The 141,207-nt window shown below is 51.5% G+C and overlaps 2 protein-coding genes across 4 annotated transcripts; one reads left to right on the plus strand and one right to left on the minus strand.

Moving 5' to 3' along the window:
- The first annotated feature begins 13,659 nt into the window (after positions 1-13,659).
- Positions 13,660-66,940, plus strand: ADCY7 (adenylate cyclase 7). 2 transcript variants are annotated; one of them, XM_056136256.1, is made up of 26 exons: positions 13,660-13,724; positions 47,429-47,843; positions 49,981-50,184; positions 51,179-51,340; positions 51,838-51,987; positions 52,201-52,349; positions 53,273-53,384; positions 54,750-54,877; positions 55,600-55,758; positions 55,946-56,078; positions 58,116-58,307; positions 58,577-58,611; positions 58,986-59,069; positions 59,212-59,284; positions 59,701-59,798; positions 60,494-60,578; positions 60,776-60,901; positions 61,497-61,589; positions 62,275-62,447; positions 63,113-63,209; positions 63,525-63,680; positions 64,382-64,528; positions 64,768-64,872; positions 64,975-65,089; positions 65,901-66,025; positions 66,232-66,940. In XM_056136256.1, exons 2-26 carry the CDS (start codon positions 47,673-47,675, stop codon positions 66,376-66,378), a joined length of 3,219 nt encoding a protein of 1,072 aa, XP_055992231.1. In that variant the 5' UTR covers positions 13,660-13,724; positions 47,429-47,672; the 3' UTR covers positions 66,379-66,940. The 2 variants fall into 2 exon arrangements, with proteins under 2 accessions (XP_055992231.1, XP_055992232.1); XM_056136257.1 differs by having other exon boundaries at positions 63,116-63,209.
- Positions 66,941-71,246: 4,306 nt separating this feature from the next.
- On the minus strand, positions 71,247-107,895 carry BRD7 (bromodomain containing 7). 2 transcript variants are annotated; one of them, XM_056135990.1, is made up of 17 exons: positions 107,615-107,895; positions 107,265-107,458; positions 97,050-97,179; positions 96,506-96,563; positions 92,210-92,354; positions 88,098-88,208; positions 83,455-83,639; positions 82,202-82,325; positions 81,194-81,269; positions 80,457-80,564; positions 79,822-79,957; positions 76,431-76,542; positions 74,339-74,395; positions 72,521-72,632; positions 72,110-72,253; positions 71,750-71,893; positions 71,247-71,479 (listed from the first exon to the last, which is right to left on the minus strand). In XM_056135990.1, the coding sequence occupies exons 1-17, from the start codon at positions 107,661-107,663 to the stop codon at positions 71,424-71,426; spliced, it is 1,941 nt and encodes a 646-aa protein (XP_055991965.1). In that variant the 5' UTR covers positions 107,664-107,895; the 3' UTR covers positions 71,247-71,423. The 2 variants fall into 2 exon arrangements, with proteins under 2 accessions (XP_055991965.1, XP_055991964.1); XM_056135989.1 differs by having other exon boundaries at positions 72,521-72,635; positions 107,615-107,894.
- Positions 107,896-141,207: the final 33,312 nt, after the last annotated feature.

The raw sequence follows: 141,207 nt of genomic DNA on the forward strand, positions 1-141,207 counted from the left end.
TTTTTTGAGCTTAAGTACTTCTTCACCTTTCAGTTAGGTTCTGTGCATTCACAGTTGATCCCTAAGTCATTATTACCTGAGTTTGTGGCGGTAAGTTCTCATATTTCGCTTTGTCCCTAGACTTGATCTTTGAATTTGAAGATTCCCCACTCTGATTCTTATATGTTGGATTTCCAGGAGTGATTTTTATTGGTGGGAGGTGGGATGGGAGGAATGTGTGTGTGTGTGTGGGGGGGGTGTCTTGTCTTTGGGAAGCTCTTTAATCAACCCTAAAATAATCCAAAGATTTGTTACAAATACCAGTTTTTACATACCTCACTACTGAAAAGCACCATCTATTCCACAGTGTTAAAAGTGAAAAGTTAGGGGCCGGAGGATCATAGAGCGGGTAGGGCTCTTGCCTTGCATACAGCCAACCTGGGTTCGATCCCCGGCACCCCACAGAGTCCCCAGAGCCTGCCAGGAGTAAATTCCTGAGTGCAGAAAGAAAAGTTGGCAGCCAGTGTGGTTTGTGGATAAAAACTGAAGGTCTATTGAGTTAAACACTTCTTTAGTGGGTTATACATAAGATAACATACATTAGAGAGTTTGATGAAGACAGTGTTTGTTTTTAATAACCTTTTTATTTATTTCCTTCTTTGATTAGCTTTGCCTTCTGTGTTAAGAAATGTGGACTCCTGTGAGGTGCTGGAGGCCTGAATCACCTTGAAAGCTTTCCAATCTTGTCTAGTTACTGCCGCAGAGTCACTAAGGAATTGAGCAGAAAAAGAGATTTGATACAAATGATTTATGAAATCTCAACATTTCCTGAGGTCCTATCACTGGGCGCCAGTTATGAAGCTTTTTTTTTCTTTTTCTTTTTTTTTAAGCTAACGAATTCTTCAAAGATGTCAATTGTTTGAAAATTTTATAAATTGCATTTCTACACACCTGTGACCCCCGTGCTTACCATTGGGGTTCTTCTTCATAATCCGCAACTCAATAAAGGCTTTGTGCTCTCATTTATCTTTAGAATCTCTGGTATGAGCCTTTATGTAAACCTTGAGTAGCTACTTTTGTAAATGTATGCTTAGCTGGTAATTCTTAAGAAAGCCCTGGTTAGAGCTGGAGAAATAGTGCTAAGGGTTAGGTACTTGCCTTGCATGCTACCAACTCTGGTTTAATCCCTGACACTGCCTAGGGTCCCCTGAGCATTGTCAAGGGTGGACCCCCCAAAAAGCAAAAGAAAATCCTATTTAGACTGGTGAGCGGTTTTCCTTTGTAGAGAGTGCTTTTCAGTGGGTTTTCATCCATTTGATGCCCGAGTTGGAAGGGAGATGTTTTGTTTTGCTTCTTCTGCTCAGTTTTTTGCCCAATATACCTGTGTATAACCTCCTTCCAGTCCTTGAAGACTGTGCCTGTGACTCCCGAGAATGTGGTTATTGGCAGATACCAGCCCAGCTTTGCCCTTCACCTTAAAGTAAAGGACCGCTCGCTGGACTGAGAGGTTCCTATGTCACCACAGGACAGCGACGGTGACGTTTATAGAGCAGGGGTTAAAGGAAATGTTGGCTCCTCCAAATTATAGAGTTGCAGGGCAAAATTTAAGGCAACTGATACATGTTTTTAGAAATCGGGTTCCCTGGCGGGGGTTACCAGGCAAAATTAGTTGTCCTTTCCCTGAAACCCTACTAAGTAGAGATGAAAAAAAGTCCTGGGTAGTTTCTTTCAAGATAACCACAGACTGATTTCAAGTGGCAAATGACTTGACATTCAGCCGACAGGTGGAACCCGATTGCCCACTCCAGCCTGCCTGCACATCGATAAATTCTCTCTGAAAAAATGAGCAAGTAATACATGCTTTGCGTGCAGGAGCCCCAAGTTCGACCCCCCAGCACTGCACGGTCCTGTGGGCACTTCTAGGTCGTTCCTGTGGGCACTTCTAGGTGTGGTGAGGAAACAAAAAACAGGCCCCCCAAAATGTAGTATTTTCATGTGGCACCCCCAGAATTTCTCAAATGGCCAACGTGAGCTGAGTGGACAGGACAGCATTGTCCCTCTACCTTTAAATAAGTAAAATGTGAAATAAGTAAGGGCTGGAGTGATAGCACAGTGGAGCAATAGTTGCATGCGGCTGACCCGGGTTCAGTCCCAACACTCTATATGGTTGCCCAACTACCACCAGGAGTAACCTGAGTATTGCTGTGTGTCCAAAAAACAAAAAATAAGAAGAATCTAGATTCCTGAGCTGGAAAGAAAGACATAGCCAGTGGAGTGCTTGCTTTGTACGCAGCTGACCCAGGTTTGGCCAGTGATCCCCAAGCCACTGCTAGGTGTGGCCCCCAAAAAAACAAAACCGAAAATCTAGTTTCCCTTCCCTCTCTAGCCAAGATGTTCCAGACTTATTTGGTCTGCTGCCTCCTCAAAAAAAAAAAAAATTGCTCAGGGGCCAGAGCTGTAGTATAGCAAGCAGGTGTTTGCCTTGAGCAGGGCTGACCTGGGATTGATCCCAGCATCCTGTATCACTCCCATCAGGAGTGATTCTGAGTGCAGATCTAGGAGTTAACTCAAAGCACTGCCAGGTGTGGCCCGAAAACCAACAACTGCTCAGCACCCCCTGGAAATGATCTTCTTTAAGCAAACGTAGCACGTTTAATTGCACTCAAGGTTCCTGTGGTCCTCTGCGTCTTTCCAGCACCTCCCTGGAGGGGGCAGTATTGTCCTTTCTGGGACTCCTTGCTCCAATCCCCCAGTCTCCTTGCAAGTGGCTGCTTTAATACTTGGGGATGTCTCTAGATTTCTAAAACACACATCAGATTTAGGATCATATACTTTCCACAGGGCAGGGGGGTAGTGTGCCTCCTTTACAACGATAGCATCATGCTGCGTTTTCTCAACACCACCCCCCCCCACACACACACACACCCCCGACCTCCCCCACCCAGCAGTGCTCAGGCAGGAATGTCTCCTTTTTCCGGAGTTGACTTTTGATAAATATTGACAGGTCAGGTGCCCCAAGGCCCTTTGTAAATTAAGAATTATGAAATGTCCAAGATTTTTCAGCTTATCTTGACTAGGGATTGTTCTAAGGGCTGTTTAATGGTACTTGTCTTCAGAGCTGCGTTTGGGGGCGGGGGTGGGGGGGGAAATTCCCCAGGTTTACCCACACCTCTCTGTGGAGGTGGAGCGTGATCTGGAAGCCAGGCTGGTGTATTTGAAGAATGTCCTCTACCACTGAACGGCATTCCCACCCTAGTTTTATCTCCATTTTTCATGAGTTTTCCAGAGTTGCCTTAAGAAGTGCTTCATCTCGGTATTTTTTTTTTCCTTTTTGGATCACACCCAGCAATGCTCAGGGGTTACTCCTGGCTCTGCAACTCAGGAATTACTCCTGGCAGTGCTCAGGGGACCATATGGGATGCCGGGGATCGAACCTGGGTCGGTCGCGTGCAAGGCAAATGCCCTACCCGCTGTACCATCGCTTCGGCCCCCTCATCTCGGTATTTTTGCTAGATTTAAAAGTTAAAAGTTGTGGAGTTCATGCACAATTCAATCAGCTAATCAGTAGCTGAATAAATAGCAGTACGCCTACATAAAAATAAATAAATAAATAAAAGTTAAAAGTTAACATGGTCATTTAGACCTGCACTCCATAGCCTTATATTTTCATTTAAAAATAATTTTGGTGGGGCTGGAACGATAGCACAGCAGGTAGGGCATTTGCCTTGCCACGCGGCCGACCTGAGTTTGATTGCCAGCATCCCATATGGTCTCCTGAGCACCATCAGGAGTAATTTCTGAGTGAAGAGCCAGGAGTAACCCCTGTGCATCGCCGGGTGTGACCCAAAAAGCAAAAAATAAATAAAAATGATTTGGGTGGGGCCAGAGCAATAGTATAGCAGGTAAGGTACCTGCCTTGCATGGGGCAGACCAGGGTTTGGACCCCGACATCCCATATGGTCCCCTGAGCCCACTGGGAGTGATTCCTGGGTGTAGCGCCAGAGGTAAGCCCTGAGCATTGCTGGGTGTGACCCCCCCCAAATAAAAAAATAATGGTTTTTGGCTTGGGTAGATCATATATGCGCCCTACCCAGGTTCAATCCCTGGTACCACATGGTTCCTCAAGCTGGACATAGTCCTGGAGGCTCCTGGGCACTGTGTCCTTGGGTTCTACCTGCTGGTCTGGTTGGCTGACATCACTGGCAGTGGGCCCCTGGCCCCTTGATCATACTTTCTGTTTTGTTTCTTTTTTGGGGACACACTCAGCTATGTTCAGGATTTACTTTTTTTTTTTTTTTTTTGCCTAGGGGAATGAGAGGTCACAGCTGACATTGCTCAAGGCTTACACCTGGCTCTGCACTCAGGGTTCTCTCCTGGTGGTGCTCGGGGGACCATATGAAGTGCCAGGGATGGAATCAGGGTGGGCTGTAGGATTCGTGCCTGAACCCCAACACAATCCCTCCTGCCTCCCTCGATCATTCTGACCTCCTACCCCTACAGTTGTATTGCCTCACTTTTCACTTTGAAGACTCAAGTAGATTGAATCCTAAAGTGAGTAAAAAAAAAAAAAGAGACTGGGGCTAGAGAGATGAGGCAGTGGGCAAGACTTTTGCCTTGATGTCTTTGCACCAATGTACTAGCCCTCTACTTTTCATCTTTTTAAAATTGAGTGTGACCCAATATCAGAGAGTGAGAATGAGAGAGAGCTAGAGCGAGAAAGAGAGAGAACATAGAGAGAGAGAGAGAGAGAGAGAGAGAGAGACAGAGAGAGAGAGAGAGGATCCAGCTCTGTGGACCAGAAGGGACCTAGAGGTGTCTTGGATTTTGTTGGGAAGAGAGGATGACAGGTACCTGGAATGAGGGAGATGGCTCAAAGGGCCAAAGTGCAAATTTTACACACATGTAGGAGCTCTGGAGGGCCACACCCAGCAAGGTTCAGCTTCCAGAGCTGCACTGGGGACCCTCAGGGGACTGAGTGGTACCAGGAATCAACCTGAGTGGGGGGCCTGCGACGCATGTGCCCTTGGTCGCTGCATTGTCTCCCAGTGCTTAATGACTGCAGCTTTCATTACATGGTTGAGAATTTCTGCTATGATTTCCAACCGCTTAGTGTTAAGTCTGTTAAGTTTCTGTGTTTACCAGGTTGATTTAGAATTGCAACAACTTTGATTTTTTTCAATTGGTAAGGTTTAAAAAATGGGAACATTTTAAATCTATTTTTTGGGGGGGGAGCGGCCTACACCCAGTGATGCTCAGGGTTTGCTCCTGGTGGGGCTCAGGGGGGCTATATGGGGTGCTAAGGATGGAAGCCAGGTTGGCTGTGTGCAAGGCAATCACCTTACCCAATGTATTATCTCTCCCAATGTACTAGCCCTCCACTTTTCATCTTTTTAAAATTTTGTTTTGGAGCTAGACCCAGTCATGCTCAGGGGTTACTCCTGGCTCTGCTCTCAGGAATTACTCTTGGTGGCAGTACCCGGGGGACCATATAGGATGCTGGGATCAAACCCATGTTGGCTGCATGCAAGGCCAGTGCCCTTCCTGCTGTACTATCTATCGCTCTGGCTCCCATTTTTCATCCTTTTAAGTGACATGCTTTATATACTTCTTGCTCGCCTAAAGAGCCATTAAAAAAAAAAAAAACTCAAACAAATGAAGCCGAAATAATGCACCTGGGAAATAGCATGTGTGTGAGTATCTCTAAAGCAAGTACTCTTATTATAAAAACATTAGAATGTTGAAGAGGAACTCATTAGAGATAAAAAATGCCAGTGTTTAATGCCAACATTAAGATGAAAGGAGAGGGTTGTTAAAAGTATCAAGTGGCCTATTAAACTATCAATTTTCAAGAGAGTTACTGCTCAGTTTGAGTTGCAAGCCGTTTTGCTCTTAAATTGCTCCTCAGGAATAGAACTTTGCATAGAACTCAAACTACTTGTAAGATGGATTATATTATGCATCTCTTTATTTTAAAGTAATTTTGTTTCGTTTGGGGTTTTGGGCTGCACCAGGTGTGCTAGGGCGTACTCCTGGCTCTGTGCTCAGGGTTCACTCTGGTCAGTGCTGGGAAATCACAAGCAGTGCCAGGGATTGAACCAGGATTACTGTAAGCAAGGGAAGCGGCTTAGCATGGTACAATCTCTCTGGGCCTCTCATCTCTATTAATTCGGGGGCTGGAGAAATAACACAGCGAGTAAGATGCTTGCCAATGCCAGTTCTCTCCTGCTGCCTTATATGATCCCCAGAGCACTGCCAGGAGTGATCCCTGAGCACCGAGTCAGGAGTAAGTCCTGAGCACTGCTAGATGTGGTCCCTAAACAACCCCACCACCACCACCCCCCGCCGCCCTCCCAAATCCATTTTGACGTGTCAGTCATAAGCTGTCACAGACATGTCCACAGGAGATCCCTAAAGGGCAGGAGGCATGGATCAGCCCAAGATGGGCTTTGAGGGGAGGCCCAGGGTGTGGAGAATGGGGCTCAGCGTGGCCTAGAGACAGGTGGACGGGACCTGCAGTCAGTTGAGGCCCAGATCTCCCTCCCTCTAGTCTCCTCGCCTGCTGCTCGTGCTCTTGGGGGTGTTATTTTTTTTTAATTTTTTTATTTTTTAATGAATCACCGTGAGGTACAGTTACAGACTGACAAACTTTCATGCTTCCATTTCAGTCATGCAATGATCGAGTACCCATCCCATCGAGTACATCGAGTACCAGTGCCCGTTCTTCATCACCAATGTTCCCAGTATCCCTCCCATCCCCCCATCCCCAACCACCCGAGCCTCTGTGAAAGGCACATTCCCTTTTTCTCTCTCCTTTAGGGTGTTGTGGTCTGCAATACAACTATTAAGTGGCCATCATGTTCGGTCTATAGTCTACTTTCGGCATCCATCCTCCATTCCGCATGGGCCCTGCAAACACCCATTACTTGGTGGTCCCTTCTCTATCTGAGCTGCCTTATTCACCCAGCATGTGACCGGCTTCCATGCTGTGGAGCAAACCTCCTGGAACTTATCTCTACTATTCTTGGATGTTAGTCTCATCCTTGGGGGGAGGGGTGTTTGAGAGTGTATTCATCTCTCTGAACAACGTGAAATCTGGGAGTTCTGAGTTCTTTTTCTTTTAGGGGGAGTTTGGATTGGTTTGAGGGCCACATTCGGTGGGTCTCAGGGTTTACTCCGGGCTCTGTGTTTAGGAATGACTCCTGGCGGTGCCCAGGGGACCATATAGGATGCTGAGGACAGAACCCAGGTTGGCCATGTGCGAGGTAAGCGCCGTGCCCGCCATACTACGCTCTGGCCCCCAGGAGCCTTATGCCATTCCATCCATTTGTTCTGCGGTCTGCTCTCTTCCTCTGGCTCCCTTAGATGCTGACCTGTCAAGCTGTACCCAATTTTTTTTCCCCCTCTGGTTTTGCAGTTTGTTTTTGGAGTTTGTGTCTGTTTTCCATGAACCCTAATCACTGTCAAGTTTCAAAGCTTCTCCCAATGCCCGTCTCTCTGTCTCCCGAGTACCCATCCCTCTACCAGTGCCCGTTCTTCATCACCAATGTTCCCAGTATCCCTCCCATCCCCCCGCCACCTGGGTGCCGTCTCACTGTCTCCCCAGAGAAAGGGCTTTTGGGGCTTCTGACCAGCAGTGCTGGGTGCCTGTCCCCCTGTTCCCACCTCCCCAGCCATCCCTGTCATTCGACCAGTGCTCACTTGAGAAGTTCTGCCTAGCCAAGGGTGTCATACAGTCGCCTCTGAAACAAGATTGCCCATGTACATTCAAAGAATAGTGTAGCTCGAGGCAGAATTTTGCAGTGGAAATTCCTCCAGAATGTGTGACCATAACTCATCACTGTGAGAAAAGGGAGTTGGAAGCCCTTCTCTTGAAACTTTTCACGATCACGATCATCCTGTTGTTCGTCGATTGCCTCGAGCAGGCACCAGTAACGTCTCCTTCTTCCTAGCTCTGAGATTTTAAAAGAGCCATTTTAATGCTCTTTCAGGGTTAGGAGAATGGGACCCATCATTGTTACTGGTATTTGGCATATCGAGTATGACACGGGAAGTTTGCCAGACTCTGCCATGCGGGCAGAATACTTTTGGTAGCCTGCCAGGTTCTCCAAAGGAAAAAAGAGATAATAAGATGTCGCGCAGCTGCATTTGCGGCCGTGCGCTTCCGGGAGCTGGATTTTATAGTCTCTGTGTCTTGGCAGTTGATGGGACCAACCTGGCGCTGGCGACAGCTGGTGGGTGTGACGCCTACCTACTGGAAGATGGGGGTTCTGGGTGGAGAAGGTCCAGTTTCAATCCGAGTAGGCTTGGAAACCTCAGCTCTGGGACCGGCACCCTGGGTTCCTCTGCCAGTTCTTTCATGCATGAGGCTTGTCCGGACGTGTGGAGAGTGGTCCCAGCATGGCCGTGGCTGGCTCTGGAGGTCCTCAGCTGCTGGCGCTCTGCTGGGGGGGGGGGGGAGGAAAACTCAACCCGCCCCCCTCCAAGGGGCCCCGGTGAGGACAACCAGGCGCAGGGGCAGGAGACTTTGCACCTTTTTGAAACTTTTATTTATTTATATTGGTTTGAGGGCCACACCCGGCACTGCTCAGGGATTATTCCTGGCTCTGTGCTCAGGGCTCACTCCTGGTAGTGGGTGCCTGGGGGAGCATATGGGATCAAACTTTGCTTGGCTATCACTCCAGCCCTTACTCTGGAAACTTCTAGTATCTTCTTTATGATCCTAAGTTAGGTGTGTGTGGTCTATTGCAGCGATCTGCAGTCAGTCTGCAAGTGTGGAAAGGTTTGCCACCATGGATTAAACTGCCAGCTTTTGGACCCTTTCTTGCTGGGAATCTGCAGTTGTAAGAAGGTTGGGAGCTGGAGAGATAGTGCAGAGGGTCAGGTGCTTCCCTTGAGTGGGGCTGACTCAGGTTTGATTCCTGGCACCATATATAGTTCCTGAGCACTGCTGGGAGTGACACGTGAGCACAGAACCACAGAACCAAGAATAAGTCCTGAGCACTTCTAGGTATGGCCCCAAACAAACAAACAAACAAAAAAAAAACAGAAGGAGAAGAAAGGAGAGAAGAACAAAAAGAAGGAGAAGGAGGAGGAGAAGGAGGAATAGGAGAAGGAGGAGTTGGAGGAGGCAGAGGAGGAGGAAGAAGAGGAGGAGGAATAGAAGGAGGAGGAGTTAGAGGAGGTGGAGGAGGAGGAGGAAGAGGAGTAGGAGGAGGAAGAAGAAGAAGAAGAAGAAGAAGAAGAAGAAGAAGAAGAAGAAGAAGAAGAAAAGGAGGAGGAGGAGGAAGGGGAGGAGGAGGAGGAGAAAAGAAGGAGGAGGAGGAAGAGGAGGAGGAGGAGGCAGGGGATTGAAAAGATCTTGGCCTGTTCTTGTGCTGGACATTTGCTGATCAGGCCTCTCTGCGTGTCCTTCAGTGCCAGAAAACCTTAAATTCTGTTTTCCTCCCATTTTCTCAGGAATTCTGGAGTCACTCAGATGTTGGCTCTTCATTGCTCATCCATTTTTCTCTTCCTCACTTTCCATCCCTGACACTTTTATTTCCCTCTCCCCTTCCCTTGTTTCTGTGCCGCCCCCGGGCTTGCACACCTGCAGCTGATATGCTCACGGGGGTGCCACCGGAATCTCACTTGGCACAGGGGGTGGAGCTGGGGAGGGGCCCACGATCTCCAGGCACAGGCGTTCCTATTGTCCCCGTTGTCTGACTCTCTTGGGGGGTGGGGGGTGGGGGGTGTGTTGAGGGTTCTCAAGTGCTACTGGAGGGACGGGCTCGGGTCTCAGGGGCGATTATCAGCCTACCCCCAGGCTAGCGGGGATGCTGTTGGGCCCCACTATGCGGGTTACCCGAGCCACCGCTGCTAGTGCTCAGGGACCATGTGGTGCTGGGGACCGGACCCAGGTCCCATAGTTACTGCTGGACTGTCTCCCCACACCCCATCTACTGGACTCTCCCCCTCCTTGTCAGGGACCCCAGACCTGTGGCAGTCAGGAACCCCCTCAAGCAGATGCTATGCCAGGGATTTATCCCACTGACTGGGCCCTTCCTCAGCCACTGGGCTGCCTTCTGGACCCTTCCTCACTGGGGAATCCTCAAGAGCAGAGCTGCCGAGATCACCCCAGCCTCGGTGGGTGGCACTGAGGTTTGAACTCATAACTCTGTGCTTGCCAGGCAAGAGTTTTAGAGTATTAAGACATCTTCTGGGTCCTCATCTCTGACTTTTTTTTTTAGGTAGAGCAGAGGCTCCTTCCAGAGTGCTCAGGGAACCATGCAATGCAGGGAACTGAACAAACTCGGCCACCCCCTGGATGTGCAGAGCACACATTCACCTGGATGTGCAGAGCACACATTCAGTCCTTTGGACCATCTTCTCGGACAAGCTCTGACCTTTTATTTATTTATTTTGTCCTTTTGGACCACACTCAGTGATGCTCAGGGCTTACTCCTGGCTCTGTACTCAAGCATCACTCCTGGTGGTGCTCGGGAAACCATATGGGATGCCCAGGATCGAACCCTGGGCTGGACGCCTGCAAGGCAAATGCCCTTCTCCCTGTGCTATTGCTCCGGCTCCAGCTCTGACCTTTTATTCAATTTCATCTGTTGACACTTCTCTTGGTTTTTCATTTCTGCTATCATGTTTTTTTCAAAGCGGGCTGATTTTTTTTTTTTTGTCCTCAGCTGCTCCTTGTTAAAAAATAATATCCTTTTTGGTTTCCTGGTTACATTCTGTTTTGAGTCTCCGAGGAGATGCATGATATGGTCAAGTTACTGTCTGCTGCAATGTCTGTGAACTTTTTTTTTTTCCACGTGGCTGTCTGGGCTTCTCCTGGGTGGTTGGAAGCTCCTCTCCTGAGTCCAGGCACTTCCTGTCTGGCTGCTTGTGCATGAGCACTGGTGCCAGGAGCCAGCTGGATGTCCTGACAAGTAGCGGGTAAGTGGACTTAAGGATGCCTAGAGACGCTCTAGAATGTGCCTTGGGTTCCCCAGGGGATTCCTCCAGCCTGGCTGTAAGGCGCTGGCTGCAGACATCCTGGGAGCTGAGTGAGAAAGCCGGCCGGGGAGGAGGGGAGGGGAAGGGGGGGGAAGGAGGAGCAGGAATGTCGCAGCTTCCCACATCAATTTAACTTACCCACTTCTCTCTTCCCACAGCTGTCCTGGAGGACCCTGGGGCTGGTGTAACCCCGAGGCACAGCTTTTCCCAAGCCAGCCCCTCTCAGACGGCTGCTGTGCACTGCTTGTCATTCTTCTCTGCTGCTTAGGCTGTTGGTGGGCTTGGGGGGGGGGGCCCTCAGTGCCAGGAGATGAGACCCGGACTTTCTGCAAACCAAGCCTTCCCTCAGCCTGTGAGTCATCTCTCTACCTTCCCTCATTCACCAGAACCATCCCCCAACTCCCAGGCCCTTCCGTTGCTGAGTGTCTGCACTTACCAGAGCAATTGCCGTTGCGCCTTCATGTTCCCGGCTTTAGTTTAGACTCAACTGTTCGTGTCCACTGGGGCAGTCCCACTGGCCCACCGACTCACCTCTTTTTTTTTTTTAAAGAAGCCAATTTATTTTATTTTATTTTTCTTTTTTGGGTCACACCCAGCAATGCTCAGGGGTTACTACTGGCTTTGCACTCAGGAATTATTCCTGGCAGTGCTTGGGGGAACATATGGGATGCCAGGGATCGAACCCGGGTCAGCCGCATGCAAGGCAAACGCCCTACCTGCTGTGCTATTGCTTCGGCCCCACTGACTCACCTCTTATGGACCCCTGGGGCTAGAGGCAGGAACTAGAGGATGACACGCTGCTCGAACCCTGCCAGAGATGGACGCCGGGTCAGGGTATACTGGGCATGCACCCTTGCCATTGTGCTATTGCCCGCCTAGAGATGGGCTTCATTTTTTTTTTCAGACTTCACTGCAAAATGCCTGAAACATTTTGTTTCCCCCCAATTTTTTTTTTTTGCATCACACTCAGTGATGCACAGGGGTTACTCCTGGCTCTGCACTCAGGAATTACTCCTGGTGGTGCTTGGGGAACCGTATGGGATGCCAGGGATTGAACCCAGGTCGGCCACGGGCAAGGCAAATGCCCTACCTCCTGTGCTATCGCTTTTCTTCTTGAGTGGGCCCAGTAACGTCTCCATTGGGAGACTTTGTTGTTACTGTGTTTGGCATATCGAATACGTCACGGGTAGCTTGCCAGGCTTTGCCGTGCGGGCGACATACTCTCAGTAGCTTGCCGGGCTCTCCGAGAGGGTTTGAGGAATCGAACTTGGGTTGGCTATGTTGGCTGTGTGCAAAGCAAACACCCTACCCCCTGTTTCCCAAGATCTTCACTGGTTCTCTTTTCTTCATTATGGGTGAGGAGGCATCTGAGTCTCCCTCAGACACAACAAGGGGGTTCACCCCACACCAGGGACAGAGAAAGCTGGTCCTCCCCGGAGCGGAAGTGCTTTTCTTGTCATTCACTAAACTTACCTGAGCTTGTGTTTATTTATTTATTTTGGCTTGTAGACCACACCTGGCAGTGTCCAGGGCTTACTCTTGGCTCTGCACTCAGGGAATCACTCAGGGAACTACAGGAGGCCAGGATCAAAGTCCAGTCAGCTGCGACCACCTTGTACAAGGCAAGTGCCCTACCTGCTGTCCAGGCTCCTGCCCTTCACCTGCACTTTTGGACTCCAATACAGCCTCAGTGCAGGGTCAGAATCTGGGTGTGCATGACTCCATATTTGGAAAGCAGTGCCCACCCACAGCTTTGCCACCCAGGCTGGCAAGGACCAGCGGGTCTGCCATCCTCGGGGTGAACTGAAGGAAAAAACAAACAAACATTGTTTTTTGTTTTTTAGGGGGCCACACCCGGCACTGCTGAGGGCTTACTGCTGGCAGGCTCAGACAACCATATGTGTGTGGTGCGGGGGGATCTAACCCTGGTTAGACATGTGCAAAACAAGTGCCCGGCCGGCTGGAGGCTGGATTCTTGCTGAGGCCCAGGAAACTTCTAGCTAGCCACACAAGAGCTGCATGCGGGTGGGCGGGGGTGTGGAGACAGCCCTGGGGCCTCTGGGCGGGGCTGGCCGCGGGGATGGAGAGGCTGTGGGTGGCTGAGCGCGATGCCCACGTCGTGCCCAGCGCCCTCTGCCCAGCTCAGTCTTCCTGTCTGTTGGCGTCAAGACCCTAGGTGCAGGGGCGGGAGCGATTGGTACAACGGGAGTAGGGGAGCGTTTGCTCTCTGCACGGGGCTCACCCAGGCTCTATCCTCAGCCTCCCAGACGGTGCCCCGAGCCCTGTCAAGAGTGACCCCTGAGCGGAGAGCCGGGAGTAAGCCCCGACTATCCCCAGGTGTGGCCCCCGAACAAGACAACGAGCAAACAAAAGAGTGCGTGCAAACACGTGCAGGACCAGCGGAAGGCGGGGCCGGCTTCGTGCTCGCGGCCTTCCGCGCCGCCCGGGCTGGACGTGGGCATCGGGGGCCACAGTCAGCGGCCCGGCCAGGCACACGCCTGCACCTCGGGGGTCCCCGCCGGCCCCTCGGTCCCTGCCCACCTCGCAGGCCCGGCAGCCGCCGCCGCCACCGCCGCCACCGCCGCGCGGGCTGGCCGGGCGGCCAGCGGGGGGCGCCGGCGGTCACCCTGGCCGCGGCCTCGGCCCGCCCCGCCCGTCCCGCCCGCCGCGGCGCGGACACCCGGACGGCGGGATCCGGAGCGGCGGCGGGAGCGGGAGCGGCGGGACCCGGACGGCGGCGGGACCCGGAGCGGCGGCAGGTGAGCGGGCCGGGGCGGGAGCGGCGGGACCGGGATGGGCAGCACGTCCGCTGGGGGACTCCCCGGCCTCGCGGGTGGTGTGTGTGTGTGTGTGTGTGTGTGTGTGTGTGTGTGTGTGTGTGTGTGTGTGTGTGTGTGTGTGTGTGTGTGACTGCTGTGAGTGCGTGACTGTGTGTGTGTCTGTGTCTCTGTGTGTGAGTGTGTGACTGCTGTGAGTGCGTGACTGTGTGTGTGTGAGTGTGTGTCGGTGGGCCCAGGGGTTGAGGGTGGGGGAGAGGCTCCGAGCGCCCCGGCACTTGGGCAAGGGCTGGGACTCCTCAGACCTTTGCTCCGCCGGCCTCCGTGCAGCAGAGTGGCCAGTTCTCCCCATGTGAAGACTGAGACTTGGCCAGGGGACAGGGAGGGGGCCCGGACTGGATGTGGACAGGACAGGGAACAGCGGACAGGGACGGGTGGGGGGCAGGGGAGACCGGGAGGGCACAGGGCCAGGTACCAGGGTAGGGAGGGGATGCAGACAGTGCTCCTGGCCCTGGGCTATGGGAAAGGGGCTGGTTTGGCTGGTTTCTTCCACCAGGATAGAGAGAGAGAGTGTGTGTGTGTGTGTACTGTATGTGTGTACTGTGTGTGTACTTCCTAGGCTGGAGAGTGTGTTGTGTGTGTGCATGTGTGTGTACCCCCTAGACTGGGTTGTGTGTATGTTTGTGTGTACCCCCTAGACTGGGTTGTGTGTGTGTGTGCTTGCTCCCTAGTCTGGATCACATGTGCGTGTGTGTTTACACTAGACTGATAGTATATGGATATATGTGTGTGTGTGTATACCTTAGATTGATATTGTGTGTATGTGTGTGTACCCTAGACTGATAGTGTGTGTATATGTGTGTGTGCACACCTAGACAAATTACGTGTGTGCATGCGCATGCCCTACACTCTGTGTGTGTGTGTACTTCCTAGGCTGGAGAGTGTGTTTGTGTGTGTGTGCATGTGTGTGTACCCCCTAGACTGGGTTGTGTGTGTGCGTGCTTGATCCCTAGATTGGATCACATGTGTGTGTGTTTACACTAGACTGATAGTATGTGGATATACGTATGTGTGTGTGTGTGTGTACCTTAGATTGATATTGTGTGTATGTGTGTGTGTTCCCTAGACTGATAGTGTGTGTATGTGTGTGTGCACACCTAGACTAAATTACGTGTGTGCACGCGCATGCCCTACACTCTGTGTGTGTGCACATGTGTGCATGCCCTAGACTGAATAACGTGTGCATGTGTGCATATGCATGCCCTAGACTGGATAGGGGGTGTGTGTGTGTGAGAGAGAGAGAGTGTGAAGGGTGTGTTTACTGCCAGAGCCACAGTGGATCTCCCTGTCCAGAGAGTGCAGAGAGAGCAAGTGAGGAGTTGGCCGGGCCTGGCTCCCCTGCGGGGTCCTGGCATCTCATCTTTCACCTGAAGGCAGTTGGAGTGGGGGTGGGCAGGGGTGTTCCTCTGCTCCTCTGTGTGCCTTGGGGGTACTCCTGCTCCTCCCTCCAAGGCCACGATGCCACCCCGGAGCCCCTGGGCATATCCATGGAGCCTTCGCCGGGGAGGAGCACAGGTGCCCAGTGAGGGGGCTGCCGCCAGTCAGAATCATTGCCTTGCTGACAAAACCTAGGCCAGAGTGAAGGCCAGCACTGTGAGACAGCAAGCACTGGCCACGGTGGGCTCTGGGACCCTGGGGGCTGGGGCCTCAATAGCTCTGAGAGTGTGGGGCACGTTCCCTGTGGGCTGGGCCTGCCTCAGACCTGAGGGAGGTGAGGAGGCCCTGAGTCTCGGGGCGGAGGCACACCGCCTGCACATGGGTGCTGTGTTCTAGGCTGAGTCCCTGATGCTGAGTTCTGGAGTTCTGTCTCCTCAGCACCTGTACAGGCTTTCTCCATGCCCTTGTCCTGTCCAGAGTCCAGAGTGCTTGTCTGAGGCCGCTGATGGAGACAGAGGCGGGGCAGCCTCTGCCCTCTGAGGCCAGGGTCATGGCTCTTGACCATTGGAACCCTTTGATGGAGAGTGTTGCAGGTCAGACAGGTCTTCACAGCCCTTTGAAGACAGGTCTGGAGCTGGGAAGTGGGGGGTGGCTGTGGCCGGTGGTGTCCAGGCGGGAGTCCCTGGCAGGTTCTCTGCCCTCCAAAGTCCACTGGTCAACAGGGAAGGCTGAGGGAGTCCAGCCCATCTGTGGAGAGATGTCCCCACAGTACACGGCAATGTGTGGTGGGCAGAGGAGGTGATGGGCTGAGATGGGTTTCCTTTGACATGTCTTTGGGGAAACTTGTGGAGAAAACATGTTCTTGTTTTTCTGTCTTTTGTTTTTGTTTTGTTTCTTTTTTAAAAATTTTGTTTTTAATTTTTGGGGCCACACCATGGCACCTTGGCTTTGCACACGGGAATCACTCCCTGCAGTGCTCAAAGGACCATATGGGAGGCCAGGGAGAGAACCTGGGTCAGCCGCATGCAAGGCAAGTGCCCTCTCTGCTGTGCTATTGCTCCAGTCCCTGTTCTTCATTTTTTTATGCTTTCTCAACTGTAAGAAGGAAGGAAAGCAAACTTTGTGAGGTTTGGGGATGTGGCTGAGTGGGAAGTGGGACAGCTCAGGCCTTGCCTGTGTGGGGCTCTGGGTTCCAGCCCTACCACTGGAGGGAAAAAAAAAAAAGAAGCAAAACTTGATTCTTTTTCTGTTTGTTGTGGAAAATTTTAAGATCTTCTATTGCTCATGAGCTGTGAAATTGGGTTTGCAGGTGCGGGCTGGACACTGATGCAGTTTATTAATTGTTATTACCACATGTTGGATTTTGGGCCACAGCAGCTGTGCTCAGGACAACACAGGAATCACTCTTCACTGGCTCAGGGAACCACACAGGGATCTGGAGATTAAACCTGGATTGGCGAATGCAGTACAAGCACCCTCCCCTCTGTACTATTCTCTGGCCTCGATGCAGATTACTAGGGCACTCAGGTGGAAAGTGCAGGATCGTGAGGTGTCTCAGCCCACGTTCTCCTCAGACCTCAAACATGGGGCCCACAGTGCAGGTGGGAGACCCCATCACTGGCCAGCGGCAGAGCATGTGGTGGGCAGCGTCACCTGCCCTGAGAGTCTGTGGCACCTCTGTCTCCTTTCTGGTGGAGAGTTGCTGGGGGTTGTCTGGCAGACACCCGGGAATGATGGGTGAGGGGGCCCCATTTGGGAAGGGAGCCAGACTGGGATGCAAGTTCTTCCCCTTTGGGAACCAAAGTGGTTTTTCAGGCTGCTGTGGCCAGTCCTAGGTAGGATTTGGGGGTCAGGGTCCCAGGCCCCCTAGGACTGGGTGATCCCACATCCTCCCCCTGGGGAGGCTCTTCTCAGCTCCCTCTTCTATATATCCCAGACTGAACGAGCCCCTCAAACGCCCCGTGCTCCGCCTCTCTCTCCCAGCCCGCAAGCTCGCTGTCCTTTCTGCCAGCCTTTCCTCCCCAGTGGCCTGGCTCTCCGTGCTCTACTCGGAGGCTTTCCATGCTGGGCTCAGCAGAAAGGCACTGAGACCCCAGGTCTACACCAGAAGTAAAAAGCTGGGCTTGATGGGTGCGGAGAGAGAGCACCAGAGACCCAGCACAGGCTTTGCAGGCATCAGGCCCAGGGTTTGTCCACAGCGCCACCTCTGGGGGCAATCCCCGAGCACTGAGTAGTAGCCTCTGAGCATCTCTGAGAGTGTTCCAAGGCCCCCAACTCCCCAAAAGAAGGAAAGAAAGAAAGAAACAAAGAAGAAAGGAAGGAAGGAGGGAGAGAAGGAAGGAGGGAAGGAAGGAAGGAAGGAAGGAAGGAAGGAAGGCGGGTGGGGGGAAGGAGGGAAGGAGGGAGGGAGGGAGGGAAGGAAGGAAGGAAGGAAGGAAGGAAGGGCAAGGGAAGGAAGGACAAAAGGAAAGAAAGAGAAAGAGAGAAAGAAAAGGAAAGAAAAGAAAGAAAGAAAGAAAGAAAGAAAGAAAAAGAAAAGCAAAAAAAGGAAGGAAGGAAGGAAGGAAGGAAGGAAGAAAGAGAAAGAAAAGAAAAGAAAGAAAAGGAAGGAAGGAAAGAAGGAAGAAAGAAAGAGAAAGAAAAGAAAAGAAAGAAAGAAAAGGAAGAAAGAAAGAAAGAAAGAAAGAGAGAAAGAAAGACTGAGCTTTATTCCATGGTGGATGGTGACCCCGGGGGTCCTTCCTCCTCAGTTCTGGTGGTCTGTGCCAGCCTCAGGCCTGAGGACCTTGGTGTCCACCGCCTTGCTTTCTGGACAGTATGGGGGGTCAGAGGGAAAGACAGGCACACTCGCCCCCTCCCCAGCCCAGCCTGCCCCTTGGCTTCTATAAAGGGGGCTAGAGGGGGCCTCCCAGACCAGGTGGCAAACAAGTACCCGGGCCAGTCCCAGCAGGTCTGTGCCAGCAGGGAGTGCCCATGGGCTGCTCATTCCGGTCAGCAGCTGCTGCGGCCACAGTGTGTGTGGAGGAAGCGTGTTTAGACCCCGCAGCCAAGGTTGTGTCGCGCCGGCCCTTAGACCAGAGGAGAAGGACACGGACTCTGCGGGGTCCCCGGGGCTGGAGGCCTGGCGCCGCATTTCCTGCCGGTGTGGCAGTGGGCGAGCTCCTCTCCCTCTCTGAGCTCCGAGTCTCCTCTGTGATGTGGAGAGCGACTTATCTCTGAGGCCAGGGGGCAGGTCCCGATATAAAGGGCCAGACCCGTGAGAGTCCACGGTGGGATGTGAGCAGCCCAGGCCAGGAGAAACGAGCCAGGGTGCTCCCGGGTGGGGGGAGCTGCTGCTGAGGGCGGTGCCCGCATCTACTCTCATGTTGCCTCACTATTAAATGACAGGGTGGCCGTGTGTCTGTGGGCAGGAGAGTTTGGGGTGATGGGGCATAGTGTGAGCACCCCACTCTCACTTATTAAAGAAAAACAAGGACTGGAATGATAGGAAGTACAGCGGGTAGGGCACTTGCCGTGCACACGGCCGACCCGGGTTCAATCCCAGGCATCCAATATGCTTCCCAGGGACCTCCCGGAGTGATCCCCGAATGCCCCCAGGTATGGCCCAAAAACTAGAAAAGAAACATAAAATAAACATATAGGCATACTTTAAAAGATGGGGAAATTTGGCAAAAGACAACAAAAAAAGTATAGGAGAGTTCTTTCCACTTTTTGGTAACTTTTGAATTTTTTTTTTTCAGAAAAATCAGAGCTTTTCGGTGGGTCCCACGGGTGACTTATGTGAAGCAGGGAGGAGAAAGATGGTCACTTTCTCCCCATCTGCCTCTGCCACCCGGGACCCAGGGTTACTGGGTTCTTGTCTCGCCTTGCAGAAAGGAATTTCAGGAGTAGACAAGCAGTTAAGTAAATAGATTTTATTTGGAAGGTTTTTGAAGTTGTGGAGGGGGAGAGAAAGAGAGAGAAAGAGAGAGAGAGAGAGAGAGAGAGAGAGAGAGAGAGAGAGAGATGCTTAAGAGAGAACGAGGACTTCTCCAAGGGTGGAGAGAGCCCCTAGACACATCCCAGCATTAGACAGGAAAACATGAAAGTACACATCTCGAGGGGAGATGCGGGCGACACATGTGCTCGGCCACCACATGTGCTTGGCCACCTGGACGCAGGCAGCACATGGTCTCGGGCAGCATCTGTGCCCGAACTCTTTTGAATTTTTGAAGTTCTTTTAAAATAGTAGCTTTTCAAAAATCATGTCTAGCTAATGCTTTCAGTCTTGGAGAACAGTAGCTGGCGCTGGGTGAAGGTTAGCTCTTACTGTTGCTTTCGTTATCGGTGGGAGGGTGCAGTGTCCGTTATCTCCTTGTCCCAGAAGCCCTGGGCTGTTGCTCCACTTTGCAGATGCTGCTGTCGAAGCCCAGAGAGGCCAAGCGTCTTGCTCAGGGCGGCACAGCAGCGGGTTCAGGTCCCCGGAGCGAGAGTCCTGCTCGGCATTGACGCTGGGCTCATTCCAAACATCTGAGCAGCAGGAGCTTTTCCATAAGCGCGATTTCGAGTTTCCCTTGCTGACTCAGAGGCCTGCAGCACTGGCCGCATTCCTGTGTGGGGGCCGCTTCTCTGCTCGGTCCTGCCCGCAGCCAGACTCACCAGTGGACGCTGCTGTGATTTCCCCCGTCCTGTCTGGCCTCCATCTGGAGGCTTCCAGTTTACTGTCCTGCCCAGTACTGTGCCTCCTACCTGCCCCCCCATGCCTTTTTCTTTTTCTTCTTTTTTTTTCCCCTTTTTGGGTCACACCCGGCGATGCACAGGGGTTACTCCTGGCTCTGCACTCAGGAATTACTCCTGGCGGTGCTCAGGGATGCTGGGAATCGAACCCGGGTCAGCCGTGTGCAAGGCCAACGCCCTACCTGTTGTGCTATCGCTCCAGCCTCCCCTACCCCCCATGCCTTTTTCACCTTTGCACCTCCCCGACTCAGCCTGAACAAGAGCCCTGATAAGGCTGGAGAGAGGAGGTAGAGAGGGGGGGTGCAGGGGGAGGGGAGGGCTGGGGGCTGGAAGAAGGAGGAGAAGGAGGAGGAGGAGGAGGAGGAGGAGGAGGAGGAGGAGGAGGAGGAGGAACCTTTACCTGGGGCTCTGGGCAGCTCTCCAGTCCTGCTGCATCTCTGCCCCCCCACCCCAGTCCCATCTGTGACTCTGAATCGTAACCCCGGCCCTTCCGATGGGCTTCTCAGTGGTTTGTCAACCGTCCCTTTGAGGGGGGTGATGGAGGCGTTCCGGGAGGGGCCCCAGTCTTGGTTTGATGTGTCGGTGCCTGGAGGCCGGCTCTCAGCCCTCCGGAGCCTGTGGGCCCCCTCTTCTCTGGGACAGGGGGTGAATCCCTGCAGGGAACAGTGCGCATAGACCCTCTCGGTGCCCAGCTCCCCGCCACTGGCTGGTGGCTGCGCTGGCTTCCTGGAGGTGGAGGGGTGAGCAGGTGCTGGACACGGGCCTGCCTGTGGGGGAGAAGGTGGGGGCGGGGGTCACGGCTGGGCGGGTGCAGCCTTTGGAGAGGTGTGTCAGGTCCCCCATCTACAAGCGGGGAGATGGACTCCACGAAGAAGGTCTCAGGAGCTCCGCCTGGGGGCGGCACTGTCTGGCAGCAGGGGAAACTGAGGCTCAGGGTGGCCATGGGGCCCTCTGTGGTTCACCTGCCAGGGGCTCCGAGCTGCAGGGGTGGGGAGGCGGGGAAGGAGCGAGTCAGCTGGTGGACAGACTTCTCAGGAAACCTCAGGCATCTGCATCTGGTGAAAAGGCAGAAGCACGAGCCCTGAAGTGGGGGCCGGAAGCTGGGCTCTCACGTGGGCTTCGGTCGTGGACACGTGGCAGGAAGCACACTGGGCCGCCCAGTGCTCCTCCAAGGGAAGTTCTGTGGGTTCAGGGTCTCCCCCCGGCTTTGGGAGGGGACCGTGGAGGTTCTCGGGAGTCGGGCCCGCCTGTCTCGCCCCCCGCCGCCTGCCCGCTCACTCGAGGTGGTTTCTCTGGGACAGGCTACAGCACGTCCTTGCTCCACTCTGGTGCCCGCAGACTGGACGCGCGTCTGGGGGTGCCTGCCACCCCAGTAAGCTGTGGTTAGAGGTGAGACGGGAGGACTCCCAGGGGAGTTTGGCAGATGCAGGGGGGTGGCGGAGAGGGCGTGGGCAGGCCCTGGGGTCACTGTGCTGGGGGTGAGGCTAGGTGTTGTGGCGGTTGGGGGGGAACCTGGGGGTGTGTCCCAGCTCTGCCACTGTCCCTCTCCACCCCCCTTACCCCCCACCCCTGCACATTCCTCATCAGCAGGGAGGGTTGAAACTGGCCCTTTGCTGTGAGACCAAAGTAGCCTATGCCAGAGCCCTCGTGGGACAGTGTCTCGGCTCAGGCCACATGCACAGGAGGCCAGGGAGTGAGTCCGCCCTCCCCGCTGACCGGCCCTGAGTGGGCCGGGTGACCAGTCCAGGCCTGGGTGACCTCGCACCCTCCGCTCCCACATGGCCCTGCAGCCTCCTATCACTTCATCTGGCCAGCTCAAAGCTGCCTCCCAGATAGATAAGGGCTGGAAGGAAGGGAGGGCAGACGGTGTTCATGCCCCACCCAGAACTCAGTGTGCCTCTCAGGGCAGCATCCAGTGTGTCCACACTGCCGCCAGCCACGCTGCCAGACGAGCCTTTTAGTGCCTGGAATCAGCATCGGAGTGAGGGCTGCACCAGGACTGGCCGTTTGTCCCTCCTGCCCTCCCTTCTTCCCCTCCTTCCTGCCTCCCTCCTTCTTTCTTCCCTCCTTCCTTCCTCCCTCCCTTCATTCCTTCCTTCCTTCCTCCCTTGCTCCCTCTCTCCCTGCCTCCTCTCTCCCTCCCTCCCTCCCTTTCATTTTTTCCTTCCTCCCTCCCTCCCTCCCTCCCTCCCTCCCTCCCTCCCTCCCTCCCTCATCCAGCAGTGCTCATGGATTACTTCTGGCTGTGCTGGGCATTGAACTGGGATTGGCAGCATGCAAGGCAAACACTGAACTAACCTCTGAAGATCTCTCTGGCGCCCGGAGATTTGTTTTCAGTCCATAACCCAGTGACCGTTTGGGCAGGGGGCTACTCCTGACTCAGTACTGGGGTGTCTTTCACAGCGGTGCTTGGGACAGGGGTTCATACCACACAGTGCTTGATGTGCTTTCTCCTCAGCCCAGGAAGCTTGATCTAAGTCACTTTTGGGGTGGGGGGGCGGGGGTGATGGCGGAGGGGGAAGTCCACACCCGGCAATGCCCAGGGCTGACCTATGGCTCTGCATTGAAGAATCACTCGTGGCAGTGCTTGGGGGACCCTCCGGGATGCTGGGGATGGAACCTGGGTCGGCTGCATGAAAAACAAAAGCCTGCTGACACCCCCCTTCGCCCCCTCCCCCCCCCATCCCTCCAGGCCCTGATCTAAGTGAGTTTTGATGTTTTCCCAGGTAGGGGTCTGCAAAGCTCTGCTGGGGTGAGGTGGGGGGTGGGAACTGGAGCCTTGCTGCTTATTGCTGGCTGTGAGGTGAACCCCCGCCCCCCTCCCCCCCCCCCCCCCCCCCCCCCCGCCCCTGCTGAGCAGCACGGAGCCTGCCTCTTTGTCAGTGAAAACTGCGTACAGCCAGCAGGGGGAGGATGAATATGAAATGGAAGCCGCCAAATTCCATCCCCGAGCCACCCAGCCCAAGACGTGGGACGGCATCCTTCCAGATTTTCTGGCCCGTCAAAAACAAGGGACGCGCCTCTGTAGCCGTGGGTGGAAGTGGGTCCCCTCCCCCCCCCAACAGCACACACCCCGAAAGCTGTTGCTTATGCTCCGTGCATGGCATCTATCGGGAGGGGCGGGCACTTCCTCTCTGCTGCCCCTGACCCGTTCACACCGGCTGGGTGTGGGGCGCTCTGCCGGCGCGCGGGCGGGCCCCGCTGCCAAGGTTTGCAAAGGAAGTCGGGACTTAGGGCTGGCAGGACAGCTGCTTCCACATCTGTTCCGTGAGGCTCCATCGCTGTTGCTCAATGCACCGTGACCCCGGCTGTCCCTTCCCTTCCCCAGTGCCCAGCAGTGGCAGAGACCTGAGCTTCCCCCGTGGGGCTCCCACCCTGGGGCCTTGCACCAGCAGCAGCTGTGGTTCTTTCTGTCCCTACCTCGGGGGGCCGTGACGGCAAAGCGCAGGGGAGGCTAGTGCCTCAGGACAAGTGTTTGGAGGAGACACTTGGCCATCCCCCCCACCCTGAGGCCACCGCGAGGGGCGTCTGACCTCCCTCTCCGCTGAGGCCCCTTGTGCGCTGACCGCTGCCCACAGTCGCCTGACCTCAGGACGCCCCTTCTCTGGAAGCCTGATTCTTGCGGGGTGACCGAGGAGCTCATCTGCTCCCTGGGGGACTCGGCGCTGTCTGGGCTGGCAGCTGGGAAGGGAGGAAGGCGGGGGTGGGGGGCTGGCGGCGTGGATGCATGATGCATGGGAATGTCTCCCCCAGGGTTAGGGGGGGTGTTAGTGACCACGCCCCTGGGCCCCGGCCTGCGTCATCGGGGCTCTCTCCGTGGGAATCACAGTTTGGCCCTTTCAGCCTGGAACGCTGAAGCTGGCCAGGAGTGGGAGTGGGGGGTGGGGGTGGGGGCTGGTACATCTGGGGTCAGTCCTGAGCCGGTGAGGTGTGCATGACGGGGATTCAGCTCTAGTCATCGTCACCAGTTGCCCTGAGTGGGCACGGGGTTTCTGCCTGAGTTTTCGCTGGGGAATCGGGGTGCGGATCCCCGGCGGAAGTGCCTGGCCGCTGAGGTGGGTCTGGGGCTGGTGGGCTGGGGTGCCGGAGGGAGGCCGCTGGCCCTCCCTGGTCGAGGCTGCAGGGACGCTCCTAGGAAGGCTGGGTGGCAGGCGCAGGAGACCTCGGTGCCCTGTGTGTGAGTGGCTGCCGGCACGAGGGCTGGGAGCCAGGCCGCTGCTGGACTGTCGCTTGTGGCCTTGGAAGTCACGTGTGAGGTATCTGCAGTGTTCGCTGGGTCAGCTGGGCAGGATGCAGGGGGACGGTCTTGGAGGCTGATCACCACGAGGCAGAGGGGTCCCTGCAGCCCCCCCACTCTATACGGCCAGCTTTCCCTCCTTCAGAGCCTCCTGGAGAGATTGCTCCGGAAGAGAATTTTCTCTGGATTGCTGTGTGTGTGTGTGTGTGTGTGCGCTTTGAGTCACACCCGGCAGTGCTCAAGGGTTCCTCCTGGCTCTGCGCTCTGGAATCACTCCTGACAGTGATTCTGGGGACCATCTGGGGGTGCCAGGGGTCAAAGCCAAGTCAGCCATGTGCACGGCAAATGCCGGACCGGCTGGACTATAGCTCCAGCCCTTGCTGGACTACTTTGAGTCAGCCCTAGGCTGGCTCCTTAATCACCGGCAGGCCCTGGGGAGGAGGGGGAGAGGGGTGGGTGGAGGAAAGGGGAGAGGGGGGCTGGTTCCCCACAGAAATGAGGAGCAGATCCAGGCAGGAGTGGAAACAGTATTACAGCGCTATCTTCCTGGGGAGGCCTGAGGCTTGGTGGCTCAAAGGATGTCCTGATGCCGGCATCAACGAGGGCTTTCTGGAGGAGGGAGCATTGGTCCTTGTCCTCAGCCAAGGCATGCAAGCGTTGTGGGAATTGAAAAGGGAAGGGGAGTTGGTTCAAGAGTGGGGGAGTCCAGAGGAGACGCGAGGCCCTGATCCCGAAATCCCAGCTCGGCCGTGGAAGGTCAGGCCCGCAAAGGCCCGCTGTGGTCGCCAGCTGGCGTGGTGTCCCGCCTGGTGTCCCGCCCTGGGCGCCCGGTGGAGGGGCCCAAGGCTCTGACTTGGGTCCCAACTGCGGACTCTCAGTTACCTCCCTGTTTGCTCAGGTCCCACTCAGGGCTTTGCGGGGGCAGGACACGAGGTGACTGCTGGACACCCCATTCCCCTCCTCCCGGGACCCTCCTCGAGCCCCGAGGTGCCAGTGGCCGTGGGGCTCTCTGGATGGGGGGGGGCACCCAGCGCCTGGGTTGGGGGCCACGCTCAGGTGTCGCTCGTGGCTATCCCTTCACAGCGCTGCCCGCTGGCTTTCCCGTCCTGTCCATGGCTCATGGCCTTGCCTGTAGGTAGCCACCTGCTCCTGCACCAGGGGACAGGCCTCGTGCCCCTCCAAAGAGGCCCTGAGCCTTGCCTTGGGCGTGGGTCTCTGTCCCCTGAGCTGCGGGCCTCTGTCCCCGCCGTGGATGCTCCTCTTGGTTTCTGTGCCACGGTGACACCCTCAGTGATGACTCCAAGTCCCACTTGTGGGTAAGAGGCTCAGAGAGGTCCTGCTGGCGGGGGAGAGGATAGGGGCTGGGAGAGGGGGGCGGGGGGGGTGGAGGGTCACCTGGTGGAGGGTCACCTGGCTCAAACTACTGGAAGCCGGAAATTGGGTCTCAGCTGGCTGAGGGTGTGGAGTGAGGAGAGGGGCAGAGTTTGGGATTTCGGGGGTGGCTATTGAGGAGGGCGAGTGGGCAGCCTGTGCTGAGTCCCAGGGGCTCCTGGTCCCCAGTCTGTCATCCCCCACCGCAGAACTGTCACTACTGGGGTGAAAGGTAGAACCAGGCCCCAGGCTCTTGGCACCCAGGGGCTCTCCCCACTCAGGCTCTTGGCACCCAGGGGCTCTCCCCACTCAGCCGTCTGAGCTTCTGATTCCTGCCTTCTAGCACTTCCTATCCGGCTACCTCGTTTTAAGCACTCTGCCCTTCCAACAGGGAAACTGAGGTCCGGCCTAGGATCTAGGTGTGGTGGGGGGTAGGTCCCTGCCCCATGGCGAGGGAGGGGCTGGACTGGGTCCAGATTTTGGAATTGGAGCCGCCACGCAGCTGGGATGGAGACCTGGGAGGGCCCTGGGCGCTCAGACGGTCCCAGAGGGTGGCTGACAAGCCTCCCTCCACACAGCCTAGAGGGGAAACTGAGGCTCTGTGCGTGGGGGGGCTTCGTGCTAGGCTCCGTGCCAGGTTCAGATTGCTCATTAAGGACACACGTGCTACTGGGAGCTCCCAGGCCAGGCTTCTAATGGGCCCGCTTTGATGCTTGTTATATTTTCACTTAAAAGAAAAAAATTATTCCGCTGAAAGCATCCAATTTCCATGAAGTCACCAGAGCCAGGGGCTGGCGTGGCGCCTCCCTGCTGTTGAGGAGAGGGGTCCCAGCGGGAGGGGCCGGGGCTCTCTGCACGGCCACCCAGGCAGGAAGTGGTGGCGCCTGCTCTGAGTTCAGCAGGTAGCCCTGAGGGCCACCCCCCCCCAGCACTTGTGGGAGCCAGGATGGGGCCCGGGAGGGCTGGCTGAGGACCCTGCAGCCAAGGGCCCTGGAGCAGAGCCCGGTAAGAAGGGAGTGGACAGCGCCACGCCACGCCACGGGGCCTGGGGGCTGGGGCGAGGGGGGGAAGGGAGGGCCTTGGCCCGGCCTGGGAGTGGCTGCGTGGGTCTGGGCTGGGAGCAGGGAAGCTCGAGGGCCCTCGGGGACCGCCGGCAGGTGGGGCGGCTTCTGGACCCAGGACCAGCTGGCGGGAAGGTGCAGTCAGGGCTGACGGGCCTGGGCCTGGCCGCCTGCGTTTCTCGTCAAGGCTGTAATTTCATTGACAGCTGCGCTGTGCTTCTCCGACCCGATGGGAAGAGAGATTAGTGAAGGCAGAGCGGTGGAGCTTGCTCTGTGAGACTAAGAGATAAACGGGGTGCAGAGACAGCACAGGGCTAGACTCGGCACTTTGGGGCTCCTGCTCCCCCACCCCGGCTGGCAGGGGAACAACCCTGCACCTCAACGCCCACCAAGCAGCAGCAAGTCCTTAGGCTGTCCCACTGAGTGAGCGGCTTGGCTGGGAGGTCCCCCCATCACTCCGTCCCCCCACCCCCAAACAAACAAACAAACAAATGTGATCTGTGCCCAAGGGTGGAACAAGTAAGCCTCTGGGAAATGACCTACCTAGTCCTGTCCTCACTCCTTGGGGCCCAGGGACCAACTGAGGGGGGCCTTCTGGATCTTTCCATGAGTTCATCCAAACATTTGCACCCTGAAACAGGTAGAGCAGGTGTCTTTTGGTCAGGTCATGGGGCTTAAGATGCCGAGATGGGGTGCCCTGCTCCCCACCAGCCTGTGGGGCAGGGACCAGATGGCGGGAGGGCTGAGGATGGCTGCTTCTCTCACACCAGGGTGCCCCTGGTGTTCTGTGTGGAGACAAATGTGTTAAAATTGTGTGGAGACCTTGTCTTCATTGCCTTAAACTGTGTGGAGTAGTGAGTTGAGGTGAACAGGGAAGTAATACTACTGGATTTTTATTGCCTTCTCATTCACTCCCATCTTCCCTATACTGTGTTTGGAATTGATCATTAAAAGAAAAAAAAATTCCCCCAGAGGGAAAAATAACATCTAAGCGGGACATTGAGTCTGTGGCTGAGTGAGCAGCTCTCGGCCGTCAGGAAGCCTCTGAAGTGAAAGAGTTGACAGGAGGAAGTGCAGCTGTGCGGGTGGGGCCCGGGCTGGGTGCGAGTCCTTCCTCTCCACCCGCAGGGCTCCGCCTCCCAGGGCAGGTCCCCACCCAGGCTCCCTGGACTCGGCCTGTGGCTCTCAGGTGTGCACCCCGAAAGTCTCGGTGGCATCTGAGTGGCATGAAGTGACTCAGATTCGTGAGTGTGGGGCAGGGTGGGGGAGACAGGGCCGCTGTGCGGGGAGGGGATGTGGGGGATGAGTGTCCCTTGCAGCCCCGAGGGTGGCACATGTGACCCCCCTCCACTCAGTGAGCTGCGGGGCAGGGGCGGGGGACACCAGTCGGGCCCAGGCTGCTTCTCACGGGAGACTGAGGCCCACTCTGATGGAGCTTCGGGCATATGCACCCTTATAGTTTGTCGCTGTTGGCCTCACCCCTTCCTTGCCCGCAGGGCTGCGGGCCCCTGGAGCAGAGCTTGGGGTGCAGGGGGCAGTCCTGCTGTATCTGGGGGAGAGCACACATCTGAGTGCACAGAACAGACTGGCAGGGGCTCTGGGCGGGGGGCCTCGTGGCAGAGGTGAGGAGTCCAGCTCCCCTCATGGGAGCCACAACCATGCTGAACCCCTGTCTGCAGACACGGCGGGTGGCATGGCCCTGGTCCCAGCTGGGAGGCAGGTGACGGGGGCTGGGGAATCGCTTCCCTGTCTCTCTGTGTGTCTCTGCCTGTCTCTGTCTCTCTATCTGTCTCTCTCTCGTCTGTCTCTGTCTCTATCTCTTTGTCTCTCTTACTCTATCCTCTCTGTCTCTCTCTATCTTTATCTCTCTCTGCCTCTCTATCTCTGTCTCTCTCTGTTTCTGTCTCTGTCTATCTTTATCTCTATATCTCTCTGTTTCTGTCTCTCTGTCTCTCTCTGTCTCTATCTCTGTCTCTCTGTCTCTTTGTCTCTCTGTCTTTCTGTCTCTATCTCTGTCTGTCTCTATCTCTGTCTGTCTGTCTCTGTCTCTCTGTTTCTGTGTCTATCTCTCTGTTTCTCTCTCTCTGTCTCTGTCTTTCTCTATCTCTGTCTCTCTCTTTGTCTCTGTGTCTCTCTGTCTCTATCTCTGTCTGCCTGTCTCTCTCTGTCTGTTTCTCTCTGTTTCTATCTCTCTGTCTCTCTTTGTCTCTGTCTCTCTCTGTCTCTATCTCTGTCTCTCTCCCACTCTCCCACACTCTGCTGTGCTATACTCAGGGCCAACTCCTGACTGACGTTGGGGTTCATTCCTGGAGGGTTCGGGGATCTCCTGGGGTGCTGGGCATTGGCAAGCACCTTCAACCTGTCCTATCTCTCTGATTGTCGGTTTCCGTGACTTTGCCGTCCACCTTTGGCTGGGGTCACGCACGGGTGCCGCTCAGCTGTCCCTCCCTCACCTGTCCTGGAGGCACCAACAGTGCTGCCCCTGTCCAGGCCCCACTTGCCTGCTGGGGACAGCCCCACCTGAGGGAGTGGGCAGGGGGTCTGCGCAGCGGGGCGGGGGCTCTGATGATGCTGCCTGGGGCCCGGGGCCCCCTTTGAAAGGTCTGGGGTGCCAGGAGCTGGGGGTTGGCTGGGCCCAGAGTGAGACCACCGGGCACCATCTTCTGGGTGGAGGGCAGTGGGTCAGTGGGGGGAGCTGGCGCCTGCCCACAACGTGAGGGGAACATGTGATTGCCTCTGCTCAATGGGCTGCTCAGGGTCCCAGTGGGGAGGTGCACACGCAGCCCCCTGGGCCCTGCCGCCCCCTCTGCAGGGGGACTATCAAGTCGCATGTTTGGGGAGCTCCTCTGCCCGGGGCGGGAGGTGGCCATTCTGAGATGGAGGAGGCCTATCACACTCCGTTCCTCAGTTTCCCCACCTGTCCAGTGGCCGAGCTACTGGAAGCTTCTGGAAGAGGAAATGCAGGCTCTTGAGACCCGCCAGAGTGGGCTGGTGCTTCCTGGCAGTTCCCCTGCAGTCGGGCGTGGGGGCCCTGCCTGCCCTCTGCCCTTCCCTCATGCTGGATGCGTTTGCAGTCTACACTCGCCCACCTGTGGAGGGTGGCAGGGTGCCCCACCCCCAGTGGCCAGGGGCATCTGGCTGGGCCTGCTGCAGCCCACGAGCTCCCCAGCGCCCACATCCTGGCTGGGGTTGCCCAATGCCTGGCGAGACCTGCTGGGCTGGACCACCTTCCACCCCCCCCCCTCTCTGTAGGCGGGTGGGGGGCCTGAGCCCCACTGGAGTGTGTCCAGCTCCTTTCTTGGGGCTCCTGAGAACTGACTCTGAGCTGTGCAGGGGGCACAGGCCTGTGGGGACCCTGGAACACTGATATGGGGGGTAGCTGAGGTGTGAGGGTGTCCCAGCTCCTCATGCTGAGGACAGGTGGGCATGTCCTGTGTGATGACAGCTTTGAGCCTCTCCTCCTCCTGGTTCCTGCTCCCCCTCCTGCTCCCGCCGGCTCAGAGACTCCCCGCCCCCCTGCCTGGGCGCGACTCACCCCTGCAGTCTCCTTTGGTGTGTGGGGCGGTTGCTCCCCTCTCCTGAGTCTTCCACTGGGCAGCCCCCTTCCCCTCGCCTCTGCAGGGAGCTGGGAAGGGGTGCACCCTCCTCTCCACCCCTGTAAGCCTGTGTCTGTCCCCGACTCCCGGTAACCAGGGGAGGACTAGCAGGAGGAAGGGACAGTGGACGTGGCTGCCCCTGTCCTCAGGGCTGGTCCCGGCTCCTGCCCGCTTCAGAGTGCCTGATCTGAGCTGGGACGAGGGAGTGCTGGGTAGGCTTGATTTTGGAGAAACGGAAGGCCTGCCTCCCTCCTCTCTTGGGACCCCAGGTATATGCCTAGGGTCTCTGTGCCCTGAGGTCCAGGCCCGTGGCTCCTTGGGGTCCGTCCCCGCCCCTGCAAGGGCTCAGGTGCACCAGCTCAGGGCAGCTGAAGGCCCCCTGGCTCCTGTGTTAGGGACCCTGGGGACAGCGACCCTCTGTGCAGAGGGGGGCTGGGACCTCAGGCCTCCATCTTGCCTTCTGTGCAGTGTGGCGGGACACTGCCCTCCAGGCTGAGCCTTCAGGACTATGTGTCGTCTCCCCCACTGCTGAGGGACAGGAAGCTCTTTGAAGTGGGCTGGAGACCTTACTCGAAGGGGACCAGGTCGCCTGCTTTGTAACCCAGACTCTGCAACCACAGCTCCAGATCCCCCCCCCCCCCCCAGGGGACAAGAGGCCTCTGGCCTCTGCTGCTTTCTGGGGCTTCAAGTCTGGCCCCCCCAGGCCCGCCCATGTCAAGGGGACACTGGCTGCTCAGCTGAGTCCTGAGGTCCAGGGACGAGCCCGGGCCAGCAGTCTCTGGGTGACCGGAGCGAGCATTCTGCAAGGGACTGCCAAGTGCTGCCTCCCACCTGACACCCCTTGCTCTCTCCTCTTCTTGTGGCTCGGGGGACGGGGCTAGGACCTGTCCCCAGGAAACAGCATGGCAAGGATAGCCCCATCCACGTCTCATGCTCAGATTCATAATAAGGACGTTTCCAGCAGCAATGGGGCCATTCTCAGGACAGGCCACCAGCGGGGGACCCTCTTGTCTCTGTCCCTCAGTGTGGAGCCTCACCTCAGGGGCAGGTGACCTACTAGGACTGTCAGCTGCGTGGGGTCTGTTCGACTTGGGCTGAGGAGGAGGGGGATGGGGGGTGTGTCCCTCTAGGCGCCAGGCCCTGTGGCTCCTCGTAGCTGGCACGGTGGGACCAGCAGGGCCGGGGGACAGTGTGGTACGCCCAGATAGGGCCAGGTCAGCAGCTCTGTGTGGCCAGGGGAGGGGCAGGTACCGGAAACCAAGACCAGCAGCCTTCCTGGAGGAGGTGACCTCCAAGGCTCTGAAGGGTGATCAGGAGTTGGGGTGTGGAGTTGTGGGCGGTGGGGGGGGGGGGGAGGGGGGGTTGGCAGGCGTGGTTTTAGGCTGCCAGAGCCTGGAGACACAGGGTGGAGCTTGTTTGGGGAACTGAAGCCAAGCCAGACACGCAATCCTGGGGAGCACTGTGAGTCCTGGAGAAGTTTTGACCAAGAGGTGAGTGGGAAAGGATGGAGAGTGCGACTCAGTCTTCTTGGGAGGTGCATCGGGTGCAGGGAACTTGGGTGGACCATCCAAGGTCCCCCACCTTGGGTTTAGGGGGCGTGGGGCTGCTTGAATCGGGCCTCCATCAGAGTGACTTCCTGCGCCTGGCCTGGCTCAGAAGCAGGGTTTGTGGCAGGGGAGGGAGGGGGGATGAGGAAGGGGGGTTGGCACCAGGAGGTGGCTTGTGGTGGGGATCCTGAGCCCTCTCCTGTGTGACTGAGAGGAAGTCAGCTGGGTGGGGGCGAGGGGGCTGGAGAGGGAGCGGCCCAGCAGGCTGACACCCCTGAGAAGGGCACTTCCGGGCTCAGGCCTGGGCTGGAGGCAGCCCCTTCCCGTTCTTGGAAATCCCGGGGACCTACCTGGGGTCTCAGCAGCTTGTGTTAGGGCCGGGCACTCTGTTGTCGGTGCCAGGGGAGCCTTTGGCCCAGGCAGTGGCTTTGGGGGTCCCAGGCTGGCGTCTTGCTGGGTCCTGGTGCCCAGCCTGCTCACTGGCTTCTGGGCCTCTCACCCTCTACTGATCTTCACTGCTCCTCAAGCCGTCAGACTCAGGCAGGGTGAGAGGCGAGCCTAGACTCAGGGCCCTGATGTTCTGCCCCTGCACGGTTTCCTTAGGCAGAGGGGGAAACTGAGGCTGGCACGTTGGCCTGCCTGCACAGCTGGGCTGTGCCTTTCTGATGGAGCTTTTCTCTGAGCCTGCCTCCTGCACGGGGCTTCCGTAGCAGATAACTGCGCGGGCCAGGGTCTGTGTGCCCAGCTGTAGACACAGGCTCTGCCCACACGTTCGTGCCCTCTGCCCATCTTCCCAGGCCCTGTGTCTCTCCTGCTTCCCAAGAGTCAGGGAGGGTGGGGAGCTAGATCTACAGGCCAGTTGCGTGGACCAGCCTGCCCATGAGGCCTCCAGAGGCAGCCCGGGCTGGGGCCGCTCCGAGCTACACCCACAGAGCCGGGAAGCTGAGGGCTGCCGAGTGCTGTTGCACAAATTCCTGCAAGGTCGGGAAAGTTTTGATTTATTTCTGATTTCATTTTGTAGCTTGCCGGGCTCTCCAAGAGGGGCAGAGGAATCAAACCGGGCTCGGCTGGGCTGGCTGCGCGCAAGGCAAACGCCCTACCGCTCTGCTATCGCTGCGAGATTATCTCGCCCGCACGGCAAAGCCTGGCAAGCTACCCGTGAGGTATTCAATATGCCAAACACAGTAACAACAAGTCTCACAATAGAGACGTTACTGGGCCCGCTCAAGCAAATCGATGAACAACGGGAGGACAGTGCTTGTTTGTTTTCATTTTGTAATAAAGGACTGTGGTTTACAACGGTATTGATAGTTGAGTTTTAGGCACTGTAGCACTGTCCTCCCATTGATCATCGATTTACTTGAGCCGGCACCAGTAATGTCTCAGAACAAATTGTGAGCCTTTTCGTTACAGTTTTAGTTTTAGGCATATACATTTTTGGTTGTTGTTACTTTAGTTGTTACTGTTTGAATTTAGGCATATAATTTTTTTTTTCTTTTTGGGTCATACCTGGTGATGCACAGGGGTTACTCCTGGCTCATATACTCAGGAATTACTCCTGGCGATACTTGGGGGACCATATGGGATGCTGGGAATCGAACCCGGTCGGTCGCGTGCAAGGCAAACGCCCTACCCACTGTGCAATTGCTCCAGCCCCAGGAGTAAAATATTTCAACACCAATCCCACCACCAGTGTCAGCTTCCCTCCACCAGTGTTCCCAAACCCTCCCCCAACCTCTTCCCCATCCCCACCCGTCAACTTGACAGGCACATGACAAAGTTTCAGTGGTTACAGCTTAGATCTTATTTATGATGATTCTTTTTTTTTTCCCCTCTCTCTCTTGGCGGGGTGGGGAGCACACACTGATTGTGCCCGGAACTGACTTCTGGCTCTGCACTCAGGAACTGCTCCTGGCTGGCTCGGGGGACCATTTGGCGTGCCGGGGTTCATCCTGGGTGGGCTGTGTGCAAGGCAAGTGTGTCACTTGCTGTACTATCTTTGGCCCTGTGAGTATTCTTATTTTTCATATTCTGGGGTTTTGTTTGCTTTGCAGTGCATGGCCCCTCTGCTGGGGTGAGTTATGGCCGTTATGCGCGCACACGTACACACACACACACACACACACGCACAGAGTAAGCCTGAAGCACATTTTCCAAGTTGGTATGTCATGTTTGTCTCTAGTTTGCCCTGGGAGTTGTGTGTGTGTGTCTTCTTTATTTTTCAAGTTGCTCATTTAACCATTTTTATGTGTGGTGCTGGGGATCAAACCCAGGATTTCATCAGACGAGGCATGTGCTTTGCCGCCGAGCCACTTCCCCAGCCCCTTGTTGCAATGTGAGGTTCCGAAGGTGGGTGGGGTTCAGGTAGAGCGACACACCTAATGAGTTTGGAGACACAGGTTGCCTGCTGACTCCGCCCGCCTATCCCTGTTTCTCAAAGCCCCTCCCACTCCATCGTTGTTGTTTATTGTTTTTGGGGGTGGGGGGATCCATACCCAGTGGTGCTCAGGGGTGACTCCTAGCTGTGCTCCGGGTTCACTCCTGACGGTGTTCATGGACCCTGGCTGGCTCTACGTAAGGCCAGTGTCTTAATCCCTTCTGTCTCTCTGACCCACTATTTGTTAATTTTTCATTGTTTGCTTTTGAGCCACACCTAGCAGTGCTTAGGGGTTACTCTGGTTCTACACTTAGGAATTACACCAGGTGGTGCTGGGGGACCATACGGGAAGCCAGGGATCGAACGCAGGTTGGCTGCGTGCAAGGCAAACACCCTACTGACTGTATTATCACTTTGGTCCCTATTTAAAAACAAAAACCAAAGTAACAAAAACTAAAAAAAAAAAAACCAAAGAAACAAACAAACAAAAACACTGCTACTAACAGGAGAAGTTGGAGAGAGAGCTGAAAATACTGAGCACTTGCTTTGTACCCCCAATGGACAGACAGGGGTGGCCCCCAAACCAATCCTGCAAACAAAAAAGAACCCTACACAGGGCCTAACCTTTTGGAACAATTTTAAGTATGCGGTCATCTGCTTTCCTAAGGCGCTTTTTGTACAGATCTCAAATTTTCTGTTAAAAGCCTTTTTTTTTTTTTTTGGTTTGCTGGAGGCCACACTTGGTAGTGCTCAGGGCTCCTGGCTTGGTGGTTAGAGGTCACCCCGGGTGATGTTTGGGGGACCCTTGTGGGATCAAACCCTGGTCTGTCGTGTGCAAGGCAAGCGCTCTGCTGGCTATACTCTCCCTTTAGCCCCGCTAAAAGCCTTTCTTTAAAAAAAAGAATTGAACAAGCTACTTTGTAACCATAAAAATAGAAACCGAAAATGGGGAGAAGTTCTATGTGCTCACTCTGCTGAAGCGTCCGTTTTGGTTTCTCTGTCCTGGCTCAGTCCTAACCCGCCACAGGCATCCGCCGAGCCTGGAGGACTGGCAGGAGGCTGCCCTCAGGGTTTCGGGCAGAGTCACAGCGTTCTACCCTAAGCTGGTTCCACCAGAGTCCCGGGCTCCAGGCTGGGTGACGCGTTGGACTTTGCTTTGTGATTCTGAGTAAACTCAGTGAACAGGCTCCCTGTCAGAGTGTGGAGGAGGGACTCAGCTGGCCTAGAAAGTGTTCCTGCATCGCTGATGACCCTCCCTGGGGATGTCAACCTCTGGCCCCCCCACATCCGGCCAGCACAGATGTGAGGGTGTTTTGCTCTTCGCCAGCCTTGGAGGCAAAGGTGAAAGGTGTCTCTGGCCAGAATGGGACCTTTCTCTGGTCATGAAGCAGCCACTTTTTCTTTTTTTTCTTTTTTTTTATGTATTCAGCCATTGATTAAGCTGATTGAATTGGGCATGAACTCCACATTACTTTTTTTTTTTAATTAAGTATGTTGAGTTTCTTTTATTATTATTTTTAAAAAATCACTGTGAGATACAATCTCACAGTCACAAAGCTTTCCTGTTTGAGTTTTGGTCATACAATGATCAATCCCCAACCCTCCACCAGTGCACATCTTCCACCACCAACGTCCCCAGTATCCCACCCCCACCTCCTACCTCTCCCCCTGCCTCTATGGCAGACAATCTCCTCCATACTCTCTTTCGTATTGCTTGTTATGAATAGATGTTCATAACATCTTGTTAGAATAGATGCTGCGTGGCGTGGCTGTGAGAGCAATGCATGCTCCTGGAATTCTAAAATTTTAGATAATCAGGGTCTGGAGAAATCTTGGCAGCAAGCTAAGCTGCTTGTTTGGAGGTTCTATTGTGTGTCTCTGGATCATGGCCGTTAAGGAGCTTAAGTAGCAGCTGGGGACAGTTTGTGGGTGTGACCTCTAGGGTACCAAGGGGATGGGGGGATGAGAAGGACAGGCCCATCCCCTATCCCTTGAGATCTGGAGTTTGCTGTCACTGAATCCGTGTACCTGCACTTCTCATTGGGTTCTGGAAGTTGGCGACCACTGGGGTTTTGCAGGGGTCAGCTGGAGGAACGATGCCTGCCCCCATCTGAGACACCCTGGTGAAGTTGGCCTGGCTTAAAGTCCGGAGGCATCTCTGTAGCGAGCTGCTCGGTTCAGAGATTCTTTCGTGTGTCTCTGGATCATGGCCGTTAGGGAAGGCAGCCACTTCTTTCCCCTGCCCACTGCCTTTTCACACTCTTCCCCCACTTTTTCCTTTTCACAGGAGGGACTTGCTTAGTTGCAAACATCTCCCTGATCTTAACCTTTGGAGTTGGCTAGTTCCTTTGGGGGTTAGGGATTATTTTATAATTATTATTCTATTGGCTAGTTTTGATTGATAGTTTCTTGTGTGTGTGTGTGTGTGTGTGTGTGTGTGTGTGTGTGTGGGTGTGTGTTGTGTGGTGGGGGGAGGTGGACAGGAGGATGCCCAAGCAGTGTTCTGAGTCCTGCGACCACTCCTTGCGAGCCTCAGGCCTCGTGATGCCGGGGGTCAGCAGGGTCACTCCTGGTGGCACATGGAGGGTGACGCAGAACAGGGTGCTGAACTGGGCGCTGAACTTGGGGTGACGGGTGTGGCCCTGGTTCCTGAGCTGTGTTCCTGCTTCTGGTAGTCCTGACCATGCAGCATTTCTTCTCTCGTTTCATTGGGTGGATCTGTCTTTCCATTCTGGCATTTGGGTTTTGGGTTTGGGCTTGGGGGTTGGGCTTTTGTCTTAAGTTTCTAGAAAGGACTTAACTTTCCCTTTGTGGCTCCTCCCTCTCTCTCTCTCTGGAAATCGTCCCGGAGGAAAGGATGGCTCAGCTTTCACTCCCTATTTGGGGCCTCACTGTCTTCTTAGCACTGTGACACCGTACGCCAATGGTGATTCACACCTGAATGTGGTTCTGTGAACTGTGGAGGTAATGGGTGGATGGGTGGATGGGTGGAACCTTGAACTGCTGCCATCTGTGTCCCCAGCTCCCAAACCGTCCTCTCCGCCCTACTCCTGCCCCATTCTTTTTTTTTTTTCCATTAATGTGACTTATTTTCTTTCACGAATAAACTTTTGGACAAATATTCTTTCATTGAATGTATATCTGCTTGTGAATTTATTTCTTACTGAATTATTTCTGACCTTATTCTTGGTCCTTATTTTTTAAAAAATTTTAAAAAATATTTATTTATTTTTTTAATTAGTGAGACATCATGAGGTACAGTTGCAGACTTACAAATTTTTGTGCTTGGGTTTCAATTATACAATGATCAAATACCCATCCCTCCACCAGTGCCCATTTTCCACCACCATGGGTCCCAGTATCCCTCCCACCCCCATCTCCTTCATCCCACCCTGCCTCTGTGGCAGGGCATTCCCTTTTGTTCTCTCTCTCTTATTGGGTGTTGTGGTTTGCAAAAGAGGCAATGGGTGACAATCATGTTTGGCCTATAGTCTACTTTCAGCATGCTTCTCCCAACCTGGGAGGATCCTCCCAACACCTTTATTTGGTGTTCCCTTCTCTATCTGAGCTCCGTTTTCCCCTAGCATGTGTGGTTGGCCTCCAAGCCATGGAGTAAAATTCCTGGTACTAATCTCGGTCTGCCCCATTCTTACCCCACTGTCGCCGCTGCTCCCAACGCCGAGCAAAGTAGGAGGTCAGTGGGGATCCACTGCACTCTGCAGAACTAGGACCATGCAGGGTCCCCAAAGGCCAGTGACACTTCCCCTTCCTGTTCTTCCTGTCAAGGCGAAAGGGATCAGAGATGGGCTGAATCTGTCCATAAAAGTGTTTCATTCTAAAGGAGAAATGTAGGGAGGGTAATGCTAAAGGAGTGAATCAGTCATGGTAGAATTTCAGGCTGGAGTGTGTGTGTGTGTGTGTGTGTGTGTGTGTGTGTGATGGGTGGGGAGGGTTATTATTATTCATTATTCATTACTGGAGACAGTGTCTCTTCAGCCAGTGAGCCGTGTGATTGCTTGGTCAGTTGCTGACAGGGTTGCATAGGACAGGGCCTATGCAGACGGCGGGCTCTGCAGGCAATGCAGAGGGGGTGCTGAGGTGTTTGTCCTCCAGGAGCTGTGCAGAAAGATCCCCCTGCCCCTCCCCATCATCACTCAGCTGGAGCCTGGCACACAGAAGAAGTCAGTCAGTGCACATTGGATGAAGGGATGGGTGGACATTCCCCAGATTCATTACCCATTTCTCTTCCTCTGTCGCTAGAGCCTTGGAGTTAACGATATTAATGTAGATGTTTTTAAACGAGAGTTTAACTGGGATAATACTTGATCTGAGGGAATGGGAGATTTCAGAGATGCAGAATAATTTCTATCCTAGCCCTAGAATCGACTCTCTGGAACTAGGTAACAATAGATTGTCCTTTTTTTTTTTTTTTTGCTTTTTGGGTCACACCCGGCTATGCACAGGGATTACTCCTGGCTCTGCACTCAGGAATCACTCCTGGTGGTGCTCAGGGGACCATATGGGATGCTGGGAATCGAACTCGGGTTGGCTGCGTGCAAAGCAAACGCCCAGCCTGCTGTGCTATTGCTCCAGCCCCTAGATTGTCCTTTTTAACTGTTATTTCCAGTTCTTTAACTTTTTAGCTCCATTCTCTTCCTTCCTTCCTTCCTTCCTTCCTTCCTTCCTTCCTTCCTTCCTTCTTCCTTCCTTCCTTCCTTCCTTCCTTCCTTCCTTCCTTCCTTCCTTCCTTCCTCTTTTCTTCTTTCCTCCTTTTTTCTTCCTCCTGCCCTTCCAACCACTAACCCATCCAACCATACATCGATCCATTTTCCCACTAATCCTTCTTTCCACTCACCTGCCCACCCACCCACCCATCCATTCATTTATCCACACTAATCCTTATTTCCATCCTTCCACCCACCCATTACTTCAACAAGCATTTTAATTTGTTTGGGGGCCATGCATGGTGGTGCCTAGGTTACTCCTGACTTGGTGCTTAGGGTTTGCTCCCAGTGGTGCTCAGAGGACCATGTCGTACTGGGGATTGAACTAGGGGCTCCTATATGCAAAACAAACCACTGAGCCAACTCCTTGCTGCCCCCCACCCCCTCCTCCCCCATAGCACTCATGAGGCCCCAGCTGCAGGACCCGGACACAAGCCCTGCCACAGGAGTGGGGCAGATGCTGGAACCTTACCTGGGAGAGAGGGCCCAGGTGGGGCGGGGGGGGGGGGGGTGGAGTCCTGGCTCCAGGTGAGCAAAGGGTGGGCAGGCCTGAGGGTTGCTGGCTCTGGGGGCAGCCGAGGGAGAGTGTGTATGCTAGTAAAACCAATGACGTGTCCCACCTGCCTCCTGCATGCCACCAGGGTCTCCTTGAGCCCAGGGCAAGGGAAAAAGTTGCCTCTGTCCCAGCCCTCAGAGCGAGCCCAGCGAGGGCCCTCGCTTCCCTTCGGGCCTGCCAGCCCCACCCCACCCCAACGCCTCCACTTCCGCTTTTGGTCGCCCAGGCTCCAGGCCCTGAGCGGGGTGGGGTGGGGGAGGGCCCCAGGGCTGGAGCGGAGGGAGCCAGGCTGGTGGCGGAGGTGAGGAAGTGGGTGCCCCGTGGGCCTGCGAGGCTCAGGCTGGTGGTAGCTGCCCAGCTATCTGCTGAGGAGGGGCATTTCCTACCCCCGTGCTCTGTCACCTGCTTCTGCTTTCGTCTGTTCTTACGTGAGCACAGTCCTGCTGCTGTGTGGGGACCGGGCGACAGGGTGGGCGAGAGCTCGGGGTGTGGTGGAGGGGGGGCGGGGGGCCCTGGAGGTCAAAGCCCTCAGATTCCACAGGACTGCCAGGGTAGGGTCCACTTGAGCCCTGATCTCTGCCTGGGCTTGGAGCGGGCAGGGCAGGAAGGGGTTGAGGAGTTCGGGTGTTTGGCTCTCACCCCGGAGAGAGACGGGCAGGAAGGGAGTGAGGCAAAGAGGTCTGGGTTCAGATCCTGCTCTCGTCTTCAGTGCGTGAGTGTGATTGATGGGACCTCGCTGAGCCCCCCGCGCCCAAGTCTGTAGAACAGATGCAGGGGGCAGGCCCACCCACAGGGTGAAGCCACTGCCCCAGGCTTGCAGAAGCGAGTCCTAACTCACTGGGCCCTGCCAACTCTGGGACTGTCAGTTACAGGAGGGAGCTAGGTCATGTCATACCCATTTCTTCCTGAGCATGTGTCTGGGAGGAGTGTGTGTGTGTGTGTGTGTGTGTGTGAGAGAGAGAGAGAGAGAGAGAGAGAGAGAAAGAGAGAGAGAGAGAGAGAGAGAGAGAGAAAGAGAGAGAGAGGGAGAGAGAGAGGGAGAGAGGGAGGGAGGCGCCGTCCACGTCCACTGCAGCAGGTGTGGTCAGCTGTGGGACTTGGCTTTCCCACTGTCTCTGATGCTGGCTGGGCCTGGGACCCAGTGGCTGGGCTGAGTGAGGGGTTTCCATCCCTGGCCTGGCCCCAGACTAATTCTGCCTGCAGCCAATGGGGTCACTGCTAAGCAAGGAGGGTCTTCCAGATCCCAGATTCCACCCACCGTGACCTGCAGACCCCCTGGATCTGGGGCTCGGTGGCGAAGAGCTTTGGACACTTGGCGGCAGGGAAGGTTGTGTTCGTTGGTGGCTCCCCACCCCAGTGCTGGCTCCGTCCTCAGCTGGGCTCCTGGGAGAGCTGTTCTTCCCAGGCTCAGCCGGACACTGAGGAACCCCTGTATGTCCACTCCACAGCAGGCACTGGCCTGGGAAAGCAGCCAGGGGCCGAGCAGGGGAGGCCGTGTCTTCTCCCCCTGACTGGGCATGGGTGGGGGAGGGGCCCTCTACTGAGCAGGGCTGCTTGTGTTGCTCCCCCGACTGCCTGTGAAGAAGGAGAGGAAAGCCCTGGTACCCCCCCCCCCCCATGCCCACTCTGCTCTTGGAGTCTGGTTCCATTTGTTCTATTTTATTTTTTGGCTTTGGGCCCACATCTGGCAGTGCTTGAGGGATACTCCCTGCTTTGTGCTCGGGGCCCCTCCTGGTATTGCCCAGGAATCATGCAGTGCTGAGAAGCAAAACTGAGAGCTCAGATAATGCAGGGGAGGACTGAGCCTGGCAGTGCCCATTGTCTACCTCTTCTCCTGCCCGCCACTGCCTGGAGGTCTGCGTAGTGAGGAGAGATTCCTCAGCTCAGGTCCTGGCCAGCTCTGTGCTCCTGAGGGCAGGCTGGCCGGTGTTTGAGGATGATGAGGGCTCCATGTGTGCATGCAAACGTATGAATGTTGGTGTGCATGTGCACATCTACACATGTGTGTATGAACACACTGGTAGGTGTGCCTTATGTGTGTACACAGTATATGTGAGTACTCTTATGTGCTGTGTGCTTATATGTGTATGTGTACGCATGTGCATATGTATATATGTGTGTGCATGTGTCTGTGTACATGTATATGAGTGTACAAATGTGTGTGTATGTGTGGGTGCATGCATGGGCATGGGTGATGCATGGGTGAGTGTGTGTATGAATTAGTGTGCCTGCATGTGTGCATGGGTGAATGTGTGCATGGGTGAGTGTGTGCCTGCATGTGTGCATGGGTGAGTGTGTGCATGGGTGGGTGTGCCTGCATGTGTGCATGGGTGTGTGCATGTATGTGTGCATGGGTGTGTACATGCACGTGTGGGTGGGTGAGGGTGCCTGCATGTGTGCATGGATGAGTGTGTGCACGCATGTGTGTGTGGGTGAGTGTGTGGACACAGTCTCACCAAAGCGCCACCACAGTTCTGGCCTGGGGACTTTGTTGGGGAGCTGCCGCTGCTGAGGAGGCATAAGCCCGAGTGGGAAGCCTGCTGTCAGTCTCTGCCCTTACCTAGTGCTCCAGCTGTGTAGGGTCGGGGAGGCCACTTGGCCTCTCTGAGCTGTTCTGCCTCTGTGAAATGGGCCAACACTTTGGTCTCAGCAGGCTACGAGAAGAGTGGGTATGTGGGGTGGGAGCAATAGAATAGAGTGGGTACGGTGCTTACCTTGCACGTGGCCCACGCTGGTTCGGTCTCCCACACCCTTATGGCCCCCAGACCCCCTCCAGGAGTCATCTCTGAGCATGGAGACTGGAGTTACCCCTGAGTTTGTTTCCTGGGTGTGGCCCCCAAACAAGAACAAGCAAACCTGAGTATGTGTGTGATGACATCACTGGTCAGGGTGCAGAGAGCTGCATTGGGCTTCCCTGGACTGGGGTTGTTTAGTTTGGGGGTCCTTTTATCACTGATCCGGGCTCCTCTGGGCCGTGCTCAGAAAGTGCGTCATGTGAAATGAAGACTTTAGATTATGAATGGGGCGCCAGTTAGTGACAGAAGCCCTGGAACGGGGGCGAGATTTGCTGCCAGACTCTCATGTCACCCGGAACCAGACTTGGGGCTGGTTAAGTGCTTTGTGCACTGGGACAATCTGTGGGTTCCAAGTTAAATAGGTGCCTCTGCGGAGCTTTCCTTAGATGCAGGGACACTGGTCCCTGCTCTTCTGGCTTTGGGGGCACAGGAGTTTGCCCGTCTGCCTTGTCCTCTCCTTGGCTTTTTGGCTGGGCCTGGCCCGAACCTTTCTTTTTTTTTTTTTTCTTTTTGGGTCACACCTGGTGATGCACAGGGATTCCTCCTGGCTCTGCACTCAGGAATTACTCCTGGCGGTGCTCAGGGGACCATATGGGATGCTGGGAATCGAACCCGGGTTGGCCGCATGCAAGGCAAATGCCCTTCCTGTTGTGCTGTTGCTCCAGCCCCTGGCCCGAGCCTTTCGTGCCATCTGTTCTCCTGCCCTGTTACCTGCCCTGTCCGGGTTCCATCCTCCAGGAGGCCTAGAGAGTGTCTGGGGCCTCGGGTGCCCTGTCCAAGTTGCTCCCCTGACTGACATCGGAGCCCTAAGAATGGCACAGCTGCCCCTCTGCACCCCAGCCCCTCATTGAGGTTTTGCCCTTTTTTCCTTTAAGAGGCCTCCCCCACACCCTCATCCCACACCTTCTCTTCCTGTTGCTGCTGTGAGTGTTGAAGTGAGCGGGGAGGAGGAACACAGTTGGCTGTAGACTTGGCACACTTGCAGATCCTGAAACACACTTCAGTGGTGGCACGGAAACATACTGGATTGTGGTGAGCCAGAGACTCTAAACCGCGGCCATAGGGCCTGGCCTGGGCGTGTGGGTGGTGGCAGTGGGGTGAGGGTGTGGGAGGAACAACGTGTGGTCCCCGGCCTGGCAGGCCCATGACCACAGAACCATCCCAAGCCCCCTTTGTTGGTGCCTTTCTCTCTTTGGGGGGGATGGGAATCCCAGGAAGAGAGAGTCCTAGCCTGAAGCCGGCATAGGAGGGCCGGCGTGGCAAAGATCTGGTGAAAGCCTGGGGGTGAATAATGGGGGGGTGTCAGGAGGAGAACAGAGGGCTCCACCCTCACATACAGCCAAGTGAGAACAATGCTGGATTCTTGAGTGCAGTGCCGAGGCCACTGGAGTGGGCAGACAGAAGGGAGGATAGGATCAGGGTGGTGGACGTGGTGTGGTGTGAGACTGTACCCTAAAAAAAGCAGTGGGGAGCCAGTTCACCTGGCTGAGCACAGGCTTGGTATGCAAGAGGCCTGGATTTCATCCGTGGCACTCCCCCCTCACCCCCATCCAACAGCTCCCACGGCGAGTAGCCCCTGAGCACTGCAATTGTTGCAGACGTCTGACCGAGAATCAGACACAGGCACTCGAGAGATTAGAGGGAGAACCAGCTTTAATTGCACCTGTGGACTTGATCTGGCTAACGCCCAGTTTAGTTGAATGCGGTTCCCACGAAGCTTGTCTAGGTGAGAGACAGGATACACGGATTCTGTGGGAACAGTTTTCTTATCATACACAATGGGGGCTTAGCAGACGTAGTGCTCCGTATAGTCAGTGATTAATACATTCATTTTAGGTTCTGCAGAGACATCTACTGATTGTTTCTGTGAGCCTGTTCCCTTCCTGCTCAAGCAACCAGATAGATCTGGCTCTTCTGCTCTGCTCCAGTCATAACTTCGTGATCCATATATGGCCTGTTCACCTTTGCCCAGTCCCTAGAATGGGTCACTCAGGTCCTGCCTCTAGTTTTCCTGCTTTTGCTCCCAATTTTCCGGCTACACTATGATTCTCTACTCTGAGGTTCAGGCTTCTTTTCTACAGCAGATATGGAAAATACTGAATCTTTGCCAGAGGACCCCCTCTTCTGGGGGTCCTCATTAACCGTGGTCAGGGAGCCTGGGGGTCACTCCCAGCCATCCTTGGCGCAGCTCTGATGACTGGGTGGTTCATTTCTCGGTCTCAGTGTTGTGGGCTGGCTTGGGACCTGGCCTTGTTGGGGCACCCCAGATCAAACCTGGGGCCTTTGTGAACACATGGAAGTTTCACATAATGGAGTAGCAAGACGCGGGGTCTGGTGAGATAGATGTAGGGGTCCAAGGGACAGAAGTCAGTCCAAGGCCCTAGCCGTCGAGTGAGTGGGGTTTTCATGCAGCAGTTTGTGGACAGACTTTGCCTCCACGGTCCCCAGATATATGCCAAAGGCAGCGACATGAGGATCCCCCAGGAGAGGCTGGTGGCATCACCCAGGGCTAATCAGATATCCATCTGGGGACCAGAGAGATGGCAAAGTGGACAAGGTCCTGTACCGCACCTGTTCCCTTGGGCACTGCCAGGAGATATCCTTGAGTACTGAGCCAGAAGTCAACCAAGAGCACTGCCAGGCAGGCGTGCCACCTCCCCATAACAAAACCACAAAGGAAGCCATGAACCTTGATCCCTGCCCCACACTCCCCCATGCACGCAGAGGGCTTCCCATGTGGAAGTCAAACTCACACCTTTATTCTTCTCTTTTCGGGTATGGGATGGGGGTGTTGGGTCACACCAGCAGTGCTCAGGAATTGCTCCCAGCTCTGTGCTCAGGAAAGATCCCTGCTTGGTGCTTAAGGGAAACATAGGCAGTGTCAGGGACTGAACCAGGACCCACCATAGTGGCTGCATGCAAGTGCCTTAGCTCACGCACTGACTCTCCACTCCAAACACAAACCTCACTGACCCAAGCAGCCACCATCCCATGGAAGTTTCTGGATGAAAGGAGCACCATTCCTCTGTGTCACCTCATCTGGGAGTCATGAGCATGTGCGGCTGGTGACACTTTGTGACTGTGATGGAGGGACTGTATTTGACTTGTTTTTTTTTTTAAGTTTTTTTAAGTTTTGGGGCCACACCCTACTATGCTCAGGGCTGACTCCTGGCTCTGTGCTCAGGGGTCACTCTTGGGGGGATCATCCGTGGTGTTGGGGATCAAGCCTGAGTCGGACATGTTCAAGGCGAGCTTCCTACCTGCTAGACTATCTCTCTTCCCCCTACTTACTGGGGCCACATCCTGTGGTACTCAAGGTCCACTCTTGTGCTTGGGAGTTGCTCCCGGTGATGCTTGGGGGTTGCTCCTGGGGAGCCTCCCAATATGTGCAGTGTGCTTTATATGCTCTCAGTTCCTGAGCTACTTCTCCAGCCCAGGGACCAAGTCTAGAGTTTGTTCTTTAATCAATTGACATTTTATTTCATTTGTTTTGTTTGGGCTGGAGCGATAGCACAGCGGGTAGGGCATTTGCCTTGCATGTGGCCGACCTGGCCAACCCGAGTTCAATTCCTCTGCCCTTCTCGGAGAGCCCGGCAAACTACCGAGAGTATCTCACCTGCACGGCAAAGCCTGGCAAGCTACCTGTGACATATTTGATATGCCAAACACAGTAACAAGTCTCGCAGTGGAGACGTTACTGGGCCCGCTCGAGTAAATCGATGAACAATGGGAGGACAGTGCTACAGTGCAGTGTTTTGTTTGGGGGCCATACCCTGGCGGTGCTCAGGCCTTGCTCTTGGCTCTGTGATCAGGGATCACTCCTGATGAGGACTGAACCCAAGTTGACCATGTGCAAGGCAAGCACCCTATCTGTTGAATTATCACTCCCACCCGACATCTCATTCTGAGTAATCCTGTGTGGTTAGCAGCTCCTGCATTGGAAATGTGTTTCTAACAAACTCTTTGGTGGGAAGATTTGATTCATTTGGGGGGAAGGTTCCCCTACTGGTGCTCAGGGATCCTGGAGGTCTCGGCCCAGCAGTGGGTCCTGATGGTTTGGGTGCTTGGACCCAGTCCTGGGTTATCGCTGGACTCAGCAATTCTGAGGGCTCTACTCTCCCTAGCTATGCTTGGGGGCCTGGTGTGAGGACCTTGCCTGCTGGGGACACACACGTCCGTCCTTTTAACTCCCTCCCTGCCCCTTCTTTCAAAAGACATTTTGTGTCAGCCGCACTGCTGGTGGGACTGAGGAGGCAGGTGGTGGCCAGGGTTGAACTCAGGGCCTTGCAGATGCAGACATGTGCCCTTCTGCCCTAGCAAACTTTTCCACAGTCTAAAAAAGCTTAGGAGAGGGACAGACATAAGAAAGACTGCACTCATCTGTGGAATATAAAGTAACAGGATGGGGGACTAGGACCCAAGGATAGTAGAGATAAGGACCAGGAGGATCGCTTCACGGCTTGGAAGCTGGCCTCACTCACATGCTGGGGGAAAAGGCAGCTCAGATAGAGAAGGGACCACCAAGTAAAGGATGCTTGGAGGGCTCGCTCGGGATGGGAGATGCGTGCTGAAAGTAGAGTATAGACCAAACATGATGGCCACTTAATACCTCATTGCGGACTGCAACACCCTAAAGGAGAGAGAGAGAGAGAGAGAGAGAGAGAGAGAGAGAGAGAGAGAGAGAGAGAGAGAGAGAGAGAGAGAGAGACAAAGAGAGTAAGAAGGAAGAGGGGGTATGGGGGTGGGTGGGAGGGATACTAGGAACATTGGTGGTGGAGAAAGGGCATTGATGGTGGAGAATGGGTACTTGATTGTTGTATGACTGAAATGTAAGCACGAAAGTTTGTAAGTCTGTAACTGTATCTCACAGTGATTCATTAAAAAATCACTGTCACTGTCTTCCTGTTGTTCATCGATTTGCTCAAACGGGCCCAGTAATGTCTCCATTGTGAGACTTGTTACTGTGTTTGACATATCGAATACACCACAGGGAGCTTGCCAGGCTTTGCCGTGTGGGTGAGATACTCTTGGTAGCTTGCCAGGCTCTTCGAGAGGGGCAGAGGAATCGAACTCGGGTAGGCGGTGTTGGCTGCGTGCAAGGCAAATGCCCTACCTGCTGTGCTACCACTCCAGCCCCATTAAAAAAAAATAATAAAAAAGGTTAGATTTGGATCAAAGCTCGTCAATCAGGTTCAGGTTCCTGCACCCCCACCCCCTCCCCCATCGAGGGCTACTCATCCCTGACGTGTCCGTCCTTCTGTCTCCACAGAGCAGACGAGCTGTGTGTCTCTCCAGTCAGACGTGTGTGCTGAGGATGGAGTCAGTGGTGCAGTGAGCAAGGCCCAGCAGCTGGCCCGGAGCAGTGCCCATGGGGACCCGGCCGGCCCCCTCCTCCCTGCTGGGCAGGCTCAGAGAGGCCAGAGGCCCCCGGGGGAGGACCTCGGCAGACAGATGCCCCCCAGGCCGCGGGGTCTTCTGACAAGGCCTGCCGGGGGGCGTGCCAAGGGCAGAGGATGCCAGCCAAGGGGCGATACTTCCTCAACGAGGGGGAGGGCGGCCCCGACCAGGATGCGCTCTATGAGAAGTACCGGCTCACTGGCCAGCACGGGCCGCTGCTGCTCACGCTGCTGCTGGTGGCAGCCACTGCCTGCATTGCCCTCATCATCATCACCTTCACCCACCAGGTGAGCAGGGTGGCCGGGAACCTCACATCTGGCCCTGGGTGCCGGTGGCCTCGGCTGGCTACGCTCTCATCCGGGCTGCTAGGAGACAGGGGGTCTGGTTTAATTTCCTGTCCAAGTCGGGAAGGCTTCAGAGGGCCCACCAGCAGGGCCACCGACAGGTTTTCCTCCATCCCACCAAGAGTTTGGATCGTGGGTGGGTTCAGACAAGGACGGCCAGGAGACTTGGCGCCCACATCCATGGTGGATGCCATCAGTCAGTGCCCACAAGTCTTCTCCTGAAGGTGCCCTCTGGATGTGGTGTCACTCACATCTAACCAGACATGCCCTGGTGCAGCCCAGAGGCTGCTGGGCACTGGAGATGTGGCCAGTGGCCAGTGTGACTGAAGAACTGGATTTTCACTGTATTATGTTTGCTTGTTTGAGGGCCACACCTAGCAGTGCTCAGGGGTTACTTTTTTTTCCCCTCTTTTTGAGTCATACCTTATTATCTCATTCCTACTTTGGACAGACTGGCAGGCTACCGTATGTAGCCTGCCCACACGGCAGAGTCTGGCAAACTCCCCGTGGCGTACCCAATATGCCAAATACCAGTAACAATGATGGGTCTCATTCTCCTAAAGAGCCTTGAATATAATCTCAGGGCTAGGATGAAGGAGACGTTACTGGGGCCTGCTCGAGGCAATCAACGAATAACAGGATGATTTGTGATTTGTGATTTTGAGTCATACCCGGCGATGCCTAGGGGTTACTCCTGGCTCATGCATTCAGGAATTACTCCTGATGGTGCTTGGGGGACCATATGGGATGCTGGGAATCGAACTCGGGTTGGCCTCATGCAAGGCAAATGCCTCCCCACTGTGCTATCACTCCAGCCCCTTGGGTTACTTGGCTCTGAGCGCAGGGGTCACTCCTGGCAGGCTCAGGGAAGCCCATGGGGAGCCGGGAATGGAAGCTGGGTCTGCTATGTACAAGGCAGGCAAGCGCCCTCCCTGCTGTGCTATCACGGCAGGCCCTTCACTGTATCCTTGATGATGGCCACTGTGATTTTGAGCAGCCGCGCGTGGTTTGTGGCAGCTGCTGGGGAGGGTAGAGATCAGGAAGGAAAGCTCAGAGGCCGCGGGGCTGCCCAGAGCCGTGTGAGAAGTGGCAGAGCTTGTGGGAGATCCTGCAATCCTGTGCCTTCGTGGACGCAGACTTCAGGGAAGCTGCTTCCTCGCTCCTGCCTGCTGCCCCCTGGGTCTGCCTCTCTGCTCCTGGGGCTTTGGGGATCCTGAGCAAACCAGGCGCTCTTCCCGCTATGCCCGGCAGCACCGCCCCCTGCACCTTTGCTCGGCTCCTCCCGTGTGAAGGGCTTGAGCATTGTCGCCTCATGAACCTGTGTCTGTCTGCTCTTTAACAGCTGGGGGTGTGCGGCCTGGGTTCAGCCCTTAGCACCATCTGGGACCCTGAACTCTATTGTGAGTGACCCCCAAGCACTGTCAGCTCTCTCTCTCTCTCTCTCTCTCTCTCTCTCTCTCTCTCTCTCTCTCTCTCTCTCTCTCACACACACACACACACATACACACACACACACTCTGTGTCTCTCTCACACACAAATACTCCCACATACACACTGTCACCTATACATTCTCATACATACATGCACACTCTGACACACACACACTCACATAAACACACACACTCTCACACTCACATACACTCACACTCATACACTCACACTTACATACTCACACGTGATCTCTCTCACACACACTCATTCTCTTTCACATATACTCTCTCACACACACACTCACACACTCTCACTCTCTCTCTCACACACACACACACACTCTCACGCACATTCACACACACACACTTTCTCTCATACACAACAATCTCTCTCTCTGTTTCTCTCTCACCCCCGCAAGGCTTTGCAAGCTCTGCTACTGGGTCCTGCACCTCTCTCCTGCAGTCCAGAGCACCCTGGGAACTGGGGGACCTCAGGGTAAGGGGGCGGGAGAGCCAGCATCACAGAGTTGGGCTGTGAGAGAGGTTTGGGGAAGGGAGCCCCGACCCTTAGCAATCCAGGCAGGCTTTCTGGAGGAGGCGGAGCCCACTGGGGAAATCAGTCATTTCTGTGTCCGTTTGTCCCTCTCAGGACCCCTCTGGACACCCCTCTGTCCTGGGGATGGCTTTTGTGACCCTGGCTGTGTGCCTGGTTCTCTCCGTGCTGGTGTATGTCGAGTGCCTTGTCCGGCGTTGGCTCCGGGCTTCGGCACTGCTCATCTGGGCCTGCCTCCTGGCGCTGGGCTACGCGCTACTCTTCAGCTTCCGGACCAGAGAGGCTTGTGCCTGGGAGCAGGTAATAGGGTGGGGGGTCCCGGTGCCCACTGCCAGCCTGGCCCTCCTGCCCGCTGCAGGCCGGTCCCTCTGCAGAGCAGGCTATGGTGGGGGCGCTGGCCTTGGGTCCTTCATGTTCCATGAGTCAGAGGTGGGGGCCAGGGGGGCTGCTCTCGTTCTTCGGCATTTGTGTCAGCGAGGACCAGGGAGAGCCTGCACTCGGCTGTGTGGCTGTGACATTTCTAGGTGCACCCTGGCTTGGTGACAAGGACTCATCTCTGCTCAGGGAGGGAAAGAGGCACGGACTGTCTGGCCAGGGAAGGCGGCCTTGGCGGGTCCTTCTCGGGGCGCCAGCAGCAAGGCCAGGCCCTACTTCCTGCTTGACTCCTCCTGGTGCTCATCTTCAGGCGACTGCTCCCACGGGGTGGGGGGTGGGTGGGGCGGGCAGAGGTGGCAGCTGTAACCCACGCTGGCACCCGGGACCCCCACCCCTGGCTGGAGCAGAGCCTTATCCACCAGCTGAAGACACAGCAGCCCCTGGAGGGACAGTCCCAGGCAGAAAGGGTGGCACCCTCCAGGGATGGGACTGGGAGGCTGGTGGGGGCTACAGGCTGGAGGCTGGGGAGGGGCTGTTCCGAGAAGGTGGGGGTCCGCCAGCGCAGTCTCTCTGGGCGTAGAGGGCGGCGTGGCGCTCCCCAAGCCTCCATCCTGGGCTTCCCGCCCGGGCCCCAGATCTGCAGGAGGAAACAGTGACTCATGCTGGCCTGGGCTCCACTCTCTTTTCTAGCCCAGGCTCACTGGGCCTCAGCATGTGGGGGGCAGGGATCCCCCCAACACAGACGTTGCTAGTGAATGGCTCTGACTATTCAAGGGTTGGGGATTTGGACATCGGAGACGGCGCCCAGAAAGACAGGGGTTGCAGGGCTCTGAGCCCAGTTGCATCCCGACTGTGTCCACAGTGGGGTGGAGGTGGGCATCCGTGAGCCTCACTGTGCACGCCCTCCCCACCTCCCAAGGTGCCTTACTTCCTGTTCGTGGTCTTCGTGGTATACACGCTGCTGCCCTTCAGCATGGCCGGAGCCGTGGCGGTTGGGGTCATCTCGGGCATCTCTCACCTCCTGGTGATCGCCGTGCTCAGGGGCAGCTCCACTGGGCCGAGCGCCGACCTGGGGCTGCAGGTGAGCTGTTGGTGGGTCTGGTGGGGCGGAGGACGCAGGCAGGCTGCCAGCCGGGTCCCCTCCCTGCCCTCACTGGGCAGCCCCTGCCCTCCTTCCTGGCTCAAGGTTCTCCCTGAGTTTCCTTCCCGAGGTCCCCGCCCGATGTCCCTCCACCCTGCTCCATCCAGACAGGACCTTGTCTGTGTCTGAGTTGAGGGAGTGACACCTCATCAGCCGCTGACTCAGAGCCACTTTCTGACCACTGACCTTGGGCTCTGGGTTCGGGGAGGTGCCACTCCTGCCCCTGTCCCCCACCCCTAATTGAGCTATTTCCCTGGCCTCTGTGAGCTGGTCCCATTGGCTAAGGATGACTCAGTAGGAGATCAGCATCTGTCGGGGGCCTCAGTTTCCCTGCCTGCCCCAAGATGGATGCCAGCCCAGAGGGCTGGAGGGACTTGGGGATGGGACATGCCCTCACCAGCTCACCAGGGGCCTACTGACACCGCCTTGGCCCCCAGCTGCTGGCCAATGCTGTCATCTTCCTGGGCGGGAACCTGACGGGCGCCTTCCACAAGCACCAGCTGCAGGACGCCTCGCGCGATCTTTTCACCTACACGGTCAAGTGCATCCAGATCCGCAGGAAGCTGCGCATCGAGAAGCGCCAGCAGGTGGGCACGGGCTGAACGCAGCCCCCGCCCTGCTCCTTTCTCGAGGGACACTAGGTGCTTGTTGGGTGGTCCGTGCAGCTCACCCCTGGTGGCCGGCGGGCGTGGGGGCAGGGCTAGCGCAGCAGCAGTGGTGGAGGCCCCCCCACCAACTCCGTGTGGAGTCGGGCCGGCCTGACCCTGATGGCCCCGCATGCCGACGCCCCTTGCGTGCAGGAGAACCTGCTGCTGTCGGTGCTGCCAGCCCACATCTCCATGGGCATGAAACTGACCATCATAGAGCGGCTCAAGGAGCGTGGGGACCGCCGCCACATGCCGGACAACAACTTCCACAGCCTCTACGTCAAGCGGCACCAGAACGTCAGGTGGGCAGGGCAGGGTAGGGCCTGGGGCTAGGGGCAGGCCGGGGGCCAGTGGGCAGAGCATTGTCCGGGTGGCAGGATCCTTCGGGGCAGGCAGGACCTGCATCCAGTGGGCGGGGTCTTTCGCAGTGGGCGGGGCCTGTGCGTGGCAGGCGTGGCCTGTGGTCAGTGGGCGTGGCCCCTGGTAGTGAGAGCACATCTGTGGTGGGTGGTGCCTTTTCTGGTGGGCGTGGCCTGTAGTCAGTGGGTGTTGCCTCATTGGTGAGCAGTCTGTAGTGGGTGGTGCCCTTTCTGGTGGGCGGAGCCCGGGTCCTGTTGGTGGAGCATGATCTGGTGGGCGGGGCCTGTGTCCAGTGGGCGAAGCCTGGTGTCTGGTGAATGGAACCTGTGTGTGGTGGGCGGAGCCTGTGTCTGATGGGCGGAGCCTGGGTGTGCAGTGTTTCAGAGAAGTGGCCCATCAACTTCCCAGGATCCTAGTTGGGGTAAATCCAGTCCTCTTCCTGGGACTCAGTGTCCCCGTTTGTTTCCCTAGTGAGCGGGATTAGATCTGTTTGGTATTGGAGAAGATGTAGCCCCTCAAATCGTAAGGTCTTGCGTACTTAAGGGATTGTAAAAAACAAACGGGCCTTTTAGATGATTCTCAGAGGGGTGTTGTTTCTCCCAAAGGGACTTGGTAACTGCCAAGTGCCCCAATGCTGACAGCTGTCTGTGGCTGTTTGAACAGGGGTCTTCTTTGAGTGTGCCCACCTCAGAGGAGACCACCCTGTCCTTTTTGAGGCTCAGCTCCCCTGTCACTTACACCCCCGCTGAGCCCACTCCCTTCCCTCTGGGCTGGGATGGTCCAGATTCACTCCCCACCCCGCTCCAGTCCCCCTCAGTCCAGCGTCCGTGCTCTGACCCTCCCGCTGTCCCCCACTGTACCCCAGCATCCTCTACGCTGACATTGTGGGCTTCACCAGGCTGGCCAGTGACTGCTCCCCCAAAGAGCTGGTGGTGGTCCTGAATGAACTCTTCGGCAAGTTTGACCAGATCGCCAAGGTGAGCACTTGGTCCATGCCAGCCCTGTCCTCTGCTGAGGAGGGGTAAGGCTCCTCCCTCTGCTCTCCCCTGAGTCGCAGGAGTAAGCCAGGAGACTGAGGCTCAGGCAGCCCTGGCTGAGAAAAGAGCCGGACAGCTGGAGCCAGAGCCTGTGTCAGGGGTCCCCACCACATTCCAGGCAGTAGCTGTGTGCTTGCAAGGCAGTGGTGGTGGTGGGGCCCACAGGAAGAGTGGACAGGTTTAGTGTGGGGGGGGGGCAGTGTCCTGCCCAAACATCAGGCTAGGTGGACACCAGACCTAGTGGGCCGGGAGAAAGGGTGACTGAAGTAGGATGAAACCGTGGTTCTAGGAGGGAAACCAGCTTTTGGGGAGTCTGCAGGAAGAAGGAGGGGTGAGGTAGAAAGGGGGATGGGATTGGGATCTCCTTCCTCCTCCCTCCACTCCCACCCACCCACACACACCGGCCCCTGAGTGTCCTTGATGCTACAGTCAGTCATCAAAAGATCCAGGACTGGAGTGGTAGCACAGCAGGTAGGGCGTTTGCCTTGCATGCGGCTGACCTGGGTTCGATTCCCAGCATCCTATATGGTCCCCAGAGCACCGCCAGGAGTAATTCCTGAGTGCATGAGCCAGGAGTAAACCCTGTGCATTGCCAGGTGTGACCCCCCCCCCAAAAAAAAAAGATTGGCCAAACTCAATCAACTGAAAAATTGAGCATCCTTAGCAGTCGCCCAGTTCCCATACCCCCTGGGCATTTTCCTGCAGGACCCCAACCTCCGTCCATACCCCCAAGCCCCGCTGGGGTGCCCCCTCATAGCATATGCATCTCCCAGTCTCCCGGCGAGATGTGGTCCCTCATCTCGTGTGGCTGACCCTTGGTTGAAACGTCTGCCCCCTCTGTTCTCGGCTCCCCACTTACTCCTCTGAGGCTGTCCCCAGGGCTTGGGATATTCTCCTGCTGGTGCTGCCCCCTCTGGTTGCTCCCACTTCATTTGGGTCCTTGCTCAGAGGTTACCTCCAACCCGTCCCATGGCCAGTTTTCTCCGGGCCCCACTCAAAGTGGGTGTCTGGAGATGTTGGTCTGGCTGGTATGTGAGCTACGTGGCCGCGGGGAACTGGTCTGTTACTGCCAAGCCCTGGGCAAGGGCCCAGACATCCCAGACTCAGGCAGCCGGCCTGGACCCCGGGCACTAGCGCCTCTCCTGACAGGATGCCATGTGTCCCAGGCCTCCACCAGGCCAGCAAACAGCTGGAGGGCCTGGTACCCTAGGAGAAAGCCCCTCCTTACCACCAGGAAGAGTCATGGGGGCAGGGGTGGTCCCCAAGGCCTATCTGATCTGACCTGGCCTCTTCCCACTCCCTCAGGCCAACGAGTGTATGCGGATCAAGATCCTGGGGGACTGCTACTACTGCGTGTCAGGGCTGCCTGTGTCCCTGCCCACTCACGCCCGCAACTGTGTGAAGATGGGGCTGGACATGTGCGAGGCCATCAAGTAGGTCCCGTGCTTGTTCCAGGGACCCCGTGGGGATGCACTGTCTGTGCTTTGCAGAGGGGCTGGGGGCAGGTGCTGGCCTGAGTCCTGCCGCGCCCCCTCACCCCCCAGTCCAGACTCTAAGTTCCTGAAGTGCGGCGTGGGGTGTGGGAGTGGCCGTTGGGCAGGTTCTGGGGGGTGTCTCAGGCCCCACTTCAAGGCTCAGTGGTGCCCTGCTGGGTGGGGTAGGGGTGGGGACTGTCCCCTAGGGCCCCCCAGGCAGTGCTGCCCAGACCCCCTCCGGTGGCACCTCCTCCCAGCCCGCTCCCTGCAGGACACCCTCACTGTCTGCACAGCTGGGGGAGCCCCCCGTGGTGGCCCAGCCCTCCAGAGTTGGGGACACAGCCTGCTCCTTTGCCCCTGTTTGGTGGTGACTCGTGTCCTGGGAAGCTCTAACTTCGCCCTGAATGCTCTGGGCAGCTGTTTCCCGAAGGAGGGGGTAGAAAATCCCCAGAGACCCTCAGATTATTCCCTGCTGGGGTGGGGGTTAGGTCCCTCACTGCCGAAAGCCTTTTCAGGACCCCCTACCCCCACCCCCCCGCCAGCTGGGCTGTCCCATCCGTGGCAGATGGTGCAGAGCTGAGGTGCTGGCCCTGGTGGCGTGGCTGGGAAGTGCCCCCGTGGGCTGGGCCCCGCATGTGGTCTGTGGCTCCGGTCATGTGGAGTGACACGGCTGTGCTCAGGCAGGTGCGGGAGGCCACGGGTGTGGACATCAGCATGCGTGTGGGCATCCACTCTGGCAACGTGCTGTGTGGCGTCATCGGGCTGCGCAAGTGGCAGTATGATGTGTGGTCGCATGATGTGTCCCTGGCCAACAGGATGGAGGCGGCCGGAGTGCCGGGGTGAGTCCAGGATGGGGGGGTCAGTGGCCAGGGCCCTCTCCAGGTGGGGGTGGTCAGAGGCTTGGCCACTTTCTGTCTGGGGGTCAGAGGGGACCAGGAGGAAGTTGGGGGTGGGCCATGGGGGCGCCTGCTGGGTAGAGGACCCTGGCCGGGTGGGGGCGCTACTCTCTGACTCGGTTTCCCTCAGGCGGGTGCACATCACCGAGGCCACCCTGAACCACCTGGACAAGGCCTATGAGGTGGAGGATGGTCACGGGCAGCAGCGGGACCCCTACCTGAGAGAGATGAACATCCGTACCTACCTGGTCATCGACCCCCGGGTACGCAGGCCGGGCCAGGGCCACGGAGTGGGGGTGTATGGGGTCTTACTCGAGCAGCTGCTCTCCCTTTGGGGCTGAGCAGCTCTGCCCCTGGGGGTGCCGTGGGCCCCCCGCCCCCATGGGAGGACATGCACCCTGGTGGGGGGTGCAGCAAGGTGTACCCCACTCCCTCGAAAAGATCTCATGGGGGTCCCACTCAGACTCTCAAGAGATGCTTTCCAGAGCACCAGTGACATGTGGGCGGCCAGGAAGGGGTGTGTGTGGGGGGGTCTGTGCCCTGCCCTTTGTCCTGTGGGCCCCGCCGCTGGCCACCGTCCCAGCAGGCTGCTCCATCAGTATGAGCTGTGGGCACGTCCTTTTCGGGGCTCACTCAGGAATGTGCCCCCAGCACTCTTTCCCGCTCTGCTCGGAACGGGGCTCTGGTCAGCTACTGTCTGGGGGCAGGGGAGGGGGGAGGAGCGGGGATGGCTGGTCTGGGAGCTGCTCCCCAGGGTCCCGGCCTCAGGGCTTCTCGGGAACTCCAGGGCCCCCAGGGGCTGGAGTACAGCCCAGTCCCATGCCCCGACCTCCCTGCAGACCCTGCCCGCTTCTGACCCCCTCTTTTCTCCGGGGGCTCGTCTCCCTGCTGTCCCACTGCCCGCCCCACCCCCACCTCAGCCCTCCGCAGGACCCTCCCACCACACTTCTCCCCTGTCCCCCTGACCTGCTCTCGCCTCATTTTGTTGGTGGTGGCCTCATTTTGTCAGTGCGAGCTCAGCGTGGGCAGGCTGGAGGCGGGGGCTCTTCCCCAGGCTGTACCCAGGCCGAGAGGGTATTCAGCTGGCTAGTGAGGGAAGCGGGCAGAATCCTGCCCTGGGGGACAGCTGGCACCATGCAGGCCCCTCCAGAGGTGCCCGTGGATATGCTCTTTGCACAAACAGTGCCGGAGCTGAGGGCCTGCCCGTTCCTGGCGTCACCTGCCGCTTCCCTGGGGAGGACCCAGACCCTTGGGCCAGGAGGGGGCTACCCTGGACCCTCCCTGAGCTGCTTCCCCAGTGTCCGGGCAGAGATGCTTCAGGCCCCACACAGCCCAGCTGGGACTGCCTGGGCCCAACCTTTCCCACCTTTTCCCTGTCCATACACTCCCTTCGGGTGGCCACAGGGCTTGTTGCTTCTCTGGCACAGCAGCGACACAGACTCACCTTAGTTATATTGTGTGTCTGTGTGTGTCTGTGTTTGTGCATGAATGTGCACAAATGTGTGTGTGCCGCTGCACCCCCAGTCTCCTGGAGGCTGGATTCCCTGCCCTCTTTTTGGCAGGGTATGGGCCTGAATACATGCCCTCCTGAAAGGGTCGGAAGTTTCTGGGAAGTTGCTTGAAGGCTCAACTGGGGTCTGGGTGCTGGTCCATGTGGGTACCCCAGGGTCGCTGTTTTCCAAACAGACCAGGTAGAGCGGGGTGGCTCTGGTTGCCTTGGGGATCTCTCCCTTCCAGTTCAGGCTTTCCTCCCCCCCGACTTTTTTTCTTTTTGGGTCACACCTGGAGATGCACAGGGGTTACTCCTGGCTCTGCACTCAGGAATTACTCCTGGTGGTGCTCAGGGGACCATATGGGATGCTGGGAATCGATCCTGGGTCAGGTTTGTGCAAGGCAAACACTGTTCCCACTGTGCTATCACTCCAGCCCCTGTGCTCATTGCTCTTAAGTGATGGGGGAGCAGGGCTGCCTGGGCTGTGCCCCTCGCTCAGCACACCATTCCACATCAAGGGGCAAGGGGTGAGGCTTCAGGGGCTACCGAATGGGCACCCTGGAATATTGCCCCTGGGGGTGCATCTGTGGGCAGGGCCTGGGCCCGTAGACCCCAGGGGTGTCGTCTAGTTCCAAGGAGTCTCGGTGGCCTTGGGACTTCGGGCTTATTTCCTGGCTGTATTGGGGGTCTGGGGGCCACGCCTAGGGGCTTCCCCACACAGGGACTGGGGAGCCAGGCCTGGTCCCGAGGGGCGGCATTTGCTCCCCGTGCCGGCCGGCGGGTGCAACAGTTGCGTCTGTGCCCGCAGAGCCAGCAGCCGCCCCCGCCCAGCCAGCACCTGGCCAAGCCCAAGGGAGATGCCACCCTGAAGATGCGGGCGTCCGTGCGCATGACGCGCTACCTGGAGTCCTGGGGTGCCGCGCGGCCTTTCGCACACCTCAGCCACCGTGAGAGCGTGAGCAGCACCGAGACGCTGGTGCCCAATGGGCGGAGGGCCAAGGTAGGGCCCTGCCCCCGGGATCAGGCCTCGCTGTCTCCATCTGTGAAACGGGCGGGCGCCCTCTGCACCTCCGCCTGCCCCGAGCCTGGGGGAGTGAGCGTTTGGAGGATGTCCCCCCCACCCCAGGTGGCTGCGGGGTCCCTGCTCTTGGCTCCCCAGCAGAGAGGTCAGGCCTCGCTCAGGCTCCCTGTAGCTTGGATGTCCCCGACACCCTTTCTCGAGGTGCTGGGGGCTGCAGACTCCCCACCTGTGTCCTCATCTCCTTGCAGGCCGTTCCCCTGCGGCGCCACCGGACCCCTGACAGGTACGTGTGACATCCTCCATCTCTCTCCTAAGCTAGGCCTTGCTTCCTATTCAAACTCTGCTTTGCCCCCGCCGACCCCCCTTTTCCTCAAGGCAGGCTGCCTGGACCAGCCCTGAGCATGGCATGTGGCATGCGTGGGTTTGGGGGGACCAAATGTTTCTCGCAGTAGCACTCAGCGATGCACCCGCGGTGTGCACACATCTGTCGGGGCTGGTGATGAGGGGGTGCTGGGCTCAGTGCTGGCTCTGGGCCACTGGGGGCCATCCCCTGCTTCCTGCTGGCCAGTGCTGCTGAGCCTTCACTTGCCCTCTCTGGGCTGGTCAGAGTCGGGGACCCTGGCCCTGGGGTGACCCAGCGGTGGGCTCTGATTCCAGGAGCGCGTCTCCCAGGGGGCGGGCGGAGGACGACGCCTCTGACGAGGAGATGCTGTCAGCCATTGAGGGGCTCAGCTCCACGAGGTGAGGGTCCGCCCCTCCCCCCACTGCTCCTCCCACCCCTCCCCGTCCAGGATGCCCCATGTGCCACCTGCCTTCCCTCGTGGTGCCTCCTGCCACCCGCTGCCCCACCAGGATGCCCCCAGCCCCCACTGCCTGTCCACAGGCCCTGCTGCTCTCGCTCCGACGACTTTTCCCGCTGTGGGTCCATCTTCCAGGAGCCAGGCTTCGAGCGAGAGGTAAGGCTCTGCCTTGGAGCTGGGTGGGGTTCCCTGGAGGCCTGGGCTCAGGGGGGCTGTGGGTGCTCACACCAGCCAGTTCTCCCCGGCCCCACCGTGTAGCTGACATGCTGGGGTGGGCTCGGGTGCTGAGGCACCTCACACCCCCAAATCCTCATCCCTCCAAATCTTTGCACCCCTCAATCCTCGTGCCTCCCCTGAGTCCTCATGCTCATGTCAACTCATCAGGGTCTTCCCTAGGGGGCAGGGGCACCCGGCTGAGTCTGGGGCTTGGGGACCCTCTGGGCCTGAGGCTGGCTTAGTGAGGGGTCCCCAGACACCTCCAGGAGTGAGGGCCTGCCCGGGGCAGTCTTGAGGAGCCCTGACTTTCTTCCCCGAACTGGAGGCAGCCCCTCATGTCCCTCTGTGCTCCCCAGTACCGCCTGGTGCCCATACCCCGGGTCCGTCTCTACTTCGCTTGTGCTGGCGTTGTCTTCACTTGCATCCTGCTCGTCCATGCCCTGCAGATGCCCAGGTCAGTGGGTGGCATGATGGCATAGCCCTCAGGGCTGGGAACAGGAATCACCTGGGGGGATCAGTGGAGTGAGGGGCCAGTTGTAAGGGGTTGTGTGAGAGTCCACTCAGGGCCTGATGGGGCTGCCTCGTTCTTTTTTTTTTTTTTTTTTTGCTTTTTGGGTCTTGCCCGGTGATGCTCAGGGGTGACTCCTGGCTCTGCACTCAGGAATTACTCCTGGCGGTGCTCGGGGGACCATATGGGATGCCGGGGATCGAACCCGGGTCAGCCGCGTGCAGGGCAAATGCCCTACCTGCTGTGCTATCACTCCAGCCCTGGTGCCTAGTCCTTGATTGACCTTCTGCAGGCTCTGTCCAGCTGCATCTCCTGTCACCTGTGTTTGGCCCTGGGAGGGCCTGGGGCCCAGTCTTGCCCCTGTGGTGGGAGTGTGACTGTGTGGGGAAGGGCTGCCGTGGGGTGGAGGCTGGGGAGGGTGGGGGTCAGAAGGTGCTAAAGAGAGAAGACTGGGCTTGCGTAGCCCCAGGGAGAAGCTGGGGCAGCTGTGTTCTCGCTACCTGGGATGAGAGCGGGACCAGGCATGGCTCAGGCTGTGCTGAGTCTCAGGTGCCATCAGGAAGGGGCAGAAGGTGATGGAGCCAGAGAATGGGGAGGCGGGCAGGGGGTGCCCCTGCTGGATCTGTCTCTCCTCCCCCCAGGAAGGCAGCTCTGGGGGTCTCCTTTGGGCTGGTGGCCTGCGTGCTGGCACTGGCACTGGGCCTGTGCTTTGCCGACGAGTTTCTGGTGAGTGGGGGCTGCCCACCGCGGGGCCCCTCCCGGGTGCCCGCACAGATGCTGTTCTGGGGGCTGCTCGGGTGCAGCCCAGGGGTGGCCCTGCCTGTCTGAGTGGCCCTGCGCACAGGGTGGTCCCCCTGGGTGGGGACCTCGGGCCGGCTCTCCCTCAGTCCCTGACCATCACCCCGCCATCCGTGGCCCCGCAGAGGTGCTGGCCCGCCTGGACGATGCTGCGTGCCCTGTCCGAGAGCGTGGAAACACAGCCCCTGCTGCGCCTGTGCCTGGCCGTGCTGACCACGGGCAGCCTGTTGACCGTGGCCATTGTCAACCTGGTGCGTTGTGGGGTGGCGGGGCAGGGTGGGAGGCTGGGTGGGCGGCTCGTGCCTGGGGGACTCTGGACTCTAGGATCTGGCGCTCGAAGCTACGTGTGGCTAACCTGGGGCTCCGGGCTGCTCTGAGCACCCCAGCCGCGCTTCCCGACCAGGATGCGGGGCCCCCGCAGGGCCTTGCAACCAACCCCACAAGGTTGAGGTCGAGATTTCAGACTCTCACATCCTGGTTCAGCCCCGCCCCCCTGGGGGACGTTTGCCCCACCTCTGAGTCTCAGTTTCCCCACTAGCCATGGGCGATCCTGGCAGGAGGTGTGGGGGGGGGGGGGGGCGGGCATGTGAGATTCCCTCGGCTCCACCCTGGTGCTTCTCGGGGGCTGTGGGGTGCTGGGATGGGAGCCGGGTCTCCTGCGGGCATGAGCTCGGCCTGCTGGTTGCTGCTGACCGGTGCCCCCAGCAAGGGTGCTCCGCATCCCCACCCTGCCCTTGTCCATGCCCCTTCCTCCCTGTGCCCTCTGCTCTGGGGTGCTTGCTTGTTTTCTACCTGGGTCGCCCATCACAGCCTCCTGACTGCCCTTTGGGACATTCTCCCCTGCAGCGACTGGTGTCCACCCCACTGTGCGCCCCCAACCAGACAGACCCAGGCCTGAGGGTGGGGGCCGACCCCCAGGACACCCTGTGTGAACTCCCGGTGAGTGTGCCCACCCCGCCCCCCCCCCCACCCCGACTCCCTGGCACCGGGGGTGTGAACAAGCAGAGTTCAGTCACCTTAAGGAGCACCTGCATCCCCGGGTAGGCACCTCGGTCTGGGGCAGGCACATGTGGTCTGGGACAGAGATGTCCTTTGGGGAAGAGAAGCTCAGGCAGAACTGACTTTTGTCACACTCACACTCTACTAGCCATGTGTATGTGTGTGTGTGTTGAGTCACACCTGGCAGTATTCACGAATCACTCCCGGCTGTGTGCTCAGGGGTCTCTCCTGGTGGGCTCAGGGGACCCTACGGGGTGCCGGGGATCGACCTTGGGTTGGCCATGTGCAGTAAGCACCCAACCCGCTGTACTCTATCCCGGGACCCTGCCTTTCACCACCATTAAATTAAATGCATTGAGCGGGGCTGTGGCTCAGTGGTTGCACGTGGGGGCCCTGGTTTTGAAGCCCGGCACCACCTGGTCCTCAGAGCACTGCTGGACATGACCCCCGAGCACCTGTCTAACCGGGTGTAGCCTCCGAGTGCCCTCCTGTGTGTGCTCAGACCCTCAGACAGAAACAGGCATTCAGGATGCCCCGAGCCCCAGTCTCCGGTGTGGGCGTGTGGCTGCCTGGGCTCTGCGGGCTCCCACCCTGGGGTGACTGTGGGTGGGGGCTGTCTCCCCAGTATTACACCTGCAGCTGCATCCTGGCCTTCATCGCCTGCTCTGTCTTCCTGAGGATGAGCCTGGAACTGAAGGTGGTGCTGCTGACCGTGGCCTTGGTGGCCTACCTGGCAGTCTTCGCCTCCCCGTGCCGGGACCAGTGTGCTGTGGCCAACTTCACCCAGACCACCATCAGGTGGGCCCGGGGCGGCACCTGCTTGGGTGTCAGTGTCATCTCACGGGTGCGCCCCCACCCCAGAAGGGGCAGCCGCGAGGGGCTGACTCACAGACGCTCTTGGGGAATGGACGCTCCTGGTCCCACGGAGGCCACGGGGCTCCTCTTGCCCTGCTGCCCATTTGGGGTGGGGGCAGGGTCCCAGCTCCTGCACCTGTGTCCTCGAGTTTTGGGAAGAGCTTGTCTGTGCCCAGGGACAGTATGGCACCTTTACACGGGAAAGACAGGGCCTGTGTGGCTGGGGAAAGGAGGCTCGGGCCCTGGTGGATTGAGATGGGGTCTGCCTGGCTCACCCTCAACTTTCCCACCTCGGTGTGTGCCTGTGTGTGTGCGCGCGTGGATGTGTGTGTGCTAGATGTGTGCGCGCATGAATGTGTGCGCGTGTGTGTCTGTGTGCATGTGTCTGTGTGTGCATGTATGCGTGTGTGCATGTATGTGTCTGAACACGTTTGTACGTGTGTGTGCATGTGCACATGTGTGCGTGCGCATGTCTGTGCATGTGTTTGTGTACATGTGTGTACGCATGTGTGTGCACGTGTTTGTGTGCACGTGTTTGTGTGTGTGTGTGTGTGTGTGTGTGTGGCCCGTGGGAACCGAAGCTCACCCCGCCTTTCCCTTCATGCCAGCAGCTCCCCACTCTCTGCCTGCTGGGATTTGAGGAGGACCATGACCTGTTTCTACCTGGTTCTGTTTTACGTCACGCTCATCATGCTCTCCAGACAGGTAGGCACTTCCGCACCCCTAGCTCAGCTGAGCCACGACCTCCTGCCCTGACGTGGAGGGTTGGCGCCGGCCGCACCCGGACAGGAGACAGTCCTGGGGAAGCCCCGGTGAGGCCCATCTCTCCTGTTGGGGACCCAGCTGTCTGCCGGGGCCCTGCAGGGAGGGCCGGGTGCTACAGCTGGCTGGGCTGCAGAGGTGCCCGGGTGCTGGCTGCCATGTGGGAGACATGCCCCAGCGCACAGGGTGGGCTGGCTCAGGAGCCCACGGGTGGCACGAGTTCCCTGCCACTGGAACCGGTGTGCCTGCTGCCCACAGATCGACTATTACTGCCGCCTGGATTATTTGTGGAAGAAGAAGTTCAAGAAGGAGCACGAGGAGTTCGAGACCATGGAGAACGTGAACCGTCTGCTGCTGGAGAATGTCCTCCCAGCCCACGTGGCTGCCCACTTCATTGGTGACAAGTTAAATGAGGTGAGGAAGGGGACCAGGGACAGAGGGAGGTCCCACTGAGAAGGCCTGGGAGGCCAGGCCCAGCTGATGGCAGGGTGCTGCCTCAGAACACAGCTTTGGGGCTGGAGAGATAGTACGTGGCCTCACTGAGTTTGATTCCCAGCACCTCATATGGTGCCCGAGCCTGCCAGGGCTGATCCCTGAGCACAGAGCCTGGAGTATGCCGTGGCATTCACATCCATAAAATGGGGCAGCGGTGCCTCCTGCTGGGCCGGACAGCTGGTGCTGAGGAATAAGGTGCATGTCCAGCCACCAGGGAGAGGGACTTACGGGTCTCCTGGCTGTCAGCTGCCCCTCACCCCTGGTCTCTTAGCCTGAGTCACACAGACCCACGCCCTGAAGAGCAAATCTTCACCTGAGCCTGGTCCTGGCTTCTCTCAACCGACTGCAGATCTCCTACTTTGTTTTGTTTTTTGGTCATACTTGGTGATGCTCAGGGGTTCCTCCTGGCTCTGCATTCAGGAATTACTCCTGGCGGTGCTCGGGAGACCCTATGGAATGCCGGGGATCAAAAACCCGGGTTGGCCACGTGCAAGGCAAAAGCCCTCCCCGCTGTGCTATTGGCTTCAACCTGGAGCCTCCTACTTTTTAATTGCCACTGGTTTGCCCAGTGGAGAGCCCCAGCAGGCTCTAACGTGCCCCTCTCTCGCTCCTCGATCCAGGACTGGTACCATCAGTCCTACGACTGCGTGTGCGTCATGTTTGCGTCCGTGCCGGACTTCAAGGTCTTCTACACGGAGTGCGACGTCAACAAGGAGGGCCTGGAGTGCCTGCGTCTGCTCAACGAGATCATCGCTGACTTCGATGAGGTGCTGGTGCACGGGGGGCGGTGGGCTGTGGCTGTGGCTTCATGGTTTCTGGCCACATGAGCCGTGCTCCTAGGGGTGCTGCCAGGCTGCACCAGCCCCTATGCAGGAGTCAGATGGTGGGAGGGTGGGGGCGGCTGGGGAGAAGCCAGACGCAGAGGAGGTGGAGCGTAGGTGGGGACAGCCCCTCTGCAGCACTGGCTGGCCTGCCCCTGCCTCACTCTGCGTTCTGGGTCCTGCAGCTGCTGCTGAAGCCCAAGTTCAGCAGCGTGGAGAAGATCAAGACCATCGGCAGCACCTACATGGCAGCGGCAGGGCTCAGCATTCCCTCAGGGCACGAGAACCAAGTGCGTGGCATTCCCTCGGGGCACGGGCACCAGTGCAGGCGGCCAGGGTCCCTCCCCCCACGCATCTCTGCTCACCCAATGCCTGCTCTGTCCCCCCCCCAGGAGCTGGAGCGGCAGCATGCCCACATCAGCATCATGGTGGATTTCAGCATCGCCCTGATGAGCAAGCTGGACGGCATCAACCGGCACTCCTTCAACAACTTCCGCCTGCGCGTGGGTGAGGAGTGCCCTGCTGCTCCCAGCTCCCGGTCCACTGGGGAATAAGCCTTTGTGTTTTTGTTTTTATTATTATTTATAGTTGTTGAAAGTGGTAAGCATAGGGGCCGGACAGTCACAGCACTTGTCTTGCACACCGCCAACCTGGCTTCAACCCTGATCGCTGGCACCACATACAGTCCCCTGAGCGAGCCCCGCCAGGAATGATCCCTAAATCCAGAGCCAGCAGTGAGCCCTGAGCACTGTCGGACGTGGCCCCCAAACAAAACAAATGAGAGTGGCAAATAGGAATATGCCACTGCAGAGAAGAGAGATCATCACCCCCCACCCCCCACCCCCCCCCAGCCAAATCACTGGCTGTACATGAGCGATGTGCGACCTGACCTTGATCTTATAATCTAAAACAATGGGGCTGGAGCGATATAGCACAGCAGGTAGGGTGTTTGCCTTGCACAGGGCCAACCTGGGTTCGATTCCCAGCATCCCATATGGTCCCCCGAGCACCGCCAGGAGTGATTCCTGGGTGCATGAGCCAGGAGTAACCCCTGAGCATCGCCGGGTGTGACCCAAAAAGAAAAAAAAATCTAATGAACAATGCCATTGACTCCTTTGAGCTAGGGGTCCGCCATTTATGTCTCTGAAGAAGGGAAGCAGCAGCCCCCAGACAGCCTCGTTAAGCCAGTTTTTCCAAGTCATAGTCTGAGGGGTACTTCCCGCCCCCTTCAGCTGCTTGGTGGTGCTTCCTGTGACTGTCCCCTCAGGACAGGAGCCCACCGCACTGCCCCTGGGCCCACTGCCAATGTTTCCTTTAGGCATAAACCATGGGCCTGTGATCGCCGGTGTGATCGGGGCGCGGAAACCTCAGTACGACATCTGGGGAAACACAGTCAATGTCGCCAGCCGCATGGAGAGCACGGGAGAACTTGGGAAGATCCAGGTAAAAACCCCGAGATCGAGGGACCGGGAGTCCCTCTGGGTGAGCAGACCTGGTTCTGCCGCCCTTCAGCTGTGTGAACCCCGCCAGAAACTTCCAGATGGGAAAACCAGGACATCCACATATGCTGCTCTTGGGCTGGTTCCTCCCCGGCTCTCTCGCCCTGGTTTTCCTCCTGCCTCACACGAGCTCTTCTTTCCCCCTCTCAGGTCACGGAAGAGACGTGCGTCATCCTCCAGGGCTTGGGCTACTCCTGTGAGTGCCGAGGGCTGATCAACGTGAAAGGCAAGGGCGAACTCAGGACTTACTTTGTCTGCACGGACACAGCCAAGTTTCAGGGGCTGGGCCTGAACTGAGGACTCCAGGTAGACGGGGGACACGCTGGAAGCCAATTCCCTTCTCTGAAGCAAGCTGGGGAGACAAGAGCCTGCCACCAAGGCAGGCCAGGGATGTATGCGCCCATAACCACAGATGATGGCAACTGTGCCTGCCTTCTCTGGGCTTGCGCACGAAGGCCGCTGGGATGTGTGAGCTGCAGCTCCAGCTTGAGGTGGCACTGGCCCACCTCACCACACAGGGACCCGAGTGCCAGGATGGGCCTCCAGGCTCCCCGCTGAGTTTGGCCGCCCCATCTCCCATCCCCCTAAGGTGCAGGACCAGGATGGGTGTCCACATCCTTTCTCCCCGACCAACCGGCAAGAGGAATCTACGCTTTCACTGTAGACTGGCACACAGGACGTCTATTTTAGTATGCGTGGTTTTCCATAGGAAAAAACAAGAAAAACAAAAAAGCATCGCAGACTTTTGTTATTTCTTGCCATCTCTGTCCGCTGGGTTGCTTCAAACGGCTACATTCTGAAACGGGCATTTCCTTTTAAGTAACTTCTTAGATGCCAGATAAAGCCTCTTCCTCCAGGGTCTTCTCGGCCTCTTTAAGCACTGACACTAGTAGGGCTCCCGCAGCGTCCGCTGTCTGCCTCGGGGCTGCAGCGCCGGGGAGGGGGGAACGTGGCTCCTAATGAAAAGGCCAGGAGCTTGGCGGGGACCTGGCTTTCCTTGCGTTGGTGGCTGAGGCCAGCATTCCACGGCAGGGTCAGTCGGGGAGAGCTCAGAAAAAAGGCCCTCGGCACTTCTCTTCAGCCTCCTGCTCTGGGGGCTCTTCCAGCAGTCTTGGCTGCCCCCCCCTTCCCCCAGCTCTCAGCCTGGGCAGAGGAGGCTCTGCAGAGAACCCCTTCGTTCCATTTCGTCAAGCCTCACAGCCAACTTGGAAGAGCTTCAACGGTCTCTGCCCCGTCTTAGGCAGGGGGTGCTGGGGACGCTTCCCTCATCCTGCTCACGAGCACTGAGATGTCTGTGAGCCCCAGTGAAATCAAGGTCGGTGCAAAGCCGGGCTGCCGGGGTGGCGCTTCACGTCCCCTGGGATGGACACAAGCCACCTGCTGGTTCTGCAGGTGGAGAAATCACCAAATTACCCATAGCGGGTGCTGCCACAGACCCAGTGTCTCAAAACCTAGTAGGTGACCTTCACTCTTTACTAAGGATCTTTAGCCCTGAGCTCTCAGAAATGAAACCGAAGGATCTTGCATATAGGAGATCTCAAAAGATGACCCAGGACCGCAGACAGAGCCATGAAGAAGTCAGACCTGCTTCTTTTATTCTGGGGCCTTACACAGCAGTGCTCAGGAATCACTCCTGGTGTGTGTGTGTGTGGTGGTGGTGGTGGGAGGGGGGCGGGTTGGGACACCATCTGGGGTGCTGGGGGGAGTGCTTGGGTCAGCCACATGCAAGGCAAGTGCCCTGCCTGCCTGTACTGTGGCTCCAGCCCCCAGGCCTTCTCGGGAGGGAGAGGCTGGGGCAGAGCAGACCATGTTGAGAGCAGCCTGGAGAAGGGACGGACCCAGAACCTGCACAAAGGTGCCAAGTAGTTCTTGGCAGCTCTGATGGGTCGGATGCAGTTGAAGTCACAATGAAATTTCCAGACCTCGTACAGAGGACTTTATGGGGCTGGGGTGTATATTTTGTATGTTGGTGGCTTGGGTTCGATCCCTGGCACCATGTGGTACCCAACCTGCCAGGGGCCTTCCTCAGGCACTGCTGCAACCCCAGAAACCAAAGAAAAGATGAATTTTTTGTAGAAAACGTTGGTAGGGAAACCAACCTTACAGATTGTTTTCTGGCTTCGACCTGAAGGCTGGGTTGCAGGGAGGCTTGTATGAAAACCTCTGTTCTTAAGTCCAGCAGCGAGTGGGTGTCCATCCTGGAAGGAGGAAGGTCTGGCTGCTGACCGTGGACACAGCAGTTTCTAGGTGCATTTACTCATCACTCCCATTTCTACCCGTGAAAGTGACTTCTTTGCGCTCAGCAACAGACACTGTAACTGGGATCTGAAGAAAACTCAACTGGCAATTATTTTTGTTCTCTATTTCCATAGGGCTGGGATGAGTTTTCCACTTTCAATGTTCAGGTCATAATGAATCAGGCCATAATGAAGAACCGAACATAAAAACCACCTGAAGTTCTTTTGACGCGTTATCAAGCCATTTCTTCAGAGGAGTCACTGTGTTTTATGACAGACACCTTCCTACTTGACCTTCAGAGGGGTCAAGGACATGCCTCACATTCTTCTGTTGCAGGGGCGGAGCAACAGAACAGTGGGTAGGGTGTTTACTTTGCATGTGGCCAACCTGGGTTCGATCCCCAGCATCCCATATGTTCCCCAGAGCACTGCCAAAAGTAATTTCTGAGTACAAAGCCAGGTGTGACCCCCAAAGCAACACCCCCCCAAAAAAAAACCAAAAACAAAATACCATTTTACAACAGTGGCAGCCTTATGACTTTCAATAGTGAAAACTACACCTGAAGTTTTCTGGTTTACTTATTAAGAAATTGCCTAACAAAAAGATGGTTAACTACAGTATACTTTGTGTATATTTCAATGTACAGAAATATGCGGAAAAGGGGGGAACTGGCATACTGAATATGTATGTATAGATCTGTAACATGTTTCAAAATGTTGTATTTCATTTTTAGAAAACACCAGCATTTTTACATTTTTATTTTCATATATTAAATAAGCATTCTGGAAAACCTATATGTCCTAAAGTGCCCTGAATTAAATATTTCTGGTTTTAAGAACTTTAGCTATGTAGACAAAAAAAAAAAAAAGTTTAGGCATCAGGCAGGGCCAGGGAAACAGCTCAGACATGCATGGTGAGGCTGTGAACAGAGTCCCTGATGGGCCCAGCACGGCCAAGTCTGCACTGCTGGGGAGACCCCCTCAACATCAGCAGAACTTGACTGTCAGTCATGGGGAGACCCCCCTCTCCACCAGCAGAGCTTACATGTCATGTCAATTACAGCCTGCCCTGGACTGATCCCTGGCATCACATGGTCCCTCCCACTCTGGCTGGGTGTTGTCCTGAAGGCGCCAGAGCATATTCAGGTGGCCAGGATAATTCTTGTCACCCCAGCACTGAACCTGTGGGCGCTCATATTAAACTGCTAGTCCAATTGGCCAACAGGCAGGGAGCGTTCCCTTTCTCGCTGACCAAAAGATTCAGACATTCAAACTTTTTATTTTTCCTTGGTGTATGTGTGTGTGTGTGTGTGTGTGATACCGGGCAGCGCTCAGAGCTTACTCCTGACTACCCTCAGTTCCACTTTTGGGGGTGCTTGGGGGAACTGTATTTTGTGCCAGGGATCAAACCAGGTAAGTGCCTTACCTACTGTACTAGCTCTCTGGCTACTTTTCCACTTTTTTTTAAAAACATTAGGTCATCTCTAACTTTGGAGTGGGTAGGGAGTTTGCCTTGCATGCGGCCGACCCAGGTTCGATTCCTCGATTCCTCTGACCCTCTCAGAGAGCCCAGCAAGCTACCGAGAGTATCCTGCCCGCATGGCAAAGCCTGGCAAGCTCCCCATGGCGTATTCGATATGCTAAAAACAGTAACAAGAAGTCTCATAATGGAGACATTACTGGTGCCCGCTCGAACAAATCGATGAAGAATGGGAGAACAGAGCTATAGTGCTAACTCTGGAGAGGATTTTTCTTTATTTAATTTGTTCACGATTTGTTTTCAAGGTTAAGGAAACCAGAAAAAAAAAAAAGAAGGAAGTCTTATGTAGAAAGGCTGAGCACGGTTTATACCTGGATGATTGTGGGGTGAGGGGATGGGACAGTCTGGTGACTGTGATGAGTGCTGGACTCCACGACAAGGTCTTCTACTTAGATGCTCAGGTACGTGACTGCTGTATCGCAGATGAAAGGGCCATCGGGTCAGGGCCACTGGGGACAGACAAACATCGACTCCTCTCTAAGCTCAGCCATCCAAGGATGGCTCAGTGTATCTTATTCTTTCACTGTAGTCGAGAGTAACAGTAGAGAGTGAAAAGAAGCACCCTCACAGCTTCCAGTCAGCAAGCTGACCCGACCCAATGTGTGGGCGCTCGGGCCAGGGTGGGGCAGCAGCTGGGGCACCGCCCCATCTCCTACTCACTTCCCTACTCTGGCGGGCAGAGGGGACAACCTAGGACATCCTAAGTTTTTTTTTTTTTTTAATTTTGTGCCAGAAACCCAAGGTCTACCACTTGTGAGACAAGTACTCTGCCCCTGAGTTATATAGCCCAGTCTCTGTCTTGTCATCAAGAGTGGACGTGCTCTCACTGTGCATGCAGACAAGGGGTTGGGGACCCAGTCACTGAGCTGGAGAGAGGCGGGTGCAGCAGGCTCTCCCCCTTCTGGAAGGACACGGCTTGGGGGAGCCCTAGCTCGAAGCCGCACTCGGCCTTCTCAAGGGCTCCTTATCTGAGCACGTCCACCGACAAAGCTGTGATACGTCATGGAACTCTTTGGCTAGAAGATCTCTGATGGGGGCCCAGAATGGTAGGACCGTGGGCAGGGTGCTTGCCTTGCATCTGGCCGACCCAGTACCTCAAAGGGTACCCCCCAGCTCTACCAGAAAAATGATCCCTGCGCAGAGAGCCAGGAGTCAGCCCTGAGTGCAGCTGGCTGTGGCCCCCAAAACCAAAACCAAAACCAACAATATCTTTAATGGGGATTGTGGCAAATGTGGGAAAATAAATGATTTGGGGGATTACGTCTATGGATGGGTGTCATGAAAAAGGCACTTTTTGCTGTGTGAGCTGCTTCTCTCCTTCCCACTTCATCCTCAGAATCAGCCCCAGGTCGAGATCAAGGGTAACTTAGCTGATAGCACAAGATAGCTCATTGAGATTCAGCTTTATTACCTAATAATGGAAGTCCAATCTCTGGAACATTAAAATTAATTGTTCCAAGGTTTAATTAAAAACACAATTTATAAATATTTAATATCTTCTGAAAAGCATCTCCAAGTTAAGAGTGAAAAAATATGTACACAGTCTCTACTCCAATCCCAGCCGCTCACAGCCCGTCGGGTCCACACTCAGCCACTGCCGTTTTCCTAGGGTCTTCCAAATCTAAAAGGAAAAAGAGCTGCCGTCAGCGCCTCCCCCAGTGTTTTAAAAGGGACGGGCAGGGATCAGAGGGACAGGCAGCATCCCGAGTGGGTGTTCGAGATGAAAGGCGCTCATCACTGCTGGCAGACAAATGTGTGACATCACTGATTTCTTTAGACGAGACGAAAAGAATCAAGGTCCACTTCAAACACAGCAAAACAAAAGCTTTAAAGCGTCACCTACAGGGAGAGGCACGGCACCGCCACTCTCCTGGAGACACAGGGGACGTACCTTCTGTTAAATCTACCAAGTTGTTTTCTATGACAGGGGAGGGGACAGAAATCCCCATTGCTTTCCGAACTCCGTACGTGCTGACGATATCACCCGGGGTTACTTGCTGTGCGAGCTCTTTAAGATTATTGGTCACTTGTTCAGCTAGAAAGAAAAATAGTAACAGTTCTAGATACTGAACTACTCTTCCTTTAAATAACCAGAAAACGAAACACAATCCCCAGAACATATAAATGCAAAAAACCCAACAGTTTGGCACTCAGATGAGCCTTTACTGTGAGGCCCTCCCCTACCCCGCCCTGCTCCCAGGGATTTTCCTGTCCCTGACCCCTTACCCTCTTCTGACCAATGGCAACCTACCGAGATGCATTTCCCTGTACGAGGGACCCAGGAGACAGATCATGTTGGGAGGGGGTCTGGCGCTCAGACGCTCGTTCTGGGCTTCCTGGAGTTCCCTGAGCAATTTGGTGGTTTCATCAAGTTTCTTCTGGAACACTTCAGCTTCTGTGTGGTTGGAAAAACATTAAAGAAAATATGGGCAGAGATGTGTGTGGATTTTCTGCAGTAAGCAAGATCTATGCTCTTGGGTTTACTGGATAGTCATCTCAAGGAGAATGAAAGCTCTCACCACCATAAAAATGCCTGCCATTCCCTGAAGCACACCGGACAGAACCGTGGCTTGGCGAATGGCTTATTCATGGGCACCGTGACAGTCTGCTGGGACCGCCTGTGCCCAGTGGTGTTGCCATCAGCCCCCCTGGAGACACTCACCTTCAGAGTCAAACACTTCAATGGGAGCACCAAAGCTCGTGACTGCTTTCAACGCTGTGAGTCTGTCCTGGTTACTGGCATCTAAATGCCCCACTGGCTCTATTTCTGTAATCTGCTGTAGCAGAAAGAAAGAAAATTATTTAAGCCTGCAACAAAACAGTGCTAGCACAAGAAACCATAACCTAACTTCCTCTACGGTGATAAGCTTCTATTCCACCCACTTTTGGGGGCGGGGGGGAGGGGAGGTGTCATGATTCTGATGCCTAGGTAAATATATCTTTTCAGAATACTCCTTGGAAATGCCATTCCCAGAGGCTGGAGAGATAGTACAGGGGGTAAGGTGCCTGCCATCACCAGGACTTTCCCCTAAGCACAGAGTGAGGAGGAAGCCCTAAGCACTGCCAAGTGTGGCCTCAACCCTCCACAGCAAATAAATGACAGTCCTTGTGCTGGGGACGTGGCTGAGTGGCAGAGCACCAGCACTGCATGTGTGAGGCAGGGGATCGAGATCTTGCACCACATGGTCCTGAGTACCACCCAAGGGGTGATCCCTGAGCACCAAACTGGGAGTACCCCAAAGTACTACCAGGTGAGAAGCAATCTCCAACAGCGCCCTCCCTCCCACCACCACTAAACAAAAATTTGCTAAATCTTGGCAAAAAAGTGTTCACAAGGCAACACTTTTCTTTACTTGTCTAATGGACTCTCGTGTTACATCTAGCAAGCATCACTCATCTCAGATGGAACAGACACGTGCATCCTCGGTCCGGGTGAGGGGTAACTACTCTAGAGCTCCGTGAGAGCCCTGTCACTGCCTGTGCTGTGCTTCTGGGGACCAGGACAACGCTTCCTGCTTCTCAGAGTCCACAAACTTGCACCCCTGCCCTCTGAACACAAGATGCTTCCTGGGTTCCTCCACGTCTCAAAGATAAGGGGCACCGGAGAAGACAAATCCTGAAACGGATGGAGCTTCACTTTTAGACTCACAAGACTATGAATTTCTGTCGCCGCAACAACGCTCTTTAGTGACAGGCAAAGCAGGCTATCCGGTAATGGGAATTCAACGATTCCCTTAATCCTTCAAACTGCCCTCCAACCTCAGATGATTTCTACCCCTGACTTCAGACTGGACCTACCAGTGTGGAGAAAAGCCACCTGTGTGACTGGGTGCCAGCAGGACTTAGGTTCTGCATGTGAGTAGGGACTTCGTGGGCTTGCCAGGTCTTACCCAGCCTCCTTTTCCATTTCCAAGATTCCGCTCATTCTCACCCCGTCCCCCCGCACACACAACGTGCCTCCATAAATACCACCTGTCTGTATCGACCTTTACTCGATCTCACATCTTCAACATTTCCCCCCTCAGCTGAAGGGCTCGCGTCTCTCTCATCTCAGTAAACATTTTTCTTTTATATTTTTGGTTCTTGGGCCATACCTGGTCAAGCGCAGGGATCACTCCTGGCAGTGCTCAGGGGACTCATACATGGTGCCAGATCGAATGCAGGTCAGCTGTGACCAAGTGCCTCAGTACTAGGGCTCCGGCCCAACAATTTCTTTATAAATAAAACTACCATTTAGGCCTTTTAAAAAAATTTCCAATCTCTCTTTTCCCTTCTTTCTTTCTCTCTCCCCTCAGCCTCACCTCCCTCCCCATACCCAGCAGTGCTTAGCAGGTCACTTGTGGTAATGCTGGCGGGACCATATGCAATGCTGGTGCCAGGGCCTGATGGGGGGAGGGGTGGCACACGAACACAAGTGCCTTAACCCTTAACCCCTGCACTGTCTCTTGGGCGCCAAAAGATTTCTTAGAGACAAAATTACCTCCGTTTCTTTTGCTGTGTCAAGTGTTCTAGACTGGTCTTCATCCTCAGGTGATGTCTATAAGGAAAACCAAAATAAATCAGACGCTTCTGAGAGACCTTTTTTTTGGAGGGGGGATGTTATGTGGAGAGATGACATTCGGAGCCACAGCTGGCAGAGGCACCGAGGGCTGATTGGGGGGGGTCTGCTGCCTGGCAGCAGGCACCTGTACTCTCCCCTGAGAGCACTTCTGAGCCGCCAATCTCTATTACTGGCGACTTGGACAGCAATAGTTCTATGACCAATAAGACACAGATGTTCAAGAAGGTACTGAGTAAAACCTAAACAAAGCCTGTTTTTAACAACAGGCAAAACTAACAGGAAGACAGAAGGAACCCTTGGAACTATTTTGCATTAACAGAGGCACCCTGGAACCGCATGAACTCCCCCAGCTCTGCCAGGGGTGTCTCTGAGCACAGGGCGAGAGATAAACCCTCAGCACTGCTGGGTGTGGCCCAAAAACAAAATTATAAATAATGTATCACTTATAACATTTTATGTTCTGTGAAAAATTTTGGAAAGAGGAATATTGAATGAAGGGAACTAAAACTTTAAGTATAAAATATATTTCATTAAATAATTAGTAAATTTTTTTGGTTTTGGGGCCATACCTGGCGGGCTCAGGGATCCTCATGAGATGCTGGGGGCTGAACCCAGGTCGCCTGCATGTGAGGAAAGTGCCCTACTCACTGCAGGATAGCTTCGACTCCAAAATACTCAATTTTAGTTCTGGAAGTCATTCAGATTGAGAGGAAGTGCACACTAAAGCTATTCTGGGTCCCCCCCCCCTTTTCTGCTTTATGGGTTACACCCGGTAATGCTCAGGGCATTACTCATGGTGGTGCTTGGGGGCCAATATGGATCGGACCCGGGTTAGCCGCTTGCACTGTCTTTTAATCAGCGTTTTAGGCAGTTCTCAATAAACTTTAAATGGTGTTTGGTTCAGCATTTCTGACAGGTCATTAGGTGCAAGCAGCAATAGTACAGTGAGGGCAGAGAACAAGCGACATAACTCAGCCACCCCAAGTTATGACCCCCCCTCCCCCACCAAGACCCTCTAATTGTAGTGACAAGAAGATTTTGAACATCATTTCTCTTCTACATCAGAAGCAATATTTTCTGTTCTAATCTTGGAGCCAAGTCTGATCTATTCCACTTTATGAGCTATGTCTGAACTAGAGATAATTAACACGTGTTAATGAATGAGAGAAATGAGCAAGGTTTTCTTTTTAGGTGGCAGGGGGTTCCAAGTGGTGCTCAGGAATCACCAGCGGCACCTCTGGCGATTCTTGGCCAACTGGCGGTTCGGTCCAAGTGCTGAGGAAGTGGTGCTACCTGGGGCCCTCAGGGCTGGGGCTCCCCGGGTCAGCCCCAGTGATGGTGGGAGAGGGGAGGGAGATGGTGCGCCTTAACTCCTTCTATTCTCTTAGGCCCAGCTTTGAACTTCAGCTGGCCAAACGTCCAACACCGAGCCCGCAGATCTTCTCTTAAAGCAGCCCTTACAAACCCCTCCTTCCAGTAAATTTTTTTCTTTTTCTTTTTGGGTCATACCTGGCGATGCACAGGGATTACTCCTAGCTCTACATTCAGGAATCACTCCTGGTGGTGCTCAGGGGGACCATATGAGATGCTGGGAATCAAACCCTACCCGCTGTGCTATCACTCCAGCCCCTCTTCTAACTTAAACCTCTGACCACGATTACTCAACAATCAGGAAAAGCACATTCCCGATCTCTGGGGTCAACTCAGTTTTAAGCTAGTGAGCAGGACTTCCCGTTTTTGTTAGTGGAGACACAGCACCTGCTGCCCTCTGAAGTGCAAAGCCCAGTTTCTGACTCCAACATTCCCAAGACTGAGAGATCATGACAATTCTCTGCCGTTCACTGATCCTGGGAGCCCCGTCGCCAACTTCCCTTCATTGTTTTTCACTCCTGGTCTCCAGCCAGGCCGGGCCCTGCCTTGGGGAATGGAGCTCAGCTGTCACGATGGCTAACCCCTGAGCTTTCAGAACATGCAGGGACTTGGGCGCGAGCACTCTCCAGCAGCGTCTTACCGACTCCAGTCCTCGCAGGCTTCGAGAGTGCCCTCCTTTTGTTAACACATCCAGTAAACTGTCTGCCATAACATACGAGTAATCTGGGCATGTGGCCAAAAACTCATGGATGCTGAAAGAGAGTTGTCAGAACAGTCACTTTCGTATGAATCATCTATGTAAATTAAGGACTTCATCCTCCTTTCGTAGCCAACTGTTTCCATCAGGTGCCCTTAATTTATACACAATGAGGTGAAGCTTTCTGCCTAGGCACAACACTGCACTTACGAATTTATCAGTGACAAACTTACCATCACGAGACAATTAGACAACATCAAAAATATAGTAAAAACAAGTGCGTCTCGGGAAACCTGAAGAAAAATCTGACATTAATGGTGGAGGGGTACAGGGTTCATTCTGGGAGGCTCTCGGTCCCCTTTCATTCTGCTCTTATTTTCCCCAGGACTTTCACCCCGTGCCCTCTGGACTGCTCTAGTCGAGGGTCTCAGAGGCACTGCTGGCCAACGTCCAACACCGAGCCCGCAGATCTTCTCTTAAAGCAGCCCTTACAAACCCCTCCTTCCAATAAACAGCAGCAGCACTGCTGCAGGCTTGCACATCTGTGGTTACTTCAGTGAGTCAAAAGTCCCCACTGGCTAACTACTGATCCACCTTGCACCTCAAGCGCCACTCGCCCGACAGCCTATTCCGGCTCCTGCCTCTGTGCGACTTACTCTCTGCACGGCAGTCAGAGCGATCCCCGTGAAAGCAGCCAAGCTCGGGGCTAGCTCAGTGGCGAATACGACCATGGTGGAGCCCACTGTCTTCTAGCCCAAGTGCAATCCCTGCAGCTCTGGGGCTCTCTGGGACCCCCGAGGCCACAGAATGGTATGTCGGCGCACCACGACCAGAGCGTGTTGCCTCACAACTATAAACAGAGAAAAGGAAAGGGGAATCAACTAAAAACAAAACTCAAGCCAGACTGGCTCATCACTCTGCTAAAAACCACCAGTACTTTCCCATCTCACTGAGACCTGGTAACGACCGACTCCCATCTGTTACCTCTGACCAATTTCCCTTTATTCTTTCCATTTCTTACTGTTCTTTTCCAGTGCCAGGCAGGTTCCAACCTCAGGACCTTTATACAGATACAACTCTGGCTGGAATGTTGTTCTTTCAGATGACAGCAATGTTTTGTTTTTTAAACTGCCTTCCGATTTTGCGCTACATTCAACTCCTTAGTAAAGCCCGCCCTCATCCCCTATTTAGAAGTGCGCCCATCCATCCCTTTTCCAATTCTCTCCCATTCTATCTTCCTTTGCTTCCTGATCTTTCTGCAAGGTCTTTGTTACCATCTGACAGGAGGGCAGGGACCTTTGCCAGGACTCATCTCTATGGAATCTTTAGATGAATAATCTAGGAAAAAATTTGTTCATGCTGGCAAGAATGCGGAAGGCATACATAGCTTGTCAAACTGTGACTCAAGGACCTCAGCCTCATGAAAGCCCTGCTGTCAGCACCTTGAATCCAGAAAAGGGAACAGTGCCCCTTTGGTCAGAAAGGTAGGCGAGTATGGCTACAGGGTTAAAGTCTCAACTATAGAGTTAACTAGTGCCAATGTCAAGCTCAGTGCCCCACACGGAGTCGGGACCCTGATAAACCTGATTTCTCCGACTGATGGAAGACCCAGGGAGCCCCACACTTTAAACAGGAAATATATAATACAAGAGGCGCATAGTACAAGATGCTGAATGTAGGTGACTCCGAGAGTCTACTGGTCAAGTAGATGTGCATGTGGGCTGGCTTAGGAGTCAAGTCCTCGTGTCCTTACTCTTAGTTCCTAAACTGATTAAGTTTTTAACTCTTTGTTGCAAAAATGTTACAGGTAAAAAAGCACAACTTTGAATTTCAGACTTGGGGTGAGGGTGTGGGAGGAGAGTGGGGGGGGGAGGGCTGGGCCAAGCAGGTGGTGCTGGGGATAGAACCAGATTTGGCTGGGTGCAAGACAGGTCCCTTGTCTTGGGTGCAAGACAGGTCCCTTGTCCCGAGGGACATAGCATCTTCTAAAAGATAATTTCCTAAGATAGCACAGATGGCTAGTGTCAGAATATATCAGAGAATGGCTCAGTGACAAAATGCAGCTGCCTTGCAAGCCTGAGGCCGTGCTTTTACTATTTTTTTTGTTTACTTTTTTGGAGCGGGCTCCCAAGCAGTGCTGGGGCGGGGGGGGGGGGGGGGCCACAGGGGACACTCCTGATGATACACAGCCAAGTGGCCTGGTTTCTGAACACTCAAGCCCAGAGCAGTGGTGCTGCAGGTTAGCAGGGCCACACCCAACAGTGCTCAGCGGCCTCCAGGGTTCTGGGGGGGTGGGGGTGGGGAACATGCAGTGCCTAGGCTCAAACCTGGGTCTCTGTGCACCCCTGACCCCTGGCCTAAGGCCAGGATTCAGAGCCCTGGGATCACCTACACGCGCAGAATGTGTCAACAGCAGCCCTGTTTCTGTGTCCTCTCCACGCTTACCCCAGTGCCACACAAAGGGTACAATCTCTGGCCACAGACAGGTAGGGGCAAGCACCACAACTCAAGTACGTGATGCGCTGCAAGCACTAGAGCTAAAGATGTATGACCACAACCACCAAGCAACCCCAATGCAAGGAAGGGAAGGGATGGGAGTGGGTAGAAAATATCTCGGTGTACGTGTGTATTCTCTTTTAAAATGTGCGTCTGTATTCTCTCTTAAAGCACGGTAGCACTGTCCTCCCATTGTTCATCTATTTGCTCATGCGGGCTCAGTAAATTCTCCATTGTGAGACTTCTTGTTACTGTTTTTGGCATATTTAATACGTCACGGGTAGCTTGCCAGGCTTTGCTGTGTGGGTGAGATAACTCTCGGTAGCTTGCCAGGCTCTCCGAGAGGGGATTCTCTTTTAAAATTGTTAAATATTTCCCACTTCAAATTGAGAGATAATACAGGGATTAAAGGCTCTTGCCTTCCATATGGCTCATCCCAGTTTGATCCCTGGCACTATTTGGTCTCCCCAAATCACTGGGAGTGATTTCTGAGCAGAGCCAGGTGTGAACCCCTGCTCCCCACCACCTTTTCACTAAAGATGATAACTATAGGTTTGTTTCATTACTATTAACTAAAAATAAAAAATATTGAATACACTATCATTTAAATAACTTTATAAATCTGCTGTCTATAGGGACTCAAAGACATAGTATGGGCCAGCTCTGATTCAAGCCCCAGCACTGTATATGATTTCCTGAGCATGCCAGAGTGAACCCTTGAACAGAGCCAGGAGTGAGCATTGCTGGGTGTGCCCCCACCCAAGTAAAGGCTGTCATCTCTAGCTCACACATGCATATACAGATTTTAGGAAACGTGGCAAGCAGAACTGGGACACACCTGAAGTCACTTGGAAGATCAGAGTCTTCGCCATATGTTGAATAGATTAAGTCAGAGTCATCTTTGCTGATATTTGCAAACGTGGAATCATAATGTGGAGCATAAGAACTGTAGGGTCCGTAATTCAAGTACAATACTGTTGATAAAGTAAAATACATTATTTTTTAATGTGTCTATTTTTTGTCTTTACATTATTAAAGTGTTTAAATATTATTTCTAACTTTGCTGCTTTATTAATTGGCATACAAAGCTTACCTCCCCAAGTCACAAACAATTTTTTTTCACCAAGAGACTAAAACTCGGGTTCCCCACCCTCCTGCTCCGCCCAGCAGTGCTCAGGTGTTACTCCTCGCTCTGCACTCAGGAATCACTCCTGGCAGTGCTTGAGGATGTAGGATGAGGGGAACTGAACCCTGGTTAGCTGTGTACGAGGCAAACACCCTACCGGCTGTACTAATCTCTCCAGCCCCCACAGAACTCTTCTGAATACTATCAATATGTGGTCTTTCAGTTTCTCCCGAATAAAACTTCTACTCCCAAGAGAGTCAACAAGGTGAAAATGGTAATGATGCTATCCCCCTTCAACTTCCTGAAACAGATAAGAGAACAAACCTGACCACCGTGTGGAGCCTTACCTGGAGTTACTTTGTTCCTCTTATCTTCCTTAAACCCTTGCAGAGTATTCACTCCGGACTGCAGCCTTCCGGTCGTCATTCCCAACCTCACAGGGCAGTAGCCTGGCTCTGGAAACACAGCCAAGTGTCACTGCGGGGGCACTTGATGCCAGGCCCACGTGCGCTGCAGGGGACTGCCTCTTGCCCTCTACTGGGCTCTGTGGAGAAGGCCGCACAGACTTTACTGGACCCACTTTCCATGGAGGACAGTCTGAGCTTAGAAAGGCAGAAATGGAGCCAGGACAAATCCTAATTTCCATTTTATTCCAGTGATTTCTGAAATTCTTTATAATCACACTATTTTAAACACTGACCTTTAAAAGTGTCAAGATGGCGTTAAACCAGTAAAAAAGCTCAGTAAAAGAACAACTACGGGAAAATACCTGGGTTGAAGAGAAACTCATAATAAAACCAAGATACCTAATGAGGCACACTTCTACTGTAGGATGAGGGACAGCCTTTAAAGATATGACCTCGGGGCTAGAGTACAGCAGGGAGAGCGCCCAGAGTAAACAATCACTGAGATGTTTCTGAAGGGTAGGAAAGATAGGTTAGCTGTAAGCAGGGAAACACGGTATCTAGACTAGCTCTTTACAATCATGACAGAGTCACATTCATCACAGCTGCCTTAGTGAACCAGGGTCCTGCCCTTCATCGAGCCGCATCAGCTTATGCAGAGTTCAATTCTGTGCTCCTACCTCCTACAATGGGATCCACAGGATGCAGAAGTCCTAATGTTGTTGTCCCATCTGGCTTTCTTCTTTCAAACTCACACTGCAATAAATCAAGGGACTCAAATGGCATACATGGTGATACGCACAAAGTGACATTAGAAAGCCTGTCGAGTATAATTAACTCATACTACAGACAATACCTAGATAGTGGCTTTCACACCTGTCTCATGTGTACATATGCTGATGGGCTAAAGATATGGAATTTAAGAGAAGTCAGAATTTTAAAGAACCATATGGATCATTAAGACCACCTACCTGTTTCTACTCTTAAAAAGGCGACTAATGGCCTACGAAAGGGGTATGATTTTCACCATAATCATGAATTAATCCATTTGGTTTTTAAAACTAACATGACAAATGTATGATAATATTTCAAAAGACCAGAGTATACTGTGTTACATTTAAGTATGCGGTTCATTTCCTATTTCAAAACATGTTAACTTCATTAAAGTGGAACTGCGGAGACATCTTGGGGGCGGGGACTCTGCCTGTGGGCAGCCCTGGTCCAACAGGGGCACTGCGTGGTCCCCCAAAAGCCTGAGAAGCAACCCTTGAGCACTGAGCCTGGAGGAGCCTGAGCACAATGCTCTGTGGGACCCAGAAACCACAAAGTCAGGATGAGTTATGTCTTCTACAAACAAACATGCATTTTTTTCTTCCATGGAGTGTCATACAAGGAGCTCCACGACACACATACTTAAAAGTTAGAAGCAATTTAGGCTCGCTCTTCAAGACTGTGCTCTCCCCTGATCACTTTCTCGCGTGCTTGTCTCAATGTTTTTTTGCTAATGTCCACTCTGGAAAAGTCTGTGTTCTCTCAAAAACACACTTTTCCCTCGCTCTACCCTCACATCTAAGTGTAAACAAGAACTACCTTCCTTCACACACACGTAAAAGGCCAAAGTAACTGAAAACGAAACATTTCTGACAGACACCGTAAGCGGGTGCGAGAAGAAAGGAAGGCGCCATCACCTGACTATTAACAAGCCGCCTGGTCAGCTTCCCTCCGGAGTCCTTCACGATGCGGTCAATCTGCTCCTGCTCTCTTTCCAAGGTACTGCTCTTACACCTGTCGTCAAGCATATCCCTGTCTTTCCTGAAAATACACATCATCATGAAGTTAAAAAAAGAAAAAGGACCGAATACATTGGTTAGTTTCCTTTCAGGGGCCAACATTACTTGCCCTTAGTTTGTCGCCAAATAAAAACAAAAACCCACATACTTTTATGTCAAATATATGTATGAGGGGACACAATGTGTTTTTAACATTCAATTTTAGAATTAAAGTTTTACATTTATTTTTGGTTTGGGGGCCACTCCTGGTGGTGCTCAGGGCTTACACCTGGCTCTGCACACTCAGAGATCACTTCTGGCGGGCCTGGGGGGGGCCACGTGGGATGCCAGGGATCGAACCCAGGTCAGCTGTGTGCACAGCAAGTGCCCTACCTGCTGTACTATCTCTCTGGCCCCGTAACTTTCATTTAAAATATATATATATATATTTTTTGCTTTTTGGGTCCCATCCAGTGATGCTCAGGGGTTACTCCTGGCTTTGCACTCACTCAGGAATTACTACTGGCGGTTCTTGGGGGACCATATGAGATGTCAGGGATTGAACCCGGGTTGGCCACGTGCAAGGCAAATGACCTACCTGTTGTACTATCACTCCAGCCCCTTAAATTGTGTAAGTTTGAGAAAAAAAACCTTTGTCACCAGTTCACTTTCCTTACATCATGGCAGTAGAAATCCCTGACCGCTAATTAAACTCTAATGGACAGTGAGATGCTGGGCATTAGAGACTGCAACTGCAGGGCTGTGCTGGATTCTGCTGGACACTGCTGAGCCCTGTGACTCATCACTGGTTCAGCCCAAGGACAGCAAGGGACACACGGACACATACAGACACACACAAACACGTGTCTCAAGGGTGGTGCATCCATTAAGGAAGCAGCTTAAACTATTTTTAGGCATTAACTGTTGCCTCAATTCCTTCACGAAATGAGGTAATACATATTTTTGTCTTAAAATAGATTTGTTTAAACAAACGAATTGAAAGAGTCCCTAGAGATAATTCTTTCAGTATTAAAATTTAGGTATTAAGCTTCCTTAATTCTACTACACATTCTGTACTATTCTCTGAACTGTCAGAACAATTTCAGACCCCTGCCTCAATTAATGTGGAAAAAAAACAGCTTAACTCTTCACCTCAGGAATCCAGTCTTTACCTTTTGTTTTCTTTGTTGGGACTCTTGAAGGCGGGTGCATCAGGGTCCCCAGAGCCCTCCCTCTCCCTGGGCCAGCCAGCGCTGTCCTCCCCACTCTGAGACGTGTCTGCTCTATCTTTCTGCTTCCGACTTTTCTGCAAGTCTGCCATGAAGTCAATACTCTGTTTCAGGCTTTGAATTCTCTCCTAAAACACAAAACAAGACAAAATAACTTACTCTATGACTGTCACTGATTTTTGAAAGCAACACACTTCCCCTCACAAAAATTTTGTACTTATCCTACTATTAACGAGGGGAAAAAATAAACAACTCATGAAGTATTATTTTAAAAGTAAGATTTAATAGCCATCATGCTAAATATACTAGCATAATGGCTACTAAACCTTAGCATGCACTTATCCCTGGTTGGATCCTCAATACCCCATACAGTTCCCTGAGCACGGCCAGAAGTGACTCCTGGGCACAGAGCCAGGAGTAAGCCCTGAGGAGCCTGGGGTGTGGTCCATAAATAAAAACCAAGAAGTTAAAATATTTAATAGAGGGGCTGGAGCGATAGCACAGTGGGTAGGGCGTTTGCCTTGCACGCGGCTGACCCAGGTTCAATTCCCAGCATCCCATATGGTCTTCCGAGCACTGCCAGGAGTAATTCCTGAGATCATGAGCCAGGAGTAACCCCTGAGCATTGCCAGGTGGGACCAAAAAAAAATTTTTTTTTAATAGAATGGATTATCTTTTCAAAACATCAATCTCTTTAGAACCTAAAGTATATATAGTTACATCATCTTAAGGTATTGTAAGGTAAGCACTGATGACTGGGATATTTCTCTCTGTAGTGTGCCTCAAGGAGACCAACAGTTCTTCCCTAAGTGTGTGATGTGTACATAACAGTTTTGTTATGCGCGCATAATGTTCTAACCGAAAAAATTCAGTTTCTATCTTGTGAACCATGTGCTAAGTTTCCACTGAACTGATACGCTGTGAAAGTTTCATTGTGGTTAAGGGACTGATGATTCTGGAAATATGCCTGGTCAGATCTGACAGATTTGTTCCTAGTGCTTACTCTGCCTTTTAATGGCAGAAAGCTGCTGGACAGAATAGAATGTGCCACCCTATTAGGGTTGCATAGCAACAATAGGGAATTTTGCAGAATGGAACCTAAGAAGTGGGAATGATAACCAGTAACTTAAAAATAAGAACCAGTAAGCCCAGCAGTGCTAAATGACTAACTTAAGGCCACAAAACTTGTCTCAAATGAATCTTTTTGTCATCGTTCTCTGCTACATACTCTGCTACACTGTAGTGCAAATGTGAGGCCTTCCAAAAGTGAGTCTACTCTCTTTAATGAGATTTCCCCCTAAAGTAGTTATGGCCTATTAAAGTAGTGTATTTTTTCCATAAAGAATGAAAGTAAAGGTACTGCACTGCACTGTCCTCCTGTTGTTCATCGATCTGCTCGACGGGCCCAGTAACGTCTCCATCGTGAGACTTGTTGTTACTGTGTTTGGCATATCGATTATGTCACGGGCAGCTTGCCAGACTTTTGCCGTGCGGGCGAGATACTCTCAGTAGCTTACCGGGCTCTCTGAGAGGGGTGGAGGAATTGAACCTGGCTTGGCCAGGCCAGCTGCGTGCAAGGCAAACACCCTACTGCCAAGAAATAAAAATTTGATTTATAATTCGCAGAGAAATAGTGCCAATAGGTCTATTATCACAGTGTTTTTCTAATCAGCATTATTCATATTAGCAAAGCAGAACTTTATCGAGTATTTAATAATGAGCATTTCCCCAGTTAATATATTACATGCACTTTCTCTTTATTTAAAATATCTTTAATAGGGGCTGCAGGTAGAGTGATTGCCTTGCACGTGGTTGACCCAGGTTTGATTCCACACTTCCTATGTCGCTAGGGGTGATCCCTGAGCACAGAGACAGAAGAAAGCTCTGAGCACCCCCAGGTATGGCACCAAAATAAGAACAAACAAAACAATGTTATAGAGCTCACTCTACAAACATACATGTTAATTTATGTCTAGTAGAGTGATTAAGTATGTTTTCTTAACATGCACAAAATTAATTTAGAGAAATTTTCTATTCATTATACTTTGAAAAACCATGTCTTTTTCATTTTTGGTAACTGTAAGTCTCCAAACCTGCACACTGTATTCATCCCTGCTATACAGCATTAAGTTCCAAAATCTTCTCTGCCATTAAATAACAGTTAACACTTAGTAAGTGCTGATCCTTATACCATGCATAATTCTATGAGGTTATGAGGTAAGTTATGTGGTAAGAAAAAGGCTTGAGAAGGAATATGGTTTTCCAGCATCTTCAAGCCAGGACTTCTGCCTCTTCCATTTAAAGGTCATTAGGATATAAACAGTCTTGTTTTTATTATGTTGCAGGATCCTAGTATTAATACTGGTGACCAAAAAATTTATTCTTTGTATGCCCATGTTTTACAAGAATATCATGTCTACTATTTGTGTGTAACAGGAAAAAAAAAATCTTTTACTAAATGTAAAAAAAAAAAAAGACTGTTCAGAGAAAGGTATGCTGGACTCTCTTGGCAGCACTACTATTAAAGGACTTAAGTCAGAAGGTCTAAACATAAGGATTTAAAAATCACTGTTATGGGCTGGAGTGATAGCACAGCAGGTAGGGCATTTGCCTTGCAGGCAGCCGACCGGGGTTCGATACTCAGCATCCCATATGGTCCCCTGAGCACCACCAGGAGTAATTCCTGAGTGCATAAGCCAGGAGTAACCCCTGTGCATTGCCGGATGTTACCCAAAAAGCAAAATAAATAAATAAATAAATAAATAAAATCACTTTGTAAGGCTCTCTCCCATCTAGGTGGAGAGAAGAGTCAACAGCAAGCTCTAGCACAGGATGAGGAAGTCTGAAGAGGAAGAGACCTGGAAAGAAGGAAGAAACAGAGAAAGAAAGTGGAAAGTGGAAAAGAAAGTCTATCTTCTGCATATTCAGTCATCCCATCCCAGTAAAATTCAATAGAAGAATACTTTTGAAGCTGTATTAACTATATATTAAAAGAGAAAATAATTTTGAAGTTGATTAATCTATTCTAGATGTTATTCCTATAAGTTGTCTCTAAAAAAGTTATAGTGACTAAAAAATTTCATTCACTGGATGGACTTTGACATTAGCATCTTTTATACAACAATAACATCTTTATATTTCCCTTTCTGGCCAAGCTGGGCTTATATTATCGTTTCTGAAGTTTTTAGGAAAGAGTGGAAATTGATGTATAAATATTAAGGGTGCAAGAAAATCACCAATTCCAATTCGGAGCCAAACACACACTCAGGTATCTGTATGCTGGGGCTTCAACCTGCTAATCAAGTCACATGCAAGTGTGAGCCACGGTGGAATGCACCGGTGTGAAGATGTCAATGTAAACCATGGTAGTTGATCATCATAAAAACCTGAACTACTGTATACATCTACACACAACTCATTTCTGTCCAGTAAATCCTGAGTTTAAGGTCATGCTTTTCGTTCTGGCTTTTCACCTTCTGTGAATGTCTTGCTTCCACTCATTTCTTCCTTGCAAACTTCCTCTCCTGCCTTGTTATTCTCTATCATACCACTTCTCAGACCAGCTTTTTACCTAGAATCAGCGCATTTATGCAAGCAAGTACCCTGGGCTCACAGATGAAATTGTCCCTACAGAAGTGACGATCGAGGCCCACAGTGGTTACTGTTTTCTTAAGGTTCACAATTCGGTGTAAAAGAACTAAAACCCAAACCCAATCTTGTTGCTTTCTACTGTGCTGTGGCACAGTGCCGATGCCCTCAGCAATCTTCCAGCTTATTCAAGCTGTGAGGAAGACTTCCGAAACCTATCTGGCAAGCTCTCCTCTCCCCCAGCAGATGCACAGCAACCTTCTCAAGAACTGTCATCAGCGGTCCCTCTGAAACCACTTATGCAGCGCTCTGTCACTATCTCTGGTATCTCCCTGTTCTGGGTAGAAGTTATCGGGTTCAAACTTGCTCGAGAAGCTTGGGGATGACATTATCTGTGGCTGTGCACATTCCTCCTATCTCCAATGCCTGCCTGATCCCCCCAAAGACCAGCTTTTGTGCTTCAGGGAGGGTGACTTCTGTGGGGAGGTGGCTTTGAGGCAGTTACAAGTTACTGCTCATTCATATCTCATTTCCTTCTACTTAAACACTCCCGTGCTTTGCCAGCACATTAGATTCCATAACTCAATGGGAACGAGAGAGCTATCCTCTGAAAGGTCTCATAATTCATCTCATCAAGTTTATCCCGGAATTCAGATTGATGTTTTGTTCAGAGCAAAAAGAAGTTTATCCGGTGAGTATCAATTCATGTCTCCCTAAATAAGTAAGTACAAGAATCAATTCCAAATAAGAATCTTCCTGCTGTGATTCTTTTCTCTATATTAAAGTTTTTCACTTATGGGATGAACTCCCCAGAATCCCATATGATCCCCCAAGCACCTCCAGGAGTATTTCCTAGAGCAGAGCCAGGAGTAACCAACCCCTGAACATCACTGGTGTGGCCTAAAAACCAAAAAAATAAAACACTGCATTGTTACATATAACAGAAAAAACGGAATACAGATTTTAAAATGTTACTTATGACACGTAGTTTTCTTTACCTGGCTAAGAATTTTCATCCCTGAGTGCAACAGCTTCTTTGCAGCTTTATAATAAATGGTCTCTGGTTTGTTGTAAATCATAGCATTAGTACACATTAGCTTGAAGTTATCCTGCAGAGAAAGCATTAGGAGAAAATACATTAAAATTATGTACCTCTTGTTCTGATTTGAATCATATAGGAACTTGTAAATTTAAAAAGAAAAAATGAAAAGCAGAAATCCCTTCTACTGTTCTATTTAGTGAACAATATTAAGAACAATTTTTTTTAATAAGACTAACAAACTACTGTCAAATTAACTTATTCTACATATTCTTTAACTTCCAATTTTTTGGGGGTGTTGGTGGCAATGCTCAGAGGTCACTGCTGGCTCTGTACTCAAATCACCCCTGGCAGTTCTCAGGGGACCATATGGCCACATGCCAGAGATCAGACCCGGGTTGGCTGTGTGCAGGGTAAGTGCCCTATCTGCTTCCCTACCTGCTATACTATAGTTCTGGCCCTAATATCCTTTAAATTCTTAAACACTACATAGTGTTTAAATTCTTAAACACTACATAGTGTTTAAATTCTTAAACACTACATAGTAACATATAAACACTACATAGTAACATATAAACTAAATTTCAGATAAAATTTCTATATAGATTCTGTTGAACACAAGATAATCTCACTACACTCAGAAAAGATTTAAAAAAAAAATCAATCTACGTTGTGTTTCCTACTTATTCAAATTAACTGAGAATGGGGCCAAAGAGCTAGCTCAATGGGCTAAAGACAAGCTTTTGCATGCAGGAGGCCTAGGTTCTGCTGCTGGAACATGGTCGGTCCCTTGAATACTTGGAGTGACCCCAAGCTGAGCCTGGAGTAGCCCCAAAGCAGTACCAGGTATGGCCCCCAAACAAAATATGTAACTTAGGAAAAAAGTTAAAATATTTACAGTAATTTTACATGGATACTTGGATACTACCAAAAACTAAACATAATTCGCCAACTATTGCAAAAGTTTGTCAGTGTGAACTAAAGCACAACTTCAAAGAGTTCATGTGATCAGAAGTAAATGATTAGAACTATAATTCTGACCTGAATTTCTAAGTGTGGGGCCTGCGAGAGAGAGCACAGCGGAAGACCTTTGCCTTAAATATAGACAATTCGAATTAGATCCCCAGCAACCCCTATGGTCCCCCCAAACAATGCCAGGGGTAACTCCTGAACACAAGGCTTATCTGTCCCCCATTCCCCAAACAAATAAAAAATTTTCTAAGTGTTCACAAGTGTTCGAGAATTCAATTCCAATGAATATTTTCATGGATAATTTTTATATTGTACAAAGTGATATCAAAGGTATTGCTAAATTAAAGAAAAAAGGTTCTCCAAAAATCTTTGAATCCTGCCATTCCCAAACCAAACCCTACTACTTAGTAACTAGTAATGGGGGCTGGAGCAATAGCACAGCAGGTATGGCGTTTGCCTTGCATGAGGCCAACTTGGGTTCGATTTCCAGCATCCTATATAGTCCCCTGAGCACCACCAGTAGTAATTCCCGAGTGCATGAGCCAGGAGTAACGCGTGTGCACTGCTGGGTATGACCCCCCAAAAAACCTAAAATAAAACAAAAGAAAACAAAACAAACTAGTAATGACAGCTAAACAGGTAAACTGAATTTAGTTAAAAAATATGCGAAGTCTGGTTCGTTTGAGAATTACAATAAATTTGGCATTAAATTTAAACAGGAAAACTTTATGTGGATTCTCAACTCCTGGCCAACCCTCTAATCAGTTACAATTTTGCCAGGTCCTGGACCTGAAAGAACTAGATGAAGGTATATATCCATGTGTCAAATGTGTGTTGACACAACACAAAAACAATCATGCAAATCTAGCAAGGGTCCTGGTCCCTGAAAGCATGCAAAAAGTTTACTTTCCACATAATTGGAAAAAAGGGGGGGGGGGGGAGGAAGCACAGGCTACTGAGCTTATTAAATTAGCTAATAAATATTACTTTGCACGCAGCCAACATGGCCAACCCATGTTCGATTCCTCTGCCCCTCTTGGAGAGCCCGGCAAGCTACCGCGAGAGTATCTCGCCCGCAGGGCAAAGCCTGCCAAGCTCCCCGTGATGTATTTGATATGCCAAACACAGTAACAAGTCTCACAGTGTTACTGGGCCCGCTCGAGCAACGGGAGGACTGTGACCGTGACCATGACCGTGGGCTAGAAAAAAATGTAGCAATGTAGAAAATTCTAAACTTAAAAAGTTTATTCTCCTTGATAAATGCTTCCTCAAAAACACCTGGGTGTGGCACACTTTCTCCTTTCTCCTGTCACCATAACAGAAAGATCAGAGAAAAAGTTTTCCAGAAAAAAGAATTGTGAAAAAATTTTCCATTAAGCAATACTGTCAGAAAAACACCAAAATATGCTGAGACATTTCTAGTCTAATTTTCACCAGATGAAAAGTCAGGAAAAGTTTCCATTTTTGATTACAAGAGAATGTTACTTATTTTTCAGAGTAAGTGGAATATTATTTATTTGCTCATATTTGTAATTACGATTAAGTGCTGGTGTTATTAATCTGTCTCAGCTGATAGTCACCTAGATAAAAAAGAAGACAAAGATAATGTTTCATTTTATTTTCCTGATATAACTGATTATGGTCTAGTTTTTAGGTGATCACTACAATGCTTAATCAGAATATAAAAGATATGATCAAAACCAGAAAACTTTGAGGTGGTGGTTTGGTGGGGAACACATTAAAAAGCACAGAAATAGGGGCTGGAACAATAGCACAGCAAGTAGGGCATTTGCCATGCTCACACCCGACCTGGGTTCGATTCCCAGCATCCCATATGGTCCCCCGAGCACTGCCAGGAGTAATTCCTGAATGAAGAGCTAGGAGTAACCCCTGAGCATCGCTGGATGTGACCCAAAAAACAAACAAACAAAAAGCACAGAAATATTTTTCTTTGAAGAGCAACAGAAATACATGCCTCTGAAACTGACATACACCAAGGCTACTTGGAGATGAAATCTTGGTGGCTTAGGGTTCTTGACTTGTAAACCTTCTTTTTTTGAGGGGGGTTGAGGGGGGAATTGCCTTCCAAGATCAATGCTCAAGGGGCCTGGGGAGTGTTCCCAGAGATACTCAAAAAACTGGCCGGGTGGGTCAAACTAGGCCTGAGGGCCTGGAGAGCCTCTCCCAGAAGTGCCCAGGAGCCTTCAGGGTTACATCCAGCAGTGCTTAGGGACGAGCACAGTCCTTACACAGCAGTGCTGGTGACTTTCCAGGGCTACCTCCAGCAGTGCTCCGGAGATCATGCTGTGTCTGGGATGGATGTGCCAACTTTGTAGGGGGCTTTGTGTATATACCCTTCAATCTATCTCCCTAGCCCGACTACCATCTTAAAGTGGAAGTATGCCCCCCCACCCAAAAGACCTGAAGCACATTTAGGGAGCAACTGACTTTTATCAAAATAGAAAATATAATTAAAAATGTAAATAAAAAAATAAGACATTTACAAGTCAAGAACCCTAAGCCACCAAGATATAATTAAGCTTCCGGACAAATCAATGTACATCTTAGATATTTGCAAATAAAAAACAAAGAGCTGGAGAGAGAGAACAGAAGGAAGTGCTTATCATGTGGTTGCGACTGGGAGCCTCATCTGAATTGCAAACATTGCACACAGAGCCTGAGCACAGTCAGGTGTGGCCCCTGAACACCACTGGCTATGGCCCCCAAACAAGGGGAAAACAAACAAACCTAAAATTAAACTAGTCTGGAGGCTGTACTATCATTTTAAGGTTGAAAAATACATTGTGAATGTATCAAATTCAAAATTTTACTAAAAAAGTAGCAGATGGCCTAATTGCATTCTGCTTTCTATCACTAAGCTCAAAAACATATTGTAAAACAGAAAAAAAATAGATTTTAGGTATTAAAACAAAATTCATTCTTCACAAAACAAATAGCTAAGCAAAAAAGATTCTGAGTGAGATATACACTTCTTCCAAGCTTTTGTACAACAGGATCCAAGAACCTGATTCTCATTGAATAGAAAATATTTATATTATAGCTCAGTCTTTTTCTCCCATCATAAGTATCTACAATTACCTTCAGTTCTTCTATGGACTGGTAGTCATTGTTCTTGATCTTTTCTTTCATGGTACTAAAATCCATTGGGTGTTTAATGATCATGGAGTAGCCGGGAGCAATAAAATCAGTCACAGGAAATGAAAAGAAAGCACTTGGGTCTTTCCTGTGAAGATGTGAAAAGGGCAATTTTATTTCTTTTACAAACAAATCTATTGGTCTAGGAACAAAAGACAGAGGAAACCCTTTTGGTATAAGAAATAAATTTATGGTGTGCTAACAAGCATTTCACTGAAAATGGAAGGAATGATTTCAGGGACTAATAGCTATTTGATAACAATGGTAACAGGTTTTTACACACTAGTGGAACAGGTAAGACAGAGACTCTTTTTAAGTATGCAGTCTTAGGGATAAAGAGATAGCTTGATGAATTCAAGACCCGCACCATGTGGTCCCCTCATCAGTGTGGAGCAGCCTCTGAACACCAGCAGGTATGGATCTAAAGCCAAAACCAAAAAAATAAATAAAAAGGGGGAAGGATGCCTGAAAGACGGTGGAGGGGGTGAGGGCTTGCCTTGAATGTGGAACCCAGTTTGATCCAGGTATCACATAAGGTTCTCTGAAAACTGGCTGGAAGAGGTTCCTAGCACAGAGCCAGGAGTAAACTCTGAGAACAGCTGTGGGGCTGGAGAGATAATACAGACTGAGACTCATGCCTTGCTGGAGACTGATCCCCAGTACCCCATGGTCACCTAAGAATTGCTGGGTGTGGCCCTAGAGTACCCCAAACACCATCCAGGGTAGCTGAGATAATTCCCCACATGGCAAGGCCCAAGCAGCACAACATTCTCAAGCTGCTGGCTCAGCTGGCAGAACATCACTGGAAGGGAAAGGTCCCAGGGCAGCCTGAACACCACTTGGGAGGAGCCCTCCCCGCCCAAGAAAAAGCTGCCTAATCAGTCAGTATCACCTCCTATATGCATGTACAAATAAAGATCAAAAGTAAATAACCAATGTCTTGGCCTTTGGGAGATAAGTACTATCACGTATTTTAACCAATCTTAGGAGGAAAAAACCAGAAATTCCAACTATCTATACAGTAAATATTTGCATCTTTTATTGGATTCATGTAGATGTACACACATACACACACGCACACAAAATCATATGTACATATGGTTTTGGGCCACACTGATTGGTGCCCATGGAGGTGCTTGATGGGGACCCTATGTGGTGCCAGAGTCATGGCCGCATGCTCAGCAAGTGCCTTAACCTTTGTACTCTCTCCAGTCTTATTAAATCAATACTTCTATCCTGTATATGCAGAAGGGTTCTCCAAAACACTAACATTAAAAGGGTCCTCACATAGAGGGAAGTGCAAATTGAAACACCAATAAGGCATCTCACAGCAGTGAGAATGGCAGTATTAAAAAAAGTGGAAACTACAAGGTGAAAAAGGAACTATCTTCTGTTGGCAGGATGTTACTTGGCTCAGCCTCTATGGAAAACAGTATGTAGATTCCTCAAAAAAAAAAGTAGTATAGGGGCTGGAGAGATAGTACCACAGCAAAGGCCTTGCATGCTGCCAATCTGTGTTCGATCCCCGGCACTCTGATGGTCTCCCAAGCACCACCAGGAGAGCCCTGAGCATTATCTGATGTGGCCCCCAAACAAAAACAAAAATAATACTGTAAATCCCACATGACAAAGGACACTACTTCTTGGCCGCTAAACAAAAACAAAAAACCATTAAATAAAAAATAGATCTAAACATCTATGTTGATTGCAGAACTTGGTATAACAATCACGAAATGTAAACTACCCGAATGTTCAAGGGCAGATGAATGGATTAAAAAGCTGGGTATACATACACAATACAATACAGCTTAAGATGGAATCCTGCAGTTTGCTGCAACCTGGATAGTACTGGAGGGTATCATGTTAAGTGAAATAAGTCAGAGGGAGGACAGATACTGGATGATCTCACTCATCTGTAGTCTACAGAAATAAAACAAGGAATAGACAGCATTGGACAATGACAATCCCCTGGCCTTGGATTACAAAACTCAGAATACCAAGCTGTGGGGGCTACTGGGGCATGAAAAATACAGAGAAACATAGGGACGATGGTGGAGGGAGGGTCTTGGCACTTTGGTGGTGCTGGGGTACAGTAACTATGTACCTCAATATCATAAATGACAATACCATTGCAACCATGTAACTGAACTACAGATTTAAAAAAAAGGGTGCTCATAATATGCCCAACTTCGAGACTCAGTGCTTTCCATACAGGATAATTCTGACTCGACTATGCTTGGAGACATTAAAGGAACTTTCCATATTCCAGCTGGGGAGCCGGGGAGGTTCACAATATACACGTTACATCTTTTTAGGAAGGAGAATGGACACAGACATTAGATTTCCTAGGTTTTAGTGTTGGTAATTTGAGATTTTGGCATTAGTATTTTGAGTATTTTAGGGCTGAAACCACTGTTCTATGATTAGAAATCACTTTTCTGATTTTTTTCTCCTCTGGAAATCTAGCATACCCAAGTTTTCTGACTCGAACAATCACAGCAATAAGAATGCTTAGGAAGTAAGAACAGCACTCTTGACTATTACCTTCCACGTGCTCTGCCCTATGAGATACCTGAAGCATTTTGCACTTACAAAAGTAAGTCATCAAGGTAGTGATACCCTCAAGTAGAGATGAGGATACCGAGGCTCAGGGTAGTCAGATCATTTATTCAGGGCCATACATCTAACAAAAGATAAAAACTGGAACAACTCAGTTGTATGTGAATCTACTTTGTCCCAGAAGGATGCTTAAATAGTGAGACTAAAAAATAAGCAAAAAAACAAGCTAAAATACCCAGTGTGGAACTTAAACATTCAAATTGAGGCTAACCCATAGTTCTGGGGGTTACAAAAGACATGGTCTCTGGAGGACTTCTTTGGAGCAAGTTACCTACAAGCCACATAGTCATTTTAAGTAGTTAAACTTGGTCTTGATAAAAAATTATATTACTGAGCTTAGATATATTTTTTAGCAGCATTAGCATTGGGTCTCAAGATGAATAACTGTCCAATCACTCAGGCTATTCAACAAAGCTAGATTCTACTTCTTAAAATGTTCTGAACAATGACAAGAGCTTTGAACTTTGATGAAGCTTAAGTAGATATAAAGTGATATCATTAACCTACATAAGATTTTATAATAAAATTAAAAGACACTATAGATAATTTAACTGAGACATTATGAGACATATTAAGACAATATAGTTAATAGGTTCACCCCTTTGGGATAGTAACAGATAGTAACAGTATAGTAACTAGAAGGGTAATTTTCTCAACTACTCTGTAATACCAAAAAAGGGAGATTACTAACTTCTATTTTATTGTTTTTGGGCCACACATGGTGAAGCTTAGGGATTACTCATGGTTCTGTGCTCCTGGCAGGCTGAGGGGACCTTATGAGGTACCGGGGATTGAACCTGGATTGGCTATGTCCAAGGCAAGTGAGCTGCCCACTCTATGTTTCTGGCATTTAACTTCTGATCTTAACTGCAAATCTGAACAAAGGGAAATAATGGCCAGGAGTGATCTTTGAGCACAGAGCCAGGAGTATGACCTGATTACTACTGGGTTTGGCCCAGAAAAAAAAAGTGTATTATGGGGCTAACATGTAAGTACTAAGAAATCCACTATTAAAATGAATGCCCTACAGCCAGGAATCCTTTATCCTTTGTAAATAAGGTACATGTCTTAGAGTTGAAAATTCAGATTCTGATTACAAAGAAATAGTAAAAATAAACATTTAATGAAGACCTATTAGACTCAGTCTAATAAATATACTGAAATCTTAAGAACAAATCTCTATATTTAAAAGAGGGTCAGAAATCATATTCATGGCATCTTGTTTATTCTTAAATAATTCCTGAATGTTTATAGCATACACATCATACAAATACACAACAGAACTAGAAGGGTAATTTCTAGTTTTATTAGCAGAATGGAACTACATTGTTTATTCTTGGTTTAAAGTTTTAACACATCAGAAGATAAGAGAAATTTGCCATTAAAAGTCTTATATTAACACTTTGTAGTTGCCAGCCAAAACAAACCAAACAGAAACATCTAAAACTCAGTTGCTTAGTCAGTAAGTCAACTGCCAAGCAAAATATTTACCATCCACTGTGCATTTGGACTTAGGAAACAAAATGTGAGCTAAATAATAAAAAAAAATAGAGTGGTTTGGGTTATATACATTTCTCATTTCAATTTCTCTGCTGTAAACATGTTTGAAAAAACACTCACCTTTGCAATTGTCTCATCAACTGATTCAAAGCTTCTTGAAGGGGTGTCTGTTCTACTTCTAAAAGGCAAAAAAAAAAAAATAAAGAAACACGATATTTTAAAAAGAAAGATTCTACAGAGTATTGCTTAGTTTATTTGCTTTCTAGGACTTTTCTAATGTTTTTAAATATTCCATACACGTAAGAAAAATTTTCACTTATTGTATGAAAACACTGAAGGATGAGAACATTAATTCAAACTTGAAGCTAATTTTATGTTTGCTTGCTTTAGTTTAGCACACCAGTGGTGCTCAGGCCTTGCTCTTAGCTCTGCGCAGGGATCACTCCTGGTAGGGCTCTGGGGATGCTATGGGGTGGGTGCCAGGGATCAAACCCAGGTGGGCAGCATGTGAAGCAAGCAACCTACCCCTTGTACTATCCTGTCTAGACCCTTGACGCTAATTTTAAATCTCATATGTAGTGAGAGAAATAAGAAAACGTTAAAAAAAAATCCCAAGTAATTTAAGCCTCCTCATTCAGGACAATTAATTCAAAATTATTCCAACCTTCTTGTTTGGTTAAGGAGCTTGCGAGAGGTTTCTCGGGAGGCAGGTCTAATCGCACAGGGCCCTGACACTGGAGATCTTTCTCTGCCTCATTCTCTACACGGTCACGATCTCGCTTCCTTCTGTCCTCCTAAATGAAACAAAGGGAGATCATTGAGAAGTATTAGAATCAACACCTTTAAAACAATTTTAATGGGGAAAAAACAAGATACTACTGAGAACAAAGTAGTCTGACAACGAAAGCTTCATGTATTTTATTGCCATCTACTGGAAAATGAGAGAGTAACATGTTCATAGGAGATAAAAATGTCAGAAACTACCAGTTAGAACATAAAAATATTCAAAAAAGCAAGCTAATATACCTGGGAACCGTCAAGTTTAAAAAGCCCATTACTTTTGGAAAAATTTATGGAAAAATGAAAGGTCACAGTGGAAGTCCTGAATAAGGAGATATACCATGTTCATGAACTGAAAGAAAAAAATTCTTCTCTATCTAAGACAGCTTTTAATGGGCTTTGAGAACTCTATCTTATTTAACTTGAGAAGTGAATGGTGAAGCACAGAATAACTTTGAAAGAGGTCAAAATAAGTTAATCAGTTATTTTAGTTTTGGGGTCACATCTGGCCATTCTCAGGGTTTACTCCTGGCTCTTTGCTCAGGAATCACTCCTGACAAGACATGGGGACCATACAGGATGCCAGGGATTTAACCCAGGTTGACTGTGTGCAAAGCAAATGCTCTACTTACTGTGTCTTCTCTCTCCAGCTCCACAAACAAATGAAAGACAATGTGAGTGCAACATGAGATTAAACAAACAGAACAGATTATGGAGCCCAGAAACAGAGCCATGCACTTAAAATAAGTCTTGGTGATACATCACAGAGGGATATCCTAAATCAAGGACAAAATAGCAGTGGGACAATTGGATATTTCATGAAAAAGAAAATTAGATTTATACTTTGTATCAAACACAAGTAAATCCCAGGTGGTCTTTTTATGTACAAAGTTTTAAGACTGCAGATATATGTAATTTGTTTTTGAGTCAAACCCAACTGTGATCAAGGCTTACTCCTGGCTCTGTGCTCAGGGATCACACTTGGCAGGGATCTGAGACCACACAGTGTCAGGGATACAGGGAACCTGAGACGGGTGAGTGCAAGGTGTCTTACCTGCTTCACTATTTCTCTGGTCCCCAAAGCAAAGAACATTTATGATTCAAGAGTGAGTGAAAGGAAGATGGTTAGAAGGGCTGGAGCTTTGCATGCAGGAACCCTGGGCTCAGTCCCTGGTGCTGCATGGTCCTTAAGAGCACTGCCAGATCTGTCACCCTCAACCCCCAAGAGAATGGTAAGATTTCCTTAACTCATAAATAAAGCTAAAAGACTTCTACTGGTGTATGTACTTGGCTAAGTGTCAATGGGGCGAAGCTACCATCTGTGGGATTATGACGGAACACCTGTCAGTTAGATTTCTGGCACAGCTAGGCTATGAGAGTCTTGGTGGTCTCACAGAACCAGTTCCCAGCCATGCCTGGTCCGACTCACTAATGGCAGTAAACAAGACACAGCTGGAAAGGCAGCTGCCTCCTCATCTGTCAAGCTCCAAGAACCCAGTGATAAACCATTCATACCAGCAGTTCTTGCAGTCTACTGAAGTTAGTCTTCCATATAAATTGTAAAAAGCAGGAAAAAAGGCTAGCTCACATCTGAGATAAAATCTGAAACTCAAATATCAGGTGGTGCAATCAGCAGCATCATGCAAAGCCATAGATGCCATTACCCTTTTCTGCTCTCTATTCACGGACATATACCCTCGGGTATTTCCTTTAACAAAGGATGAATGGAGACACATCCATGAATATTATTACAGTGCTGTTCAAAATAGTGAAAAAGTAGGTAACAATAACAAAAAATATAGCCCCTACTTTAAAAAATTGAAAACTGATTAGCAAATGACATTATTTGAGGAGCATATAAAACAAAAACTCAAGTTATATTTTATCAACATGACCATATTCAGGACATTCATGAATATACCAAAAACATAATTTACAGAAGCTCAGAATTATTTGGTTAAGATACCAGTTTTGTAACATTTGAAAACACGTAAGTTTATATTATTTTCAGACAGTGGAAAAGTAATGAAACTATAAAAAAAAAAGCATGTGTGCAACACACACCAAACTCAGGACAACTGTTCTCGTTAGGAAAAGAGGGAGAGGAATGCCGTGTGATACACTGTCATTTCTATCTTGAAAAACAACACAAAAACCTGCAGACAAGCAAAATGTGGGTATACTGAAGCTGTATTGCTGGTATCAGATGGTAGATTTATTATTTTTTGTACTTTGCATTTGCAAAAAATAAGTTTTGAAGTAATGTTATACAAAAATGCCTATGCTTTTGCAAATCAAGAATTCCTATTCAAGTCAATCATTTTCTTGGTCTATGTCCTAATTTCTAGTTCAGATTATGTAGAGCAGTGGTTTTCAAAGGTCAGTAGCACCAGCATTATCTGGTAATAGCTAGAAATGAAAATTCTGAGGTCCCATCATGAGGTTCTCAAGCATAAAAGACATGCACCAGATTCACCTGATGGAAGTGTTAAAATACTAAAGCCTTGGCCCGTTTCCTAGAATTACTGACCCAGTAGGCTAGGGTAGTCTAAGAATCTATATTTCTAACAAGTGTCTAGGTCACATGGGTGTTATTGGCTCAAGGCGCACCCTCACTCGGATGATTCTCCAGAGTCCCGGGCATCTCACACGGAATCTAGGATAGTCTAAAGCTCCAAAGAACAATGCACTCATTATGCACTCGATCTAGTGTTTTCTTTTCAGTTTTCATAACATATTCTGGAAGTTACTCAGCCCTCTCCCTCCACCAAGGACTCCAGACAATAAGGTGATCAGGAAGAGACCTGGGCACATATGTGGCAGTAACTAATCTCACTGCCTTATATGCTCCTCTACACTTTCTAGGTCACAGTGCCTTCTTCCAGGTCCTTCTTTCCAGGGATCACCAACAGTGGGACTGTCCTGGTCATCTCACGTGACAGTACCAGGGTTTGAGCACAGGGCTTTGCACTTGCTTGGCAAATGTTTTAAGTCATCTTCTGGGTCCCTGAACAAGTTTTTTTGTTCATTTTTTTTGGGGGGGGGGGGGTTTGGGGCGGGTGTTGGAGGTGCTCCAGGGTCCATGTGATGCCTGAGATCAAACCCAGGTCTTCTGCATGCAAAGCATATATTCCAGCTCTGTGAGCTGTCTCCCTGGCCTGTAACAGTAATTTTCTGACTTCCAGAAGTCCTGTATTTTTTGGCCAGAAAAAGGGACACTAACCTTTGGTAGTTTGATAGATGTTAGAACATCAGAGGAAACAGACTCCAGAGAGACAGATTGCTAACTATGAAGTGTAAATGATGGAGAAGACTGAAAGGCAACAAGCACTCCCCAAGGAAGAAAGAACTGAGGCCACAGTGCAGGCAGTCTAGGTCTGCAAACTTTCTGGTAAATGGCCAGGTAGTATATATTCAGGCTTTACACAAAGAACATAAGATCTGTCACAATTACTAAATAGTCTCCCAAGCCTGTCAAAGTGACCACTGAGTGCAGAGCCAGAAGTCGGCGTCATGCAGAGCTGGGTATAGTCCCCAAATAAAAAAAAATAAATACAATAAAAATATCATTGCTGGTAAGGATTTGCTTACCCATTGTTTATCCTTAACACCTAAAAAAATATATTGGGGGCCAGAGAGATAGTACAATGGGTAAAGTGCTTGCCTTGCATGTGGCTTACCTGGGTTTGATCTCTGGTACCCCATATGATTCCCCAAGACCACCATGAGTGATCCCAGAGCGCAGACCCAGGAGTAAACCACAGCTGGGTGTAAACCCAAAACAACATAGTTGGGGGTGGGGAGGGGAGGGGGGAACTCCTGATTCAGGGGCCACACCTGGCAGTTCTTGGCCTACCAGACTGGTGGTCAATTGGAGGGCCACAGAATGAGGTGCTAATGGGGTCCCGCAGTGGTAGAAGCCACCTGAGCCATCCTTGGTGGAGTGCAAGAGCTTCCAAAGCCATTCGATGATTCTGGAGGACGACGAAGTGCTGGGGATCTTACGGGGGTCGGCCACGGGCATGGCCTTCACTCCTGTATTAACTCCCCCACCCCTCATCCTTAACATTATCCTACGCAACTCATTTACTTTCACGAGGCTTCTTCAAGACAGAGACTTAACTGTTGATTTCATTAAGAGTTCATGAGGGGAGTCAAAAGAGAAAAGTTGAGAAAGTACCAAAAGAAGCATGATGTCTCTAAACTATATTCAGTAACTCTACTGAGTTAAGCTGGCCTACAGTAACTACTTTGTTGAGTATGGTGAAAGGGTAACTAGGCAAACAGTTCAAAAGAGCTAAAGGAAAAACACAAAGCCAAAACCAAAAAACTCTTGGCAACTACCCTAAACTAAATGGAGACATTGTAACATGTTATTGTCAGATTAGGAGACAAAGTTTCCATTTAATTGGAAAATGACCTGAAACAAATTACAGCAGTTTTATCTATTGCTTCTACAGATCAATAGACTTTGTTCTCTTCAGTTCTCTGAGCCTAAAATTCTGGTTCTAATTTTCTTTGTAAAAATTATTTAGAATGAGGTTTGAAGAGATAGCATAGGGTTAGAGGCACCTGATTCGCATAAGGCTGATCTTGGTTCCATTCCTGGCACTGCATATACTGGTCCCCTAAGCACAGCCAACAGTGATCCCTGAGCACAGAATACGTCCTGAGCACCAAAACAAAACCAAATTACTCCAAAGAAAGGCCAGAGAGACAATCTAGGTTATGCCTTGGAGGGGGCTGACCCGGGTTTGATCCCCAGCACATGGTCCCCCAAAATCATCGAATGGCTTTGGATAGTCCTCTGAGCAGAACCAACAGTTACTCCTGGAGCAGCTGGAAGAGTCCCTGAGTCCTAGGAGGTATGGCGCCCCCCCCACAGAACACTTGCAATACATCCCTCAGAGGCTTTTTTTCAGAATGGAACAGAATAGTGCATGTGAAATTCTAGAGCTGTGCCCAATCACCTCATTCACTCAGGCATCTGGTAAAGAAGTCCATGGAGATGCCACTGCATGGCATTCCACCGAGGGGCGCAACACACAACTCTGTCCTGAGGAAGCTGACATATTCAACAACACAGTCTAATATTAAACAGCTTACTGAAGTTAAACCGATTGCAAAGGGAAAATAACCGTTGGAGGAATCTACTTTAGACTGGAGAAGGGTGGGAAGCTGTCTATGAAGATATGAGTGGAGCTCTGGAGGAGGGAGACTTCAGCCAGGTTGGCGGCGGAGGTGGGCAGATGGGAACAGCATGTGAGGGAAGCTATTTCCATACTGTACTTACTGTACTTCTTAGGGTTACACTCTAACCCATCACTAAAGGGCAACTTAATTTATAATTAGCTTGAAGCAAATCTTTGTTCCCATTATAGACACACTTGCCTCTCCCTGGAGTTTCTTGTGGGCAGGGGTTAATGTCTGATGCAGCTCTGAATCCCCGAGTTTGACAATATACATATACAACTTATACATATTATTTGCAGAATTTATAGGAGACAGCAAAAGAGAGTAATATAAAAGCATGTCAACAGCTCAAGTTAACCACTACTGTCCTTCATAATAGTTACATTTGGAATTTACATGCAATTCTCAATGTGTAAACAAAGTTTGAACCTAAGAGCTGTATTGAAAAGTTCAAATGAAAAATCAGTTTTATTACCTTGAAGGTACACGTCATTTTTGCCCTCAGGCTGGAAATAGCAAGCACCACACAACTGAAGTATTGCCTCTATAATGCTTCCTCTTGCACCCAGAGCAGAAGGACAACTGTTCCCTTTGAACTCCCACTTTAGTCATTACAATTTACCAATCTATGAAATATATTTATTCTTTTGTGTCTAATTCTTTAGTCCAACTCAGCTCCTGGAGGGCCAGGATGGTATCTTAGCTTCGTTCTTTGAGCCTAGTACAGAGTCAGGTACATAGCCAGCATCTGGTAAGCACTGAATGGAAAGAGCCAATAAACATCTATCAGTTCTTCCCTTCCTAGAAGATGCATCTACTGAGATTTAAAGGACAGTCTCAGGAGGGACCCACACAGAACAGGAGAACTAGAAAGACAGGGCATTCTGCAAACCAGATAAATGATAGAGCTCAGAGGTCCTGGATGTGGCAAATATCAACTAAAAGTCAATACACTGTGTTTTTAATAGGATTTTGCCAAAGGTTATCACTCATTTGTACTCTCTAATTATAGGCTAACTCAATTTACTCAGCAACTAATAAAGCAGTAGCTAAACAACAGCAATTTGTAAAGATTAAAATAGGAACATAAAGAACTCAGAATAGTCTCTCTCATACTATAACACACTTAACTACTGGTATGTGTATCCCCCCCCAAAAGGGGCAGTGCTTTCATAAACATCTGCTGACTGAAATTTATCTAATACCAATAGTTTTACATTTTCATTAAGATATTTACTTTACCCTAATGTATTTACCTGCATATAATCCTACCAAGACTGTTACTGCTTTTAATTTAAGACATTCTTTAATGGCTTTTTAGTCTCAAACGCTACTAAGCAATAGAACTTGTCTAATTTCCTCAAGCTGACTCGCAAAGTTGTTAACAGAGATTTCTGGGTTTTGGTTATGCTTCTTAGAAAAACAAATCTGAGTTTTCATAAATTAAGTTCTCCGTTTTAGTGAAAAGTCGAGGAGGAGGCAGGCTCATACCAGCCTCCACCGTCTTCAGCATGTTAGATACTATTAAAAGATTAAAACTACTAAGGCTCTACTTTCGTTACTCTTCTACTTAGAAAGTTTCTGATTCCTTCCACCTACATATTCAAATCTAAACTCCATGTTCTGACAGTTCATCTTCTTTTCAGATCTATATTCCCTTTGTATTTTGTGATTTATAAGAAAATTTATGTTGGGGCTGGAGTTACAGGCATTAAGTATAGGGTCTAAGGTGCTTGCCTTATGTATGTTGACCCTTTGATCCCCAGTACTAACTCCTGGAATAATCCAGGGAGCTGTAATGACTTTGGGAAGAATTATGGGGCATTTTCTGCTTATTTGCAAAGAAGTAGACTTCTTGGGGGGTAGGGGGTGGGGCGCCAAGAAAACTTTTTTCTGAAGGGGGGGCAGGAGGCTAATAAAAAGTTTGGAAACTGGGGCTGGAGTGGTAGTACAGCAGGTAGGGCGCTTGCCTTGCACACAGCTGACCTGGGTTTGATCCCTGGCACCCCATATGGACGCCAAGCACTGGATGAAGTAACTGAGTATAGAACCAGGAATAACTCCTGAACATTGCCAGGTGTGGCCCCTAAACAAACAAAGACAAAAAAAAAAAAAAAAGGAAAACTTCAGGATGTCTGCACTAGACCTTCTCTCCCATAAAGAAAGAGAGTTGGGCAGCTGCTGTTTCTGGAGATCCTGAGACAGCTGCTCTGAAGCCTTCTTCCCCGGACATCACCGTTTCCCCATCCCTGGTCTGGTTCTGAAAAGGATTGACCCAAACAGCCTCTACAGACCTAATGGCTGAGAATCTGAAAATGTGCAGGTCTCTGATCCTGAGCCCCAGGAAAGCGGGACCTTGAGCAGCCTCTTTTCACCGCTGGTGAATTTTCCACTTGACCCTCTGTGAAATAGAAACCACCCACCTATCTGTCTTATTTAGAAGTGTTATACCCAAATGACACTACAGATGCAACAGTATCTACAGGAACTTTTGATAAATAGAACCAAAATTCAGAAAGGGCAGAGTGGCTGCAACAGAGGTGGAGACTTCCATGATGCTTCCCGGAAACCCCATTACTAAAGGCACAGAAAGATGTGTGTACAGTGAGGTTCACTGCAGCATTACCTAAAACATTTAAAAAAGTACAGTACCTCAATATAACCAACTACAGTGAAGTCAAAAAAGAAAACATGATAAATGAAGAATGACACGCCTATCATTACTTAATGGCCTATCCCTAATTAACTTAGATTGGGCTCAGATTGACTCTTATGCCCGAATCACTAATCAAATGGGATAACTTTTTTATAAGCTATTATTTTGCTTATTATTATTAAACTTTTTGGGCCACAACTGACAATCTTTAGGGGTCACTCCTGGTTCTGCACTCAGGTGTCACTCTTGAAACCCTGCATTATGGTGACAACTCCCAGGACTAATCCTGAAAATGGGTCAAACAGGTTTTTACCTTAACTTTCAATTAAACAAGATGAAGACAGAACAAAGACAGCACGGTGAACTACAGCATCAACATATAAAGATGGAAGGCAGAAAAAAGAAGGAGTCTGCAGATCAGAGAAAGCAGGATACTTCCTGCAAAGAGAGGTGGGGCTCTATGAGAAAAGGGAGAGTCCCAAACACGAAAAAACTCAAGACCTTTGTGATGAAAGAAATCAGAGAGTCTCCAGCCGTGGAACAGTCAGAAAGGGAGACGCTGGACTGAAAGCTGAGCAGCAAAGAGATCACTATAGGGGCCAGAGTGATAGTACAAAGGGTAGGGTGCCTGTCTTGCATGTAGCCAACTTGGGTTTGACCTCTGGAGAACCATGTGGTCCCCCAAGCACTTCGAGGAGTGATCCCTTAGTCAGGAGTAAGCCTGCTGGGTGTGGTCCAAAAAAACAACAAACAATTAAACAATCAATTAATGAGCATTACAACAGCAAAAACTCTTCAATAAATAGTCTCAGAAAAATAAAAGAAGTTCCTAAGAATGCTTAGCAAATATGTAAGAATTGCTTGGAACTGAAAACACAACACCTGAAATAAAACTCAACAGCAGAAGTTTAAGAATGCCGGGGCTGAAGTGCTAGTACAGAGGGTAGGGAATTTGCTTGCACATGGATGACCCGGAGTTTGAGTTCCAATTCCTAGCACCCCATATGCCCGAGTGATTCCTGAGCACCATGGGTATGGCCCAAAACCAAGACAAAAAAAAAGAATGCTACTTGAAGGAAGAATACAAAAGTCAAAGAGAATAAAGAGATGAAAGAGAAGCTAAGAGAAGATTAGAAAGGAGTCTGATACCTAAAAGGTAGGCAGGGGTTCCAGAAAGATGAAAGGAAAAAAATATTTTTAAGAGTTATCACATAAATACTTCAACTCAGAGCTGAAAGAAAGAATTCATAGTGAAAACACATCCCTAAAAGATAGGCCATCGGGCAGGGCACTTTACTTGCATGCAGTTGACCAGGGTTGAATCCCCGGCATCCCATGTGGTCCCCCAAGCACTACCAGGAGTTAATTCCTGAGTGCAGAGCCAGGAGTAACCCATAAGCACCTCTGGGTATAGCCCCTAAATCAAACAAACAACAAAAGGATGGCCATTAATTATTTTAGTAACTTTTTTTTTAATATATATATCCTAGTGACCTCTGACAAGGAACTGTATGAGGGCTTGATGTGAGAAAAACTCCCCACAGTCTACTGCGTTCCTTCACTTCTCAACCAAGTGAATTTCTTTACACGTTTTTATACAGAAAAGAGAAGCAACAGTTCTCTAGGTCCTCACAGTCTAGCCAAAGGCGATTAAAAAAAAAAAGAAAGAAAGGAAGAGAGCAGGACTTCAACCCCCCAAAACTCAATTTTCAGATTCCAGGATTTACCACTGTGTTTCATCCTAAGAAACGGAACTTCCACTGTACACCGACCCTTAAGAAAATGACAAAACTATCCCAACTCGAAAAGCGATCTTGGAGCTAGGAGCCAATCAAGTCACCTAGGAAGCAGCTAATGGGGGGGTGGGGTGGGGGGGGGGGGATGCACAATCAGCCTCCGGGGTGGATTCCAGGGATGAAGGTGGTGTCCCCCGCAAGGAAGGAAAGGTGACTACCGTTAATAGTGCAAACCCAAACAGTCGCTATTTCTTGCTTCCTACTGACTGCGAACTGTTAAGAAAGTCGTTTTTTGGTGGTGTTGTTGTAATAGCCGCTTTTCTAAAGTTGCTGGGGGCTGGGGGGGGTCCCCATAAAGGGTATCCCCGAAAGGCCTCCGGGGAACCCCCCCCCCCCACGTGGACACTGTGCACCTGGAGGCGAGCAGTGCCAGGCACCCTGGGGGGCGGCGGCGCGGCAGACCCCCACCCCCAACTCCCTCCCCCCACCGCCACCCCACCCCCAACTTTTTCACCTTCACTCGCCGCCGCTTGCGCCCCTTCTCCTCGCCGGGGACCTGCTTCTCTCCTTTCTTCCTCTTTTTCCGCTTTCGGTCCTTGTGCTTGTCGTGCTCGTTCTTGTCGTCGTGGCCCGAGCTGCCCGTGGAGAGCTCGGTGACCTCGTTCCCGCCCACCTTGAGGACCAGCTTCAGGGGCTTCTCCACATACTCTGCAAGCGGGGAGGGGGGCAGCGCGGGGGGCGCGGTCGGGGCGAGGCGGCGGCGACCCCCGGGCCCGGCCGGACCCCGCCCCCGCTTCCCCCCCCCCCCGCCGACTCCCGGAGTGGGCGCCCCCCCCCGCCCCCCGCCCCCGCCGCGCCCCTCACCCTCGTAGAGGTGTTTGTCCGACTTGTGCTTCTTGTGCTTCTTGCCCATGTCCGCCCGGGCCCCGGTGCCCGCCCCCCGCGCCAGGCCCAGGCCGTGCGGCGCCGCTTCCGGTCCGGGCCAGGCGAGCGGAGGGCGGGAGCGGGGCCCGCGAGACCCCGCGCCGCGAGGCAGGGGGGCGGCGAGCGCCGGACGGCGCGAGGCCCCGCGCGAGAGAACCCTGAGCGCGACCCCCGGCCCGAGCCCCACAGCCGCGGCGGCTCGGCGAGCGGCGGGCGGCGCGAGGCGGGAAAGAGGGACCCCGGACGCCGGAGCGGGGCTGCGGCCGCGGCGCGTGGCGGCCCCTGGCGGCCGGAGGGGGAGCCGCAGGCGGCCCGAAGGGGGCGGAGTCGGGCCGGGCGCGTGGCGGGGCTGGGGGACCGCCTCGCGGAGCGCCCTGATTCTGCCCCAGGACCTTGGCCTCGTGCTGGGACATTCTTCCCCCTTGGCTCCTAGCTTGGCCACTGCTCTCATACCATCCTGGTCTTTGCAGTGACCAGCAGAGAAGTTTCCAGATCAGGGCTCCAAAGTCGCCCTTGGATGTCATCAGCACAACCCTGCTTTGCTCGTTAGGGCCCTCATGGCTGCCCAGATCACATGATCTGCCCATATTCTGTGACATCTCCTACAGATCTGTGTGCGGGGCCACTGCCTCCCAGCTTCCTCAGGGACAGCATCGGGGGTCTCAGTACTGTGTCCCCCATTCCTGGCAGAGGCTGGGCTCAGCAGGTACTCACCCAATCTTTGTTGAATGAATGAATGCGTAATTATTACTGTTTGTGATCATGAGTCCCTCTCCAGTGCCTCCTCTCTGAGGGACAGTAGGTGATCAGTAAACTAGGAGAGGAGGAGGAGGAGGAAAAAGAGGAGGAGGAGGAACAGGAGGAGGAGGAGGAGAAGGAGGGGGGTAATTCCAAGGTAGTCTGACCATTTGGGCATGGGACTCTGTCCAGCTCTCTCAGGTCACTCATGGTGACTGCCCACAGGGCCTGGCAGTGGGTCTACTGGAGGCAAGCAGGCTCATTGGTGAAGACCAGTCCCATTGGTGGAGAGTAGACCTATTGGAGGCCCTGTGTCAGGTTCCTCATACGGTGGAAACTGTGGGCCTTGGGACTCCAGGGGTGAAAGGACTCTGGGCCACACCAATGTCCAGGCCCCTCCTGGTGGGCTAAGTAGTGCTTCTCTTGATGGGGTCAGTTCTGGAAGAACCTGTGGGGACCCCTCAGAGCTGACAGGCAGAGGAAGTCTGCTGCTTGGGCCCAGGTATCCTTAGGCCGAGGACCTCTCTGGTGCCCTGCTTCTGAATCCCTGTTCTCCTAGAGGGACGGGCAGGACCTGCCCTCTGCCTACTGTGTGATTGGCACAAGGGCCAGGGAGAGTGGGAAGTGCAAAGCCAAGACCGAATGTAAAGGAACTGACCCGTGTGGAAGGGCCTCTTCTCCCAGATGTGTGTGTGTGTGTGTGTGTGTGTGTGTGTGTGTGTGAGGGGGGCGCACTTCCCTCTGGCCCCCTGGGAATGAGAAGTGGGCAGTGTTTCCCAGGCCCAGGCTCCTGGCAGCTGCAGCGGGGGCCCCGTTTGACAGACTGGCACTAACCTGTTGGTGCTGGCAGAAGCTGCTCACGGGCTGCTCACTGGGAGGCGGTGGACAGGGACAAACTATAGACACTGCAGTGACCACACGTGCTCACGGGTTCTGTCGAGCAGCCCGGCTATCTTGACCAGTGGCAAAGGCGAGGTGGCCGGCCGGTGGGGATCTTGTGTGCCTCTCCCTTGGGGTGAGGGTGGCTTCTTGGAGGGAGGACAGTGTGTCCAAGCAGAGTGACCCCCGCCCCCGTGGCGACTCCCTTTCATTTCTACCCAGAGCTCTGGCAGGAGCCGCGATCACATGAAAGGCCACACCAGGGTCTCCCTCATCCCTTCCTTCTTCGTCCACTTGCAGTTGAGGCTCTGGGCTGGGCTCTGCCATGTGGGTGCTGTGTGGAGCCCTCGGCAGCTTCCAATCCACCCAGGGAGACCCACGGGTGAAGGGGGGGGGCTGAGGCTCAGCGATCTCATTACAGTCGAGCTGACCGTCAGGAAGGCAGAAAATGGGGGGCAGTAACAATGAACTCCCACGCCGCCCGGGGGGCCAGGCATGACCCTCCAGCAGACATCCTTGAACTCGGAGGATGACGAGTATTCAGTGGGGGAAGCTTCTAGCTAAATAGGAGGCCTGTTGGGGCAAGAGCACAGCGTGGGGGTGGCAGGAGATGCAGGATCGGGCAGGCAGAAGCAACACCAGGACGCTGCCTCAGCCTCAACCCAGTCCTGGTGGGGTGTGTGTGTGTGGGGGGGGGTGGAACAGGCAGACTGTGAGGGTGGGGGGCTGGCCTGTGGAAGCCTAACTCAGGGCTGGTGTCACCTGCAGAGCTAACTCTGTCTGGGCCAGGCCCTTCCCAGAAACAGGTGGGGCTGTGGGCCCTGAGCAGCCCAGAGTGAGCGCTACTTGGGGTGAGATGTCTCTGGGGGAGGGGGGAGCTGGTGGAGCTTTTATGGCACCCGCTGCACAGTCAGAGGGAGTTGAGTACCCCCAAAGGCAGTGGAGGACAGTGCTTTGACTCCAGAATGGAGAAGCTGTGCTGGGCTTAGGGGGACAGGCCGAGAGAGCTGTGAGGGGTCAGTGTGGTCTATGGGGATGGGGGAGCAGCCTGGGTGAGTGTTGTTGGTCCCTACATGGGACATTGGTGCACATGCCATGGGCTAGTGTGAGAATGAGAGTCATTTAGGCATCAGAGATGCCTGTGAACCATCGGGGAACTGGAAGAGTGAGAAGTTGGATGTGTATGTACGTGTGGAGAGGTTAGGTGTGAAAAGAGCCTTTTTGGTTTAGAGCTGCTGTCAGAATCACAGGAGTGAGGGAGGTCACGCAGCAGAAGGCAGAGCCCAGAGAAGCTGCAGCCCTGAGGACCTTCACTACTTATGTGGTCAATGGAGGGTGAAGAAACTCAAAGGAGTAGAAGGAGCAGCCAGAGCAGGAGGCTCAGGACAGGAGGGTCCTGGGCACTGCAGGGAGATGAAGCCGCAGGAGGCTGCAAGTGTGTGCAGGTGTTGTCTGTGTGCAGGTGTGCGAGTTTGTGTAGATGTATGGGTGTGTGCTGTCATGTGAGTGGGTGCAGATGTGAGGGTGGGTAGGTGTGCAGAGGTGTTCAGGTGTATGCAGGGCTGGTGAGTGTGAAGAGAGCACGCAAAGGCATCACGCTGGTGCCCGAAAGGTGGTCCAGTATTTCCCTTGCACCCAGCCAACCTGGGTTTGATCCCCAGTATTACATATGATCCCCCGAGTCTCTCCAGTAGTGATCCCTGAGCATAGTAAACCCTGGACGTGTCCTACAAACATCATTTTTTTTTTAATTGATTTACTGTGAGGTACAGTAACAAAGCTTTCATGTTTGAGCTTCGATCATACAGTCATCAAACACTCATCCCTTCACCAGTGCATGTTTTCCACCACCAAAATCCCCAGTCCCCCCCCTCCCCCATTCCACACCTCTCCCTGCCTCTGTGCTCAGACTCCTGCTCCAGGGATGGGACCCAGGGTCAGATTCCTGTTCTGGTCTCTGTGGACTCACTCCACATTTCCTGGAACTCCCCTCTGAGGGCCCACAGTCCTGTCCGCGAGAACCGCTGAGACCTACTCATGTCTTAGGAGGAAGCTGGTGTCTTTCCAGCTCTGTCTGGGACTTCTGGGGAAGTACTTTTGGTACATGATGAAAATTTTCTTTAAAATATTGTGTGTGTGTGTGTGTGTGTGTGTGTGTGTGTGTGTGTGTGTGGCTTTCCTTGATTTTGTTACTTAGTTCTTTGCTGGCCTTATTGTTCTGGGGTCTAAACCTGGCAGTGCTGGAGGGGGACATTTGATGTTCGGGGGTCAAACCCAAGGCATCACATATGTTCTGCCACTTGGGCTGTACCCCCAGCTTATAGTGAGTTCAGTTTCTCTTCCCTTCCCTTCCCTTCCCTTCCCTTCCCTCCCCTTCCTTTCCCTTCCTCTCCCTCCCCTACCTTCCCATATTCCCTCCCTCCCTCCCTCCATCCCTCCCTCCCTTCCTTCCTTCTTTCCCTGATTCTGCTCAGGGCTCACTCCCAGCTCTGTGCTCAGGGTTCCCTCCTAGCTCTGCGCTCAGGGCTTACTTCTGGCTCTGTGCTCAGGGATCACTCTGGACAGGCTTGGGGAATCAAATGGAGGTTGATTTAGTACCTTAATCCCTCCCTGTATTATCTATTCAGTCGCTCTCACTGTCACTATTACTGTCTTCCCGTTGTTCATCAATTTGCTCGAGCGTTCCCAGTCATTTATTTTATTTTTTTCTTTTTAAAAAAAATTCATTTAGTTAAAAAAATATATATGTACATATATATACACTAGATTATATGTGTTTGCTGGAAGTTAATTTGAAACTACAATGAGGCATAAGGAAGGAATTTTAATTATTATTTTTGGCCACACCTGGCATTGCTGAGTGGCAACTCCTGGCTTGATGCAGGAGCTGGGGGTGGAGATGAGGGAGCAGAACCATGCAGTACTGGGACTTGAGCCTGGGCCTCCTGCATCTACAACTAGTGTGCCAGTCCACGGAACCATCTCTTTGGGCCAGGAAGGAGCATTTAGTAGCTCACGAGCCAATGACTTTTTGCAGCATTTTGAAATAGGTTATCTCAGGTACTTTATGATTTCTTTTCAAATTAGAGTGTATTGGTGATTCTCATCCCATTGCCTCAGGAGATGTATTTGTATTTCCTTCTGTGTCTTCTCCATCTTAGCTTCACAGAGTGTGGTCCGTGGAACAGTTTTTTCTGGCAGCACCTCGGAATCTTGTAGAAACAGATTCTCAGCCTCTGTTCCAGAACTGTGGGAACAGAACTGACGATTCCAACAGGGTCCCTGGGTGATTCATAAGCGACTTACGGTTTAAGAAGCATTGCTTTAGAACTTGACTTTCTACCTAGGCTTCATTTCCTTGGACTAGAGAAAAAGGGAACCTCTTTCCAAAGTTAAAACAACCCCACCACACACCCAGAGGAGAACTTTCTCAAAACCAGAAAATTTAAGCCTGTTTTTTTTTTTTAACTTATTTACCATTAAAGAATGGAAACAATCTGGAGGGTTTTTAAATTTATTTAATTTAATAATTAAACATACTTTAACTATTAAAGTGATCAGAGAGATAATACAGCAGTCAAGGTATTTGCCTTGCACACAGCCAACCCTGGTTGGGTCCTTGACAATAAACAGGAGTCATCCCTGAGCACAGAGCCAGGAGTAAGTTTCTTTCAAAAATGAGCTAATCCCCCCCAAATACATATTTTATATATTAAGTGATAAATATTTTATTAATAATTTGAAAAAATCTTACCCTAGGCACCACGGTTTACAAAACTATTATTGGTAGGATTTATAAGGATTTACTTATTAGGGCTGGAGCGATAGCACAGCGGGTAGGGCGTCTGCCTTGCACGCAGCCAACATGGCCGACCCGAGTTCGATTCCTCCGCCCCTCTTGGAGAGCCCGGCAAGCTACCGAGAGTATTCGATATGCCAGACACAGTAACAACAAAGTCTCCAATGGAGATGTTACTGGGCCCGCTCGAGCAAATTGATGATCAACGGGAGGGCCTTTACTTTACTTACTTACTTACTTATTTATTAAAATTTTTTTATGAAGTCACCATGATTTACAAAATTATTCGGAGTTGAGTTTTAGGAATACCATGTTCCAGGTTTTAGATTTATAAGGTCCTCTGTCACCTTCCCTCCGCCAGTGTTCCCGGGTTCCCTCCCCCCCACCAGCTTGCCTCCCTGAGGAGCACATTATAAGCATTTTTTGTTTGTTGTTTGTTGATTTGTTTTTTGGGTCATATTCACAGTGCTCAGGGCTTACGCCTGGCTCTGCACTCAGGGATTACTCCTGACAGTGCTTGGGGGACTATCTGGGCTGCCAGGGATCAAACCCAGCTGGGCCACTTGCAAAGCCAGAGTCTTACCCGCTATACCCACTCTGTGGCAGCACCGGAGGGAGGTTCCAGGCAGCAAGGCTGCAGGGTCTGTGCAGCAGTGGGCCAGGCAGGTGCTTTTTTTTTTTTTTTGCCACAGAGCCATCTTTGGGCCCTTTAAGATTTTTTTTTCCCTTAAGTTGCTTTTGGGTCACAATAACACAAAGCAATGATTCAGAAATTTCTTTTTGACCCCCTGCCCCCACTCACGCACCACCTCTTCCATTCCCAATATCGCCCAGATTGTGTCGGACACACTGACCTGCTGCTCCCCTGCAAGTCCATTGTTCCCATCAGTGTTTCTCAACCAGTTTCTGACTGTGTCTGCCCCTTATGTTATGAAATATTTTTAAAATTAAAAATTGATTTGGTCTTTGGGACACACCCAGCTGGGTTCAGGGCTTGCTCCTGGCTCTGTGTTCAGGCAGGGGTCACTCCTGGTGGGGTTCCGGAGACCCACTGGGTTGCCCAGATTGGCTCCTTGCAAGGCCATCACCTTCACCTGCTGTGCTATCTCTCCAGCCCTCCCTTATGCAATTTCCCCCGTGTCCCCCTTTGTCTTGGGAGCCCACGGGGAATCTTGGTTGAGAAACAGTGGTCTACATTGCAGTTCACTTCACATGTGGTATCTCCCACAGATTTGGTCAAAGGTATAGGAACACGTATGCATTGTTATGGAATCTCTAGAATATTTTTATGTTCTGAAAATAATTTTCCCCCCTTAGCACGGCCAGGTGGGTCCTTGTTCTTGTTCTGAAAATCTTTGAAATATACTATTTATCTCCCCTAGTCTCCAGACCCTTTCCCCCTAATTCTTGACAATCATTGCTATTTTTTAAAAAAAGTCACCATAGCTTTGTTTTTGCTAGAATGTCATAGAGAGAATCGCAGGCCATGGCAGCACTTCAGACAGTGTCGCATCATTTAGGGTGATGCAGTTAAGGATTCTCTGCGTCTTTTCATTATTGAGCTCAGATTCGTTTAGCCCAGAGTATTTCATTGTCTGGATGTAGCACCACTTACTGTCAATTGACTTACTGAAGGACGTTTTGGTTGCTTCCAAGGTTTGGTAATTGGACTTAGAGGAACACAGTGGGTAGGGTACTTACCTTCATGCAGCCAACCCAGGTTTGATTCCCGACAGCCGCTTTGGTCCTCTGAGCCCACCAGGAGTGATCTCTGAGTGTAGAGCCAGAGGTAAGCCCTGAGCACCTCTGGGTCTGACACCCCACCTCAAAAACAAAACAAAAACGAAAAATAACTAAACTGTAAAAACCACACAAGGTCTGGCAATTATGTATGAAGTCTTTTTAAACATCAATGTGAGAATTATATGAACATAAGTTGTCAGATCATTTGGGTAAATACCAGGAATTGTTGGATCTCGTGGTAAGAGAGTAGGTAAGACAGTGGTAAGATAGAAGGAAAATTCCCAACTGTCCTTCTAAATGGCTGTACAAGTTGCATTCCCACCACCTATGGTCTAGTTCTTCTGTTCCACACTCTTGTGCATATTTAGTAGCGTCTATTCTAGATTTGGGACATTGTAATAACATATACGTTGTTCTCTCATTGATGACTGACTTTTATTTCCCTAAGGATGTAAACCATTTGTTTAGGTGCTAACTTGCTATCTGTACATCTTCTTTGCTGAGATCTCTGTTAAGACCTTTTGGCTCACTCTTTTTTTTTTTCTTTTTGGGTCACACCCAGCGATGCTCAGGGGCTACTCCTGGCTCATGAACTCAGGAATTATTCTTGGAAGTGCTCGAGAAACCACGTGGGATGCTGGGACTCAAACCCGGGTTGGCTGTGTGCAAGGCAAATGCCCTACTCGCTGTGCTATCGCTCCAGCCCCTAGGCTCACTTTTAAATATTTTTTTCTAATACATTTTCAGAAGTATTTTTATATTTTGTATGAAATTCCTCTATTAGATGTGTCTTTTGCAATTATTTTCTTTTTTAGTTTTTCAATTTTTTTAGATGCCTTTTTACTTATTTAACTTTTACAAACAATTAATGTATTTCCAAACATGTATCTGATTATAATCAAATTAAACTTCCCTCTGGAGCCATGTTGCTGCCTTATCACTTCACTTGATCACTTGACTTCCTGTTAATCGTCGATTTGCTCGAGCAGGCGCCAGTAACATCTTCATTTGTCCCTGTCGCGTGCTAGTGTAGCCCAATGGCGTCTGTTTGCTCTAGGAACACGAAGAGCCTCAAACCAATCGTTCATGATCTTGGTGAAGAAGTCTGACCATCTGGTAGGTGGGTGACCATGAGGTCTTTTGACATCCCATGGAATCCAGTCGGTAACAGCTCTAGTCCAGCGGTCGTCTTTAAATCTCATTACGTGACCAGCCCATCTGATTTTTGACACCTTGGCAAACGAGACAGCGTTCCTGATTCTTGATCATCGATGGATGTCGGAACTCTGGATTCTTTCTCTAATTTGAGTGAAACGTGATATTCCAAGCATAGCTCTTTCCATTCCTCTTTGGGAGACCCGAATAGCGTTCTCATCCTGTTTGTGTAGGGCTCAGGTCTCTGAGGCATATGTTAATGCAGGAAGAACAGTGGAATCAAAGAGATGTGCCCAGAGCTGGAGGTTCTTCGTCCTCTTAGCTATTTCTTCGACGCTCTTGAAGGCATTCCAAGCCGCTCTCTTCCTCCTGCACAGCTCGGGTGCCAGGTCATTTGTCATGTTGACTTCTCGACCTAGGTACACATAGCTGTTGCATTCGGAGATGGTCGTTCCGTTGAGAGCGAATGGGGCGTCAGGAATGAGGCTGTTTCTCATAAACATTGTCTTCGTAAGATTCAGCTGTAGTCCGACCTTTCCACACTCACGGTCGAAGTCGGCCAGCATTTGTGCTGCTTGGCTGATGTTTGGTGTTATTAAAACAATGTCATCAGCAAAGCGGAGGTGGTGTAGTTGCCGACCATCTATCTTCACTCCCATTCCTTCCCATTCCAGTTGTTGCATGATGTTCTCGAGGGTGGCACTGAAGAATTTTGGTGAAATGGTATTACCTTGCCGAACCCCTCTCTTGACATCAATGATTGCTGCCTTATACAAGAGTTTATTTTTAGTGGCATTGATTACAATCCAGGCAGCTTTGTTGTCTGTGATCTCTGTGATACAAGTGATTTCTGACCATACAACAGCCAGATGTGCAGGAGCATGGCAGCAAACAGGTGTCACCCTCACAAGAACTGCAAAAGGATGTGCGAGCACCATGGCCAGGAATCTATCCCCTGGCTATCACAGCTGAAGTATGACTCCTGGTGAGCACATATGCAAACACTGTAAGTTAATGTGCAGTCTTTGGCAAGTCTCACAACCAAGAGAGTTTGTGGCCTCTGATCATAACAATGAAATCAACAAACAGGGTGGGTCAGGGACGGAGTTGCAGTGCCCAGTGTTGTCTAGGTTTTCCTCTATGTTCTTTTCTATAAGTTTTGTAGTTTTACATAACACTTAGGATTGTGCTCCATTTTTTGCCCTGAAGGGTGTAGAATTTGTGTCCTGATTCATTTTATTCACATGTTCAGCTGTTCTTGCACCACTTATTGGAAAGGCTCCATTTTTTTATTGTTTTTATTTTTGGTCAAGGATAATGCAAATGAATCTGTCTGTATTTATGTGGATCTATGCTTTGTCTACATTTATCTAGATCTGTTTGTGGGCTCTCCATTTCTTCTGATCTATCCATCCTTTCTTTGCCAATATCATTTGTTTTGATTGCTGTATTTTTATATGGTAAGTCTTGAGATTAGGTAGTGCCAGTTCTCCAGGTTTTTCTTTTCCTTCAATATTGTGTTGACCATTCTGTGTCCTTCGTTTCTTGCTAACTTTAGGACTATTTGGTAGATATACACAAACAACTCTCAAGAAGGTTGACTGAAAGTTCATTGAATCTACTGGTCAAATTAGGAAGACGTAACATTTTAGCATCATTTATCTTTTCATCATGATCTCTCCATTTATCTAGTTCTTTCCTAGACCCTTTAATCATACATACTGTACATGTTTTGTTATATTTATACTAAAGTATTTATTTATTGATTGAATTTTGGTGGGTGACATGCAGCAGTCAGGGCTTACTACTGAGTCTGCACTCAGGGATTCCTCCTGGAGGGCTCAGGGGGCCATATGGGATACTGGGATCAAACTTGGCTTGGCTGCTGCAAGGCAAGTGAGTACCAACCTGCAGGAGATGCATGCCAAGTAGATAAAATTTATGGAATCACTGGTACCTGCAGGCAAAACTATAGCTATTGCTAGAACTATTGCTCTCGACCATACCTAAGTATTTTTGTATATTTTGGAGTCACACTTGGTGGTACTTGGGGTTTACTCTAATCTCTGTGCTCAGGGGATCATGGGTACAAGGGATCAAACCCAGGTCTCCCACATGCAAAACATATACTCAGTCCATTGAATTATTTTTCTGGCCCAATATTTTTTTTATGTCTGATTTGAAACTGTAGGGTTGTTGGTAGTATTTTTTTCAAGATCAAGTTACCCTTGATTCCTAGTGTATAGGGAATTAAAAAAATCTAAATAGGTGCTTTAAAAATTATTAGAGTAGGGTCACATGTTTACAACACTGTTGACATTTATGGCTCTGCTGTACTTCGCCTCAGCATCAGCAAAGTGGCCAAGACCTCCTGCCCATATCCCCATGTGTTTTTTTTTTTTTTGGTCAAATGAGTTTTCTTCATCTATTAACAAAATAATGGAATTTATCTTCTTTAGCACATAGATGTGATGAATTGAATGTTTTTTTTTTCAATATCGATCAGCTTAGCATGCTTGGGCTAAATCCCTACTTCTTTATGGCACATAATTAAAAATGATTGCATTTTATTTGCTAATATTGTATCAAGCATTTTAATATCTACATTCATGAGAGATATTGCTGAATAGCTTTGTTTTCTCATGATGTCACAGTCAGGTTTTGACACTGGGGAAATGTTGGCTTCATAGAGTGTGCTGGAAAGCAGTGTCTCTGCTTCCATTCTCTGAAAAGAATTGTAGAGAATAGGTATAATTTTTTTCTTAAATATGTGATAGAGGGGGGCTGATAGTACAGCGGGGAGGGCGTTTGCCTTGCATGTGGCCAACTTGGGTTCGAGTCTCGGCATCCCATATGGTCTCCCAAGCCAGGAGTAATTCCTGAGTGCAGAGCCAGGAGTAATTCCTGAGCTTCAATGGGCTGGAGCGATAGCACAGCGGTAGGGCGTTTGCCTTGCACACAGCCAACATGGCTGACCCGAGTTCGATTCCTCCGCTCCTCTCGGAGAGCCTGGAAAGCTACCGAGAGTATCTCGCCCACACGGCAGAGCCTGGCAAGCTCCCCGTGACGTATTCGATATGCCAAACACAGTAACAACAAAGTCTCCAATGGAGACGTTACTGGGCCCGCTCGAGCAAATCGATGAGCAACGGGAGGGCCTTTACCTTTTACCTTTACCTTTACCAATGGGTGTGACCCCAAAAGAAAAAAAATATGTGATAGAGGGCTGGGGAGCAAGCCTAAAGTGCTAGTGCAGATGCTTTGCATGTGGGAGGCCAGGTTTGATCCCTAGCACCACATGATCTCCTGAGCTCTCTTAGGAACAACTCCTGAGCACTGCACTGGGAGTAGTCCTGCCAGTGTACCCCCGACCCCAATTTGATAGAACCTGTCTTGACCTGGTCCTTTCTATTTTAAGAGGTTCTTTATTATTTGTTGACTCACACACCGGCCCTGCTCCACTGATTCCTGACTAAATCTCCCAGTATCTACATGCCAAGCAGATCAAATTTATGGAATCACTGGTCCCTGCATCTGAAAACTCTGGAGCACCCTCGGGAGGCAGGCAGGGTGAGTGTCTGCCCAGCCAAAGCTCTGGCAGCACACATGCCCTCCACTGCAGCCAGTCAAGGACTCAACTCCACTGCTTCACGAATATTCTTGGCAGAGATGCCTATCTGCAAGTAACTTCAGGTACTCGTGCCCAGGTGGAGAACTCTGGTGTTTTATTTGGAGTTGGGGTGGGTAGCCTTCCCTTAACCCCCTCATACTTCTGCAAGTACCGAAAGTCACACCCACCTCCCCATATCGACATTGGCCCAAACCATAGATCCTGAAGTCGCTGGACTGCATGTAACCACCTAAAGCAACAAACAGTTTAATAACTTCTTTTTTTATATGTAGGAGTACTGCTATTTATTCAGCCACTGATTAGCTGATTGAATTGTGCATGAATTCCACCTTGCTTTTTAAAATTGTTTTTATAATTTTATTTATTGAATCACCATGAGAGCAGTTACAAAGCTTTCGGGTCTAAGTCTCGGTCATACAATGAAACACCCATACCTTCACCAGTGCCCATTCTCCACCCCCAACAACCCCAGTCTACCCCCATCCCACACCCTCCCCCTACCTCTGGGGCAGATGATTTCCACATTACTCTCTCTCTACTTTGATCACATTCAATATTTCGACACCAGACCCACCATTATTATTTGAGATTTTACCCCAACACTCAGATCTGCTGAAAAGGCAACAGTAGACAATTTGTTTTCTTTTGCTGGTTATGAATAACATATGATGTCGTGTGGTTGCAGTAGTGGCTGCGTAATTTTGAAATTTTGAAATTTTAACAATTAAATCTGGAGGGATTTCTGCCAAAACCTGCTGGGTTCCGAGATTTGCTCCTGAGTCTCTGGGATCATGTTCGTTAAGCAGCTTGATCAGGAGCCAGAAAGGCCATTGGTGGGCGATGACTTGGGGTATCATTGGGGTGGGGAGGACAGGACTGGCTCCACCCCCATCCCGTGAGGCCCTGCATGTCTCGTCACTGTGGGCCCAAACCTGACTGTCCAGTGGCCTTTGGAGGATAACGGCCACGGGGCCGCCAGGGGGAACAGGCCAAGACACAAAACCTATTCCCACCTGGGTTGGCCCAGCATCAGTAACCTACTGCAGGGACCGGACACATTTCTGCCAAAACCCGCTGGGTTTCAAGATTTGTTTCTGAGTCTCTGGGATCACGGCCATTAAGCAGTTCGATCAGGGACCAGAGAGGTTATGCCTCCAATTATATAGTGAGCCAGAGGTGGTTTGTGGGTGTCTTTCCCACATATCTAACTTTTGGCTGTTTACTTTCTTGGTAAACTTTGCCCGAAGTTTTTGGGGTCTGGCCAAAGGCACAGCAGCAATTTTGGGGTATCTGGAAATCTGAAGGCCCCATCAGGCTGCTGATGCACTCGCCTCACAGGTACAGACTGACCTGCTGGCGGCACCATACCCCCTTAATAACTTCTTAGACAAGGACTTAGTCCTGTAATCAGGTAAAAAGATTTTCACATAAATGGATTTTTTATACCTATTGATTTTAACATTGCAGCTTTGTTATCTAGTCAATTTTAATTCTAGAGTTGTATCAACAATTGTTTCTATTTTCCACATTAAAATAAAAAAATTTTAAATAATAAAAATTATTGATTGTTTCTTTAACAGAAATGGATCTAATCAGATGGTCTTTTTCTTCCTGTGTGAGTTTGGTAAATTGTATCTTTTGAGGAACTGGTCCATTTCACTTAGGTTATCAAATCTGTGGGCAAAGAGTAGCTCATACCTTTCTTCATTACTGTGTCTGGCATATCGAATACTCTCGGTAGCTTGCCGGGCTCTCCGAGAGGGGCGGAGGAATCGAACTCGGGTCGGCCATGTTGGCCGCTTGTAAGGCGAACGCCCTACCCGCTGTGCTATCGCTCCAGCAATGAAGAACCTGTAAGGATGTCTCTTCTGTCTTTCTGATATTACATAGGTTGTCTTTTTTTTCCCTCCCTTAATCTCGTAAAACGTATGTAGATTTTATGGATCTTTTCAAAGAGCCAGCTGTTGTCTCTTTCTTACTTTCTTTTATTCTTTCTTATATAACCAATATTTAAATCTTAGAGAGAAATAGGCAAAAATCTGGGTTTTCATGGAGTATAAAACATTAATGTTATAACTTTAAAGTTGAAAGATGAAATATTTTTGCACCAATATGCTACTATCTTTATTTCTTGCACTACAGGAGCACACCTATAACGTGGTTTGAAGCAAGGAGTTGCTCACCATCTCTGAAAGCAGTCTATGGTCTGATCGTCTGGGCCCCTTTTATGCTCTGTGGTTCAGTTAGATAAAAAAAATATTTCTATAATTGGATGTCTTTATTTTTGAAAAAAAAAAAAAAACCTCTTAACATGCCATAAAGTCACTTGCTTAGTCAAGCTTAGATGTGCATTTGAATAAAGACACTTGGAACCTGATACAGGCTGTGAGCACTGGATTAGAAATTGAGATGCCCAGACTTCATCCTTGCATTACTCAGCTTTCAAAGGCTTGTCAGAATATTTGGTGGTGTCGGAAACCCACTGCAAACAAAGTTGAGTTTTAGGTATGGCTGCTTCCAGGAACTTAAATGGTATCACAGGATTCAGGCTCTTTGACTCTGCTTCCTCTGTTCTGGTTCTAGTCTCAGAGCAGCTCTAGGCCAATCACCACATAGATCAAGTCACAGGGCTATCTGATTGGATGGAATTAGATCACGTGTCCACCCAGAGTCAATCGCCCTCAAGGGCTTGGAGTGAGCCAGATGGTGGTGGGACTCAATGAAGAGCCAAATCCCAGGTTCACATTTAGAGCTCGGATGAAGAGATGCCACTACACGAGAGACCTACATTGAGAAGTCCCCAGAAATATGACTGTATACCATGATTACAGATTTGGAGAACAGATGCTAAAACCTTCCCTAAATTCAGTGTCTCCAGCTGTCTTGAGGAGGCCACTGTGAGGCTGACCTACGGGGAGACGTGGTCAGTGGGAAGGACCAGTTGCCTGTTCTAAGACGAAACTTGAGGCTCAGTGCAACTTAAGCCTTGCTCCTGGGCACTGCACATGGAAAGAAAGTTTCATTCCTGGGCACTGCACACAGGGAGTAGAAGCACAAGGTACTTTACTAAGATCCTTCAGGATGTGCAACTCTTGCCCCTCACATGTGTCACAGGCCAACGGCTGGCAGAAGGGCTCCTTCCTACCGACCACACTACCTGTAGACCTTACCCTGCTGCCCACTGGGCAGCTTTGCCCAACAACTCAGGCCAGGTAGCCAGGGAGGCCTTTGCTGCATGTCTCACTCTCCTGAGAGTGCGTTTCTCCCAGGCCTGTTGGATTCTGACTTGGGACTGCAGGCTCTTCGCTGGGAGTGCCTCTGGTGAGGGGCCCGGCCAGTATGGACTCATCAGAGGGCAGGAACAGGCCACATGTGATCTTATCACATTATGGAGTTACTGCACTGGGATTGCCAAGAGCTATTGGAAGCTTCATCTTGTTTGTGGTGCTTTGGAATAAAGTATTGTTGAAAGCCATTGCTTTAGATTTTTGTGCAGAAAAAAAAAATAAAGAAAAAAAAAGCTTCCCTTTATTCAGGAGGAAAGTTTGGAGTGGGAAACAAGGTTTTCTTCTTCATCCCCACCCGTTCTGCTTCCAAGTGGGGTTAAAGCTGCTCCTAAGAGCCTTTCCCAATGCCCTGTTGGAAGGAGATGCCCTCACTATCTGCCCTGAGCACTGACCTAGATCAGCTGCCTTGTCTCCTGCTTCTCACCTGGTTCCATTCTCAATTCACTCTTCCTGCGACAGCCCAAGGGCCCTTAACAAACCTGTGTCGGTGGAGATGGGACCACGAGTCCCTCACAGCGCCCTTCATTCTCAGGTCTGAGCTGACAAGGCTCTACATGGTCTGGCCCTCTCTGGCCCCATCCTGTTGCCAGGAGACACATTAAAATAATTCTGCAAGAGGCTGGAGTTATAGTACAGTGGATAAGGCATTTGCCTTGCATGCCACCGACCTGGGTTTGACCCAGGCATGGTTCCCTGAGCACCGCCAGGAATAATTCTTGAGCACAGGGCCAGGAACAGCTCCTGAGTACCAGTGAGTGTGGTCTAGAAAGGCAAAAAAAAAAAAAAAAATTTGCATGAAGTGCTGGAGATCAAAGTCAGAGCCTCAATCAGACAAAGCAGGTGCTCTGCTGATGCTATGTCCCCCAGCCCTCCAAGATCCTCTGTGACTCGTAATAACTCTAGACCTCCTTTTAGTAACTGTAGTCTTTTGAACCAGCCACACACACGCTTCAGCATACAGGGAGTCCCTACACGCTGTTTCTTATTCTGATTGTTCCTCCTACTTCCTTCCTGTGCTCAGTTCCTTGTCTTTGCCACCTCTGGGGTTGGCCCTGAGAACCGTGCTCCAGTGAGTCCCATTCTCCTTCTCTGACAACACTCCATGCCACCCTGGCTTCTCACACACATGATGTTGACGATGGTATGTTTCGTACCTGTCTCCGCTGGGACTGGGGGGTTTCATGAGGGCAAGAGTTGGGTCTGCTTTCCTGCTTGCTCCCTGCTATGGACTTCCACCTGGTACTGGCAGGCACATCACACCCTTCTGTTGCTCACATGATTAGCAGGTGGCCACTCTCTCATGCTGACAGTACTTGCTGCTGGCCACAAACGGCTTCTCTCCAAGAGGAGATGGAACCAAGGGGTTAGGGGGTCACCACACCCCAAAGCACTGGCATGGTATAGGCTCCTGTGATCCTGGTGAATGTGCGAGATAAATTCACATTACATTTGCCCTTTCTGTTCCAGCCCCCCAGGTGTGCTGCTACTGCACGGAGTCATAGCTGGAGACTTCTGGGATGAGTTTTCCAGGCTAGAAAACCACTGCAAATGCTCAAATGCTCTCTTCCACCAGGTTGCTGTGGTCCCCATAATTCAAGCCCACAGAGTCAGGACAGACTCTAAGAATCACCCCCAAGAGCGGGGGAGATAGTACAGAGGAGACAGCATGTTCTTTGCTCGTGCTAACCTGGATTCAACCCCCAGAACTGCACGGTCTCCTTGAGCATCTCCAGGTGCTGCTTTTGGAAGGCTCTAAACACCAGGTATTTCCAGCATTGCATCCTCAAGTCAAGCATCCCTGGGCCCTCTGAGAACCACTTGGGAGTCTCTCTCCTCCCCTGCAAAAAAAAAAAAAAATGAAAAGAAAAAAGAAAGATCCATCACCTCTAACTGTTGAGTGGCCTGTGACTCCCTTGAAGTGTGTGTGTAAGTCCCTGAGCACCCTAGCTAGCACTTTACTATTCACTGGGTACCAAAATAAGACAACATACAGGACCCAGGATGGTAAAGTGGCTGAAGCACCTGCCTTTGGGGCTGGAGCAATACTACAGCTGGTAAGGCATTTGCCTTGCATGCAAATGCTGGGTTCCATCCCTGGTACCCCTTATGGTCTCCTGAGCTTGCCAGGAGTGATTCCTCAGTGCAGTCAGGAGTAAGTCCTAAGCATCTGGGTTTACTTCTGTGGCCCCAAACAAACAAAAAAGCACCTGCCTTGCAAAGGTGAAGCTGTGCTGCCCACAAGTAGCTGCAGCTCCCAGAGGTTCTGCTGTTTGAGACCCCTGGCACTGCCACAGAGCATGTGGCACACCACCACAGACTCTGCACACCATAGCCAGGACACGGCAACTAACATGTGTGAGACCTGACAAGCACCACAATGGAAAAAACGTGAGCACCGTGTCCAGGAGTGCCACCCACATATAGGAACACCATCCCTCAAGTATGCAAGACTGGCAAGAACCGGAACTTAATGTGCAAGGATCCCTTCCCCCTCCACTCAACTGCAACAACAGCAACAACAACAAAGGGAAGGGAAAAGCAAAAAAGGAAAGAGATGCAACCCCTGAACCCAGGAGGCTGCGTTTAGTGGCATACACGACTTGTCCCTTTCTAGCTATGCCACCTTCCACTCGTTATCGAACCGCTTCAGAGCCTTGGTTTCCCACCTACAAAATAGGGCAACAAATATACCAGTGAATGCGTGAAAAGTGCTCAGGACACGGGGCCCGACTCAAGCCTGCAAGGTAGCACTTATGTTCCGCGCGCTCTGGCGGGGGAGGAGTCACCTGTCTTCCGTTTGCCATCACTCCAGGGACGGCTGCCCTCTGGTGGTAATTATGTAGAACGACAGCCTGGCCTCTGTCCCTGCCTGGCCTGCCAGGATCCCGCTGAGCCAGTCTTAATCTTTGCTTCCCCGGTTCATACTTTCCAGACAGGCCTTTTTGGGCTAAAGTTCCCAGGGCTGCCCCTTCTGGTCATCAGGGTTCTCAGGCTTCCCAGAGCTAAGGGACCAGTCAGAGGGAGGCAGAGAAGAGCTCTGGTGTTCACTTTTATGCTCCCAGTGTCATCCAGTTATTAATTTTTTTCTCTGATTACCACAAGCCTACTTGTCTCCCCCATCACACCTCGCAGGCTCTCCTCTCCCACACGGAACCCACTCCTGCCAAAGAGCAAATCCCCATGACCAGGGTCAGTGATTGGTTCAGGATTGGGCACGTGACCAAGCCTGCCAATGAGAGGATTGCTGCTGCCAGGACCAGGGATTGGCTCAGGAGTGGTCATATGACTGGGCCCTGGCCAATGAGGATATTTGAACCGCTGTCTCAGTGATTGATGCAGGTGTGGGCCAGGGTTGGATGGGAATTTGGGGGAAACTCTTCAGGCTTGGCTAATCTAGTGGGTTGGCTGCAGGGAGCTTTTGATGCTTGAGAGAACATGTTGCTTGGAAGAAAGTCAGTGGTGGTGAAAGACCTAGTGATCTTATGAATCAGCCTCTTCAGCTTTCCAGCCCAGTGATTCCATAAATTATCCCCTTGAGTTGTAACTTCTTTGACCTCAGGTTCTATGTTTTGACCCTTGAAGTTACGCCCCCTCCATACAAACATGCACATGGTCTCCAGCACACACAATTCATTCACTGCTTTGCAGAACGCACTCTCTGAGTCTTGCCAGTTCCCTGAGCATGCAGGTCACCTGGACACATCCCTGACTGTGGCCACTCTAAGAACAGGGGGAATAGTAATAAGACTTGGTTCCCGGAGCCCTTTAAAAAACAACCCCATCATGGGCTGGAGTACAGCGGGTAAGGTGTTTGCCTTATACATGGCCGACCCGGGCTCGATCCCCAGCATCCTGTATGGTTCCCTGAGCACCACCAGGAGTAGTTCCTGAGTGAAGAGCCAGGAGTAACCCCTGTGCATTGCCGGGTGTGACTCAATAAAGCAAAACAAACAAACAAACTAGCGCCCCCCCCCCAAAAAAAAAACCAATCCCAGGACCAGCTAAGAAACTGCGGGGGGGGGGGGCAGGAGGGGCTGGAGTGATAGCACAGCAGGTAGGGCGTTTGCCTTGCACGCAGCCTGACTCGGGTTTGATTCCCAGCATCCCATATGGTCCCCTGAGCACGGCCAGGAGTAATTCCTGAGTGCATGAACCAGGAATAACCCCTGAGTGCATGAACCAGGAATAACCCCTGTCACATCGCTGAGTGTGACCCAAAAAGAAAAAAAAAAAAAGAAAGAAAGAAAAAAAAAAGAAACCTGCAGGGTTTAGAACAAAGTGACCCTTCGTTTAAAACAAAGAATTTCGAGATGGCAGCTACAGAATGCAGGCCTCTAAGGAATAGCACAGAAGGCTTCCTTGCAAGGCCAGTCCTGCTTCTCAGACTGGGACCACTTAGGCAGCTAGGTGAGGAAAAGTTCTATAAGCTACGAGCAAAAACTTTATAATTTAGGATGTTCTGGGGGTAACAGCCTGGTTCCCATTGTTTTTTTTCAGTGCAGTTTTGGGCAGATACTTGAGTTTGAGATGTACTCGGTGTGGCAAAAGCCTTGAAGGGAGTTGGGAGCGGGCAGTGATTGGAGCATGTGCCTTTTTTGAGACTCTGGGTTCAATCCTTGGTATGGGGGAGGGGAGAATGGGGAGTTCTTGCTTGCAAGGGAACATTGCTCCTGGGAGTGTGTGTGCTATGAGTGTGCAAGCCCAGAGGTGTACACAGTGGGAGTAGGGGAAAAGGGTGCTGGTGGTTGGTTTTGAGAAGGAAGCAATATGGCTGGATTCCACATATTTTGAAAAGAAGAATCAGGAGTCCAAGTAGTTTTGCCATGGATGGTTAGAGGCATGACTCTACAATGAGATAGACCTGGGGCTGAGTTAGTTCCTCATAGGGGTTGAGTGACCTTGGGCAGGTCACTTGGCCTCTCTGGCACAGTTTCATTGAAAGGGAAAAAACAGCTGTGATTTCCCCTAACAGGTCTGTCGTGAGCCTCTAATAGGATCATGTCTATGAAAAACCCTTCACAAACTGTAAAAAGTCACGCATCCATCAATTCTAGGACAGACTTTTGTTCTACTTTTAACATTTCTGAAATGGGGGATGAATCATATAATCCACAGTGTCACATAATTTAATTGGTGGATTTTCATTTCTCTTGGTGGCTCCTACAATCATCGTGTGTGTTAGCAGATTGCATGAAATGCTAGTTAAGCCACTAGTCATTGTCATTTCCTTCCATTTGCTTGTGATCTCCCAGAGAACAGAGCGAATGCTTTTCATCCATCCCTCAGAGCCGGGCACAATATCTGGCCCTGGTCAGTGCTCAGTGAATATCTCTGAAAAGCTAAAGATAAAGGCAAGTGACCAGCTAAAAGGTTTGACTGGAAGGGCTTTAAATGAACTAAATGTAACCTCATGCCTTCTAATTAACTTGCTGACTTGAAGTGGAGGAGTGGCCATTTGCATATTATGTTTCTCACTCACTTATTCCTGAAAGTTACCGCAGTCCACCCTTATCCACTTTGATCTACAGAGAACAAAAACCTTCTCATCGCCCTTTCATACCCTCTACCCCAGCCCCCAACCAGATTTCCTCTTTTCCATAGATGAATTAGCATGGCACATCACTCAGACTCTATGGTTGGTCCAGGTATGAACATATGACCCAGTCAGAACCCCTGGAATCCAGAGAGGTTTTGCTGGGTGTAGCAATTGTTTCTGTATCTGGACCAGAGCCATTTGCCATTTGCTGTTCCCACACACACTGACTGAACTTCCAACTGCCCATCCTTGGGACCCTGCAAGTGTTCTTTGAACCGCCGGAGCCCACTTGGATTCTGCATGCAGCTGACTGAAGAATCAGGGATATGATGCCACCAGGGAACAGCCAGGGTCAGGACTGGAGTGAGGAGAGTGAGGTGTGTAGGGTGCAAATTGTAGGGAGTTCTAGAACAAACTTTGGAGCAGTCCTAAACCTATGACTTTTGGGAGCTGATAGCCAAACTCTGATGAGCACCATAGCCAGACCTGTTGTGACACCCCAAAACACACACACACACACACACACACACACACACACACACACACACACACACCCCTCCGCTGCAACAACATCAACAAAGGGAGGGGATAAAGAACAAACTCTGATTCTGTTGCCTGGAGCTATGCATCTTTCCCTTTTTAATTTTTGCAACAAAATGAGTTCCTTTGGGATTCACTGTTCTAGAAATTGGTTGGATGTGGGTGGAGAATCGGAAAGGAAAAGTAAAAAGGAGCATGTGTAGGTGTGGCGGAATGTGGTGTGGCTCGGGTGCAGATGTGTGCCGGGTGCAAGTTAGAGGAGCCAATGTCAGGTGCCAGGAGACGAGGGACAGTTTTGCCTGCCAGGAACTCAAGTGGGATCACAAACTTGTGTTTGGAGATCTCCCGTCTCTCAGATGTGAGACAGAAAGTGTTCTCTTCATCTTTGCCTTTCACTCTCCTTCCTCCTCCTCCTCCTCCTCCTCCTCCTCCTCCTCTTTCTCCTCTTTTTCCTCCTCCTCCTCCTCCTCCTCCTCTTTTTCCTCCTCCTCCTCCTCCTCCTCCTCTTCCTTCTCCCCCTTCCCCTTCTTTGGCCACAGCGATGCTCAGGTCTTTCTTCTGGTTCCGCCTTTAGGAATCACTCTTGGGGGATCAGGGGACCATATAAGATGCTGGCTCGAACCCGTGTTAGCTCTGTGCAAGGGAAGTGCTAAGTGCTGTCGCTCTGGCCTAGGTCTCTGTGTCTCCCTTCCCTGCGCCTAGAGCCTCTCTTTTATACTGCCTTATCTTTCATGCGACTCGTTTATTCTTTAATTTGCACTGAGATCATCAGTCTACACTCCTGATCCCAGTTGAAATTTCCTGGAGATTCTGACAGGCTCTATACAGCTACCAATCAACGAACCTCCTTTGGGGCCAGTCTTCCGTCTTATCCAACCAGCTGTGGCCCTGAGGTGAGGGCGGGGCCTGAGGGAGGGCAGCCAATGAGATAGCCGCAATAACTCCACTGGGATAGGTGCCTGCGGAGAAGGTCTGGGTGATGCGCTGATGCGATAGTAATAATCAGAGCCCAGAGAGGCTGACCTCACCTTAAGACGGGACACACATGATCTTTCACAGTACAGTCTTATGTTAGTGTAGCAGGTGTTCTATGAGAACGGTGGTCATGAGAAGTAAAGATATGATACGATGGGGGGTACCATACCTTTAATTCTCACGGCCACCCGGTGATACGAGTGTACTTCTTGTCACCTGGGTCATAAGTCTGAAAACCGAAGCTTCCTGAGGTCCAGCTCCTCCCCTAAGATAAGGGGCTTGAACCCAGGCAGTCCAGCTCTGGCGAGTGAGTGCATGCTCATTACCACCCACTGCCCACCCCCAGACCCCCTGCAGGGGAGGTGCGTTCCTACTAGCTGGGCAGGGAGGACTCCTTCTCCGGCGCTCAGTGCCTTTCCCTGCTTTTCTGGGCAGCCCTGCCGCAGCTGGAAGCAGCCTCTGGGAACCACCGAGCGGCTTTATGATGTGCAGATGGTGTTTCCGCCAAGCCCCTTGCTTTTCATGTCGGTGGCCTCTGGGAGCCGGGCCAGCCCAGATGTCCCTGATCGTGAGAAAGCCTCCCCTGGCAAGGCTGGCAATGAGATGCCAGCGACAGGGCCGCAGGCCAGCTCTGGCTTGGCTGTTCTGGGGCGCGGACTTGGCGGGCTGCACCAGGCGGATGGTTCTGTGTCATTTGCGTCCAGGGCAGTGGATTAGGACGGTGTGTCTGCAGAGCCAGGAAAATCACTTCTGGGTTCACAAACGGACAGAGGGACCCCGTGCAGCGAGCTTTCAAAGGAACTCGAGCTTGGGTTTTCCATTTCCCCCCACATCCATGTTGCTTTATCTGCCTCTCCAGCGATCTCTTGGTACAGGCGGCCACGGCCATCAAGGCGAACCCCCCTGGGACAGGAGCAATGCCATCCCCACCCATGGCTCATGGGACCAAGGTCAGCAGTTCGTGCCTCCTCCGTCAGACTGGGAATCCCACAGCGAGGGAGAAGCGTGTTTCCACAATCAAACCCAGGAAATGGGACTTCACTGTCTGCTGCCAGACTAGAACCCCCCCCAGATTAGGAATAGGGGCTTAGGTGCTAAGAATTCTCCTGGAGGGAAATAATGTTTATTTTTGTTAAGCTTTGTTTTTTTGTTGTAGTTGTGCTCAGGGTATATGCCTGGCTCTGTAGTAAGGGATCACTCCTGGCAGGTCTCTGGGAACCATATGGGGTGCTGGGAATCAAGCCTGGGTTGAAAAAAAAACACTAAAATATCAGATTGGAAGTGTACAAGGCAAGTGCCCTACCTGCTGTACTATTGCTCTGGCTGCTGTTAATTCTAGAAGGCTGAAAAGTCCAGAGGGATGAGGTGAAGGTTCCCCTCCAAGATACTAGAAGCTTCCCAAGAGTCAGGGTTTTTCAAAAGCAGAAAGAGAGTAAGAAGGACAGTGCCTGCCACAGAGGGATGGCGGGAAGGATACTGGGAACATTGGTGGTGGAAAATGTGCACTGGCGAAGGGATGGGTGTTCAATCACTGTATGACTGAAACTCAATTATGAAAGCTTTGTAAGTATATCTCATGGTAATTCAATAATAAAAAAAAAGAGTCAAGGTTATTGGCTTCATTTATCTCTTTCCAGAACATTCTACAAGAGATGTCTTGGGCAGAAAGGAGCCCGCTGTTCCTCAAGGGGGTCAGCGATGCTCAGCCTGGACCCTGCAAAGCTTCCTGTCACCTTCCCTTCCCTGGGAAGGGAAGAAACAGTGGTCAACACTGTTCTCTGTTGGAGACACAGAGGTGAACGAACCAGCTGCGAGAATGATGGGCTCCTGGGCTATATCTGTCATGTGATCTGCTGTGGACCCCTCAGATTGACCTGCTGATGAACAGCCTGCAGGTCTTCTGAGAGTTTGTTCTCTAATAGGTGAAGGAAGGATTGTTTCAATAGGTACTTGGAGAGGATGGAGGAAGGAAGGGAAGAAGAAATGGAGGAAGAAGGAAGGGAGGAAGGAATAAAGGGAGGAAGGAAGGGAGGGAGGGAGGAAAGAAGGGAGCTAGGGAAGTTGGAGGAAGAAAGGGGATAGGTAGAAGGAAGGAACATAGAAAAGAAGGGTGGAAGGAAGGGAGGAAGAAAGAAAAGAAGGAACAAAGGGATGAACGAAGGAAGGGAGGGAGGTAGGAAGGAAGGAAGGAAGGAAGGAAGGAAGGAAGGAAAGAAGAGTAGTAGGGAGGAGGGGCGAAAAGGAGGGAGGGAAGACCCTACCTGGTTTCTGCTACCTGGTCTTGCAGGTCGGAAGCTTTTCTAGGGAATTGAAGTTGAGTTTATTCTCTCCACTGTTCAGGTGAGCCAGTGGGGCTCAGAAAGGGAAAGTGACCTGTCCAAGCACTCACTCCAGACCGGGGAGCATAAGGGAGCTGGGGTTTGAGTGGAGAGCCTTGGTGTTCAGATTGGTCCTTCTCCAGGGATACTCACTGCGGTTATATCTCAGGGTCCCCCAGCTGTGTGTGCTCACCATAATGGTGAGCCTGGGAAGAGGAGCTGGGAAAGCTGTGCTGAGGGAACATAAGGGACCCGGCAGACAGAGAGACAAAGGCAGCCTGATGGGGAAGGCAGGGGGCCCATGTCCCCTACCGAGTCCCTACAGGGACAGGCCAGCTCTTCTGCAACCTGCCACTCTGCGAGCTGGACCCTCGCCCTGGGGAGGGAGGGTAGAGCCAGTCTTGGGCACAGCACCAGCAAATGCAGCAGGATCCTCAGCCCGAGACTAGGGGTGCTGGCTAGGAGGAAGGGAGGTTAGTCGGGGCCAGTGGGGTGAGCCGTTTCCTCTGCAGACAGGTGAAGAAGGCTGGTCCATGGCAAAGGGGAAATGTGGCCATAGGGAGGAGGTACAGGAAGATGGGGGTGGGTGGGTTGTCCCTCAGGTCTGGGACCAGTGGCCTCTCTCTGAGGCTTTGCATCCAGGTGGAAATTGCTCATGGTCTGCTGTGAGGGTACTCAGCCCTTTATGGGTATTTTCTGGGTCTGGTGATTGAGTTTTTGGGGGAGGGGGCATGCTTCGGTCAACCTTGGCTGTGCGCAGGGTCTATTCCCAGCTCTGTACTATGGGGGGACCCCTTGAAGTGCTTAAGGGAACCATATGGGGGTGCCAGGGATTGCACCCAAGGTTGGGACTGGTGACTAGGGACATGCAGCCATCACACCCTTCTGGTTGAGTATGAGGAGTGGAATTAGCCAGGGACAAGGACATTTTGCTTTAAAGTTTTTCCGTTTGTTTCGGGCCACCCTGGCAGGGATCTCTCCTGGCCTGGGGCTTGGGGGTCACCCCTGGTGGCGCTCTGGGAACCATGCGATGCTGGGGACCTAGCCCATGTCCAGCACGTGGCGTCCTCTCCCTGGCCCTGACCCTGGCCCTGATGTCTGGTAGTCAAGCAAGTCAGGCTTCAGTTGTGATCCCAGATTCAAGGGTCTTGAGGGGAGGAACAGAGTCCCTACAGCTCCCAGCATCTCAGTCCCAGCCGTGTTTGGTCAGCAAAGCCTGAAAACCAAGACTGGGGGTTCACCTTCTGCTCCCGAGACTTGGTGGGTGTGAGGTCCCCAATTACACCCTGCTCAGCTCCCTCTCACCCCTCCCTGACTCCTTCACCCCACCCTGGCTCCCCAATTTTCCCTGGGTCTGAGCAGCTCAGCTACACTCCAGCCCCAGAACAACCTGCCGCTCCCCAAATTCTTGGCATAAAACTCGTGTGTCCTGGCTCGGCAACCCTCTCGTCTGGGTGCTTGACCTCAGGACCCAAGACCGGGTTGCGAGGCAGTGCTGCCCCACAGGAAGGCAGGCCTCGTACCCAGGTCCTGAGAGGCTTTAGATCCAGGATGAAGGGGCGCGGGTGGTGGTGGTGGTGGGGACGCATCTTCACGCAGGACCAAGTCGGCACAACCTTTGCTTCTGTTCCTAAGGAGCATCCCTCGTGCAGGTTCAGGCCCAGCCCAGCCCGGGCAGGGCCGCGCCAGGTGCAGGTTCCGATTGGGACGCTGCGGCAGGGTGTTGCTAACGGGCTGTCTATCAGGGCAGCGCCCTTTCATCTCCCGGCTCAGAATCCTGCCCCGCCTGCCCGCAGCTCCTGTCCTGACTGTCTGGCTGGGGTGTCGGCGCCCGTCCGGAGCAAGCAGGCGGGACGGCAGAATGCGGGACACCAGAATGCGTGAGCAGATCCCGGGAGAACCCATGCCAGGGTCTGGCTCTGGATCCAATTTCTGCCAGGGTCCACCTCCAGGGTCGTGGGCGGTCCTGCACCCCCCCACCCCCCCACCCCCGCCAGGGCGGCTGGGCCCCTCTCCGAGTCTCTCTGGCCTGGAAGGTTCCATCCACGCCAGTGGGGCTTGCCTGAGATTACCTAGGTGTTCTGGTGACTTCTGAGGGCCTTCGCATGAAAGATAACGCCCAAATCAACAAATGTGCCATTGTGGCTTTGAAGAGACTGTTTCAATCACTTTATTTTGTCTTTATGTCAGGTTTGCCAGATGGCTCGGGTCTTTCTGAGGTCCTGGACCGAGGGGGCGCAGAGAGAACTGGTGCGGCTTCAAAGCTCCTTTTTAATCTTTAGCAACATCACAGCGGCTGGGAAACTGCCTCGGCTCCCTCAAGTCTCTCCCACAAAAGAGGCGCGGCCGAGGCTCTAATGAAAGCCAGATAAAGGGATGGCTGGAATCAGAAACAGAGGAAAAGAGCAGCCGTTAGTCTTTCTTGTAGCTGTTTCAAAAGAAATTCTAAGACAAATTATGGCTTTGGGTGTTTTTCTAAAAGGACTGAGCAGGGAGAGGCGCTGGGGGAGGACGCTTTGACCCCTCAGCCCCCTTCCCCTTGCATAAAAGGCAGAGGAGACTGAGAAAAGGCCGAAATACAACAATAAACTTTCCGCGTGCGCGGGGATGAAAGCCTGGCTGGCATAATTATGGGCGCGAGTGCCCGGAGCGGGCGGGCAGCTTTACCTTGCCGCCAGCACTATTAATGATGAAGCTCCCTCCTTCTTCTTCTCGGGAAGGGTTGCCTTTGGTTTCCGGGGCCGGGTTGTTGGGGGGGGGGTTGTTGGCGTTTGGTGCGGGCCATGGTCTGTGTGGCATGGTCTGTCATGTGAGGCCATAGTGTCCTCCAGCCTGCAGGAGTGCGCAGCTGGGCTGGCAGTGCTCGGTGCCCATGTCTGCCTCTTGACCATCTACATCTGTGTCTGAGGGGTGTGGAGGGGTTCTGGGTCTGCACCTCCAGTTCGATGCTCCGTCTGTTGGGGGGGTTCTATTCTGTGTGTGTGTGAGAGAGAGAAAGAGAAAGAGAGAGAGAGCGAGAGAGAGAGAGAGAAGAGAGAGAAAGGGGGTGGACTAGAGACTGCCATACTTGCCACCCCTTCCCCAACAGGCACTAACCAGACCACTCTCTGGCAGACTCCACAGTCCACTCTGCTCACCTCACTCATATAGATGGTAGGTGGACCCTCTGGGGGCTGGCTAAGGTTTGGCAGGCAGGCAGGAGGCAGAAAACTGCATGGTTGAGACTGGAGCGATAGTACAGGGGTAGGACGTTTGCTTTGCACATGGCCCACCTGGGTTCAATCCCTGGCATCCCATATGGTCTGAGTACCTCCAGGAGTATTTCCTGAGTGCAGAGCCAGGAGTAACCCCTGAGCATCGCTGGGTGTGACCCCAAAAGCAAAACAAACAAACAAACAAACAAAAATACTTCATGGTTTAAGTGTGTGTGTGTGTGTTTGGGGCGTCCAGCAGGGATGGCAGGTAGGCAGTGAGCGGGATGGCAGGGAGGGTGCTGATTGCCCCCTTGTAAAGGCACCAGGGAATATCCGCAGAGTTCTGGGATCCCAGAGCACCAGCCTGGAAGGGAGCCCTATTATGGAGCTGATAGATCCCCAAAAAGGAAGGCAGAGCTAGGGCTACCCAGCTGGGGGTGGAGTGCAATGCTTCCTGACCCATCCCTGACATTGGATTTTCTGTGTCATGGGAGCAGAGGTGAGTTCAGGAGCTGAGAGACAGATAGCACAGTGGGCAGGGCACTTGCCTTGCACAGGGCTGACCTGGGTTTAATCCCCAGCATCCCATATGGTCCTCAGAGCCCACTAGGAGTAATCCCTGAGCACAGAGCCAGGAGTAAATTCAGAGCACCACTGGGTGTGGCCCAAAAGCAAAGAAAATGAAAGTTTGTTCAAATCCCATGGGATGGATGGGTCCTTCCCTGCTACCGTGACTCAAGCTTATTGGACAGGGGTGTCAAGTGTGGCCCCTGCCCCATCTGTCTCCATTCACTTCACCTCTAGGAACTCTTGCCACGAGTAGGAAAGTTGGGAGTGAATTGAAACGAGAGACAGGAAGCAGCTTCTCCTGAGCAATCTGCTCAGAGCCCGGGGCGAAGGGAGTGCTTGTACTTAGGGGCCTTTTGTTGCTCCCACCCCTGCTGACTCCCAGAACCCTCCTGAACTGGCCGTGCCAACCCTCCCATGTCCTTCTGTGAGATACCTGAGGGGGACAATCTAGCTGGGGTTGGGGGCACTGGGTTGTCTTGTGCTCTGCCCTGGGACAGGTTTCTGGGTTTCTGGTCTCAGGGCCTCTGGCAGGAGGGCATGCAACCTGTGTGGGAAGGTTGTCCCCTCCCCTGCAGGCCTGTGCCTGTGGGACCCCATCAGGTGCTCCCTGTGCTGGCGTTGGACTGAAGCTTGAATTCTGGGCATGGAGTACAGGGCTGGACCCCACCTGGCAGTGTTCAGGAGCTTCTCACACATTTGATCACATATGCACACACATGTGCACACATCCAGGTTCAAGGAGGGTCTGGAATCCCTATTTGGTCCAATAGACATCCTGGTTATCTATCTATCTATCTATTATTAGTAATAAATATTTTTATTTGTATATTTATTAATCCTCAACTGCTTGTACATTACTCAGCAGTGCTGGGAACCAACTTCCCACTTCCTGCATGCAGAGCCTGAGCGCCAACCCTTTGAGCCATCTCCCTGGTCCCCACCTGCTTACCTTCTCACCGGGAAGGCAGGTGATTTCCCCCTTTTTTTGGGCTTCACTTTTCTCCTACCTGTACTCAGGACAAAAGGTCATGAGGAATAAATGAGTTAACACTTGTGAGTGGATACTTGATCTATTGCTATTCCCATTCCCAGCTCTTTGACATTGCCAGCAAAAGTAGGGATAAGCCCACCGAGTGAGCCAGTCGTTAGGCCTGGATAGGGTGGTGGTGCTGGACTGAATGCTATATCTGTCTGTCTGTCTGTCTGTCTGCTGGAAACAAGTCTCTCTCTTTTGGGGTCAGTGATGGGGGAAGCTATCCCATTTAGTTCTAAAGGTGGGTGGAGCCTGCCATGGTCCTGTGGCACAGGCCTGGCCAACCAGACAACTATATTCCTTAGGTCACAGTGATGCATTGTGATTTGCACAGGGAATCCAAATCCCTCAGAAGAGTTCCTGGATTTTGCTTCGGGAACTGCCCATGAAGATAGTATTCCAGGGGGCTGGAGTACATCAGGTAGGATGCTTGCCTTGCCTGCGATTCAACCAGGTTCAATCCCTGACACTCTGTACGCTCCCACAAGCCCTACCAGGAGTGATCCCTGAGCATAGAGACAGGAATAAGCCCTGAGCATTGCTGGATATCCCCTACTCTCCAAAAAAGGAAAGATGGTATTCTGCCTACTCCCTGAGGTTTCAAGTTCTGTGGATGCTATAAGTAGGAATTATTAGAAGTCATCATCTTTAGTTGTATGAAGGAGGCCACAATGGGAGGCAATGGATTAATTATGTGAAGAAAAGTAGAAATAAGACACAAAAGGGGAGACACACACACATATATAGAGAAATAGAGAGAGAGAGAGACAGAGAGAGAGAGACAGAGAGAGCAAGCTACTCCCATTCTGCTTGTGATATCAAAGAAATCAACACTCTTGGACTTAAAAAGGATTAAGTTGGTCACTTGCATGGTACGTATCCTGATTCTTACAAGACAGAGTTTGGTGGTTGCGTGAGAGGTCTGTCTGGAAACCACTCTTACAACCAGCTAGACCTCAGCTAGAAAAGCTGAGGAGCAATGGGGAGGAGCAGTGATGAAGGGCAGATTGTCAGAGACAGGGTTGGAAAATTAGAATTTAAGCGATTCATTAGAATATAAATCTTCTGGGGGCAGGGGGCACATCAAGCTGGGTTTGATTTCAGGAGAAATGGAAGGACCATGCAGACATTTTAAGTGAAGGGAACTGCATATGTTAAAGACTCAGAGGAGAGAAAACACAAGGTATGTGAGCATAGCAGCCGGCCTGGTTAGAATTCCAGGTGAGCGAGGAAGGGAAAAGTGGAGGTGGAATAAGCTGGAGAACTTTCTCAGGGTTCGGACAGGAAGGCCTGGAGCTTCAGGTCAAGGACCCTGACTTTTATGGTCTGGACAGCAAGGAGCCATTGAAGTGCAGTGCTATTTTTATTCCTTTTTGAGTAGAAGTTGAAAGATTCTAGGCTATGGAGAGCGTGGGTACGATGGGGGCTGCAGTGGATAGACCAGGCGAGAAATGATGGCAGTTTTGAGACGGTGGTCTGAAATGAAAATGGATGTCATGGGAGTTTCCTCTTATGTTCAGCATGCATGTTTGTTTCTTTTGGTAAGAACACCCCCCCCCCCCCCCCGCCCAGTTTCCTTGGGAAAACTAGTCTTCTCACAAATCCAGTCCACATGGTTTGGATGGGAGTGACCTCATACCCTGACCTAGTTCCCAGAATGAACTCAGCCAACCTGTATATCCATTTGATCACACATGTGCACACACTCAGGTTCAAGGAGGATCTGGAATCCCTGTTTGGCCCAATAGACATCCTATTTATTTATTTATTTATTTGTTTGTTTTTTGGGTCTCACCTGGTGGTGTTCAGGGGTTACTCCAAGCTCTGCACTCAGGAATTACTCCTGGCAGTGCATGAGGGATCATATGGGATGCCAGGGATTGAACATGGGTTGGCCACCTGCAAGGGAAATTCCCTACCCGCTGTACTATTGCTCTGGCCCAGTAGACATCCTATTTTTATTTTATTTTATATTTTTGCTTTTTGGGTCACACCTGGCCATACACAGGGATAAATCCTGGCTCTGCACTCAGGAATTGCTCCTGGCGGTGCTTAGGGAACCATATGGGTTGCTGAGAATTGAACCCGGGTCGGCCGTGTGCAAGGCAAACGCTCTACCCACTGTGCTATGGCTCCAGCCCCTAGACATCCTATTTTTATAGGGTGAGTTAGGGAAAGGAACTTTGGCTTTCAGTGGAAGGATGACTGACAGCAGGTAAACCTGGAGCTCAGGAGCCACCGTGGGGCAGAATAGGGCCACCCAGAGGAGAGCAGAGTGACAAATGGGAGAAGGAGATACCATCCTGTTATTGTCGCTGGAACACTTACGCTGGACAGCTCAGGAACCTGAGATAAGGATTTTGGGTTAAGTTCCTATAACTTGGAAATAAGAATTCTGAGACTGCTGCAGTTGCAATGAGCGGCAGGGGTGACTAATCAGCAATGTGTGTATCTAGAGAAAGGGAAGGAGCAAGAGAGAAAGGAGTGATCCAGGCCTCAGTACCTGAGAGGCTGAGGTATAACTTTAGGACGAGCACTATGGGAGAAGGTGCCATGTTTTGGTAAGAAGGAAGCTCAGATAGAGAAGAGAGTACCAAATGAAGGGTGTTGTGAGGGCCCTCCCAGGGTGGGAGAAGCATGCTAAAAGTAGTCGATAGACCAAACATGATTGCCACTCAAAGCCTCTCTTGCAAAACACAGTACCCAAAAGAGGAGAGAAAGAACAAGGGGGAATACCCTGCCACAGAGGCAGGATGGGACGGTGGGGGGGGGGGGATGAGGGTTGGGGGGGGGATGCTGGGACCCGTGGGGATGGATGACGGGCACTGGTGGAGGGATGGGCACTTGATCATTGTATAACTGAAACCCAAGCACAAAATTTGTAAGCCTATAACAGTACCTCATGGGTTTTCACTAATAAAAAAAGAAAAAAAAGAAAAAAAAAGAAAAAAAAAAGAAAAAAAAAGAACCCATACACACACACACACACACACACACACAAAAGGCAGAATCACCAAACTCAACATCCCAGCATGATAGGAGGAGGCCATTCATCACCCTGGTGTGAGGAGAAAGGTGCCACAGTAGTCTTGGGGACTTGGCCTGGAACAGTACCCTGGCAGGAGCTGGTTCCACTCACCGGCTCTCAGGCCTATGGCTGACTGACCGCTCATCAGCACACATTTTAGCAAGGTAGACAATGTAATTTTTTTTTGTTTTTTTATACTCCCAGTTCTCTGGGAAATTATACAAACCAGAAAGTCCATTTTTCAAAAGAAACTGGCTACTTGAAAAAAGCAGAGAATTGGGTAGGTTAAAGACCAAGCTTACACCTTGGCTTTGTTCTGCACCCTCTTTAGGATCTTGAGAAAGTCACTTGGTTGCTTGAAAGATGATCTAGATATTTCCAGGTCGAGAGGTAAGACACATTCTGAGCATATGAGTGTGCTGATGCTTAAAGTGGAGAGAGGCCCTACGAGGTGGGTATTGTGGGTCCATTGGCCCATTATGGCTCAAACAGCCTTATGGCAAGTCCCTCAATCTCTGGTGTCTCAGTTTGTTCGCCTGGAAAGTGGATCTTGTCACACCAATATGAAGATTGCTAAAAGGACTTTTTTGTAAGTCACAGAATTCCTCAATAAATGGTTGATTTGCTATTGCTTTTTATTTTTAGATGATTTATTATTACTTCTCAAGGCATGGCAGTAAGGAGGACCGTGAACTCTATATTAGCTCTCTTGCTGTTGCAAATAAAGGAAATCCAAGTCAGACTGACTTAAGAAAAAACAAAAGGAAGTTGTTGGCTCACATAACAGTAAAAGTTCAGGGTTACTAATGGATTTTTGCATTGGTCATATTTAGGGGACTCAACTAATATCACCAGCGTATCATCTCTCCATCTTTGCCTCTGTTTTGCAAGGTATAAGTTCCATTTCAAGGGTGTCCTGGAGCCAACCGTAAAACTTTCAGGGATTTGGGGGAGTGTAGTTGAATCATTGGTAGCATGAAATTGGTCATGGTGGAGTATTTGTATCATGAAAATTGGCAAAAACTATAAAATCTGGACTTTTTATTGTTGGGGCTTTTTGTGGTTGTCGGAGCAGGAGAGCTAGCTGTCGCAATTGGCTGACCTCCT

The sequence above is a fragment of the Sorex fumeus genome, unplaced genomic scaffold (assembly GCF_029834395.1).
Source record: "Sorex fumeus unplaced genomic scaffold, SorFum_2.1 ptg000122l, whole genome shotgun sequence".
NCBI lineage: Eukaryota > Metazoa > Chordata > Mammalia > Eulipotyphla > Soricidae > Sorex > Sorex fumeus.

Excerpts from the sequence above, each read along its gene's own strand:
- ADCY7 (XM_056136256.1), top strand. The coding sequence starts at position 47,673 with ATGCCAGCCAAGGGGCGATACTTCCTCAACGAGGGGGAGGGCGGCCCC. Across the intron at positions 58,612-58,985 it reads CGCCACCGGACCCCTGACAG|GAGCGCGTCTCCCAGGGGGC; the intron begins GTACGTGTGACA and ends CTCTGATTCCAG. Across the intron at positions 59,799-60,493 it reads CATGCCCTGCAGATGCCCAG|GAAGGCAGCTCTGGGGGTCT; the intron begins GTCAGTGGGTGG and ends TCCTCCCCCCAG.
- BRD7 (XM_056135989.1), bottom strand. The coding sequence starts at position 107,663 with ATGGGCAAGAAGCACAAGAAGCACAAGTCGGACAAACACCTCTACGAG. Across the intron at positions 80,565-81,193 it reads TGTGGATCCCATTGTAGGAG|AGCCAGGCTACTGCCCTGTG; the intron begins GTAGGAGCACAG and ends CTGTGTTTCCAG. Across the intron at positions 74,396-76,430 it reads GCCTGCGAGGACTGGAGTCG|ACATCACCTGAGGATGAAGA; the intron begins GTAAGACGCTGC and ends TTTTCCTTATAG.